Source organism: Pelophylax lessonae, assembly GCF_965119305.1.
Source record: "Pelophylax lessonae genome assembly, chromosome: 4".
Lineage (NCBI taxonomy): Eukaryota > Metazoa > Chordata > Amphibia > Anura > Ranidae > Pelophylax > Pelophylax lessonae.
In genome coordinates this window covers 498,835,584-498,979,762 of record NC_138771.1, presented here as the reverse complement: position 1 = coordinate 498,979,762, position 144,179 = coordinate 498,835,584, and the positions used below count along the sequence as shown (strand labels likewise).

The following is a 144,179-nucleotide window of genomic DNA, read 5'->3' as shown; positions in this document are numbered from 1 at the left end:
AGATGGACAGTTCACCAAAAGCAGGTCTGATATTCCTCCACGCCCTTATCCAGACCGCTCGAGGCTCCCTGCCCTTCTCAAGACCCCGAATCTTCCCAACCTCACCCAGAATATCGTACACCACCACCTCAACAGGGAGGACTTTCTTCCGCAGGGTAATCTGGCACCGTGCATTCCACGTGAAGTAACGGACAACTATACTAACTAGAAAAAGTGTATCCAAATCAAAATCCCAGCGAGTCGGGAATGCCCCGTACACCCACTCCGCATAACTCATGCGATAGAGAAAGGGGAGGCCTAGAGCCCTCCCCACCCTTTTATACACCTCTATGTTAAAGGGACACTGGAGCAAAAAGTGGTCCATAGATTCCACTTTACCAACACACTCCGCTCTAGGACAATCCCGATCATCCACAGGGCGATGCTTCAGGTTCCCTCTCACATAGAGCCTTCCATGGAAAGCGAGCCAGGCTTGATCCCTAAACTTCAAAGGGATTCTTCCTAAGTTAATTAAACGCAACCCCTCCCTCATTACGGGGCCTGGGCAATCCCTTAAGGTCAGTGACACACTGAAAGCAGAGCCCAAAATCCTCTTCTCCAGAAGCTTTCTGGGGAGGGACTTGATATCCCCCACTGTCACCTGCCACTGCCTAAGTATTTTCAGACACGGGGCAACATAAGCCGGAAGCTTGCCATGTCGGACTCTCAGACTTTTCACTGGCCCGCCATCTTCCCAGCATCGCAGAAAAGGCCTAAACCAAGATTGAAAAATACCCACCCATCCCGGCGGGGTCTCTGCTAACATATTACCAAGATTATACTTTAAAAAGAGCAGAGAAAAGAAAACTATAGGGTTGACCATTCCTAGACCACCCTCCCGCCTGGACAGGTAAGTTACATTGCGTTTGATCAGGTTCAGCCTATTTCCCCATAACAGTTGGAAAAAGCAGCTGTACACCCTTGCATAGAGAGATTCCGGCAAGATACAGACAAAGCTGACATATAAAAAGATTGGGATCAGGTAAGTTTTAATCAAGTCAACCCTTTCCCTCAAGGAAAGTTTCCATTTCTTCCAGCTTGCCACCTTGGCATTGGCATTCAACAACCTGCTTTCCCAATTTCGATGACCATAGTCACCAGGACCAAATTTGATGCCCAACACTTTAATTTCCTGCTGGGGCTCTGGGAAGGCATCCGGAAGTTCGAAGCTTTCACCCTCCTCACCCATCCAGAAAACTTCACTCTTTTCATGATTGATTTTAGAGCCAGAAGCCTCTGTGTACTGCTCTATCACAGAGACCACCTCCTGCGCCTCCTCCATCCCAGAGATAATAACAGACACATCATCAGCATAGGCCACGACCTTCAAAGGTGGCACACCAGCAATGCCCAAAGGCACCCCACACAACGATCCACTCTCTAACCTTCTTATGAAGGGGTCGATTGCGAATACATATAGCAGGGGGCTCAAAGGACACCCCTGGCGCACACCAGAGCCAACCTCAAAAGGCCGTCCAACCCAACCATTAACAAGTGGGAAGCTCTCAGCCCCTTTATATAATGTTTTCAGCCAATCAATAAACCTCCCCTGCAGGCCGTATCTACCAAGTAGCAAATACAGGTACTCATGATTGACTCGATCAAAAGCCTTCGCCTGATCCAATGCCAGCAAGTACTTTCTCCATCCAGCAGCCCTGCATCGCTCCAAAGCCTCCCGGACAGCTAAAATTGCTGAAAAGGTACTTCTGCCCTGGACCGAGCAGTGCTGATGATTGGACAACAAATCGCCTGCTACTGACGACAAGCGCCAAAAAAGAATCTTCGCCAAGATCTTTCTATCAACATTGAGAAGACTGATGGGGCGCCAGTTCTCAATTATTGAGGGGTCTTTACCTTTTGACAGAAGAATCACAGCGGATTGCCTCATGGAGGGAGGGAGAGAACCCTCTTCTAAACAGCTGTTATAAACCTCCGCTAAAAAGGGAGCCAGAATGGACTTAAAACACTTGTAAAATTCAGCTGTTAACCCATCTGGCCCAGGCGATTTTTTGGTAGCCAGCTTCTCTATAGCACGAACTACCTCATCCGCTGAAATTGGTTCTGTCAAATCCATCAAAGGCAATGTATCATTTCCCAATCCTGGAGTAGAATCCAGAAAGCTTTCCATCCTGTCCCGACTAAGGTCCTTTCTTCCCAGAAGGTCTGCGTAATATGACCTGAAGATCTCCAGGATCCCTGATCTGGACTTAACCAGGGAACCCGTACTATCCCTCAGACCTATGACCGTCTTAACTGCTATGCCTTGCTTACAGTTCTGGTAAGGATCAGGCGAGTGATATTTCCCGTAATCTCTCTCCAGAACCAAGGAGGCATGCCGGTCGTATTGACACTTCCTAAGAAGAAGCTTTACCTCCGAGATCTCCCCTGGATCTCCTCCATACGAGACAAGACGATCAAGTTTCCTCCGCAAATGCTGGTAGACAATATACATACCAAGCTGCTTCTTCTTACTTATGGCCTTGAAAAGTCCAATCGCCCTTTGTTTCACAAGCTCCCACCACTCTGACTTACTGCTGCAAAAGTCCAGAATAGAAACCTGTGCCTGAAAAAAATCCTCAAAGGATTGTCTTACCTCTACATCTTCCAGGAGAGCCGAATTCAGTTTCCAGGTACCCCTTCCCCTGGGTGGAGTGTCCGAGGCATTCAGAGTCACAGACAGCATACAGTGGTCAGAGAACTCCACCGCCCTCAACTCAGGAGCCGAGAAAGCAGAGTTCTCCTTTAAAAAAAACCTATCTATCCTACTCTGACTATTCCCTCTCTGAAATGTGAATCCTGTGCTGCCAGGGCAGTGCTTAATGTGCACATCTACCAGGCCTGCTTGTCTAACCATATCTCTAAGAAAAACGCTATCATAACCCAGCCTGTCTATGGAGACCCTCCTGTCTTCAGGCCTAATTATGGTGTTAAAGTCACCTCCAAAGACAACCTGCTGGGATGTAAAAAGGAAGGGCTTGATCTTTGTGAAGAGGCATTTCCTGTCCCATTTTGACTGCGGTCCATAGATATTGATGAGGCGCAGGTCCTGCCCCCTAACAGAGACGTCTAAGACCATGCATCATGTCTGGGGTGTCAGATGCAGGTCCATCCACATTCACCTGATGGTCCGGGGATTTCACGGTCAGGGATTTTCCCTGCATGTCTGTACTGGTTGTGTTCACAGCAGAATCTCCAATAGGTAGCTGTAGGCAAAGCTCCTTCTCACCTGGGACACCATCCACTACAGCAGGTGGGGCAGACATGTTGGATGGCAGCATGGTATACTGGGATTTCTCCACCAGTACTGGCTTTGCTGGTTTGTATCTCCTCTGCCCATCCACAGGGATTTCTGATGGATCATCAGTGAATGCAAACTTATCTGCTCTCAGGGGGGACTCCATCTCCTGGATAAATGTCAGGGATCCATGCCCACTCTCAACCCCCTGGCTGGTTGCCGCTGGCGATTCCCAGTTCTGGCATGGGGGGAGAGGTGCAGAGGCAGATGGAGCCTGGTCATCCATTAACTGAGGCTGCTGATCCACAGAACTTGCTGATGCTTGGCTGGCAAATCTCCTCTCATTATCAAATTTTTCTTTAAACACTCCGCTTCTATCTTTCAACTTTTCCAGTAATAAAGATTGTTTCTTTACCTTATCTTCCAATTCCTGTAGCTCAGGCTTCATGGCTGTGCGATTTTTACTCCAGGCCTGGCAGTATTTGGCTCTGAAGGATTTATGTTCAGCCTTCAAAACTTTAAGTTTTTCTTCAGCTCTCCCAATCGCCCTAAAACGATTGATAACCTTCTGGCTGAAGACATCCGCATTCTCACCAGGGCCTGGACCCACAGACAGGTCCTCCACCTCCTCCTCACTAGGCCCCGTGTCATCAGGGGGATCCCTCCCAGGGCCTCCCCCAGGATCAGGCATTGTTCCTGGGCCAAGCTAGCAAGCAAGGCCCAGGCTTGAAAAGGGCTGGTTCTCTGAGAGAGCTCTTTGGGTGTGTCCTCCTCCTTCTTCCCACTGACCACCAATGTAAGGGGCATTCTTCCCACTGACCACCAATGTAAGGGACATTCTTCCCACTGACCCCCAATGTAAGGGGCATTCTTCCCACTGACCACCAATGTAAGGGACATTCTTCCCACTGACCACAAATGTAAGAAGCATTCGTCCCACTGACCCCCAATGTAAGGGGCATTCTTCCCACTGACCACCAATGTAAGGGACATTCTTCCCACTGACCACAAATGTAAGAAGCATTCGTCCCACTGACCCCCAATATAAGGGGCATTCTTCCCACTGACCCCCAACGTAAGGGAAATTCTTCCAACTGACCACCAATGTAGGGATCATTCTTCCCACTGACCCCCAATGTAAGAAGCATTCTTCCCACTGACCCCCAATGTAAGAAGCATTCTTCCCACTGACCACAAATGTAAGAAGCATTCGTCCCACTGACCCCCAATGTAAGGGGCATTCTTCCCACTGACCACAAATGTAAGGAGCATTCTTCCCACTGACCCCCAATGTAAGGGGCATTCTTCCCAATTTTTGTTTATTAAAAGTCTTGCAATCAATAATCATAAAATCAATATACATAAATAAATATATACATATTTACATGAAAATGGAAAAAAAATACATAGCAAGTTCTGCTCTCAAATAAAGAATGGCTTTACAGCAAAAACAAAACTCACATCATGAAACTGTCATTACCGGAGAAAATAATCTTAGTAGGACTCACACCACCACGCCAGACATCCAACCTGCGAGGTCAAGAAACAAAACCACCCCCATTATGCATGCAGCCCTTCTTCAAAAAGAAGATATTAACCAACAAAAGCTAAGGGCGTGAAAGAAATAGCATAGGAAAAGAGCTCCTCACCCAGAGATGGACAGTTCACCAAAAGCAGGTCTGATATTCCTCCACGCCCTTATCCAGACCGCTCGAGGCTCCCTGCCCTTCTCAAGACCCCGAATCTTCCCAACCTCACCCAGAATATCGTACACCACCACCTCAACAGGGAGGACTTTCTTCCGCAGGGTAATCTGGCACCGTGCATTCCACGTGAAGTAACGGACAACTATACTAACTAGAAAAAGTGTATCCAAATCAAAATCCCAGCGAGTCGGGAATGCCCCGTACACCCACTCCGCATAACTCATGCGATAGAGAAAGGGGAGGCCTAGAGCCCTCCCCACCCTTTTATACACCTCTATGTTAAAGGGACACTGGAGCAAAAAGTGGTCCATAGATTCCACTTTACCAACACACTCCGCTCTAGGACAATCCCGATCATCCACAGGGCGATGCTTCAGGTTCCCTCTCACATAGAGCCTTCCATGGAAAGCGAGCCAGGCTTGATCCCTAAACTTCAAAGGGATTCTTCCTAAGTTAATTAAACGCAACCCCTCCCTCATTACGGGGCCTGGGCAATCCCTTAAGGTCAGTGACACACTGAAAGCAGAGCCCAAAATCCTCTTCTCCAGAAGCTTTCTGGGGAGGGACTTGATATCCCCCACTGTCACCTGCCACTGCCTAAGTATTTTCAGACACGGGGCAACATAAGCCGGAAGCTTGCCATGTCGGACTCTCAGACTTTTCACTGGCCCGCCATCTTCCCAGCATCGCAGAAAAGGCCTAAACCAAGATTGAAAAATACCCACCCATCCCGGCGGGGTCTCTGCTAACATATTACCAAGATTATACTTTAAAAAGAGCAGAGAAAAGAAAACTATAGGGTTGACCATTCCTAGACCACCCTCCCGCCTGGACAGGTAAGTTACATTGCGTTTGATCAGGTTCAGCCTATTTCCCCATAACAGTTGGAAAAAGCAGCTGTACACCCTTGCATAGAGAGATTCCGGCAAGATACAGACAAAGCTGACATATAAAAAGATTGGGATCAGGTAAGTTTTAATCAAGTCAACCCTTTCCCTCAAGGAAAGTTTCCATTTCTTCCAGCTTGCCACCTTGGCATTGGCATTCAACAACCTGCTTTCCCAATTTCGATGACCATAGTCACCAGGACCAAATTTGATGCCCAACACTTTAATTTCCTGCTGGGGCTCTGGGAAGGCATCCGGAAGTTCGAAGCTTTCACCCTCCTCACCCATCCAGAAAACTTCACTCTTTTCATGATTGATTTTAGAGCCAGAAGCCTCTGTGTACTGCTCTATCACAGAGACCACCTCCTGCGCCTCCTCCATCCCAGAGATAATAACAGACACATCATCAGCATAGGCCACGACCTTCAAAGGTGGCACACCAGCAATGCCCAAAGGCACCCCACACAACGATCCACTCTCTAACCTTCTTATGAAGGGGTCGATTGCGAATACATATAGCAGGGGGCTCAAAGGACACCCCTGGCGCACACCAGAGCCAACCTCAAAAGGCCGTCCAACCCAACCATTAACAAGTGGGAAGCTCTCAGCCCCTTTATATAATGTTTTCAGCCAATCAATAAACCTCCCCTGCAGGCCGTATCTACCAAGTAGCAAATACAGGTACTCATGATTGACTCGATCAAAAGCCTTCGCCTGATCCAATGCCAGCAAGTACTTTCTCCATCCAGCAGCCCTGCATCGCTCCAAAGCCTCCCGGACAGCTAAAATTGCTGAAAAGGTACTTCTGCCCTGGACCGAGCAGTGCTGATGATTGGACAACAAATCGCCTGCTACTGACGACAAGCGCCAAAAAAGAATCTTCGCCAAGATCTTTCTATCAACATTGAGAAGACTGATGGGGCGCCAGTTCTCAATTATTGAGGGGTCTTTACCTTTTGACAGAAGAATCACAGCGGATTGCCTCATGGAGGGAGGGAGAGAACCCTCTTCTAAACAGCTGTTATAAACCTCCGCTAAAAAGGGAGCCAGAATGGACTTAAAACACTTGTAAAATTCAGCTGTCAACCCATCTGGCCCAGGCGACTTTTTGGTAGCCAGCTTCTCTATAGCACGAACTATCTCATCCGCTGAAATTGGTTCTGTCAAATCCATCAAAGGCAATGTATCATTTCCCAATCCTCGAGTAGAATCCAGAAAGCTTTCCATCCTGTCCCGACTAAGGTCCTTTCTTCCCAGAAGGTCTGCGTAATATGACCTGAAGATCTCCAGGATCCCTGATCTGGACTTCACCAGGGAACCCGTACTATCCCTCAGACCTATGACCGTCTTAACTGCTATGCCTTGCTTACAGTTCTGGTAAGGATCAGGCGAGTAATATTTCCCATAATCTCTCTCCAGAACCAAGGAGGCATGCCGGTCGTATTGACACTTCCTAAGAAGAAGCTTTACCTCCGAGATCTCCCCTGGATCTCCTCCATACGAGACAAGACGATCAAGCTTCCTCCGCAAATGCTGGTAGGCAATATACATACCAAGCTGCTTCTTCTTACTTATGGCCTTGAAAAGTCCAATCGCCCTTTGTTTCACAAGCTCCCACCACTCTGACTTACTGCTGCAAAAGTCCAGAATAGAAACCTGTGCCTGAAAAAAATCCTCAAAGGATTGTCTTACCTCTACATCTTCCAGGAGAGCCGAATTCAGTTTCCAGGTACCCCTTCCCCTGGGTGGAGTGTCCGAGGCATTCAGAGTCACAGACAGCATACAGTGGTCAGAGAACTCCACCGCCCTCAACTCAGGAGCCGAGAAAGCAGAGTTCTCCTTTAAAAAAAACCTGTCTATCCTACTCTGACTATTCCCTCTCTGAAACGTGAATCCCGTGCTGCCAGGGCAGTGCTTAATGTGCACATCTACCAGGCCTGCTTGTCTAACCATATCTCTAAGAAAAACGCTATCATAACCCAGCCTGTCTATGGAGACCCCCCTGTCTTCAGGCCTAATTATGGTGTTAAAGTCACCTCCAAAGACAACCTGCTGGGATGTAAAAAGGAAGGGCTTGATCTTTGTGAAGAGGCATTTCCTGTCCCATTTTGACTGCGGTCCATAGATATTGATGAGGCGCAGGTCCTGCCCCCTAACAGAGACGTCTAAGACCATGCATCTCCCCATTTCTACCTCAATTATCCGCCGGCACGTTACCTTATCGGTTTTAAAAAGAACCGCAACTCCGCTGCAAGGCTCAGCCGCAAGAGACCAAAAGGAGGGACCACATCTCCACTCCCTTTTTGCTAGATGGACATCGGCCAAAGTATTGAGCCAGGTCTCTTGCAAAAATAAAATCTCAGCATCAAACTCACTGAGCAAAAATAAGGCAATATCACGAGCTCTTGCAGATTTCACGCTGGCGACATTAATGGTCGCCACCTTTATCAGAGCGGGCACTGCCATCAGGATGATTGGGGTAGTCGTTTCTTAACCTCCACCACACTCTCATCACCCGAAACAGCTCTCTTTACACTATGTGACTCCCCCTCATCCATAGATGATAAAGAAGTGGATAAATCGGATACTAACTCCTCCCCTGATAAAACCGAAAATGTGTTGCCAAGAGGAACCCCTCCTGGCTCTAACTGTAAGGAGGAAACGACCGCTTTACTGGTTTTCCTCTTTTTCTTTTTCTTCCTCCTTGTCCTCTCCCACCCCTCCTCATCCGAATCCTCCACAACAGAGGGTGAGACATGGGACATGGACACCCCTCCCTCAACCCCATCGACCCCACCACCATCCAGCACCCCTGCACCCTCTTGGCCGCGTTTGCGGTGTCGAGAGACAGGGACTGGAGGTGGAGTAGGCCGAGGGGGAAGATCCACTATACCCGCCCCCCCAGCAGCTTCCGCTAGTCTGGAGGATCTACGCACAGTAGATGTAGGAACAACAGGAGGGACAGACTCAGGGACCACATCACTAGGGGAAACAAAATCTGACACAACAGACACAGGAAGGACAGACTCAGGGACCACCTCACTAGGGGAAACAGAATCTGACACAACAGACACAGGAGGGGCAACAACAATTTCCTCTCTAACTTCAGCTGCTTCATCTTCTTTATCAAGCCTCTGCAGCTCAGTCTCCAATCCTGGCAAGTTATGCAGTGCCTCTGGGCACTGGCTATATGGATGACCCAGCTGCTGGCACAAATTGCACCGAATCTGGGTGCATTCTCTGGCCAAATGGCCTAAATCCTGGCACAGTGAGCACTTCTTGTGGGTGCAGGACGATGCAAAGTGGCCTTTATCACCACATTTATTACATACCTTAGGCTGACCTTGGTAGAAAATGGTCAGCCTATCCCTACCCAGAAAGGCTGAGCAGGGAAGGTGCTGAACTACATCGCCCAGCACCCCCAATTTTAGTGACACTGTCCAGGCCCCTGTCCATATCCCATGCTCATCAAGGACCTTCCGCAGTGGAGTGAGGACCTCGCCATATCGGCGTAGCCATACTAATAAATCAGCCTCTGGTATGGATTCGTTACGCACCAAGATGGTCACCGACTTTATCAGAGGCTGTCTTGAAATCACCTTTGGCACCAAACCACTCCACTGCTGAAGGCCCTTGCACCTCCTAAATCTCTCCCAAAAGAGATCCAAACTCTCAGGTTTCACAAACGACAAATCAAATTCATAACTTCCCACCGGGCAAATCAAAGCAAAAATGTCACAGGCTTTAAACCCCATTTCCAAGACCAACTCGGCCACTCTCCCCCTTACTGGCGGCGTTCCATCGCCCTCCCACCGCAACTGAACCACATTCCTCCTCCTATACCCACTAACCAACCCCCCAACAAACCTCCTTGAATTGCGATTACTAACCAAATCCCCACCACCCACCCTGGTGCGACTCCCCAAAGCTGAAGCATAGCTTCCAACATTCCTCCCAGCAGAAAATCCATCAGTTTGTTTTGAAACATCCGACACAGACATAACAGATAACGATTGTACAGATCCGGGATTGATCTGTACAATCGATAAATCTTTCCTCTGCTGAGCAGGGGGAGAAATGTCATTTCTATTTTTCCCAGCAATATTATCCCCTTCACCACCACCCACCACATTCATTGCTTTATGATTATTGTCATTTTTAATACTTGCTGGGATATTTGTTGTCTTCACAGCAGAATCCATAGTTGGTGCTGCACTGGTAAGAGTTTCAGCTGTCATCTTCTCTTCCACTGGGACAGGGTTTTCAGCTGTGGAAATGGAATTCAGTTCTAGCACAGCAGCAGGTAAAACACTGCAGGTAACTTCCATGGCTGCTTCCATTCCAAAAACAGCAGCATGCTGATCCCCTCCCCCACCAGCAATCAGCCCTGAAACACTGGGAAGCTCTGGTGAAAGTGAAACAGACTCCTTGGAGCTGGCAGCCATTTTGCTTTCAGAGGGACTACTGGTCTCAGCCAGACCAGCAAAATCCATGTCTGGGGTGTCAGATGCAGGTCCATCCACATTCACCTGATGGTCCGGGGATTTCACGGTCAGGGATTTTCCCTGCATGTCTGTACTGGTTGTGTTCACAGCAGAATCTCCAATAGGTAGCTGTAGGCAAAGCTCCTTCTCACCTGGGACACCATCCACTACAGCAGGTGGGGCAGACATGTTGGATGGCAGCATGGTATACTGGGATTTCTCCACCAGTACTGGCTTTGCTGGTTTGTATCTCCTCTGCCCATCCACAGGGATTTCTGATGGATCATCAGTGAATGCAAACTTATCTGCTCTCAGGGGGGACTCCATCTCCTGGATAAATGTCAGGGATCCATGCCCACTCTCAACCCCCTGGCTGGTTGCCGCTGGCGATTCCCAGTTCTGGCATGGGGGGAGAGGTGCAGAGGCAGATGGAGCCTGGTCATCCATTAACTGAGGCTGCTGATCCACAGAACTTGCTGATGCTTGGCTGGCAAATCTCCTCTCATTATCAAATTTTTCTTTAAACACTCCGCTTCTATCTTTCAACTTTTCCAGTAATAAAGATTGTTTCTTTACCTTATCTTCCAATTCCTGTAGCTCAGGCTTCATGGCTGTGCGATTTTTACTCCAGGCCTGGCAGTATTTGGCTCTGAAGGATTTATGTTCAGCCTTCAAAACTTTAAGTTTTTCTTCAGCTCTCCCAATCGCCCTAAAACGATTGATAACCTTCTGGCTGAAGACATCCGCATTCTCACCAGGGCCTGGACCCACAGACAGGTCCTCCACCTCCTCCTCACTAGGCCCCGTGTCATCAGGGGGATCCCTCCCAGGGCCTCCCCCAGGATCAGGCATTGTTCCTGGGCCAAGCTAGCAAGCAAGGCCCAGGCTTGAAAAGGGCTGGTTCTCTGAGAGAGCTCTTTGGGTGTGTCCTCCTCCTTCTTCCCACTGACCACCAATGTAAGGATCATTCTTCCCACTGACCCCCAATGTAAGAAGCATTCTTCCCACTGACCCCCAATGTAAGAAGCATTCTTCCCACTGACCCCCAATGTAAGAAGCATTCTTCCCACTGACCACAAATGTAAGAAGCATTCGTCCCACTGACCCCCAATGTAAGGGGCATTCTTCCCACTGATCACAAATGTAAGGAGCATTCTTCCCACTGACCCCCAATGTAAGGGGCATTCTTCCCACTGACCCCCAAAGTAAGGAGCATTCTTCCCACTGACCACCCAATGTAAGAAGCATTCTTCCCACTGACCCCCAATGTAAGAAGCATTCTTCCCACTGACCCCCAATGTAAGAAGCATTCTTCCCACTGACCCCCAATGTAAGGAGCATTCTTCCCACTGACCAATAATGTAAGGAGCATTTTTCCCACTGACCAACAACGTAATGAACATTTTTTTCCCACTGACCCCCAATGTAAGGAGCATTCTTCTCACTGTCCCCCAATGTAAGGAGCATTCTTCCCACTGACCCACAATGTAAGAAGCATTCTTCCCACTCACCCCCAATGTAAGTAGCATTCTTCCCATTGACCCACAATGTAAGAAGCATTCTTCCCACTCACCCCCAATGTAAGGAGCATTCTTCCCACTGACCACCAATGTAAGGGGCATTCTTCCCACTGACCCCCAATGTAAGGGACATTCTTCCCACTGACCCCCAATGTAAGGAGCATTCTTCCCACTGACCACCAATGTAAGGGGCATTCTTCCCACTGACCACCAATGTAAGGGACATTCTTCCCACTGACCCCCAATGTAAGGGGCATTCTTCCCACTGACCACCAATGTAAGGGACATTCTTCCCACTGACCACAAATGTAAGAAGCATTCGTCCCACTGACCCCCAATGTAAGGGGCATTCTTCCCACTGACCACCAATGTAAGGGACATTCTTCCCACTGACCACAAATGTAAGAAGCATTCGTCCCACTGACCCCCAATATAAGGGGCATTCTTCCCACTGACCCCCAACGTAAGGGAAATTCTTCCAACTGACCACCAATGTAGGGATCATTCTTCCCACTGACCCCCAATGTAAGAAGCATTCTTCCCACTGACCCCCAATGTAAGAAGCATTCTTCCCACTGACCACAAATGTAAGAAGCATTCGTCCCACTGACCCCCAATGTAAGGGGCATTCTTCCCACTGACCACAAATGTAAGGAGCATTCTTCCCACTGACCCCCAATGTAAGGGGCATTCTTCCCAATTTTTGTTTATTAAAAGTCTTGCAATCAATAATCATAAAATCAATATACATAAATAAATATATACATACATACATATTTACATGAAAAGGGAAAAAAAAATACATAGCAAGTTCTGCTCTCAAATAAAGAATGGCTTTACAGCAAAAACAAAACTCACATCATGAAACACATCATTACCGGGAAAAATAATCTTAATTAGACTCACACCACCACACCAGACATCAAACCTGCGAGGTCAAGAAACAAAAACCACTCCCATTATGCATGCAGCCCTTCTTCAAAAATGAAGATATTAACTAACAAAAGCTAAGGGTGTGAAAGAAATAGCATAGGAAAAAAGCTTTTCACCCAGAGATGGACAGTTCACCAAAAGCAGGTCTGATATTCCTCCACGCCCTTATCCAGACCGCTCGAGGCTCCCTCCACCTCGACAGGGAGGACTTTCTTCCGCAGGGTAATCTGGCACCGTGCATTCCACGTGAAGTAACGGACAACTATACTAACTAGAAAAAGTGTTTCCAAATCAAAATCCCAGCGAGTCGGGAATGCCCCATACACCCACTCCGCATAACTCATGCGATAGAGAAAGGGGATGCCTAGAGCCCTCCCCACCCTTTTATACACCTCTATGTTAAAGGGACACTGGGGAAAAAAGTGGTCCATAGACTCCACTTTACCAACACACTCCGCTCTAGGACAATCCCGATCATCCACAGGGCGATGCTTCAGGTTCCCTCTCACATAGAGCCTTCCATGGAAAGCGAGCCAGGCTTGATCCCTAAACTTCAAAGGGATTCTTCCTAAGTTAATTAAACGCAACCCCTCCCTCATTACGGGGCCTGGGCAATCCCTTAAGGTCAGCGACACACTGAAAGCAGAGCCCAAAATCCTCTTCTCCAGAAGCTTTCTGGGGAGGGACTTGATATCCCCCACTGTCACCTGCCACTGCCTAAGTATTTTCAGACACGGGGCAACATAAGCCGGAAGCTTGCCATGTCGGACTCTCAGACTTTTCACTGGCCCGCCATCTTCCCAGCATCGCAGAAAAGGCCTAAACCAAGATTGAAAAATACCCACCCATCCCGGCGGGGTCTCTGCTAACATATTACCAAGATTATACTTTAAAAAAAGCAGAGAAAAGAAAAGTATAGGGTTGACCATTCCTAGACCACCCTCCCGCCTGGACAGGTAAGTTACATTGCGTTTGATCAGGTTCAGCCTATTTCCCCATAACAGTTGGAAAAAGCAGCTGTACACCCTTGCATAGAGAGATTCCGGCAAGATACAGACAAAGCTGACATATAAAAAGATTGGGATCAGGTAAGTTTTAATCAAGTCAACCCTTTCCCTCAAGGAAAGTTTCCATTTCTTCCAGCTTGCCACCTTGGCATTGGCATTCAACAACCTGCTTTCCCAATTTCGATGACCATAGTCACCAGGACCAAATTTGATGCCCAACACTTTAATTTCCTGCTGGGGCTCTGGGAAGGCATCCGGAAGTTCGAAGCTTTCACCCTCCTCACCCATCCAGAAAACTTCACTCTTTTCATGATTGATTTTAGAGCCAGAAGCCTCAGTGTACTGCTCTATCACAGAGACCACCTCCTGCGCCTCCTCCATCCCAGAGATAATAACAGACACATCATCGGCATAGGCCACGACCTTCAAAGGCGGCACACCAGCAATGCCCAAAGGCACCCCACACAACGATCCACTCTCTAACCTTCTTATGAAGGGGTCGATTGCGAATACATATAGCAGGGGGCTCAAAGGACACCCCTGGTGCACACCAGAGCCAACCTCAAAAGGCCGTCCAACCCAACCATTAACAAGTGGGAAGCTCTCAGCCCCTTTATATAATGTTTTCAGCCAATCAATAAACCTCCCCTGCAGGCCGTATCTACCAAGTAGCAAATACAGGTACTCATGATTGACTCGATCAAAAGCCTTCGCCTGATCCAATGCCAGCAAGTACTTTCTCCATCCAGCAGCCCTGCATCGCTCCAAAGCCTCCCGGACAGCTAAAATTGCTGAAAAGGTACTTCTGCCCTGGACCGAGCAGTGCTGATGATTGGACAACAAATCGCCTGCTACTGACGACAAGCGCCAAAAAAGAATCTTCGCCAAGATCTTTCTATCAACATTGAGAAGACTGATGGGGCGCCAGTTCTCAATTATTGAGGGGTCTTTACCTTTTGACAGAAGAATCACAGCGGATTGCCTCATGGAGGGAGGGAGAGAACCCTCTTCTAAACAGCTGTTATAAACCTCCGCTAAAAAGGGAGCCAGAATGGACTTAAAACACTTGTAAAATTCAGCTGTCAACCCATCTGGCCCAGGCGACTTTTTGGTAGCCAGCTTCTCTATAGCACGAACTACCTCATCTGCTGAAATTGGTTCTGTCAAATCCATCAAAGGCAATGTATCATTTCCCAATCCTGGAGTAGAATCCAGAAAGCTTTCCATCCTGTCCCGACTAAGGTCCTTTCTTCCCAGAAGGTCTGCGTAATATGACCTGAAGATCTCCAGGATCCCTGATCTGGACTTCACCAGGGAACCCGTACTATCCCTCAGACCTATGACCGTCTTAACTGCTATGCCTTGCTTACAGTTCTGGTAAGGATCAGGCGAGTGATATTTCCCATAATCTCTCTCCAGAACCAAGGAGGCATGCCGGTCGTATTGACACTTCCTAAGAAGAAGCTTTACCTCCGAGATCTCCCCTGGATCTCCTCCATACGAGACAAGACGATCAAGCTTCCTCCGCAAATGCTGGTAGGCAATATACATACCAAGCTGCTTCTTCTTACTTATGGCCTTGAAAAGTCCAATCGCCCTTTGTTTCACAAGCTCCCACCACTCTGACTTACTGCTGCAAAAGTCCAGAATAGAAACCTGTGCCTGAAAAAAATCCTCAAAGGATTGTCTTACCTCTACATCTTCCAGGAGAGCCGAATTCAGTTTCCAGGTACCCCTTCCCCTGGGTGGAGTGTCCGAGGCATTCAGAGTCACAGACAGCATACAGTGGTCAGAGAACTCCACCGCCCTCAACTCAGGAGCCGAGAAAGCAGAGTTCTCCTTTAAAAAAAACCTATCTATCCTACTCTGACTATTCCCTCTCTGAAACGTGAATCCCGTGCTGCCAGGGCAGTGCTTAATGTGCACATCTACCAGGCCTGCTTGTCTAACCATATCTCTAAAAAAAACGCTATCATAACCCAGCCTGTCTATGGAGACCCTCCTGTCTTCAGGCCTAATTATGGTGTTAAAGTCACCTCCAAAGACAACCTGCTGGGATGTAAAAAGGAAGGGCTTGATCTTTGTGAAGAGGCATTTCCTGTCCCATTTTGACTGCGGTCCATAGATATTGATCAGGCGCAGGTCCTGCCCCCTAACAGAGACGTCTAAGACCATGCATCTCCCCATTTCTACCTCAATTATCCGCCGGCACGTTACCATATCGGTTTTAAAAAGAACCGCAACTCCGCTGCAAGGCTCAGACCAAAAGGAGGGACCGCATCTCCACTCCCTTTTTGCTAGATGGACATCGGCCAAAGTATTGAGCCAGGTCTCTTGCAAAAATAAAATCTCAGCATCAAACTCACTGAGCAAAAATAAGGCAATATCACGAGCTCTTGCAGATTTCACGCTGGCGACATTAATGGTCGCCACCTTTATCAGAGCGGGCACTGCCATCAGGATGATTGGGGTAGTCGTTTCTTAACCTCCACCACACTCTCATCACCCGAAACAGCTCTCTTTACACTATGTGACTCCCCCTCATCCATAGATGATAAACAAATAGATAAATCCGACACCAACTCCTCCCCTGATAAAACCGAAAATGTGTTGCCAAGAGGAACCCCTCCTGGCTCTAACTGTAAGGAAGAAACGACCACTTTACTGGTCTTCCTCTTCTTCTTTTTCTTCCTCTTTGTCCTCTCCCACCCCTCCTCATCCGAATCCTCCACAACAGAGGGTGAGACATGGGACATGGACACCCCTCCCTCAACCCCATCGACCCCACCACCATCCAGCACCCCTGCACCCTCTTGGCCGCGTTTGCGGTGTCGAGAGACAGGGACTGGAGGTGGAGTAGGCCGAGGGGGAAGATCCACTATACCCGCCCCCCCAGCAGCTTCCGCTAGTCTGGAGGATCTACGCACAGTAGATGTAGGAACAACCACAGGAGGGACAGACTCAGGGACCACATCACCAGGGGAAACAAAATCTGACACAACAGACACAGGAAGGACAGACTCAGGGACCACATCACCAGGGGAAACAGAATCTGACACAACAGACACAGGAGGGGCAGCAACAATTTCCTCTCTAACTTCAGCTGCTTCATCTTCTTTATCAAGCCTCTGCAGCTCAGTCTCCAATCCTGGCAAGTTATGCAGTGCCTCTGGGCACTGGCTATATGGATGACCCAGCTGCTGGCACAAATTGCACCGAATCTGGGTGCATTCTCTGGCCAAATGGCCTAAATCCTGGCACAGTGAGCACTTCTTGTGGGTGCAGGACGATGCAAAGTGGCCTTTATCACCACATTTATTGCACACCTTAGGCTGACCTTGGTAGAAAATGGTCAGCCTATCCCTACCCAGAAAGGCTGAGCAGGGAAGGTGCTGAACTACATCGCCCAGCACCCCCAATTTTAGTGACACTGTCCAGGCCCCTGTCCATGTCCCATGCTCATCAAGGACCTTCCGCAGTGGAGTGAGGACCTCGCCATATCGGCGTAGCCATACTAATAAATCAGCCTCTGGTATGGATTCGTTACGCACCAAAATGGTCACTGATTTTATCAGAGGCTGCCTTGAAATCACTTTTGGCACCAAACCACTCCACTGCTGAAGGCCCTTGCACCTCCTAAATCTCTCCCAAAAGAGATCCAAACTTTCAGGTTTTACAAACGACAAATCAAATTCATAACTCCCCACCGGGCAAATTAAAGCAAAAATATCACAAGCTTTAAACCCCATTTCCAAAATCAACTCAGCCACCCTCCCCCTTACTGGTGGAGTTCCATCCCCCACCCACCTCAACTGTACCACATTCCTCCTCCTATACCCACCAAACCTCCCTGAATTTTGACTAATAACAGACTTCCCACCACCCACCCTGGTGTGACTCCCCAAAGCTGAAGCATAGCTTCCAACATTCCTCCCAGCAGAAAATCCATCAGTTTTTTTTAAATTATCTGACACACACTTAGCAGATAACGATTGCACAGATTCGGGATTGATCTGTGCAATCGAATCTTTCCTCTGCTGAGCAGGAGGAGAAATGTCATTTTTATTTTTCCCAGCATTACTAACCCCTTCACCACCACCCACCACATTCATTGCTTTAACATTAATGTCATTTTTTATACTTGCTGGGATATTTATTATTGCTGTTGTCTTCACAGCAGAATCCATAGTTGCTGCTGCACTGGTAAGAACTCCAGCTGTCATCTTCTCTTCCACTAGGACAGGGTTTTCAGCTGTGGAAATAGCATTCTGTTTTAACACAGCAACAGGTGAAACATTGCAGGAGACTTCCATAGCTGCTTCACTTCCAGCACTATGTTGATCCCCTCCCCCACCAGAAATCAGCTGGTCAATCAGCACTGGAAGACTGGGAGGCTCAGGTGAACATGAAGCATGCTCTTTGGAGCTGGCAGCCATTTTGCTTGCTGTGGGACTACTGGTCTCAGCCAGACCAGCAAAATCCATGCCTGGGGTGTTAGATGCAGGTCCATCCACAGTCATCTGATGGTCCGGGAATTCATTGGTCAGGGATTTTCCTTGCATGTCTGCACTCGGTTTCTCCACAGCAGAATCTCCAATAGGTAGCTGTATGCAGAGCTCCTTCTCACCTGGGACACCATCCACTACAGCAAGTGGGGCAGACATGCTGGAAGGCAGCATGATGTACTGGGATTTCTCCACCAGTACTGGCTTTGCTGACTTGAATCTCCTCTGCCCATCCTCAGGGATTTCTGATGGATCATCAGAAAAGACAAACTTGTCTGCTTTCAGGGGTGACTCCATCTCCTGGATAAATGTCAGGGATCCATGTCCACTCTCAACCCCCTGGCTGGTTGCCGCTGGTGATTCCCAGTTCTGGCATGGGGGGAGAGGTGCAGAGGCAGATGGAGCCTGGTCATCCATTAACGGAGGCTGCTGATCCACAGAACTTGCTGATGCTTGGCTGGTAAAACGCCTCTCATTGTCAAACTTTTCTTTAAATGCTCCACTTCGGTCTTTCAGCCTTTCCAATAATAAAGATTGTTCCTTTACCTTTTCTTCCAATTCCTGTAACTCAGGCTTCATGGCTGTGCGATTTTTACTCCAGGCCTGGAAATACTTGGTTTTGAAGGATTTGTGTTCAGCCTTCAAAACTTTAAGTTTTTCTTCCGCTCTCCCAATCGCCCTAAAACGATTGATAACCTTCTGGCTGAAGACATCCGCATTCTCACCAGGGCCTGGACCCACAGACAGGTCCTCCACCTCCTCCTCACTAGGCCCCGTGTCATCAGGGGGGTCCCTCCCAGGGCCTCCCCCAGGATCAGGCATTGTTCCTGGGCCAGGCTAGCAAGCAAGGCCCAGGCTTGAAAATGGCTGGTTCACACAGAGAGCTCTTTGGGTGTGTCCTCCTCCTTCTTCCCACTGACCACCAATGTAAGAAGCATTCGTCCCACTGACCCCCAATGTAAGGGGCATTCTTCCCACTGACCACAAATGTAAGGAGCATTCTTCCCACTGACCCCCAATGTAAGGGGCATTCTTCCCACTGACCACAAATGTAAGGAGCATTCTTCCCACTGACCCCCAATGTAAGGGGCATTCTTCCCACTGACCCCCAATGTAAGGAGCATTCTTCCCACTGACCACCCAATGTAAGAAGCATTCTTCCCACTGACCCCCAATGTAAGAAGCATTCTTCCCACTGACCCCCAATGTAAGAAGCATTCTTCCCACTGACCCCCAATGTAAGGAGCATTCTTCCCACTGACCAATAATGTAAGGAGCATTTTTCCCACTGACCAACAACGTAAGGAACATTTTTTTCCCACTGACCCCCAATGTAAGGAGCATTCTTCTCACTGTCCCCCAATGTAAGGAGCATTCTTCCCACTGACCCACAATGTAAGAAGCATTCTTCCCACTCACCCCCAATGTAAGGAGCATTCTTCCCATTGACCCACAATGTAAGAAGCATTCTTCCCACTCACCCCCAATGTAAGGAGCATTCTTCCCACTGACCACCAATGTAAGGGGCATTCTTCCCACTGACCCCCAATGTAAGGGACATTCTTCCCACTGACCCCCAATGTAAGGAGCATTCTTCCCAATTTTGTTTATTAAAAGTCTTGCAATCAATAAGCATAAAACCAATATACATAAATAAATATATACATATTTACATGAAAAGGGGGGAAAAAAAAAATACATAGCAAATTCTGCTCTCAAATAAAGACTGCCTTTACAGCAAAAACAAAACTCACATCATGAAACACATCATTACCGGGAAAAATAATCTTAATAAGACTCACACCACCACACCAGACATCAAACCTGCGAGGTCAAGAAACAAAACCACTCCCATTATGCATGCAGCCCTTCTTCAAAAATGAAGATATTAACTAACAAAAGCTAAGGGCGTGAAAGAAATAGCATAGGAAAAAAGCTTTTCACCCAGAGATGGACAGTTCACCAAAAGCAGGTCTGATATTCCTCCACGCCCTTATCCAGACCGCTCGAGGCTCCCTGCCCTTCTCAAGACCCCGAATCTTCCCAACCTCACCCAGAATATCGTACACCACCACCTCGACAGGGAGGACTTTCTTCCGCAGGGTAATCTGGCACCGTGCATTCCACGTGAAGTAACGGACAACTATACTAACTAGAAAAAGTGTATCCAAATCAAAATCCCAGCGAGTCGGGAATGCCCCGTACACCCACTCCGCATAACTCATGCGATAGAGAAAGGGGATGCCTAGAGCCCTCCCCACCCTTTTATACACCTCTATGTTAAAGTGACACTGGAGCAAAAAGTGGTCCATAGACTCCACTTTACCAACACACTCCGCTCTAGGACAATCCCGATCATCCACAGGGCGATGCTTCAGGTTCCCTCTCACATAGAGCCTTCCGTGGAAAGCGAGCCAGGCTTGATCCCTAAACTTCAAAGGGATTCTTCCTAAGTTAATTAAACGCAACCCCTCCCTCATTACGGGGCCTGGGCAATCCCTTAAGGTCAGCGACACACTGAAAGCAGAGCCCAAAATCCTCTTCTCCAGAAGCTTTCTGGGGAGGGACTTGATATCCCCCACTGTCACCTGCCACTGCCTAAGTATTTTCAGACACGGGGCAACATAAGCCGGAAGCTTGCCATGTCGGACTCTCAGACTTTTCACTGGCCCGCCATCTTCCCAGCATCGCAGAAAAGGCCTAAACCAAGATTGAAAAATACCCACCCATCCCGGCGGGGTCTCTGCTAACATATTACCAAGATTATACTTTAAAAAAAGCAGAGAAAAGAAAACTATAGGGTTGACCATTCCTAGACCACCCTCCCGCCTGGACAGGTAAGTTACATTGCGTTTGATCAGGTTCAGCCTATTTCCCCATAACAGTTGGAAAAAGCAGCTGTACACCCTTGCATAGAGAGATTCCGGCAAGATACAGACAAAGCTGACATATAAAAAGATTGGGATCAGGTAAGTTTTAATCAAGTCAACCCTTTCCCTCAAGGAAAGTTTCCATTTCTTCCAGCTTGCCACCTTGGCATTGGCATTCAACAACCTGCTTTCCCAATTTCGATGACCATAGTCACCAGGACCAAATTTGATGCCCAACACTTTAATTTCCTGCTGGGGCTCTGGGAAGGCATCCGGAAGTTCGAAGCTTTCACCCTCCTCACCCATCCAGAAAACTTCACTCTTTTCATGATTGATTTTAGAGCCAGAAGCCTCAGTGTACTGCTCTATCACAGAGACCACCTCCTGCGCCTCCTCCATCCCAGAGATAATAACAGACACATCATCGGCATAGGCCACGACCTTCAAAGGCGGCACACCAGCAATGCCCAAAGGCACCCCACACAACGATCCACTCTCTAACCTTCTTATGAAGGGGTCGATTGCGAATACATATAGCAGGGGGCTCAAAGGACACCCCTGGCGCACACCAGAGCCAACCTCAAAAGGCCGTCCAACCCAACCATTAACAAGTGGGAAGCTCTCAGCCCCTTTATATAATGTTTTCAGCCAATCAATAAACCTCCCCTGCAGGCCGTATCTACCAAGTAGCAAATACAGGTACTCATGATTGACTCGATCAAAAGCCTTCGCCTGATCCAATGCCAGCAAGTACTTTCTCCATCCAGCAGCCCTGCATCGCTCCAAAGCCTCCCGGACAGCTAAAATTGCTGAAAAGGTACTTCTGCCCTGGACCGAGCAGTGCTGATGATTGGACAACAAATCGCCTGCTACTGACGACAAGCGCCAAAAAAGAATCTTCGCCAAGATCTTTCTATCAACATTGAGAAGACTGATGGGGCGCCAGTTCTCAATTATTGAGGGGTCTTTACCTTTTGACAGAAGAATCACAGCGGATTGCCTCATGGAGGGAGGGAGAGAACCCTCTTCTAAACAGCTGTTATAAACCTCCGCTAAAAAGGGAGCCAGAATGGACTTAAAACACTTGTAAAATTCAGCTGTCAACCCATCTGGCCCAGGCGACTTTTTGGTAGCCAGCTTCTCTATAGCACGAACTACCTCATCCGCTGAAATTGGTTCTGTCAAATCCATCAAAGGCAATGTATCATTTCCCAATCCTGGAGTAGAATCTAGAAAGCTTTCCATCCTGTCCCGACTAAGGTCCTTTCTTCCCAGAAGGTCTGCGTAATATGACCTGAAGATCTCCAGGATCCCTGATCTGGACTTCACCAGGGAACCCGTACTATCCCTCAGACCTATGACCGTCTTAACTGCTATGCCTTGCTTACAGTTCTGGTAAGGATCAGGCGAGTGATATTTCCCATAATCTCTCTCCAGAACCAAGGAGGCATGCCGGTCGTATTGACACTTCCTAAGAAGAAGCTTTACCTCCGAGATCTCCCCTGGATCTCCTCCATACGAGACAAGACGATCAAGCTTCCTCCGCAAATGCTGGTAGGCAATATACATACCAAGCTGCTTCTTCTTACTTATGGCCTTGAAAAGTCCAATCGCCCTTTGTTTCACAAGCTCCCACCACTCTGACTTACTGCTGCAAAAGTCCAGAATAGAAACCTGTGCCTGAAAAAAATCCTCAAAGGATTGTCTTACCTCTACATCTTCCAGGAGAGCCGAATTCAGTTTCCAGGTACCCCTTCCCCTGGGTGGAGTGTCCGAGGCATTCAGAGTCACAGACAGCATACAGTGGTCAGAGAACTCCACCGCCCTCAACTCAGGAGCCGAGAAAGCAGAGTTCTCCTTTAAAAAAAACCTATCTATCCTACTCTGACTATTCCCTCTCTGAAACGTGAATCCCGTGCTGCCAGGGCAGTGCTTAATGTGCACATCTACCAGGCCTGCTTGTCTAACCATATCTCTAAGAAAAACGCTATCATAACCCAGCCTGTCTATGGAGACCCTCCTGTCTTCAGGCCTAATTATGGTGTTAAAGTCACCTCCAAAGACAACCTGCTGGGATGTAAAAAGGAAGGGCTTGATCTTTGTGAAGAGGCATTTCCTGTCCCATTTTGACTGCGGTCCATAGATATTGATCAGGCGCAGGTCCTGCCCCCTAACAGAGACGTCTAAGACCATGCATCTCCCCATTTCTACCTCAATTATCCGCCGGCACGTTACCATATCGGTTTTAAAAAGAACCGCAACTCCGCTGCAAGGCTCAGACCAAAAGGAGGGACCGCATCTCCACTCCCTTTTTGCTAGATGGACATCGGCCAAAGTATTGAGCCAGGTCTCTTGCAAAAATAAAATCTCAGCATCAAACTCACTGAGCAAAAATAAGGCAATATCACGAGCTCTTGCAGATTTCACGCTGGCGACATTAATGGTCGCCACCTTTATCAGAGCGGGCACTGCCATCAGGATGATTGGGGTAGTCGTTTCTTAACCTCCACCACACTCTCATCACCCGAAACAGCTCTCTTTACACTATGTGACTCCCCCTCATCCATAGATGATAAACAAATAGATAAATCCGACACCAACTCCTCCCCTGATAAAACCGAAAATGTGTTGCCAAGAGGAACCCCTCCTGGCTCTAACTGTAAGGAAGAAACGACCACTTTACTGGTCTTCCTCTTCTTCTTTTTCTTCCTCTTTGTCCTCTCCCACCCCTCCTCATCCGAATCCTCCACAACAGAGGGTGAGACATGGGACATGGACACCCCTCCCTCAACCCCATCGACCCCACCACCATCCAGCACCCCTGCACCCTCTTGGCCGCGTTTGCGGTGTCGAGAGACAGGGACTGGAGGTGGAGCAGGCCGAGGGGGAAGATCCACTATACCCGCCCCCCCAGCAGCTTCCGCTAGTCTGGAGGATCTACGCACAGTAGATGTAGGAACAACCACAGGAGGGACAGACTCAGGGACCACATCACCAGGGGAAACAAAATCTGACACAACAGACACAGGAAGGACAGACTCAGGGACCACATCACCAGGGGAAACAGAATCTGACACAACAGACACAGGAGGGGCAGCAACAATTTCCTCTCTAACTTCAGCTGCTTCATCTTCTTTATCAAGCCTCTGCAGCTCAGTCTCCAATCCTGGCAAGTTATGCAGTGCCTCTGGGCACTGGCTATATGGATGACCCAGCTGCTGGCACAAATTGCACCGAATCTGGGTGCATTCTCTGGCCAAATGGCCTAAATCCTGGCACAGTGAGCACTTCTTGTGGGTGCAGGACGATGCAAAGTGGCCTTTATCACCACATTTATTGCACACCTTAGGCTGACCTTGGTAGAAAATGGTCAGCCTATCCCTACCCAGAAAGGCTGAGCAGGGAAGGTGCTGAACTACATCGCCCAGCACCCCCAATTTTAGTGACACTGTCCAGGCCCCTGTCCATATCCCATGCTCATCAAGGACCTTCCGCAGTGGAGTGAGGACCTCGCCATATCGGCGTAGCCATACTAATAAATCAGCCTCTGGTATGGATTCGTTACGCACCAAAATGGTCACTGATTTTATCAGAGGCTGCCTTGAAATCACTTTTGGCACCAAACCACTCCACTGCTGAAGGCCCTTGCACCTCCTAAATCTCTCCCAAAAGAGATCCAAACTTTCAGGTTTTACAAACGACAAATCAAATTCATAACTCCCCACCGGGCAAATTAAAGCAAAAATATCACAAGCTTTAAACCCCATTTCCAAAATCAACTCAGCCACCCTCCCCCTTACTGGTGGAGTTCCATCCCCCACCCACCTCAACTGTACCACATTCCTCCTCCTATACCCACCAAACCTCCCTGAATTTTGACTAATAACAGACTTCCCACCACCCACCCTGGTGTGACTCCCCAAAGCTGAAGCATAGCTTCCAACATTCCTCCCAGCAGAAAATCCATCAGTTTTTTTTAAATTATCTGACACACACTTAGCAGATAACGATTGCACAGATTCGGGATTGATCTGTGCAATCGAATCTTTCCTCTGCTGAGCAGGAGGAGAAATGTCATTTTTATTTTTCCCAGCATTACTAACCCCTTCACCACCACCCACCACATTCATTGCTTTAACATTAATGTCATTTTTTATACTTGCTGGGATATTTATTATTGCTGTTGTCTTCACAGCAGAATCCATAGTTGCTGCTGCACTGGTAAGAACTCCAGCTGTCATCTTCTCTTCCACTAGGACAGGGTTTTCAGCTGTGGAAATAGCATTCTGTTTTAACACAGCAACAGGTGAAACATTGCAGGAGACTTCCATAGCTGCTTCACTTCCAGCACTATGTTGATCCCCTCCCCCACCAGAAATCAGCTGGTCAATCAGCACTGGAAGACTGGGAGGCTCAGGTGAACATGAAGCATGCTCTTTGGAGCTGGCAGCCATTTTGCTTGCTGTGGGACTACTGGTCTCAGCCAGACCAGCAAAATCCATGCCTGGGGTGTTAGATGCAGGTCCATCCACAGTCATCTGATGGTCCGGGAATTCATTGGTCAGGGATTTTCCTTGCATGTCTGCACTCGGTTTCTCCACAGCAGAATCTCCAATAGGTAGCTGTATGCAGAGCTCCTTCTCACCTGGGACACCATCCACTACAGCAAGTGGGGCAGACATGCTGGAAGGCAGCATGATGTACTGGGATTTCTCCACCAGTACTGGCTTTGCTGACTTGAATCTCCTCTGCCCATCCTCAGGGATTTCTGATGGATCATCAGAAAAGACAAACTTGTCTGCTTTCAGGGGTGACTCCATCTCCTGGATAAATGTCAGGGATCCATGTCCACTCTCAACCCCCTGGCTGGTTGCCGCTGGTGATTCCCAGTTCTGGCATGGGGGGAGAGGTGCAGAGGCAGATGGAGCCTGGTCATCCATTAACGGAGGCTGCTGATCCACAGAACTTGCTGATGCTTGGCTGGTAAAACGCCTCTCATTGTCAAACTTTTCTTTAAATGCTCCACTTCGGTCTTTCAGCCTTTCCAATAATAAAGATTGTTCCTTTACCTTTTCTTCCAATTCCTGTAACTCAGGCTTCATGGCTGTGCGATTTTTACTCCAGGCCTGGAAATACTTGGTTTTGAAGGATTTGTGTTCAGCCTTCAAAACTTTAAGTTTTTCTTCCGCTCTCCCAATCGCCCTAAAACGATTGATAACCTTCTGGCTGAAGACATCCGCATTCTCACCAGGGCCTGGACCCACAGACAGGTCCTCCACCTCCTCCTCACTAGGCCCCGTGTCATCAGGGGGGTCCCTCCCAGGGCCTCCCCCAGGATCAGGCATTGTTCCTGGGCCAGGCTAGCAAGCAAGGCCCAGGCTTGAAAATGGCTGGTTCACACAGAGAGCTCTTTGGGTGTGTCCTCCTCCTTCTTCCCACTGACCACCAATGTAAGAAGCATTCGTCCCACTGACCCCCAATGTAAGGGGCATTCTTCCCACTGACCACAAATGTAAGGAGCATTCTTCCCACTGACCCCCAATGTAAGGGGCATTCTTCCCACTGACCACAAATGTAAGGAGCATTCTTCCCACTGACCCCCAATGTAAGGGGCATTCTTCCCACTGACCCCCAATGTAAGGAGCATTCTTCCCACTGACCACCCAATGTAAGAAGCATTCTTCCCACTGACCCCCAATGTAAGAAGCATTCTTCCCACTGACCCCCAATGTAAGAAGCATTCTTCCCACTGACCCCCAATGTAAGGAGCATTCTTCCCACTGACCAATAATGTAAGGAGCATTTTTCCCACTGACCAACAACGTAAGGAACATTTTTTTCCCACTGACCCCCAATGTAAGGAGCATTCTTCTCACTGTCCCCCAATGTAAGGAGCATTCTTCCCACTGACCCACAATGTAAGAAGCATTCTTCCCACTCACCCCCAATGTAAGGAGCATTCTTCCCATTGACCCACAATGTAAGAAGCATTCTTCCCACTCACCCCCAATGTAAGGAGCATTCTTCCCACTGACCACCAATGTAAGGGGCATTCTTCCCACTGACCCCCAATGTAAGGGACATTCTTCCCACTGACCCCCAATGTAAGGAGCATTCTTCCCAATTTTGTTTATTAAAAGTCTTGCAATCAATAAGCATAAAACCAATATACATAAATAAATATATACATATTTACATGAAAAGGGGGGAAAAAAAAAATACATAGCAAATTCTGCTCTCAAATAAAGACTGCCTTTACAGCAAAAACAAAACTCACATCATGAAACACATCATTACCGGGAAAAATAATCTTAATAAGACTCACACCACCACACCAGACATCAAACCTGCGAGGTCAAGAAACAAAACCACTCCCATTATGCATGCAGCCCTTCTTCAAAAATGAAGATATTAACTAACAAAAGCTAAGGGCGTGAAAGAAATAGCATAGGAAAAAAGCTTTTCACCCAGAGATGGACAGTTCACCAAAAGCAGGTCTGATATTCCTCCACGCCCTTATCCAGACCGCTCGAGGCTCCCTGCCCTTCTCAAGACCCCGAATCTTCCCAACCTCACCCAGAATATCGTACACCACCACCTCGACAGGGAGGACTTTCTTCCGCAGGGTAATCTGGCACCGTGCATTCCACGTGAAGTAACGGACAACTATACTAACTAGAAAAAGTGTATCCAAATCAAAATCCCAGCGAGTCGGGAATGCCCCGTACACCCACTCCGCATAACTCATGCGATAGAGAAAGGGGATGCCTAGAGCCCTCCCCACCCTTTTATACACCTCTATGTTAAAGTGACACTGGAGCAAAAAGTGGTCCATAGACTCCACTTTACCAACACACTCCGCTCTAGGACAATCCCGATCATCCACAGGGCGATGCTTCAGGTTCCCTCTCACATAGAGCCTTCCGTGGAAAGCGAGCCAGGCTTGATCCCTAAACTTCAAAGGGATTCTTCCTAAGTTAATTAAACGCAACCCCTCCCTCATTACGGGGCCTGGGCAATCCCTTAAGGTCAGCGACACACTGAAAGCAGAGCCCAAAATCCTCTTCTCCAGAAGCTTTCTGGGGAGGGACTTGATATCCCCCACTGTCACCTGCCACTGCCTAAGTATTTTCAGACACGGGGCAACATAAGCCGGAAGCTTGCCATGTCGGACTCTCAGACTTTTCACTGGCCCGCCATCTTCCCAGCATCGCAGAAAAGGCCTAAACCAAGATTGAAAAATACCCACCCATCCCGGCGGGGTCTCTGCTAACATATTACCAAGATTATACTTTAAAAAAAGCAGAGAAAAGAAAACTATAGGGTTGACCATTCCTAGACCACCCTCCCGCCTGGACAGGTAAGTTACATTGCGTTTGATCAGGTTCAGCCTATTTCCCCATAACAGTTGGAAAAAGCAGCTGTACACCCTTGCATAGAGAGATTCCGGCAAGATACAGACAAAGCTGACATATAAAAAGATTGGGATCAGGTAAGTTTTAATCAAGTCAACCCTTTCCCTCAAGGAAAGTTTCCATTTCTTCCAGCTTGCCACCTTGGCATTGGCATTCAACAACCTGCTTTCCCAATTTCGATGACCATAGTCACCAGGACCAAATTTGATGCCCAACACTTTAATTTCCTGCTGGGGCTCTGGGAAGGCATCCGGAAGTTCGAAGCTTTCACCCTCCTCACCCATCCAGAAAACTTCACTCTTTTCATGATTGATTTTAGAGCCAGAAGCCTCAGTGTACTGCTCTATCACAGAGACCACCTCCTGCGCCTCCTCCATCCCAGAGATAATAACAGACACATCATCGGCATAGGCCACGACCTTCAAAGGCGGCACACCAGCAATGCCCAAAGGCACCCCACACAACGATCCACTCTCTAACCTTCTTATGAAGGGGTCGATTGCGAATACATATAGCAGGGGGCTCAAAGGACACCCCTGGTGCACACCAGAGCCAACCTCAAAAGGCCGTCCAACCCAACCATTAACAAGTGGGAAGCTCTCAGCCCCTTTATATAATGTTTTCAGCCAATCAATAAACCTCCCCTGCAGGCCGTATCTACCAAGTAGCAAATACAGGTACTCATGATTGACTCGATCAAAAGCCTTCGCCTGATCCAATGCCAGCAAGTACTTTCTCCATCCAGCAGCCCTGCATCGCTCCAAAGCCTCCCGGACAGCTAAAATTGCTGAAAAGGTACTTCTGCCCTGGACCGAGCAGTGCTGATGATTGGACAACAAATCGCCTGCTACTGACGACAAGCGCCAAAAAAGAATCTTCGCCAAGATCTTTCTATCAACATTGAGAAGACTGATGGGGCGCCAGTTCTCAATTATTGAGGGGTCTTTACCTTTTGACAGAAGAATCACAGCGGATTGCCTCATGGAGGGAGGGAGAGAACCCTCTTCTAAACAGCTGTTATAAACCTCCGCTAAAAAGGGAGCCAGAATGGACTTAAAACACTTGTAAAATTCAGCTGTCAACCCATCTGGCCCAGGCGACTTTTTGGTAGCCAGCTTCTCTATAGCACGAACTACCTCATCTGCTGAAATTGGTTCTGTCAAATCCATCAAAGGCAATGTATCATTTCCCAATCCTGGAGTAGAATCCAGAAAGCTTTCCATCCTGTCCCGACTAAGGTCCTTTCTTCCCAGAAGGTCTGCGTAATATGACCTGAAGATCTCCAGGATCCCTGATCTGGACTTCACCAGGGAACCCGTACTATCCCTCAGACCTATGACCGTCTTAACTGCTATGCCTTGCTTACAGTTCTGGTAAGGATCAGGCGAGTGATATTTCCCATAATCTCTCTCCAGAACCAAGGAGGCATGCCGGTCGTATTGACACTTCCTAAGAAGAAGCTTTACCTCCGAGATCTCCCCTGGATCTCCTCCATACGAGACAAGACGATCAAGCTTCCTCCGCAAATGCTGGTAGGCAATATACATACCAAGCTGCTTCTTCTTACTTATGGCCTTGAAAAGTCCAATCGCCCTTTGTTTCACAAGCTCCCACCACTCTGACTTACTGCTGCAAAAGTCCAGAATAGAAACCTGTGCCTGAAAAAAATCCTCAAAGGATTGTCTTACCTCTACATCTTCCAGGAGAGCCGAATTCAGTTTCCAGGTACCCCTTCCCCTGGGTGGAGTGTCCGAGGCATTCAGAGTCACAGACAGCATACAGTGGTCAGAGAACTCCACCGCCCTCAACTCAGGAGCCGAGAAAGCAGAGTTCTCCTTTAAAAAAAACCTATCTATCCTACTCTGACTATTCCCTCTCTGAAACGTGAATCCCGTGCTGCCAGGGCAGTGCTTAATGTGCACATCTACCAGGCCTGCTTGTCTAACCATATCTCTAAGAAAAACGCTATCATAACCCAGCCTGTCTATGGAGACCCTCCTGTCTTCAGGCCTAATTATGGTGTTAAAGTCACCTCCAAAGACAACCTGCTGGGATGTAAAAAGGAAGGGCTTGATCTTTGTGAAGAGGCATTTCCTGTCCCATTTTGACTGCGGTCCATAGATATTGATCAGGCGCAGGTCCTGCCCCCTAACAGAGACGTCTAAGACCATGCATCTCCCCATTTCTACCTCAATTATCCGCCGGCACGTTACCATATCGGTTTTAAAAAGAACCGCAACTCCGCTGCAAGGCTCAGACCAAAAGGAGGGACCTCATCTCCACTCCCTTTTTGCTAGATGGACATCGGCCAAAGTATTGAGCCAGGTCTCTTGCAAAAATAAAATCTCAGCATCAAACTCACTGAGCAAAAATAAGGCAATATCACGAGCTCTTGCAGATTTCACGCTGGCGACATTAATGGTCGCCACCTTTATCAGAGCGGGCACTGCCATCAGGATGATTGGGGTAGTCGTTTCTTAACCTCCACCACACTCTCATCACCCGAAACAGCTCTCTTTACACTATGTGACTCCCCCTCATCCATAGATGATAAACAAATAGATAAATCCGACACCAACTCCTCCCCTGATAAAACCGAAAATGTGTTGCCAAGAGGAACCCCTCCTGGCTCTAACTGTAAGGAAGAAACGACCACTTTACTGGTCTTCCTCTTCTTCTTTTTCTTCCTCTTTGTCCTCTCCCACCCCTCCTCATCCGAATCCTCCACAACAGAGGGTGAGACATGGGACATGGACACCCCTCCCTCAACCCCATCGACCCCACCACCATCCAGCACCCCTGCACCCTCTTGGCCGCGTTTGCGGTGTCGAGAGACAGGGACTGGAGGTGGAGCAGGCCGAGGGGGAAGATCCACTATACCCGCCCCCCCAGCAGCTTCCGCTAGTCTGGAGGATCTACGCACAGTAGATGTAGGAACAACCACAGGAGGGACAGACTCAGGGACCACATCACCAGGGGAAACAAAATCTGACACAACAGACACAGGAAGGACAGACTCAGGGACCACATCACCAGGGGAAACAGAATCTGACACAACAGACACAGGAGGGGCAGCAACAATTTCCTCTCTAACTTCAGCTGCTTCATCTTCTTTATCAAGCCTCTGCAGCTCAGTCTCCAATCCTGGCAAGTTATGCAGTGCCTCTGGGCACTGGCTATATGGATGACCCAGCTGCTGGCACAAATTGCACCGAATCTGGGTGCATTCTCTGGCCAAATGGCCTAAATCCTGGCACAGTGAGCACTTCTTGTGGGTGCAGGACGATGCAAAGTGGCCTTTATCACCACATTTATTGCACACCTTAGGCTGACCTTGGTAGAAAATGGTCAGCCTATCCCTACCCAGAAAGGCTGAGCAGGGAAGGTGCTGAACTACATCGCCCAGCACCCCCAATTTTAGTGACACTGTCCAGGCCCCTGTCCATATCCCATGCTCATCAAGGACCTTCCGCAGTGGAGTGAGGACCTCGCCATATCGGCGTAGCCATACTAATAAATCAGCCTCTGGTATGGATTCGTTACGCACCAAAATGGTCACTGATTTTATCAGAGGCTGCCTTGAAATCACTTTTGGCACCAAACCACTCCACTGCTGAAGGCCCTTGCACCTCCTAAATCTCTCCCAAAAGAGATCCAAACTTTCAGGTTTTACAAACGACAAATCAAATTCATAACTCCCCACCGGGCAAATTAAAGCAAAAATATCACAAGCTTTAAACCCCATTTCCAAAATCAACTCAGCCACCCTCCCCCTTACTGGTGGAGTTCCATCCCCCACCCACCTCAACTGTACCACATTCCTCCTCCTATACCCACCAAACCTCCCTGAATTTTGACTAATAACAGACTTCCCACCACCCACCCTGGTGTGACTCCCCAAAGCTGAAGCATAGCTTCCAACATTCCTCCCAGCAGAAAATCCATCAGTTTTTTTTAAATTATCTGACACACACTTAGCAGATAACGATTGCACAGATTCGGGATTGATCTGTGCAATCGAATCTTTCCTCTGCTGAGCAGGAGGAGAAATGTCATTTTTATTTTTCCCAGCATTACTAACCCCTTCACCACCACCCACCACATTCATTGCTTTAACATTAATGTCATTTTTTATACTTGCTGGGATATTTATTATTGCTGTTGTCTTCACAGCAGAATCCATAGTTGCTGCTGCACTGGTAAGAACTCCAGCTGTCATCTTCTCTTCCACTAGGACAGGGTTTTCAGCTGTGGAAATAGCATTCTGTTTTAACACAGCAACAGGTGAAACATTGCAGGAGACTTCCATAGCTGCTTCACTTCCAGCACTATGTTGATCCCCTCCCCCACCAGAAATCAGCTGGTCAATCAGCACTGGAAGACTGGGAGGCTCAGGTGAACATGAAGCATGCTCTTTGGAGCTGGCAGCCATTTTGCTTGCTGTGGGACTACTGGTCTCAGCCAGACCAGCAAAATCCATGCCTGGGGTGTTAGATGCAGGTCCATCCACAGTCATCTGATGGTCCGGGAATTCATTGGTCAGGGATTTTCCTTGCATGTCTGCACTCGGTTTCTCCACAGCAGAATCTCCAATAGGTAGCTGTATGCAGAGCTCCTTCTCACCTGGGACACCATCCACTACAGCAAGTGGGGCAGACATGCTGGAAGGCAGCATGATGTACTGGGATTTCTCCACCAGTACTGGCTTTGCTGACTTGAATCTCCTCTGCCCATCCTCAGGGATTTCTGATGGATCATCAGAAAAGACAAACTTGTCTGCTTTCAGGGGTGACTCCATCTCCTGGATAAATGTCAGGGATCCATGTCCACTCTCAACCCCCTGGCTGGTTGCCGCTGGTGATTCCCAGTTCTGGCATGGGGGGAGAGGTGCAGAGGCAGATGGAGCCTGGTCATCCATTAACGGAGGCTGCTGATCCACAGAACTTGCTGATGCTTGGCTGGTAAAACGCCTCTCATTGTCAAACTTTTCTTTAAATGCTCCACTTCGGTCTTTCAGCCTTTCCAATAATAAAGATTGTTCCTTTACCTTTTCTTCCAATTCCTGTAACTCAGGCTTCATGGCTGTGCGATTTTTACTCCAGGCCTGGAAATACTTGGTTTTGAAGGATTTGTGTTCAGCCTTCAAAACTTTAAGTTTTTCTTCCGCTCTCCCAATCGCCCTAAAACGATTGATAACCTTCTGGCTGAAGACATCCGCATTCTCACCAGGGCCTGGACCCACAGACAGGTCCTCCACCTCCTCCTCACTAGGCCCCGTGTCATCAGGGGGGTCCCTCCCAGGGCCTCCCCCAGGATCAGGCATTGTTCCTGGGCCAGGCTAGCAAGCAAGGCCCAGGCTTGAAAATGGCTGGTTCACACAGAGAGCTCTTTGGGTGTGTCCTCCTCCTTCTTCCCACTGACCACCAATGTAAGAAGCATTCGTCCCACTGACCCCCAATGTAAGGGGCATTCTTCCCACTGACCACAAATGTAAGGAGCATTCTTCCCACTGACCCCCAATGTAAGGGGCATTCTTCCCACTGACCACAAATGTAAGGAGCATTCTTCCCACTGACCCCCAATGTAAGGGGCATTCTTCCCACTGACCCCCAATGTAAGGAGCATTCTTCCCACTGACCACCCAATGTAAGAAGCATTCTTCCCACTGACCCCCAATGTAAGAAGCATTCTTCCCACTGACCCCCAATGTAAGAAGCATTCTTCCCACTGACCCCCAATGTAAGGAGCATTCTTCCCACTGACCAATAATGTAAGGAGCATTTTTCCCACTGACCAACAACGTAAGGAACATTTTTTTCCCACTGACCCCCAATGTAAGGAGCATTCTTCTCACTGTCCCCCAATGTAAGGAGCATTCTTCCCACTGACCCACAATGTAAGAAGCATTCTTCCCACTCACCCCCAATGTAAGGAGCATTCTTCCCATTGACCCACAATGTAAGAAGCATTCTTCCCACTCACCCCCAATGTAAGGAGCATTCTTCCCACTGACCACCAATGTAAGGGGCATTCTTCCCACTGACCCCCAATGTAAGGGACATTCTTCCCACTGACCCCCAATGTAAGGAGCATTCTTCCCAATTTTGTTTATTAAAAGTCTTGCAATCAATAAGCATAAAACCAATATACATAAATAAATATATACATATTTACATGAAAAGGGGGGAAAAAAAAAATACATAGCAAATTCTGCTCTCAAATAAAGACTGCCTTTACAGCAAAAACAAAACTCACATCATGAAACACATCATTACCGGGAAAAATAATCTTAATAAGACTCACACCACCACACCAGACATCAAACCTGCGAGGTCAAGAAACAAAACCACTCCCATTATGCATGCAGCCCTTCTTCAAAAATGAAGATATTAACTAACAAAAGCTAAGGGCGTGAAAGAAATAGCATAGGAAAAAAGCTTTTCACCCAGAGATGGACAGTTCACCAAAAGCAGGTCTGATATTCCTCCACGCCCTTATCCAGACCGCTCGAGGCTCCCTGCCCTTCTCAAGACCCCGAATCTTCCCAACCTCACCCAGAATATCGTACACCACCACCTCGACAGGGAGGACTTTCTTCCGCAGGGTAATCTGGCACCGTGCATTCCACGTGAAGTAACGGACAACTATACTAACTAGAAAAAGTGTATCCAAATCAAAATCCCAGCGAGTCGGGAATGCCCCGTACACCCACTCCGCATAACTCATGCGATAGAGAAAGGGGATGCCTAGAGCCCTCCCCACCCTTTTATACACCTCTATGTTAAAGTGACACTGGAGCAAAAAGTGGTCCATAGACTCCACTTTACCAACACACTCCGCTCTAGGACAATCCCGATCATCCACAGGGCGATGCTTCAGGTTCCCTCTCACATAGAGCCTTCCGTGGAAAGCGAGCCAGGCTTGATCCCTAAACTTCAAAGGGATTCTTCCTAAGTTAATTAAACGCAACCCCTCCCTCATTACGGGGCCTGGGCAATCCCTTAAGGTCAGCGACACACTGAAAGCAGAGCCCAAAATCCTCTTCTCCAGAAGCTTTCTGGGGAGGGACTTGATATCCCCCACTGTCACCTGCCACTGCCTAAGTATTTTCAGACACGGGGCAACATAAGCCGGAAGCTTGCCATGTCGGACTCTCAGACTTTTCACTGGCCCGCCATCTTCCCAGCATCGCAGAAAAGGCCTAAACCAAGATTGAAAAATACCCACCCATCCCGGCGGGGTCTCTGCTAACATATTACCAAGATTATACTTTAAAAAAAGCAGAGAAAAGAAAACTATAGGGTTGACCATTCCTAGACCACCCTCCCGCCTGGACAGGTAAGTTACATTGCGTTTGATCAGGTTCAGCCTATTTCCCCATAACAGTTGGAAAAAGCAGCTGTACACCCTTGCATTGAGAGATTCCGGCAAGATACAGACAAAGCTGACATATAAAAAGATTGGGATCAGGTAAGTTTTAATCAAGTCAACCCTTTCCCTCAAGGAAAGTTTCCATTTCTTCCAGCTTGCCACCTTGGCATTGGCATTCAACAACCTGCTTTCCCAATTTCGATGACCATAGTCACCAGGACCAAATTTGATGCCCAACACTTTAATTTCCTGCTGGGGCTCTGGGAAGGCATCCGGAAGTTCGAAGCTTTCACCCTCCTCACCCATCCAGAAAACTTCACTCTTTTCATGATTGATTTTAGAGCCAGAAGCCTCAGTGTACTGCTCTATCACAGAGACCACCTCCTGCGCCTCCTCCATCCCAGAGATAATAACAGACACATCATCGGCATAGGCCACGACCTTCAAAGGCGGCACACCAGCAATGCCCAAAGGCACCCCACACAACGATCCACTCTCTAACCTTCTTATGAAGGGGTCGATTGCGAATACATATAGCAGGGGGCTCAAAGGACACCCCTGGCGCACACCAGAGCCAACCTCAAAAGGCCGTCCAACCCAACCATTAACAAGTGGGAAGCTCTCAGCCCCTTTATATAATGTTTTCAGCCAATCAATAAACCTCCCCTGCAGGCCGTATCTACCAAGTAGCAAATACAGGTACTCATGATTGACTCGATCAAAAGCCTTCGCCTGATCCAATGCCAGCAAGTACTTTCTCCATCCAGCAGCCCTGCATCGCTCCAAAGCCTCCCGGACAGCTAAAATTGCTGAAAAGGTACTTCTGCCCTGGACCGAGCAGTGCTGATGATTGGACAACAAATCGCCTGCTACTGACGACAAGCGCCAAAAAAGAATCTTCGCCAAGATCTTTCTATCAACATTGAGAAGACTGATGGGGCGCCAGTTCTCAATTATTGAGGGGTCTTTACCTTTTGACAGAAGAATCACAGCGGATTGCCTCATGGAGGGAGGGAGAGAACCCTCTTCTAAACAGCTGTTATAAACCTCCGCTAAAAAGGGAGCCAGAATGGACTTAAAACACTTGTAAAATTCAGCTGTCAACCCATCTGGCCCAGGCGACTTTTTGGTAGCCAGCTTCTCTATAGCACGAACTACCTCATCCGCTGAAATTGGTTCTGTCAAATCCATCAAAGGCAATGTATCATTTCCCAATCCTGGAGTAGAATCCAGAAAGCTTTCCATCCTGTCCCGACTAAGGTCCTTTCTTCCCAGAAGGTCTGCGTAATATGACCTGAAGATCTCCAGGATCCCTGATCTGGACTTCACCAGGGAACCCGTACTATCCCTCAGACCTATGACCGTCTTAACTGCTATGCCTTGCTTACAGTTCTGGTAAGGATCAGGCGAGTGATATTTCCCATAATCTCTCTCCAGAACCAAGGAGGCATGCCGGTCGTATTGACACTTCCTAAGAAGAAGCTTTACCTCCGAGATCTCCCCTGGATCTCCTCCATACGAGACAAGACGATCAAGCTTCCTCCGCAAATGCTGGTAGGCAATATACATACCAAGCTGCTTCTTCTTACTTATGGCCTTGAAAAGTCCAATCGCCCTTTGTTTCACAAGCTCCCACCACTCTGACTTACTGCTGCAAAAGTCCAGAATAGAAACCTGTGCCTGAAAAAAATCCTCAAAGGATTGTCTTACCTCTACATCTTCCAGGAGAGCCGAATTCAGTTTCCAGGTACCCCTTCCCCTGGGTGGAGTGTCCGAGGCATTCAGAGTCACAGACAGCATACAGTGGTCAGAGAACTCCACCGCCCTCAACTCAGGAGCCGAGAAAGCAGAGTTCTCCTTTAAAAAAAACCTGTCTATCCTACTCTGACTATTCCCTCTCTGAAACGTGAATCCCGTGCTGCCAGGGCAGTGCTTAATGTGCACATCTACCAGGCCTGCTTGTCTAACCATATCTCTAAGAAAAACGCTATCATAACCCAGCCTGTCTATGGAGACCCCCCTGTCTTCAGGCCTAATTATGGTGTTAAAGTCACCTCCAAAGACAACCTGCTGGGATGTAAAAAGGAAGGGCTTGATCTTTGTGAAGAGGCATTTCCTGTCCCATTTTGACTGCGGTCCATAGATATTGATGAGGCGCAGGTCCTGCCCCCTAACAGAAACGTCTAAGACCATGCATCTCCCCATTTCTACCTCAATTATCCGCCGGCACGTTACCATATCGGTTTTAAAAAGAACCGCAACTCCGCTGCAAGGCTCAGCCGCAAGAGACCAAAAGGAGGGACCACATCTCCACTCCCTTTTTGCTAGATGGACATCGGCCAAAGTATTGAGCCAGGTCTCTTGCAAAAATAAAATCTCAGCATCAAACTCACTGAGCAAAAATAAGGCAATATCACGAGCTCTTGCAGATTTCACGCTGGCGACATTAATGGTCGCCACCTTTATCAGAGCGGGCACTGCCATCAGGATGATTGGGGTAGTCGTTTCTTAACCTCCACCACACTCTCATCACCCGAAACAGCCCTCTTTACACTATGTGACTCCCCCTCATCCATAGATGATAAAGAAGTGGATAAATCGGATACTAACTCCTCCCCTGATAAAACCGAAAATGTGTTGCCAAGAGGAACCCCTCCTGGCTCTAACTGTAAGGAGGAAACGACCGCTTTACTGGTTTTCCTCTTTTTCTTTTTCTTCCTCCTTGTCCTCTCCCACCCCTCCTCATCCGAATCCTCCACAACAGAGGGTGAGACATGGGACATGGACACCCCTCCCTCAACCCCATCGACCCCACCACCATCCAGCACCCCTGCACCCTCTTGGCCGCGTTTGCGGTGTCGAGAGACAGGGACTGGAGGTGGAGTAGGCCGAGGGGGAAGATCCACTATACCCGCCCCCCCAGCAGCTTCCGCTAGTCTGGAGGATCTACGCACAGTAGATGTAGGAACAACAGGAGGGACAGACTCAGGGACCACATCACTAGGGGAAACAAAATCTGACACAACAGACACAGGAAGGACAGACTCAGGGACCACCTCACTAAGGGAAACAGAATCTGACACAACAGACACAGGAGGGGCAACAACAATTTCCTCTCTAACTTCAGCTGCTTCATCTTCTTTATCAAGCCTCTGCAGCTCAGTCTCCAATCCTGGCAAGTTATGCAGTGCCTCTGGGCACTGGCTATATGGATGACCCAGCTGCTGGCACAAATTGCACCGAATCTGGGTGCATTCTCTGGCCAAATGGCCTAAATCCTGGCACAGTGAGCACTTCTTGTGGGTGCAGGACGATGCAAAGTGGCCTTTATCACCACATTTATTACATACCTTAGGCTGACCTTGGTAGAAAATGGTCAGCCTATCCCTACCCAGAAAGGCTGAGCAGGGAAGGTGCTGAACTACATCGCCCAGCACCCCCAATTTTAGTGACACTGTCCAGGCCCCTGTCCATATCCCATGCTCATCAAGGACCTTCCGCAGTGGAGTGAGGACCTCGCCATATCGGCGTAGCCATACTAATAAATCAGCCTCTGGTATGGATTCGTTACGCACCAAGATGGTCACCGACTTTATCAGAGGCTGTCTTGAAATCACCTTTGGCACCAAACCACTCCACTGCTGAAGGCCCTTGCACCTCCTAAATCTCTCCCAAAAGAGATCCAAACTCTCAGGTTTCACAAACGACAAATCAAATTCATAACTTCCCACCGGGCAAATCAAAGCAAAAATGTCACAGGCTTTAAACCCCATTTCCAAGACCAACTCGGCCACTCTCCCCCTTACTGGCGGCGTTCCATCGCCCTCCCACCGCAACTGAACCACATTCCTCCTCCTATACCCACTAACCAACCCCCCAACAAACCTCCTTGAATTGCGATTACTAACCAAATCCCCACCACCCACCCTGGTGCGACTCCCCAAAGCTGAAGCATAGCTTCCAACATTCCTCCCAGCAGAAAATCCATCAGTTTGTTTTGAAACATCCGACACAGACATAACAGATAACGATTGTACAGATCCGGGATTGATCTGTACAATCGATAAATCTTTCCTCTGCTGAGCAGGGGGAGAAATGTCATTTCTATTTTTCCCAGCAATATTATCCCCTTCACCACCACCCACCACATTCATTGCTTTATGATTATTGTCATTTTTAATACTTGCTGGGATATTTGTTGTCTTCACAGCAGAATCCATAGTTGGTGCTGCACTGGTAAGAGTTTCAGCTGTCATCTTCTCTTCCACTGGGACAGGGTTTTCAGCTGTGGAAATGGAATTCAGTTCTAGCACAGCAGCAGGTAAAACACTGCAGGTAACTTCCATGGCTGCTTCCATTCCAAAAACAGCAGCATGCTGATCCCCTCCCCCACCAGCAATCAGCCCTGAAACACTGGGAAGCTCTGGTGAAAGTGAAACAGACTCCTTGGAGCTGGCAGCCATTTTGCTTTCAGAGGGACTACTGGTCTCAGCCAGACCAGCAAAATCCATGTCTGGGGTGTCAGATGCAGGTCCATCCACATTCACCTGATGGTCCGGGGATTTCACGGTCAGGGATTTTCCCTGCATGTCTGTACTGGTTGTGTTCACAGCAGAATCTCCAATAGGTAGCTGTAGGCAAAGCTCCTTCTCACCTGGGACACCATCCACTACAGCAGGTGGGGCAGACATGTTGGATGGCAGCATGGTATACTGGGATTTCTCCACCAGTACTGGCTTTGCTGGTTTGTATCTCCTCTGCCCATCCACAGGGATTTCTGATGGATCATCAGTGAATGCAAACTTATCTGCTCTCAGGGGGGACTCCATCTCCTGGATAAATGTCAGGGATCCATGCCCACTCTCAACCCCCTGGCTGGTTGCCGCTGGCGATTCCCAGTTCTGGCATGGGGGGAGAGGTGCAGAGGCAGATGGAGCCTGGTCATCCATTAACTGAGGCTGCTGATCCACAGAACTTGCTGATGCTTGGCTGGCAAATCTCCTCTCATTATCAAATTTTTCTTTAAACACTCCGCTTCTATCTTTCAACTTTTCCAGTAATAAAGATTGTTTCTTTACCTTATCTTCCAATTCCTGTAGCTCAGGCTTCATGGCTGTGCGATTTTTACTCCAGGCCTGGCAGTATTTGGCTCTGAAGGATTTATGTTCAGCCTTCAAAACTTTAAGTTTTTCTTCAGCTCTCCCAATCGCCCTAAAACGATTGATAACCTTCTGGCTGAAGACATCCGCATTCTCACCAGGGCCTGGACCCACAGACAGGTCCTCCACCTCCTCCTCACTAGGCCCCGTGTCATCAGGGGGATCCCTCCCAGGGCCTCCCCCAGGATCAGGCATTGTTCCTGGGCCAAGCTAGCAAGCAAGGCCCAGGCTTGAAAAGGGCTGGTTCTCTGAGAGAGCTCTTTGGGTGTGTCCTCCTCCTTCTTCCCACTGACCACCAATGTAAGGGGCATTCTTCCCACTGACCACCAATGTAAGGGACATTCTTCCCACTGACCCCCAATGTAAGGGGCATTCTTCCCACTGACCACCAATGTAAGGGACATTCTTCCCACTGACCACAAATGTAAGAAGCATTCGTCCCACTGACCCCCAATGTAAGGGGCATTCTTCCCACTGACCACCAATGTAAGGGACATTCTTCCCACTGACCACAAATGTAAGAAGCATTCGTCCCACTGACCCCCAATATAAGGGGCATTCTTCCCACTGACCCCCAACGTAAGGGAAATTCTTCCAACTGACCACCAATGTAGGGATCATTCTTCCCACTGACCCCCAATGTAAGAAGCATTCTTCCCACTGACCCCCAATGTAAGAAGCATTCTTCCCACTGACCACAAATGTAAGAAGCATTCGTCCCACTGACCCCCAATGTAAGGGGCATTCTTCCCACTGACCACAAATGTAAGGAGCATTCTTCCCACTGACCCCCAATGTAAGGGGCATTCTTCCCAATTTTTGTTTATTAAAAGTCTTGCAATCAATAATCATAAAATCAATATACATAAATAAATATATACATATTTACATGAAAATGGAAAAAAAATACATAGCAAGTTCTGCTCTCAAATAAAGAATGGCTTTACAGCAAAAACAAAACTCACATCATGAAACTGTCATTACCGGAGAAAATAATCTTAGTAGGACTCACACCACCACGCCAGACATCCAACCTGCGAGGTCAAGAAACAAAACCACCCCCATTATGCATGCAGCCCTTCTTCAAAAAGAAGATATTAACCAACAAAAGCTAAGGGCGTGAAAGAAATAGCATAGGAAAAGAGCTCCTCACCCAGAGATGGACAGTTCACCAAAAGCAGGTCTGATATTCCTCCACGCCCTTATCCAGACCGCTCGAGGCTCCCTGCCCTTCTCAAGACCCCGAATCTTCCCAACCTCACCCAGAATATCGTACACCACCACCTCAACAGGGAGGACTTTCTTCCGCAGGGTAATCTGGCACCGTGCATTCCACGTGAAGTAACGGACAACTATACTAACTAGAAAAAGTGTATCCAAATCAAAATCCCAGCGAGTTGGGAATGCCCCGTACACCCACTCCGCATAACTCATGCGATAGAGAAAGGGGAGGCCTAGAGCCCTCCCCACCCTTTTATACACCTCTATGTTAAAGGGACACTGGAGCAAAAAGTGGTCCATAGATTCCACTTTACCAACACACTCCGCTCTAGGACAATCCCGATCATCCACAGGGCGATGCTTCAGGTTCCCTCTCACATAGAGCCTTCCATGGAAAGCGAGCCAGGCTTGATCCCTAAACTTCAAAGGGATTCTTCCTAAGTTAATTAAACGCAACCCCTCCCTCATTACGGGGCCTGGGCAATCCCTTAAGGTCAGTGACACACTGAAAGCAGAGCCCAAAATCCTCTTCTCCAGAAGCTTTCTGGGGAGGGACTTGATATCCCCCACTGTCACCTGCCACTGCCTAAGTATTTTCAGACACGGGGCAACATAAGCCGGAAGCTTGCCATGTCGGACTCTCAGACTTTTCACTGGCCCGCCATCTTCCCAGCATCGCAGAAAAGGCCTAAACCAAGATTGAAAAATACCCACCCATCCCGGCGGGGTCTCTGCTAACATATTACCAAGATTATACTTTAAAAAGAGCAGAGAAAAGAAAACTATAGGGTTGACCATTCCTAGACCACCCTCCCGCCTGGACAGGTAAGTTACATTGCGTTTGATCAGGTTCAGCCTATTTCCCCATAACAGTTGGAAAAAGCAGCTGTACACCCTTGCATAGAGAGATTCCGGCAAGATACAGACAAAGCTGACATATAAAAAGATTGGGATCAGGTAAGTTTTAATCAAGTCAACCCTTTCCCTCAAGGAAAGTTTCCATTTCTTCCAGCTTGCCACCTTGGCATTGGCATTCAACAACCTGCTTTCCCAATTTCGATGACCATAGTCACCAGGACCAAATTTGATGCCCAACACTTTAATTTCCTGCTGGGGCTCTGGGAAGGCATCCGGAAGTTCGAAGCTTTCACCCTCCTCACCCATCCAGAAAACTTCACTCTTTTCATGATTGATTTTAGAGCCAGAAGCCTCTGTGTACTGCTCTATCACAGAGACCACCTCCTGCGCCTCCTCCATCCCAGAGATAATAACAGACACATCATCAGCATAGGCCACGACCTTCAAAGGTGGCACACCAGCAATGCCCAAAGGCACCCCACACAACGATCCACTCTCTAACCTTCTTATGAAGGGGTCGATTGCGAATACATATAGCAGGGGGCTCAAAGGACACCCCTGGCGCACACCAGAGCCAACCTCAAAAGGCCGTCCAACCCAACCATTAACAAGTGGGAAGCTCTCAGCCCCTTTATATAATGTTTTCAGCCAATCAATAAACCTCCCCTGCAGGCCGTATCTACCAAGTAGCAAATACAGGTACTCATGATTGACTCGATCAAAAGCCTTCGCCTGATCCAATGCCAGCAAGTACTTTCTCCATCCAGCAGCCCTGCATCGCTCCAAAGCCTCCCGGACAGCTAAAATTGCTGAAAAGGTACTTCTGCCCTGGACCGAGCAGTGCTGATGATTGGACAACAAATCGCCTGCTACTGACGACAAGCGCCAAAAAAGAATCTTCGCCAAGATCTTTCTATCAACATTGAGAAGACTGATGGGGCGCCAGTTCTCAATTATTGAGGGGTCTTTACCTTTTGACAGAAGAATCACAGCGGATTGCCTCATGGAGGGAGGGAGAGAACCCTCTTCTAAACAGCTGTTATAAACCTCCGCTAAAAAGGGAGCCAGAATGGACTTAAAACACTTGTAAAATTCAGCTGTTAACCCATCTGGCCCAGGCGATTTTTTGGTAGCCAGCTTCTCTATAGCACGAACTACCTCATCCGCTGAAATTGGTTCTGTCAAATCCATCAAAGGCAATGTATCATTTCCCAATCCTGGAGTAGAATCCAGAAAGCTTTCCATCCTGTCCCGACTAAGGTCCTTTCTTCCCAGAAGGTCTGCGTAATATGACCTGAAGATCTCCAGGATCCCTGATCTGGACTTAACCAGGGAACCCGTACTATCCCTCAGACCTATGACCGTCTTAACTGCTATGCCTTGCTTACAGTTCTGGTAAGGATCAGGCGAGTGATATTTCCCGTAATCTCTCTCCAGAACCAAGGAGGCATGCCGGTCGTATTGACACTTCCTAAGAAGAAGCTTTACCTCCGAGATCTCCCCTGGATCTCCTCCATACGAGACAAGACGATCAAGTTTCCTCCGCAAATGCTGGTAGACAATATACATACCAAGCTGCTTCTTCTTACTTATGGCCTTGAAAAGTCCAATCGCCCTTTGTTTCACAAGCTCCCACCACTCTGACTTACTGCTGCAAAAGTCCAGAATAGAAACCTGTGCCTGAAAAAAATCCTCAAAGGATTGTCTTACCTCTACATCTTCCAGGAGAGCCGAATTCAGTTTCCAGGTACCCCTTCCCCTGGGTGGAGTGTCCGAGGCATTCAGAGTCACAGACAGCATACAGTGGTCAGAGAACTCCACCGCCCTCAACTCAGGAGCCGAGAAAGCAGAGTTCTCCTTTAAAAAAAACCTATCTATCCTACTCTGACTATTCCCTCTCTGAAATGTGAATCCTGTGCTGCCAGGGCAGTGCTTAATGTGCACATCTACCAGGCCTGCTTGTCTAACCATATCTCTAAGAAAAACGCTATCATAACCCAGCCTGTCTATGGAGACCCTCCTGTCTTCAGGCCTAATTATGGTGTTAAAGTCACCTCCAAAGACAACCTGCTGGGATGTAAAAAGGAAGGGCTTGATCTTTGTGAAGAGGCATTTCCTGTCCCATTTTGACTGCGGTCCATAGATATTGATGAGGCGCAGGTCCTGCCCCCTAACAGAGACGTCTAAGACCATGCATCATGTCTGGGGTGTCAGATGCAGGTCCATCCACATTCACCTGATGGTCCGGGGATTTCACGGTCAGGGATTTTCCCTGCATGTCTGTACTGGTTGTGTTCACAGCAGAATCTCCAATAGGTAGCTGTAGGCAAAGCTCCTTCTCACCTGGGACACCATCCACTACAGCAGGTGGGGCAGACATGTTGGATGGCAGCATGGTATACTGGGATTTCTCCACCAGTACTGGCTTTGCTGGTTTGTATCTCCTCTGCCCATCCACAGGGATTTCTGATGGATCATCAGTGAATGCAAACTTATCTGCTCTCAGGGGGGACTCCATCTCCTGGATAAATGTCAGGGATCCATGCCCACTCTCAACCCCCTGGCTGGTTGCCGCTGGCGATTCCCAGTTCTGGCATGGGGGGAGAGGTGCAGAGGCAGATGGAGCCTGGTCATCCATTAACTGAGGCTGCTGATCCACAGAACTTGCTGATGCTTGGCTGGCAAATCTCCTCTCATTATCAAATTTTTCTTTAAACACTCCGCTTCTATCTTTCAACTTTTCCAGTAATAAAGATTGTTTCTTTACCTTATCTTCCAATTCCTGTAGCTCAGGCTTCATGGCTGTGCGATTTTTACTCCAGGCCTGGCAGTATTTGGCTCTGAAGGATTTATGTTCAGCCTTCAAAACTTTAAGTTTTTCTTCAGCTCTCCCAATCGCCCTAAAACGATTGATAACCTTCTGGCTGAAGACATCCGCATTCTCACCAGGGCCTGGACCCACAGACAGGTCCTCCACCTCCTCCTCACTAGGCCCCGTGTCATCAGGGGGATCCCTCCCAGGGCCTCCCCCAGGATCAGGCATTGTTCCTGGGCCAAGCTAGCAAGCAAGGCCCAGGCTTGAAAAGGGCTGGTTCTCTGAGAGAGCTCTTTGGGTGTGTCCTCCTCCTTCTTCCCACTGACCACCAATGTAAGGGGCATTCTTCCCACTGACCACCAATGTAAGGGACATTCTTCCCACTGACCCCCAATGTAAGGGGCATTCTTCCCACTGACCACCAATGTAAGGGACATTCTTCCCACTGACCACAAATGTAAGAAGCATTCGTCCCACTGACCCCCAATGTAAGGGGCATTCTTCCCACTGACCACCAATGTAAGGGACATTCTTCCCACTGACCACAAATGTAAGAAGCATTCGTCCCACTGACCCCCAATATAAGGGGCATTCTTCCCACTGACCCCCAACGTAAGGGAAATTCTTCCAACTGACCACCAATGTAGGGATCATTCTTCCCACTGACCCCCAATGTAAGAAGCATTCTTCCCACTGACCCCCAATGTAAGAAGCATTCTTCCCACTGACCACAAATGTAAGAAGCATTCGTCCCACTGACCCCCAATGTAAGGGGCATTCTTCCCACTGACCACAAATGTAAGGAGCATTCTTCCCACTGACCCCCAATGTAAGGGGCATTCTTCCCAATTTTTGTTTATTAAAAGTCTTGCAATCAATAATCATAAAATCAATATACATAAATAAATATATACATATTTACATGAAAATGGAAAAAAAATACATAGCAAGTTCTGCTCTCAAATAAAGAATGGCTTTACAGCAAAAACAAAACTCACATCATGAAACTGTCATTACCGGAGAAAATAATCTTAGTAGGACTCACACCACCACGCCAGACATCCAACCTGCGAGGTCAAGAAACAAAACCACCCCCATTATGCATGCAGCCCTTCTTCAAAAAGAAGATATTAACCAACAAAAGCTAAGGGCGTGAAAGAAATAGCATAGGAAAAGAGCTCCTCACCCAGAGATGGACAGTTCACCAAAAGCAGGTCTGATATTCCTCCACGCCCTTATCCAGACCGCTCGAGGCTCCCTGCCCTTCTCAAGACCCCGAATCTTCCCAACCTCACCCAGAATATCGTACACCACCACCTCAACAGGGAGGACTTTCTTCCGCAGGGTAATCTGGCACCGTGCATTCCACGTGAAGTAACGGACAACTATACTAACTAGAAAAAGTGTATCCAAATCAAAATCCCAGCGAGTCGGGAATGCCCCGTACACCCACTCCGCATAACTCATGCGATAGAGAAAGGGGAGGCCTAGAGCCCTCCCCACCCTTTTATACACCTCTATGTTAAAGGGACACTGGAGCAAAAAGTGGTCCATAGATTCCACTTTACCAACACACTCCGCTCTAGGACAATCCCGATCATCCACAGGGCGATGCTTCAGGTTCCCTCTCACATAGAGCCTTCCATGGAAAGCGAGCCAGGCTTGATCCCTAAACTTCAAAGGGATTCTTCCTAAGTTAATTAAACGCAACCCCTCCCTCATTACGGGGCCTGGGCAATCCCTTAAGGTCAGTGACACACTGAAAGCAGAGCCCAAAATCCTCTTCTCCAGAAGCTTTCTGGGGAGGGACTTGATATCCCCCACTGTCACCTGCCACTGCCTAAGTATTTTCAGACACGGGGCAACATAAGCCGGAAGCTTGCCATGTCGGACTCTCAGACTTTTCACTGGCCCGCCATCTTCCCAGCATCGCAGAAAAGGCCTAAACCAAGATTGAAAAATACCCACCCATCCCGGCGGGGTCTCTGCTAACATATTACCAAGATTATACTTTAAAAAGAGCAGAGAAAAGAAAACTATAGGGTTGACCATTCCTAGACCACCCTCCCGCCTGGACAGGTAAGTTACATTGCGTTTGATCAGGTTCAGCCTATTTCCCCATAACAGTTGGAAAAAGCAGCTGTACACCCTTGCATAGAGAGATTCCGGCAAGATACAGACAAAGCTGACATATAAAAAGATTGGGATCAGGTAAGTTTTAATCAAGTCAACCCTTTCCCTCAAGGAAAGTTTCCATTTCTTCCAGCTTGCCACCTTGGCATTGGCATTCAACAACCTGCTTTCCCAATTTCGATGACCATAGTCACCAGGACCAAATTTGATGCCCAACACTTTAATTTCCTGCTGGGGCTCTGGGAAGGCATCCGGAAGTTCGAAGCTTTCACCCTCCTCACCCATCCAGAAAACTTCACTCTTTTCATGATTGATTTTAGAGCCAGAAGCCTCTGTGTACTGCTCTATCACAGAGACCACCTCCTGCGCCTCCTCCATCCCAGAGATAATAACAGACACATCATCAGCATAGGCCACGACCTTCAAAGGTGGCACACCAGCAATGCCCAAAGGCACCCCACACAACGATCCACTCTCTAACCTTCTTATGAAGGGGTCGATTGCGAATACATATAGCAGGGGGCTCAAAGGACACCCCTGGCGCACACCAGAGCCAACCTCAAAAGGCCGTCCAACCCAACCATTAACAAGTGGGAAGCTCTCAGCCCCTTTATATAATGTTTTCAGCCAATCAATAAACCTCCCCTGCAGGCCGTATCTACCAAGTAGCAAATACAGGTACTCATGATTGACTCGATCAAAAGCCTTCGCCTGATCCAATGCCAGCAAGTACTTTCTCCATCCAGCAGCCCTGCATCGCTCCAAAGCCTCCCGGACAGCTAAAATTGCTGAAAAGGTACTTCTGCCCTGGACCGAGCAGTGCTGATGATTGGACAACAAATCGCCTGCTACTGACGACAAGCGCCAAAAAAGAATCTTCGCCAAGATCTTTCTATCAACATTGAGAAGACTGATGGGGCGCCAGTTCTCAATTATTGAGGGGTCTTTACCTTTTGACAGAAGAATCACAGCGGATTGCCTCATGGAGGGAGGGAGAGAACCCTCTTCTAAACAGCTGTTATAAACCTCCGCTAAAAAGGGAGCCAGAATGGACTTAAAACACTTGTAAAATTCAGCTGTTAACCCATCTGGCCCAGGCGATTTTTTGGTAGCCAGCTTCTCTATAGCACGAACTACCTCATCCGCTGAAATTGGTTCTGTCAAATCCATCAAAGGCAATGTATCATTTCCCAATCCTGGAGTAGAATCCAGAAAGCTTTCCATCCTGTCCCGACTAAGGTCCTTTCTTCCCAGAAGGTCTGCGTAATATGACCTGAAGATCTCCAGGATCCCTGATCTGGACTTAACCAGGGAACCCGTACTATCCCTCAGACCTATGACCGTCTTAACTGCTATGCCTTGCTTACAGTTCTGGTAAGGATCAGGCGAGTGATATTTCCCGTAATCTCTCTCCAGAACCAAGGAGGCATGCCGGTCGTATTGACACTTCCTAAGAAGAAGCTTTACCTCCGAGATCTCCCCTGGATCTCCTCCATACGAGACAAGACGATCAAGTTTCCTCCGCAAATGCTGGTAGACAATATACATACCAAGCTGCTTCTTCTTACTTATGGCCTTGAAAAGTCCAATCGCCCTTTGTTTCACAAGCTCCCACAACTCTGACTTACTGCTGCAAAAGTCCAGAATAGAAACCTGTGCCTGAAAAAAATCCTCAAAGGATTGTCTTACCTCTACATCTTCCAGGAGAGCCGAATTCAGTTTCCAGGTACCCCTTCCCCTGGGTGGAGTGTCCGAGGCATTCAGAGTCACAGACAGCATACAGTGGTCAGAGAACTCCACCGCCCTCAACTCAGGAGCCGAGAAAGCAGAGTTCTCCTTTAAAAAAAACCTATCTATCCTACTCTGACTATTCCCTCTCTGAAATGTGAATCCTGTGCTGCCAGGGCAGTGCTTAATGTGCACATCTACCAGGCCTGCTTGTCTAACCATATCTCTAAGAAAAACGCTATCATAACCCAGCCTGTCTATGGAGACCCTCCTGTCTTCAGGCCTAATTATGGTGTTAAAGTCACCTCCAAAGACAACCTGCTGGGATGTAAAAAGGAAGGGCTTGATCTTTGTGAAGAGGCATTTCCTGTCCCATTTTGACTGCGGTCCATAGATATTGATGAGGCGCAGGTCCTGCCCCCTAACAGAGACGTCTAAGACCATGCATCTCCCCATTTCTACCTCAATTATCCGCCGGCACGTTACCATATCGGTTTTAAAAAGAACCGCAACTCCGCTGCAAGGCTCAGCCGCAAGAGACCAAAAGGAGGGACCGCATCTCCACTCCCTTTTTGCTAGATGGACATCGGCCAAAGTATTGAGCCAGGTCTCTTGCAAAAATAAAATCTCAGCATCAAACTCACTGAGCAAAAATAAGGCAATATCACGAGCTCTTGCAGATTTCACGCTGGCGACATTAATGGTCGCCACCTTTATCAGAGCGGGCACTGCCATCAGGATGATTGGGGTAGTCGTTTCTTAACCTCCACCACACTCTCATCACCCGAAGCAGCTCTCTTTACACTATGTGACTCCCCCTCATCCATAGATGATAAAGAAGTAGATAAATCGGATACTAACTCCTCCCCTGATAAAACCGAAAATGTGTTGCCAAGAGGAACCCCTCCTGGCTCTAACTGTAAGGAAGAAATGACCGCCTTACTGGTCTTCCTCTTCTTCTTTTTCTTCCTCTTTGTCCTCTCCCACCCCTCATCATCCGAATCCTCCACAACAGAGGGTGAGACATGGGACATGGACACCCCTCCCTCAACCCCATCGACCCCACCACCATCCAGCACCCCTGCACCCTCTTGGCCGCGTTTGCGGTGTCGAGAGACAGGGACTGGAGGTGGAGTAGGCCGAGGGGGAAGATCCACTATACCCGCCCCCCCAGCAGCTTCCGCTAGTCTGGAGGATCTACGCACAGTAGATGTAGGAACAACAGGAGGGACAGACTCAGGGACCACATCACTAGGGGAAACAAAATCTGACACAACAGACACAGGAAGGACAGACTCAGGGACCACCTCACTAGGGGAAACAGAATCTGACACAACAGACACAGGAGGGGCAACAACAATTTCCTCTCTAACTTCAGCTGCTTCATCTTCTTTATCAAGCCTCTGCAGCTCAGTCTCCAATCCTGGCAAGTTATGCAGTGCCTCTGGGCACTGGCTATATGGATGACCCAGCTGCTGGCACAAATTGCACCGAATCTGGGTGCATTCTCTGGCCAAATGGCCTAAATCCTGGCACAGTGAGCACTTCTTGTGGGTGCAGGACGATGCAAAGTGGCCTTTATCACCACATTTATTACATACCTTAGGCTGACCTTGGTAGAAAATGGTCAGCCTATCCCTACCCAGAAAGGCTGAGCAGGGAAGGTGCTGAACTACATCGCCCAGCACCCCCAATTTTAGTGACACTGTCCAGGCCCCTGTCCATATCCCATGCTCATCAAGGACCTTCCGCAGTGGAGTGAGGACCTCGCCATATCGGCGTAGCCATACTAATAAATCAGCCTCTGGTATGGATTCGTTACGCACCAAGATGGTCACCGACTTTATCAGAGGCTGTCTTGAAATCACCTTTGGCACCAAACCACTCCACTGCTGAAGGCCCTTGCACCTCCTAAATCTCTCCCAAAAGAGATCCAAACTCTCAGGTTTCACAAACGACAAATCAAATTCATAACTTCCCACCGGGCAAATCAAAGCAAAAATGTCACAGGCTTTAAACCCCATTTCCAAGACCAACTCGGCCACTCTCCCCCTTACTGGCGGCGTTCCATCGCCCTCCCACCGCAACTGAACCACATTCCTCCTCCTATACCCACTAACCAACCCCCCAACAAACCTCCTTGAATTGCGATTACTAACCAAATCCCCACCACCCACCCTGGTGCGACTCCCCAAAGCTGAAGCATAGCTTCCAACATTCCTCCCAGCAGAAAATCCATCAGTTTGTTTTGAAACATCCGACACAGACATAACAGATAACGATTGTACAGATCCGGGATTGATCTGTACAATCGATAAATCTTTCCTCTGCTGAGCAGGGGGAGAAATGTCATTTCTATTTTTCCCAGCAATATTATCCCCTTCACCACCACCCACCACATTCATTGCTTTATGATTATTGTCATTTTTAATACTTGCTGGGATATTTGTTGTCTTCACAGCAGAATCCATAGTTGGTGCTGCACTGGTAAGAGTTTCAGCTGTCATCTTCTCTTCCACTGGGACAGGGTTTTCAGCTGTGGAAATGGAATTCTGTTCTAGCACAGCAGCAGGTAAAACACTGCAGGTAACTTCCATGGCTGCTTCCATTCCAAAAACAGCAGCATGCTGATCCCCTCCCCCACCAGCAATCAGCCCTGAAACACTGGGAAGCTCTGGTGAAAGTGAAACAGACTCCTTGGAGCTGGCAGCCATTTTGCTTTCAGAGGGACTACTGGTCTCAGCCAGACCAGCAAAATCCATGTCTGGGGTGTCAGATGCAGGTCCATCCACATTCACCTGATGGTCCGGGGATTTCACGGTCAGGGATTTTCCCTGCATGTCTGTACTGGTTGTGTTCACAGCAGAATCTCCAATAGGTAGCTGTAGGCAAAGCTCCTTCTCACCTGGGACACCATCCACAACAGCAGGTGGGGCAGACATGTTGGATGGCAGCATGGTATACCGGGATTTCTCCACCAGTACTGGCTTTGCTGGTTTGTATCTCCTCTGCCCATCCACAGGGATTTCTGATGGATCATCAGTGAATGCAAACTTATCTGCTCTCAGGGGGGACTCCATCTCCTGGATAAATGTCAGGGATCCATGCCCACTCTCAACCCCCTGGCTGGTTGCCGCTGGCGATTCCCAGTTCTGGCATGGGGGGAGAGGTGCAGAGGCAGATGGAGCCTGGTCATCCATTAACTGAGGCTGCTGATCCACAGAACTTGCTGATGCTTGGCTGGCAAATCTCCTCTCATTATCAAATTTTTCTTTAAACACTCCGCTTCTATCTTTCAACTTTTCCAGTAATAAAGATTGTTTCTTTACCTTATCTTCCAATTCCTGTAGCTCAGGCTTCATGGCTGTGCGATTTTTACTCCAGGCCTGGCAGTATTTGGCTCTGAAGGATTTATGTTCAGCCTTCAAAACTTTAAGCTTTTCTTCAGCTCTTCCAATCGCCCTAAAACGATTGATAACCTTCTGGCTGAAGACATCCGCATTCTCATCGGGGCCTGGACCCACAGACAGGTCCTCCACCTCCTCCTCACTAGGCCCCTTGTCATCAGGGGGATCCCTCCCAGAGCCTCCCCCAGGATCAGGCATTGTTCCTGGGCCAAGCTAGCAAGCAAGGCCCAGGCTTGAAAAGGGCTGGTTCTCACAGAGAGCTCCTTGGGTGTGTCCTCCTCCTTCTTCCCACTGACCCCCAATGTAAGGAGCATTCTTCCCACTGACCCCCAATGTAAGAAGCATTCTTCCCACTGACCCCCAATGTAAGAAGCATTCTTCCCACTCACCCCCAATGTAAGGAGCATTCTTCCCACTGACCCCCAATGTAAGAAGCATTCTTCCCACTGACCCCCAATGTAAGAAGCATTCTTCCCACTGACCACCCAATGTAAGAAGCATTCTTCCCACTGAGATATTATCTCAAATGCCTAAAGTCCAGCCATCACTCCATCTTGTAGTGGTGGCTCTTGAAGTGAGTCCTTATACTGTTTGATTTTATTGTATATTTTCAATTTTTTTATGTACACTGTATTCTATGTCAGTGTTACAAAAATACAATTTTTATTACATTTTTAAATATCTCTTCATACTACACCATGAGCCTCTTCCTTTTTTCATTTTTAACTCTCATGTGACATGTTGATTTGATAAACCTTTTGGAGACTATTCCTGAGGCCGGATGTCGCTGAATATCCAGATGTCCAAAGATCACGAGGCCTGTTGAATCATACCTTATTGCTGTAATATAATTTAGACAGCACCTGGCTCTGGTGAGTTTGTATTTCATTCATTGGTGGTGGACACAGCAACGTTTATGAACCCTGTTTTTCATCATCTGCACCGGGATTTATTCATGAACTTTATTACATCTTCTGAATGAACATTTATCACATGATTTGTTATAATCCCCTCACGGGGATAATGTATGTAATTGTTGCACTTTATTAGTTTTGCAATTTATTGGTTTTAAACGCTGCAAACCCCTCTCCCCCTTTTTTTATTTTTAATTTATAGACGCTGACCAGTCCAGGGAGCCCGCGACTGTCAGGTGCTGCCACCACCATTCGTAATAAGGGAAAGCGGCAGTGAAGCCTTTTCGGCTTCACAGCCAGTTCCCTACTTTGCATGCATGAAGTGCGCTGCGCTTTCTAATTTGCCCAGCGGCAGGGGAAGAAGGAGTGGGGGGCAAACTTCTGAAGGGCGGCGTTGTCTCTCTGAACAAAACAGATACCCATTCCCCCCCCCCCAAAACGTGCCAAATGTGTCACCAGGGGGGAGGAAGCAAATCAGCGGAAGTTCCGCTTTTGGGTATAACTGTACTTTAAATAAACCGAATGCAGGAGTCTATTGTGAATGCAGTCCAAGGAACCATAGTCCCTGTCTCATATACATACGCCATATTACCAAAAGTATTGGGACACCTACGTTTACATGAACTTTAATGGCACCCCAGTCTTAGTCTGTAGGGTTCAATATTGAGTTGGCCCACCCTTTGCAGCTATAACAGCTTCAACTCTTCTGGGAAGGCTGTCCACAAGGTTTAGGAGTGTGTCTATGGGAATGTTTGACCATTCTTCCAGAAGCGCATTTGTAAAGTCGGAATCAGCTGTCGAAAGTTGTGTACACACTATACGAAAATCGAGCGAAAATTCTTTAAATTTTCAACTCTTCTGGGAAGGCTGTCCACAAGGTTTAGGAATGTGTTTATGGAAATGTTTCACCATTCTTCTAGAAGCGCATTTGTGAGGTCAGGCATTGATGTTGGAAGAGAAGGCCTGGCTCGCAGTCTTTGCTCTAATTCATCCTAATGGTGTTCTATCGGATTGAGGTCAGGACTCTGTGCAGGCCAGTCAAGTTCCTCTACCCCAAACTCTCTCATACATGTATTTTTTGGACCTTACTTTGTGCACTGATGTGCAGTCATGTTGGAACAGGAATGGGCCAACCCCAAAGTGTTCCCACAAAGTTCAAAATGTCTTGGTATGCTGACGTCTTGAAGAGTGTGGGAGGAAACGCACACAAGCACAAGGAGAACATGCAAACTCCATGCAGGTAGTGTTGTGGTTTGGAATTTAAACCAATGACCATAATGCTGCATGGTGGGAGTGCTAACCACTAAGCCACTTAAAAATGCCTCTCCTGCAGACTGCATGTACAGTACATGCAAGTTCGTTGGGTAAATTGCTATGCACATTTTTTATAAACACATTTCTACATAACTTTTCTGGACAGTGGTTTTGTAATACAGATATATAGAGCATCTTTGGGTGTCAAATATACTAGGGGGTTATTTAGAAAGGAATTTACAGAGCTATTTATTCAGTAAAATTGCATGTACATTTATTCTGTGCAAATAGGGGCAAAAGCAAATTACATTCAGCTATTTTCTCCCAAGGTCAAATGTAGGAATAGAGTGATTTAGAAAAATACCACCGTTTCAGGTGCGCAACTGGTCCAAATTTTTGCCTGAATTCGCACCTGAAACGGAGCCAAAGATGCACAGGACCATTTTCCAGTGCAGACCGCGGCTGCCACGGAGCTGTGTGAACTTGCTCCATTGAGAGCCGCTCACAGTCTCCTGCCATGTGAATTGGATGCGGGGAAACCCACATTCAATTTGCATAAGTGTGAAGTGAGCCTTCGATAGCTGCCATTGGTAAAGGTGACACCATGGACAGATTTTCTTTCTATTCCTGGTGTGCTGACTTTGGCTAAAGTTTGGATTGTAAATCACTATCTGTTTTAGTTACAATGGTCACCAGGACAAATAGGGGTGAATCTTCCTAACAGGGACACAGATAGTGAAAACAAAACACCTGACAGTTGCTCTAACCTTTCATAACTCCATAACTAAAATGTAAATGGAGTTGTCTTTAGATTGTCCTTAGATCCCATAATGTGAGTCACACAAGCCCAGTCAATTGTGCTCTGTTAAGGAAACCCATTCCCTATGAATGAATTACCACGTCACTGCAGCACACTGGTGTGAATGGATCCTAAATGCAGAAAGAAATATTCCTATCTTTTACCGCTAACAAAGTTGCCATCTTAGCCTTTGTTTGATCTGCAGTTGCTATGACGTGGCACATGTGATCAGATATGACACCAGCCATTTGATGGTTTGACAGTTCTGTTGAGAGAACAAGCACCCATGACAGTTGTTATTCACGGCACACCTTGAATGTAACTTTCTTTTGGAAATAGTTAAATCGATGGGTTTAGTTCTACTTTAAGCAGTTAGAGAAACCATTTTCATTTGTTTTGGGATAAAGGTTTTGGAACTTTAGTCAGAAAATTAAGTCCTGCCTTATACCTTGCAGGTATAGCTATGTAAAACATTAAAAATAAGTGTCTACAGTTTAACCACTTGACGACTGCCCAACACAGATTTACTGCTCCTGGGCAAACTGACGTAGTACTATATACAAGCATAGTATATACTATATACAAGCAAATCCTGGCGCTGAAAAAACAATTGATCAGAGATCCCAAAAACTGTAATATCAAACTGTGTGGGATGGACGGATTTTAGCCAAATGCCAGTAAGTCATGTCAGGGTTGCAGCCGACCCATGCACAGATCCAGCTGAGAAACATATGACACAACAAATTGAAGGGTATAATAGCGCTCCCAAAACTGATGACAGGTGGACACTTGAAATCACAATTGAAGAAAGAATAGTCACAGTAAAAGATGTCACATTTATTAAAAACTGTAAAAACGATTAAAGGCACTGTTAACAGCAGGGTGCATCCAGCAGTGAGGCAATACCTATAGAGTGGACCCAGGGATGGAGTGGGATCGCCTGTCCAGATTCTAAAGGGACAACAGGAGCACTGATGCCAAGAGGATGAAGGGGCCTGAGGACGATGGAAAAGAGGAGGGGGGGGGGGGGAGAAGCTCAACCCCTGTAGCCCAATCCAGCCGCAAGCTGTCCCACAGCACAACGGTGTCTCCTTGCTTCAGGCGATTGGAGCGGCGCTGAAGGATGACGTCATCGGCGGATGACAGTCAGCTCACAGAAATCCATTCAGAGCACCGTGCGGAGCACCGTTCCCGATGGTCCCGATGTAGGTGGCAGCCTCGCCGCACCGAACACAACACACCGCCCAACAGTGATGCCTGCCTGACAATGGGGAAAGTTAGAGGCCACAGGGTGGAGGATTACATGTTTCGGGCTATGCCCTTCATCAGATCTCCAGTGGCTATGGAAAAAGGGATTTAAATAAAGAGAAAAAGAGGGGAATGAGAAGGCGTTACCACCCACTCCCTGGCTCCACCTTCAGACCACTAATTGTAAACAAAATACGAATTGTAAACAAATTACAAATACCAATACAAAAATACAGGGTACAGGTGGAATATGAAAATGAAAAATAAAAGTAAACTAAAAAATAAAATGATGAAAAATGAGGACCAAATAGAAAATCGATGACGTAGTACTATGTCGCTCGCTCAGGAGACTCTAGGGGGTGAGCGCACACCGCCGGCAGCTCGCTCCCGCCCCCGCTCGTCAGCCGGGGAGCCAGTGCGTGTGACAGGCGGCTCCGATGGCCACTCACGATCTCCCCCCGCTGACAGAGAAGAACAGGCGGCTGATGTAAACACAGCCGTCTGTCATTCTCTCTGTAGTGATCACAGAGGCTATGTGATCCTGCTATATAGGATCACATGTCTCTGTGATGATCTCACAAGCCCAACCCCCCCCCCCCACAGTTAGAATCGCTCCCCTGGGCTTACATTTAACCCCTTGATCACTAATAGTATTAAGCCCTTCCCTGCCAATGGCATTAGTATAGTAACAGTGCATATTTTTAGCACTGATTACTAAGTAGTAATGTCACTGGTACCCCCAAAAGTGTCAAAAATGTCAGTTAGGGGTCCGATCTGTCTGCCCAAATGTCGCAGTCCCACAAATCGCAGATCGCCGCCAAAACGCAGATCGCCGCCATTACTAGTAAAAAAAAAAAAAAACAATAAAAATTACATGAATCTTTCCCGTAGTTAGTAGACGCAATAACTTTTGCGCAAACCAATCCAAATACGCTTATTGCGATTTTTTTTTTTTTACCAAAAATATGTAGCAGAAAACAAATTGGCCTAAAATGTTAAAACATTTTGATTTTGAAATTTTTTTTTTTTTTTTTAGAATATAGCAGAATGTGAAAAATATTGTTTTTTTTTGTTTTTTCAAAATTGTTGCTATTTTTTTTTGTTTATAGCGCAAAAAATAAAAATCACACAGGTGATCAAATACCGCCAAAAGAAAGCTCTATTTGTGGGAAAAAAAGGATGTCAATTTTATTTGGGTACAGCGTCGCATTACCGCGCAATTGTTCGTTAAAGTAACACAGTGCTGAATCGCAAAATAGGGCCTGGTCATTAAGCAGCAAAATCCTCTGGGGCTAAAGTGGTTAAAATCCAGTAATACACTGTCTCTCCCTGGTCTGCACATGCTCATTTGCTCTCTAATTTTAGGCACTGCCGAGTCTGTAGAGAGTGATTTGCTGACAGCCTGAACTAGAACTAGAGGCAAAACTTTTTAGAGGCTTCGTTTTCAACAAACATTTACACAGTATGTTATAGCTGCATAAAAGAGGGTCTGGCAGTGAATGGTTTTGTAAGGTTATAACCACTTTAAAGCGGAACTAAACTCTTCTTTAAACTGTCCAGCGAAATGGCAGTTAAAGCATACCTCCCAACTTTTTGAGATGGGAATGAGGGACACCTATTAGCAAAAGTACGTAGGCATAGGACACACCCTTTGCCACGCCCCCTTAAAGAAGAATTATACAAAATATATGATAAGTTAAACCTACAAGTGTTGTTTTTTTTTTTTTTTTTTTACCACTACTATTCCCTTATATTGGCTTTAGAAATTTACAAATGCAGCAATTGGACTTAGAAATTGGATGAAAGGTTTAGTACTGGGAAACACTTTTTGAAAGATAAATAGTGCATTTTATATACAACTATATAGATCAGACCAGAATGAATGACAAATGAGGAGGAAAGTGGAACAGAGGACTTTGTTCCAAATCAGGGACAGATCCCTCAAAATCAGGGACAGTTCCTTGAACTCAGGGACAATTGGGAGCTATAGTTAAAGGGTTGAGACAAACCATTTAACATGGACAGGGGTGCTTACAATGATTATCTTTAATTAATTTAAAACAGAACTTAACTGATAAAAACTTGATAAAAAAAATGTTCTTTAGCTAGCAACATACTTTCTACATTAATAATTACGCTACCAAAATTAGTGTGTGCTGTAAATTGCCTCCAGTATTGCTCCTGTTTCTTCTTGACGTAGTATGCCATTTTGCTGTAGCCCAGAGCCCCTGAACAGCAGTAAGTCATAAAGCAGAACTAAACCCATCAATTTAACAGTTTCAAAAATGATTTCCTTCCTTGAATGCCAGGATTGCTGTCACATTTGCTTGTGTCCTCAACCAAACTGTAAAATCATCAATTGGCAGTGTCATAATTGATCACGTGTGCCCCACCATGGCAGTTGCAGATCAAACAGCAGCTTCCTTGGCTGTAAAGAATAAAAGGGCCTAATTCTGCTTTTAAAGTGGAGTTCCACCCCCCCTCCAAAAATGAAAAGTCAGCAGCCACACATACTGTAGCTGCTGACTTTTAATATTAGGACACTTACCTGTTCTGGAGTCCAGCGATGTCGGCACCGCAGCCGATGTTTCCATCGGCTGTCGGGTGCTGCCGCCGCCATTGCCAGTAAGGGAACCCGGCAGTGAAGCCTTGCGGCTTCACGGTCGGGTCCCTCCCTACTGGGCATGCGCGAAGCGTGCTGTGCATTCCTATTGACTCGGCGGCGGGGGATGAAGGAGGGGACCAAACATGCGAGGGACGGCGCCGCGGTGCCGTATCCCGGAAGTGGGGAAGGGTACTTATCAAAAACAGGTTCCTCCCTCCCCCCTGAAAGGTGCCAAATGTGGCACTGGGGGGGGGGGATGAGGAAACAAATGAGTGGAAATTCCACTTTTGGGTGGAACTCCGTTTTAAGTAAAATCAAAACTTTTCGTTTCGTTTTGGCTAGAGGGGAGATTGATTAGAACACCTGTCAGTTTTTTTTTTACCATGTCCCTGTTAGGGAGATTCACCCTCTCTATTTGTCAGTTTACCATTATTATTGAAAGTGAAAGTAAACGAAAATCCCAAATTTTGGGTTGTCTTGAGAAAAGTAATAGAGAGGAAATTTTCCAATGGGGACACTAGTGCTCGTAACCTGGGGGTCCACCAAGAGAATGCCTTAATTTGCAGAGATTTACTCTCACTTCCTGTTCGGCTTTGGGACAGGAAGTGAAGGTAAAGCTCCCCAATAGGACAAAGATAGCAAATGAAAACCTTACAGGGGTTATAACTCCTCCTTACTGTTTTCAAAATGCAAACAAATATCTTTTTTCAGATCTCTTCAGGCCAGTCACACGGGCAAACGTGGGAGGGGCCGAGATCTCCCTCTGACGTCAGCCAGGGAGGTCATGTGAGCGGCCGTGCCTAGCAGCTTAGCCCTCCCGCTGTAGCCCTTGGATGGGGGAGAAGAGCGGCTGAGAGTCATGTGACTAGCCTGAAGGTATTTAGAGGCATTATAAAAAAAGGTATTTAGAGGCTTCATCTTCAACAAAAAGTTACACAGTGTGTTATGGCTGCATATAAGAGAGGGGCTGGCAGTGAAATTTTTTTAAAGTTTACTTTATTAATAATAGCGGTAGCAGCAGGAGGGGGGGGGCAAGACGGCTTACACGCACACACAGGAGCTGACAGTCAGGGAAAGAGTAGACCAGAGGATAATGGAGGCACGTAAACTGACCACTGTAATCAGGGCTCAGCATGATTATCAGGGTCAGCACACCAAGGGGGACACAGGAACAGGCAGGATCAACCTGTTTTTTTTTTTATAGCTCAGAGAGGAACAGGATAGACAACACAAACACTGTGCTGTTTAACCTGCTATAAGGGAACAGGATCTCCTTTTTTAATGGTTACAACCACTTTAACCTCTTCAGCCCCAGAAGGTTTACCCCCCCCCCCCCCCCTTCATGACAAGGCCATTTTTTGCAATACTGCTTTACTTTATCTGACAATTGTGCAGTCATGCGTCACTGTACCCATATAAAATTAATGTCCTTTTTCCCACAAATAGAGCTGGTATTTGTTCACCTCTGCGGTTTTTATTTTTTGTGCTATAAACAAAAAAATACTGTCAATTTTGAAAAAAAAAAAACAATATTTTTTACTTCATTCTATAAAACATACCCAATTAAAACAATGTAAAAAAAAAATCAAATTTATGCATCAATTTAGGCCAATATGTATTCTGCTACATGTTTTTGGTAATAAAATTCCCAGTAAGCGTATATTGATTGGTTTGCTCAAAAGTTATAGCATCTACAAACTATGGGATAGATTTATGGAATTCTTTTTTTTTTTTTTACCAGTAATGGTGGAGATCAGCGATTTTTAACGGGACTGCGACATTGCAGCAGACACATCTGACACTAAGTGACACTTTTTGGGGACCAGTGACACCAATACAGTGATCAGTGCTAAAAAAATGCACTGTCACTGTATAAATGACACTGGCAGGGAAGGGGTTAACATCAGGGGCAATCAAAGGGTTAAGTGTGCTCCAAGGAGTGCTTTCTAACTGTAGGGGGAATGCTGTGACTGGAGGAAAACATTCAATTTTCTTTCTTCACAGAATGGCGGTCTGCTTTGTTTACATAGGCAGACCGCTGTTCTGCCTCTCCTCTGAATGATCGGTGGCTGCTGAATGGCTCCAGCTGTGTCCAACCACAGCGGGAGCAGGGCTCCGGTGGCGCACGCTCGTGCCCCAGAGCCAAAGATCTGAATTATGAACAGGTACGTGATTTTGCACTTAAGGGCAGCCCTGCCGCAGTATATGTACGTGGGGCAGTTCTTAAAGCGGTTAAAGAGGAACTAAAGTTCTTCTGTAACAAACAGCGAGAGTAGGGTTGCCACTTGTTCTTCAAGCCAAACCCGAACACTTTAGCCGCACACAACTATAGAATTGTAACAGACCTGGGACACCTTTGGGCACTCCAAAGACAATAGTAATGTGGCCTGCATAGTGCTCCCTCGCCCTCCTGTCAAGCCCTGTTCCGAGCCACATTTCTGTCTGTATATTATGTCTAGGTTTCAGGCTGACTGAAACCGGGACATGATTCAAAATCTGGACTGTCTGGGTGAATTCCGGACAGGTGGCAACCCTAAGCGAGAAGACAGACTTTTTATTGCAGTAGACATGCAATAAAATACACCTACCTGCCTGCCTGCCGTCTTCTCTGGTGTTGTAAACTGAGCTGTGCATTTCCAGCTCACATTGCTGGCACTGTCCTTGTGTGCCTTGATGAAGGCCCCCTGTGCATTTGCAGGAGTGACGTCATCCCGCACAGTCCAATGAAGATGGATGAAGACTTACGCCATGGAGAAGATCCCAACACCAGCATGGAACAGGAATCGTTGAAGGAAAGGTAAGTATTGGTTCTTTTAGTTCTGCTTTACAGTGGCCTATTGAAATCCCCAGTTACGACAAAGAAAAGTGAGAATTTTTCTGACGCAGTGTGCTACCGCGACTCTTATGCATCAGGTTAGTGTGCTGGGTGCCATCTAAAATGAATTGAATGGCAATGCTGTCTTCTCTGGGGTGCCATCTAAAATGAATTGAATGGCAATGCTGTCTTCTCTGGGGTGCCATCTAAAATGAATTGAATTGCAATGCTGTCTTCTCTGGAGTGCCATCTAAAATGAATTGAATGGAAATGCTGTCTTCTCTGGGGTGCCATCTAAAATGAATTGAATGGCAATGCTGTCTTCTCTGGAGTGCCATCTAAAATGAATTGAATGGCAATGCTGTCTTCTCTGGGGTGCCATCTAAAATGAATTGAATGGAAATGCTGTCTTCTCTGGGGTGCCATCTAAAATGAATTGAATGGCAATGCTGTCTTCTCTGGAGTGCCATCTAAAATGAATTGAATGGCAATGCTGTCTTATCTGGGGTGCCATCTAAAATGAATTGAATTGCAATGCTGTCTTCTCTGTGGTGCCATCTAAAATGAATTGAATGGCAATGCTGTCTTCTCTGGGGTGCCATCTAAAATGAATTGAATTGCAATGCTGTCTTCTCTGTGGTGCCATCTAAAATGAATTGAATGGCAATACTGTCTTCTCTGGAGTGCCATCTAAAATGAATTGAATGGCAATGCTGCCTTCTCTGGGGTGCCATCTAAAATTAATTGAATGGCAAAGCTGCCTTCTCTGGAGTGCCATCTAAAATTAATTGAATGGCAATGCTGTTTTCTCTGGGGTGCCATCTAAAATGAACTGAATGGCAATGCTGTCTTCTCTGGGGTGCCATCTAAAATGAATTGAATGGCAATGCTGTCTTTTCTAGGGTGCCATCTAAAATGAATTGAATGGCAATGCTGTCTTCTCTGGGGTGCCATCTAAAATGAATTGAATGGCAATGCTGTCTTCTCTGGGGTGCCATCTAAAATTAATTGAATGGCAATGCTGTCTTCTCTGGGGTGCCATCTAAAATGAATTGAATGGCAATGCTGTCTTTTCTGGGGTGCCATCTAAAATGAATTGAATGGCAATGCTGTCTTTTCTGGGGTGCCATCTAAAATGAATTGAATGGCAATGCTGTCTTCTCTGGAGTGCCATCTAAAATGAATTGAATGTCAATGCTGTTTTCTCTGGAGTGCCATCTAAAATGAATTGAATGGCAATGCTGTCTTCTCTGGGGTGCCATCTAAAATGAATTGAATGGCAATGCTGTCTTATCTGGGATGCCATCTAAAATGAATTGAATGGCAATGCTGTCTTCTCTGGGGTGCCATCTAAAATGAATTGAATGGCAATGCTGTCTTCTCTGGGGTGCCATCTAAAATGAATTGAATGGCAATGCTGTCTTCTCTGGGGTGCCATCTAAAATGAATTGAATGGCAATGCTGTTTTCTCTGGGGTGCCATCTAAAATAATTGAATGGCAATGCTGTCTTCTCTGGGGTGCCATCTAAAATGAATTGAATGGCAATGCCGTCTTCTCTGGGGTGCCATCTAAAATGAATTGAATGGCAATGCTGTCTTTTCTGGGGTGCCATCTAAAATGAATTGAATAGCAATGCTGTCTTCTCTGAGGTGCCATCTAAAATGAATTGAATGGCTGTCTTCTCTGGGGTGCCATCTAAAATGAATTGAATGGCAATGCCGTCTTCTCTGGGGTGCCATCTAAAATGAATTGAATGGCAATGCTGTCTTTTCTGGGGTGCCATCTAAAATGAATTGAATGGCAATGCTGTCTTCTCTGGGGTGCCATCTAAAATAATTGAATTGCAATGCTGTCTTCTCTGGGGTGCCATCTAAAATGAATTGAATAGCAAAGCTGTCCTTTCTGGGGTGCCATCTAAAATGAATTGAATGGCAATGCTGTCTTCTCTGGGGTGCCATCTAAAATAATTGAATTGCAATGCTGTCTTCTTCTCTAGAGTGCCATCTAAAATGAATTGAATAGCAAAGCTGTCTTTTCTGGGGTGCCATCTAAAATGAATTACATGGCAATGCTGTCTTCTCTGGGGTGCCATCTAAAATTAATTGAATAGCAATGCTGTCTTCTCTGGGGTGCCATCTAAAATGAATTGAATAGCAAAGCTGTCTTTTCTGGGGTGCCATCTAAAATGAATTACATGGCAATGCTGTCTTCTCTGGGGTGCCATCTAAAATGAATTGAATGGCAATGCTGTCTTCTCTCTGGTGCCATCTCAAATGAATTGAATGGCAATGCTGTCTTTTCTAGGGTGCCATCTAAAATGAATTGAATGAATGGCAATGCTGTCTTCTCTGGGGTGCCAGCTAAAATGAATTGATTGGCAATGCTTTCTTCTCTGGGGTGCCATCTAAAATGAATTGAATAGCAAAGCTGTCTTTTCTGGGGTGCCATCTAAAATGAATTGAATGGCAATGCTGTCTTCTCTGGGGTGCCATCTAAAATGAATTGAATGGCAATGCTGTCTTTTCTGGGGTGCCATCTAAAATGAATTGAATGGCAATGCTGTCTTCTCTGGGGTGCCATCTAAAATAATTGAATTGCAATGCTGTCTTCTTCTCTGGAGTGCCATCTAAAATGAATTGAATGGCAATGCTGTCTTCTCTGGGGTGCCATCTAAAATGAATTGAATTGCAATGCTGTCTTCTCTGGGGTGCCATCTAAAATGAATTGAATGGCAATACTGTTTTGTCTGGGGTGCCATCTAAAATGAATTGAATGGCAATGCTGTCTTCTCTGGGGTGCCATCTAAAATGAATTAAATGGCAATGCTGTCTTCTCTGGGGTGCCATCTAAAATGAATTGAATGGCAATGCTGTCTTTTCTGGGGTGCCATCTAAAATGAATTGAATGGCAATGCTGTCTTCTCTGGGGTGCCATCTAAAATGAATTGAATGGCAATGTTGTCTTCTCTGGGGTGCCATCTAAAATGAATTGAATGGCAATGCTGTCTTCTCTGGAGTGCCATCTAAAATGAATTAAATGGCAATGCTGTATTTTCTGGGGTACCATCTAAAATGAATTGAATGGCAATGCTGTCTTCTCTGGGGTGCCATCTAAAATGAATTAAATGGCAATGCTGTCTTTTCTGGGGTGCCATCTAAAATGAATTGAATGGCAATGCTGTCTTCTCTGGGGTGCCATCTAAAATGAATTGAATGGCAATGTTGTCTTCTCTGGGGTGCCATCTAAAATGAATTGAATGGCAATGCTGTCTTCTCTGGAGTGCCATCTAAAATGAATTAAATGGCAATGCTGTATTTTCTGGGGTACCATCTAAAATGAATTGAATGGCAATGCTGTCTTCTCTGGGGTGCCATCTAAAATGAATTAAATGGCAATGCTGTCTTCTCTGGGGTGCCATCTAAAATGAATTGAATGGCAATGCACTAAAGCATGTAACATGCATTGTGGTAATCTGCTCCACCCAAAGGTCCCTTAAGGAGCTGTATATTAGACTTTGGATATATCATACCATGTTTCATAGTAACAATAGTTTAAAAAGGCGATCTATTTATTATTGTTTTCACCAGGATTTACAATCTTATGTGAAAGCTGAGTGAATGTTCGGTAAACACATTGATAAGTAGCCCCCATATGGATTCCAACCAGAAGACCACATGTAAACCCCCCTGTAATATATATAGATATTTTATTATCATTTGTATGTCATCAATAGCAGTTATTGGCCGCGGACGTGTATTTCATAGAGATCAGATTTTTTTAGAACAATTATTAAGCATAAATAAAATCCTGTCAGGCTGCAGCAAGTGCGGCTGCGCGCTAAACTACATCTTCCGGCATGCCCCGGGTTCTTGTAGGCCGAGAAGAGACAGTTGATTGGCGGAGAAATGAAGATGTGTTGTGATTGGGGAGAACGGGAGAGGTGGCTGATTGGCGGAGGAAGGACGACGTATTGTGATTGGGCGGGACGGAAGAGGCGGCTTGTTTGGTTTCCAGGTAGACGGTCAAAGCAGGCGGTTGCAGGAGCGGGCTGGAGAGGTGAGATATCGCTTTATGTTTGGGGTAGGGTTGTCACCTCATCCCTTTAATCCATGACACATATGAATTACACAGGTTCTGAGGCCGATATAATGCACTTAAGTGAGTTTAATTACCATTTTAATCAGCCACAGAACCTGTGTAATTATTGTGTGTACTGATTTAAAGGGATGAGGTGGCAACCCTAGTTGGGGGGTTCCATTGTCTGTATTAGGAGAGGGAATCTGCAGGTAGACATCGCTCTATACTTAGCCACTGTTCCCTGCTCTACCGCCATTCCTTGCATTGGACAGAATAACATTTTGACAACTCTGTGTCTGGTGTCTTCTGCTGAGGAACCGGTGCAGGGAAGATGCCCATTGCACCCCAGGGATAAAAAAAGGGGACGGTGCCATTTACCACAAGGCCCATTGCTGTGCACAGCGTCAAGCAGCAGGGATGAGCAGCAAAACTTTGCTGGTCATTGACTTCAATGTATTTCATGTGAAATCTCAGTTTTGCGTATTTCTGCGAAATGCACTGAAGGAGAATCTATTTTGAAAGAATTGTTGCTGCTTGTCCCTACTGCGCCAACGTTCTTCACAGTGTTCTTGTGGCGGTCCCCTAATTCTGCTGCTTGGCATTACCTACTTTCCATGACAGAGAAATGCTGAAATCCAAACTGGGCATTAGAGCTGCAAGTGGAAGCAGGTCTGGGATCTTTGTTTTAGGTAACAAAAACGTTTCTTATGGACATCGACTCTGTGATAGAAGCTTGTTGTTTGCATATACAGTACATCCAAACCACTAAAATAAGTGTTCTTAGAAAACAAATATTTTATCTATTAAAATCCTTTTCTTGCCGTCATTTTTTTTTTTTGTAGTGAATTTTGCTGGAGAGAGAAATGGATCACACTCCACGCCAGGAGATTCGGGGAGTCAGGTATGAGACTGTGATCAGTGATTCGATTTATTCAATAAACTCTCCCTTAGTACTATTACTGCAATGCAAACAGGCTGCATAAACATTAATATATATGGGCTTATTTTTTTATTAATATTTTTCTTTTTTTTAAACACCCAACTGCAAGCAAAAACTTTCATCTAACTATCCTGCCAGGTGTTTATTTCCTTTCTCCCTTGCAGAACCTTTTTTCCACCTTTTTAGATGTCCAGGGTTTTTGACAGCCAGCGTTATTTGACCTATTTCTTCAGAGCCTAGGCTGACCTGGATCTCCCCCTCAGCCTGTGACTAGAGAAGTAGCACAGTGATGAGCTCATCACTTTGTCACTCTGTACACTCCTACCAGCATGCTTCTTGTCAGCACATGAACTGATTGGCTACTTGTGCTGCTTCTTCCTTTCCCACTCTGACAACTGGTAAATTTCAGATACTTACACTGATCACATTTAAAAAATGCTTTTATTTAAAGATGGATTTATTACAACAGAGCTGTTTTTATTTGTGTTTCTTATATCTAGAGCTCAGCTCTAAAGAGGCTATCACTTTTCCCTGAACAGGCAAATGACAGGTTCACTTTATGGCGGCATATACTTTCAGCTTATGGTTTTGACTCCTGAGCATTTCTTCCTAGACATTAGGTCTGAAAGGCTGTACTAAAGGTGCTTTTCCACTGCATGGAACTTATAGGTTCGGCTTGCTTTTGCGCTTTTCCACTGCATGGTACCGCATGGAACGGTGCGGTACGGCAGCGCTTTTCCACTGCATGGAACCGAACGGTATGGCTCGCTTAAACAGTACCACCTCGGTTGTGGTTCCAAGAGGGCCGTACCGGTACCATATCCCACAATCCTTTGCATGCAGCCTTGACTGTTTGTCACTACTGGCCACTGATTGGTCAGAGAATCGTTGTTATCCCACCCACTTACTATTAGTGGAAAAGCAAACCGTACCGAACCGTTCCAACACCGTACCATGCGGTACCATGCAGTGGAAAACCAAGCAGGGCCGAGTGGAGCCGAGCCAGTACTTGCAGTGGAAAAGTGCCAAAAGTTGAACGACTGAGTACAAACTTCACGTTCACCCTGTTTTGTCAGAAAGCATCAGCCAGTTGGCTGTCATTGTATTGTGTGGTGGCAGAAAGTTTGGTAGTTGATGGAATGTAGCCATTAATGTTCACACGGATGATTTTGTAGCATTTTGCCCCCAAAAAATAAACAAAAATTAAAAAGACCTGACTGGGTTCTTTGATTGTGAAATATAGGAGTCCTGTGTACCATGTGAAGATTTCATCAGCCCTCATGTCACATGTCATTGCTCTCCACAGGTACAGAACACCCCAAACCCCGGAGCCCTCCATATTGTCCAGCCTTGCTTCTCACCAAGTAGATTCCACCCCTCTCCCTCCCATAAATGAGCGCTTGGCATACCTCCGCCCATCCCGTGAGTTGCTGGAGTATTATCGTAAGAAGATCGCAGAGTTTGATGAGGAGCATGAGGAGTTGGCAAAGAAATTGGAGCAATACAAATCTACTTATGAGGAGCAGGTAAGTTTGAGGGTCTGGGGATTTTTATTTTATTTTTCTTTTGTGTGGAATAGATTGGCAGGATGCTGTGCTGAAGGGAACTGTGGCAGCATTTCCTTTAGCAAGACTGTAGCTTTATAACATTGCACCATTTCATTGCCTGGGCTGTTTTTTTACTTTTTTTTTTTGATTGCATAAGTTAGAATAATCTTTAGGTCTAAAATGATTAGTTAAAGTGTTACTAAACCCAGGGCCCTGCATTCGCTATATCTGTTCTCCCACAGTACACATAACATGGAAATGCAATTATTTTAGTAAATACCTCTATAAACTGGTAAATACCTTTTCTCATCAGCAGTATATAGCAGGCTTGTGACTTCTATAAATGTCTGGTTAAAGCTTGTAAGACGAGTTTTCATTCTACTCTGACTATAAGGCTGCAGGACCCCTGACCCTCTGTTTGGACAGTGCTGATTGGTCCTGTGCTGATCACATGCACTCTCCCAAGAAAAAAAGTCTTGAGAAACACACCCCAAACTGAGCATGTGCATAGTGACTCCAAAGACAATGTGTTATCCGAAAATAATTTGGGGACAGTGGAATTAGAGGAGGATCAGAGAAGACAGGATCAAACAGCCTTTTTAGACAATAGAGTATCCCCTTAGGTTCCACAGTGAAAATAATAAGAATGCTTTACTGCATATATAGACTGCTTTTACTGTTGTGGGTTTAGTAACACTTTAAAACCCCCAAACAGTATGTTTTCTGAAAGCAGAAGCCCTGCAGAATAACATTTGTTTTGTGTCACACCATATTAGTGCCATTGTTTATCAAGTAAAAAGTTTTCAGTAAAGAATACACTGAAGTCAACTTTATGGCATACAAATACAATTTATTATGCAATTGTTTGGTAAACAAGATGAGGTTGTGATGAGTAAATGACTCCCAAGCTTTTAAAATTGCATGCGCCCGTGAAATGGAGACAAACTTTGGTAACCAACCTTTTCCATAAGCGATGCTTTAAAAGCTCTTACAAGTTAAGGTAAACAATGTCCTAGAATTAGTGCTTTCCCTCTGATGTGCATGGAATTATGTAACGTGTAGCGTAACCAACATACGTAGGTGTCCCTGAAGTGTGTAATTAAATACGTGTGTGAAAAAATAAATGTGGGCATTGGGATGGTTAAAAAAAAAAAAAAAATTGGTTTATTGCTGTCATAGGGACCAGTAGCCCTCTGTGATGGTATATATACTGTGACTCTCATTATTGAGACTTAAGGGGTTTGTTAGATCCCTGATGTCTCCCCTCCACTCTGTGGTAATGGGGTGCAGAATGATCATCGGTGGAAGCAAACTTGCAGCTGTACATCTACCAGATCGCTTCCATCTGACATCCAGCAGTCGGGTTTTGATATGCATCCATGGCAGTGAACGGGTTAAAGAGGATCTTCACCTTCCCAATTAAATTTTTTTTTTTTCCCCATGCTAACCTTTGGTGGTGTTTTTATGCTGTATTAATATTCTTACATGCCCAAAAGATCCAGCGTTGTCTTCTTGTGCCCTGCTTTCCTACTCCAGGTCCTGTCCCACACCATCATTTTCATTCTTTACATCACTGGGATCTAGCTGTCTCTTCCTGGCTCCCCCAATATTGTGGTGCTATATTTCTGCATTTGAGCAAGCTCTTCCTTTTATGTTTACATGGATTTCAGTGTTAATTTCATCATCGAAAAAATTTTATTCAAAATTTTTGTCAGCACCCTTTTTACAGTGATGAAAACGAATCGAAACTTGCATCACATTTTCGTCCACTGATGAAAACTTAATAAAAACAGAATTGATTTTCATCAAATGAAATGAAAAAGTGAGGCAGGGATGCTTACCGTCATGAACTTCCAGTTTCCACGGAGCTTTGCCTGCTTCCGCTCTCAGCAAGCAAGCAACTGTGCACCCAGGATTACAGGCCTCTGAGTCCCCAGATGACTGTCCACAGCAGCACTGTGCATTACAGGCCTCCCTACGTGAGTCCCACTCTCAAATCCTACCGTCCAGAGCAGAGAACACTGAGAGTGTGTACATTACAATTACAGTAAAATTAGGGGGGAGACCAGCGCTATGGATTATTCACAGAGACTTTATTTTGCAAAGTAGGAAGCAGCCACCAACCAACCCCTAAGGATTAGGGGTCAAGTGTTATAAAGAAAGGAAGAGTAGTTGGAATCGGCGCTACCTATTAGATATATAGTAAAAACAGTGATGTGTCCAGACCATAGGGTATCACTTAAAAATATGTGCAAAGTAAAGTGCTAGTGCAAAGGTGTATATAATCAAAGAATAAAACCGTGCGGGTAAAAATATATATGGCTGGATAGTTTAAAAAAACACCACAAAGTGCTGGTGAAAGTATTTAATGTGAAGTGACAGAATATAATAATAATATATAACCAATAATTGATGATTAAAATTGTTGGATAAAAATAGCTCCGAAACAACTGTGCTTAGAAAATAGGTGAAAGTGGTTGTGGTGAACTTCAAGTGCTTGTGTTCCAACTTTCCACTAGAGGTCGCACTCTACTGGAGCGCTCCAGTAGACTTCCAATGACGAAACGCGTAGGGCAGTGCCTTGCGTCAACGTCACTTCCGGTCTGCAGTCTGCCGTGGTTGGAACGCGGAAGCTCCCCAGCGCTGCAATTTACACTCTGAGTCGATCAGCTACTGCTTCACCATGGGATCGGCCTATCCGTAAGGATTTTCAGGAGCCAGATCTGGGAGTTTGTCATCAACCCCCTGTGGATATCCTTACAGCCACTATTGGTACCTTTGCTGAAGGGTGAGTGCGACCTCTAGTGGAAAGTTGGAACACAAGCACCTGAAGTTCACCACAACCACTTTCACCTATTTTCTAAGCACAGTTGTTTCGGAGCTATTTTTATCCAACAATTTTAATCATCAATTATTGGCTATATATTATTATTATATTCTGTCACTTCACATTAAATACTTTCACCAGCACTTTGTGGTGTTTTTTTAAACTATCCAGCCATATATATTTTTACCCGCACGGTTTTATTCTTTGATTATATACACCTTTGCATTGGCACTTTACTTTGCACATATTTTTAAGTGATACCCTATGGTCTGTTCACATCACTGTTTTTACTATATATCTAATAGGTAGCGCCGATTTCAACTACTCTTCCTTTCTTTATTACAATTACAGGCCTCCCCTCAGACCACTGTCCGTGCACAGCACTGTGTGTGCATTACAGGCCTCCTGTGACCACTGGCATCCAGAGCACAGTGCATTACAGGCCTTCCCTCAGACCACCATCCACAGCACTGTGTAGCATTACAGGCCTCTCATACCACCATCCACAACACTGTGTAGCATTACAGGCCTCTCAGACCACCGTCCAGAGCACTGTGTGCATTACAAGCCTCCTCAGACCAACGTCCAGAGTACAGCGTGCATTGCATTACAGCCCTCCTCTTCAGACTGTCCATGTCCAGAGCACTGTGTGCATTACAGGCCTCCGCAGACCACCGTCCAGGGCACTTTGTAGCATTACAGGCCTCCTCAGAGTGGCTAAATCTGTACCTGTGAGTTTGTTCAAACCTTAACCACTTAAGGACCAGGCCTATTTTTGACACTTGTTGTTTTCAAGTTAAAATAAGTATTTTTTGCTTGAAAATTACTTAGAACCTCCAAACATTATATATTTTTAGCAGAGACCCTATAGAATAAAATGGAGATCGTTGCAATACTTTGTCACACCGTATTTGTGCAGCGGTGTTACAAACACAATTTAAAAAAAAAAAATACACTTTTTTTGAATTAAAAAATAAGCAAGCATTAAAGTTAGCCCAATTTTTTTCTATAATGTGAAAGATAATGTTACGCCAAGTAAATCGATAACCAGCATTTCATGCTTCAAAATTGCGCACGCTCGTGGAATGGCGACAAACGTTGGTACCAAAAAAAAATCTCCATAGACAATGCTTTAAAATTTTCTACAGGTTACCAGTTTAGAGCTAGAGGAAGTCTAGGGCTAGAATTATTGCTCTCGCTCTAGTGATCGCGGCGATACCTCACATGTGTGGTTTGAACACTGTTTACATGTGTGAGTGCGACTTGCGTATGTGTGCGCTTCTGTGCACGAGTTCAGAAGGACGGGGTGCTTTAAATTTATTTTAGGCTCCGTTCACATGCAGGCGTTTTTGGGCGTTTTTGGAGCGTTTTTCTGCTCACTGATCAGCTCTCAAAACGCCCAACAAGACAAATCCCATTCATTGCAATGACCCCTGTTCACATCTGAGCATTTTGACGCCCTAAGGAAAACGCCCAACTCTCAAAAAAGTACTTGAGCTTCTTTTTGGGCAGATCACAGGCGTTTTGTCCCATAGACCTCAATGTAAAGTGATATTTGGCGTTTCACAGGCGTTTTACAAGCGTTTAGTTGCTCCTGATCAGCTCAAACAGCACAGCTCTCCACCCAGCTCTCCACCCAGCTCTCCACCCCCTTGGCATGCCTCTGCTGTGAGCACATTTTCCTGAAACATGGAGAACAGCAGTTAGGCAGTTTAGGTGACCAGACCCTGCCATACCAAGGTGACCGTAGCCTGCTGCCATACCAGGGTGACCGTAATGTAGTTTAGGTGAACTGACTCTGCTATGCCAGGGTGACCGAACTCAAGGTGACTGTGAACTGACTCTACTATGCCAGGGTGACCAAACTCTTCAATGCCAAGGTGACCGTAACGAAGTTTAGGTGAACTGACTCTGCTATGCCAGGCTGACCAAACTCTTCCATGCCAAGGTGACCGTAACTAAGTTTAGGTGAACTGACTCTGCTATGCCAGGCTGACCAAACTCTTCCATGCCAAGGTGACCGTAATGAAGTTTAGGTGAACTGACTCTGCTATGCCAGGGTGATCAAACTCTTCCATGCCAAGGTGACCGTAATGTAGTTTAGGGTAAATTGACTCTGCTATGCCAAGGTGACCGTAATGTAGATATATATATGGAATCAAAAAACACCATTTTGAAGCCCTAAAACCCAATAAATGCCCCTAAAAAGTGCCTAGGGTTCTGGATCATGCCCCAGGGACTATGAATCAGGCAAAAAAAAGTTCTTAAAAATTGTCGTTTTTGATAGAGAGCCAATTATTGAAAAAAATAAAAAAAAGATTTCTTTGGATTTAGTTTTAATTTTAGTGTCTGGGGGGACTAAAAAGTGTACCTGTGAAGTTTCAGCTCTGTAGCATGTCCAGAACCAGAAAAAAAAAAGATCATGCAGAAGAGGAGGTCCCTGGGAGGTCCAATGCAGAGGAGGAGGTCCCTGGGAGGTTCCTTTGCAAATGTTGTAAAAAAAACACTCTGCTTTTCCATTGGTCACCAAAAACACCTGCCCAAAAAAACGCCTGTAAAAACGCTTGCAAAAACTCCTGAAAAACGATAAACAAACTCCTGAAAAACGCCAACGCCTACATGTGAACGGAGCCTTATTTTTTTTTCTTCTTCTTCTTTATTTTACCTTTTTTTTGTTTGTTTTTTTTTTTACACTGTCCCTTTAAAAAAAAATAAAAATCTATGTTTTGATCACTTTTATTCCTATTACTATGAATGTACACATCCCTTGTAATAGAAAAAAGCAGGACAGGTCCTCTCTAATGTAAGATCTGGGGTCAAAAAGACCTCAGATCTCACATCTACCCTTAAAAGCAAAAAAAAAAAAAAAAAGGCCCTTTTAAGGCTGATGGGAGGAAGCGACATATGATGTTGCTCCGGTCCTCCAAGGCCATAGTCGAGTTGGGGCCATCTTGCCCTCACTCGACTTCCTGCCTGGGATGTGGATGGATCGGTTGGTTTTCTCCACCACCGACTGCTCCGGTAAGCGGGAAAAACCGCTGGGAAGCAGTGGGAGGGGGGGGGGGCACTTCTCCTGCTGTCCACAAAAGTGATTCCGCGGCGAATCGGACGAAGAGGACCGCCGGCCGAGTAAGAAAATACTGGGGTTATGTCAGCTACGGTATTTAACGTCAAAGTACCGATGTAAAACTGCGGCAGGCGGTCCGAAAGTGGTTAATAACATCAATAATAACATGAGTATATAATGACTTTGGAAATTCATTAGCAATGCCTAAATAATGCATTACAATTTAACTAAACACATTTGATTTTACTTCACTAAAATTACTTTATTAAACTAAAATGTACTGGAGATTTTAGTCGACTAAAACAATTTCAGGTGACTACAATGGGGCTAAAACTGAAATGGCTTTTTAGTCAAAAGACTAGAACTAAAACTAAATCAAAATTCGATACCAAAATTAACACTGCATAGATGGAACGTAATGCCTCCTGGAATATCTGACATTTGTGTCCCAGGAGTCGGTATGGGGCAGAACGAAAAGTCCTTGCCAAGGCAACATTAAAATTTAAAACCAGGCAACTTTAAAATAAGAATACCTTATTCTGTAACTTCGTTTTTTTTTCTTCACAATAATCAATTACATGACTGTATTTGGCACAAACCAATCACCTGCAAGAAACGTAAAACTGAATTTGCAGACAATCCTGACTCCCTTTTTCAGCTCCTTTTTAGTTCCTTTTCAGGATTTCCTTTAGACCCCTTTCACACTTGTGCGACTTGTCCTGCGACTTGGGACTGCAAAGTCGCATGACAAGTCCTACCCCATGATTTCCAATGAGTACTGCTCACATCTGTGACTTCAAAGTAGTCCCTGCACTACTTTGCAATTTGAGGTCCATAGACATTGGTTCAAGTCCAGTAAAAATTAGGATAAAATCGTGCGACTTTTGGGTCGCAGAAGTGTGAAAGGGGCTTTAAGTGGGCAGAGGAGGCTATACAAGAGAAAAATGGCATATACTCCCACAAATGCAGGCAAAGCCTACAAACTCCACTCTGTTTAAACCTAGGATCCCAGCATTCTACAGCAATGGTTGTAATTATTGGGTCACCATACAGTACGTTCTCTGCTTATTTAATTTTTTGTTCTAAATAGTAACTTGAATTGCGTTAAGTGTGGGAGCTCCCAGGTGAAATAAAGAAGTTGTTGATGTTTTCTGTTCTAGCACAAGCTGCAATGGGAGATGCGTCAGCGGGAGGAGGAAATTGCGGAGCTGCAAAAGGCTCTCAGTGATTTGCAAGTCTATCTATTTCAAGAGCGTGAGCATGTACTGAGACTGTACGCAGAGAATGACCGGCTAAAAATCAGGTGGGCATGATGTATTTTGTGTTACTTACAAGATAAGGAAAAACTAACTTGGCTTTGAGCAGTTTACACCATTGTATCATCGTATTTTCTCATTAACTTCGCACTGCATGCTCCTTCTTTTTTGTTATCAGATGAACTATGTAAGGGCATTGTGGCATTCAAGGCTTCCATCAAGTTGTTTGGATGCAGGTGCTTGTTACCAGAATGTACTTCTCTTAGCTTCTGGGTCTTTCCGTGCATAAGTCTGGTCATTGGCTCATGCTTCCTGTTCTAAAAGTTTTATTTGGTTATCCTGGTTGTTTTTACGGAGCATGCACACCAGGATGTCCCAAGCATGCTGTTTGTACAAAATAAAAAGACCTGTATGAGGCAGTCTGTCTCGAGCATTAACAAAGGAGTTTTGTTTTGTTTGAGTCCCCTTTGTAACTTAATTTTATTACCTGTTGAACTTCTGTTATTTTTAACTTCCTTTACCAGAACAAACTGAGCAGCAAAAGTGGAAGTTACAGGGATGAGACAAACCATTTAACAGCAACAGGGGTGCTTACAGTGGTCAATTGTTATTAATTTAGTTAATGTTACTAAATCCAGGACCCTGCATTCACTATATCTGGTCTCCTACAGTACACAGAACATAGAAATGCAATTATTTTAGTAAATATAAACTGATAAATACCTTTTTTTTTTTTTTTTATCAGCTGTATATAGCATTTAGAGCAATCTTGTGACTTGTATCAGTGAGTACCGATAGATTGTAGGAGGAGTTTACATTTCTCCCACAATCATCCTATCAGGCTTCAAGACCCTTGGTTCTCTGGACAGTGCTGATTGGTCCTGCGCTGATCACATGTACCCTCCCAAGAAAAAAACTCTAGCAATACACACCAAACTGAGCAGCCTGACTCTATAAAGATGTATAACAAATGAATACTCCTAGGTGATTATTGCTTTTTACCTGATACTGCTGCTATCTTATTGAGAATGTCTCAATCACAAATCTAAAATTGATATTCATTTGGCACTATTTTTGGACACTTTATTCACATTATTTCAAAGGAACTGTTTCAGTGGATTATGAATACTAATGATTGATACGTGCACTTGTGGATATTTCTTTGAAATATTGTAACATCTTTCTGTTACATTTGTTATGTTTTGAATAAGTTTAACACATTCATATTTGGGTATTTATGAAAGCAGCAGAACACTTTTTCACACATTCAGATAAGCAAAAAAATGTGTTTTTTTTTTTTCTTGATCCAATATCAATTTAGTAATAATTTTTCATACACGCAATAGGATTTATGAAGGATTGTAAAAGTATTTATTTGGATACATCGATAGACAGCGCTGTCATTTTTTGCCTATAGCCTGACTCTATAGACTCTGTAAATATTAGGTTATTTTTTGGAGTCTGTGGAAAAAGGAAATGATCAGAAAAGACAGGATTGAACAGCCTTTTTACACAATGCAGAGGATTCACCCCTTAGGTTCCACACTAACTATAACAAGCATGTTTTACTGCATATACAGACTGATTTTATTGTTGTGGGTTTAGTAACGCATAATCATTCACTTGGGGTGGCATCTTTATTGTTTATCATAGTGTTCCATATTTTAACATGCCCCCGTCCACATACCACGTTACCCACCACCACACATTTGTAAGGAAGAGACCATTGTCCTCCCAACTTTGGAGTATGCTGCTTTCTCAGTGCAGGTGTTTGGAAGCTGGCAGTGGGTTATAGGGGGGATGAGGATGACGGGGTAGTGTATCAGTGGGTTGCCAGATGTAATGAGGATGACAGGTGGTGGGGTGTTTGCAAGGTTGCCATGGGGTGCCAGGTGTGATGAGGATGACGGGGTGGGGTGTTAGCAAGGTTGCCAGGTGTGATGAAGATGAGGAGGATGGCAGGGGGTGGGCTGTTAGTGAGGTATCAGTGGGGTGTTAGCAAGGTTGCAGTGGGGTCCCAGGTATGATGAAGCTGAGAATGACAGGGGGTGGGGTGTTAGTAAGGTATAAGTGGGTTGCCAGGTGTGATGAGGATGACAGGGGAGAGAGAAAAAAAAGGAAAGGCACAAAAAGAGAGAAAGAAGGATTACAAATATGAAAAAAAGAAAACCTAACACATTTTTGGCATGACCTGTATTATTTATGAATTGGGATGTTTGTATACGTTTAGAAATATCTATGACCTCAATATGCACATCTGTAGGCTGTAACTGATGATGTTGAGAAGTCAAAAAAGAACACTGCAAAAACGTGCAGTACAGTGATGTTATCTCCTTTGTGGAATCACTGACTCTTAAAATCCACTATAGCCTGTGTCCTCATGCTTTTATGGGAGGCGTATCATCCATCAATCAAGATGTGAAATCCCACCCACTGTTCTTTTTTTAGTTACTGGGCATGAAGGAGGAGGGAGGGACTGGGCTGTCATTTAGGATCTGTATGCACACCCAAATGTGTGATGTTAATACCATGTGACCTGAATAGCTCCGCTAAAACCAGGAAGTGTTCTATCCAGAAATAGAAACCAAACTGAGCATGTGCAGCTGTACTACACTTACTGTGCTTATCTGGACTTGTCCAGAGTGAACTTGCAGGAAGGGGAGGATCTGTGCACACAAGATCACGCAGCCTCTTTACACAATGCAGTGGATTAATCACTCAAGTTACACAGGGAGTATAACGAGCATGCTATTCTGCATCTACAGACAGATTTTACTGTTGTGGGTTTAGTAGCACTTTAAAGCAGAACTAAACCCTCTAATGCTTTACAGCCAAGGATGTTGCCTTATTAGCCTCTGTTTGATCTGCAGTTGCCATGGTGGTTCACATGTGATCAGTTATGACACCAGCAATTTTCTGGATTCACAGTTTGGTTGAAGGCAAGAGTAAATGTGACTGCTATCAATTATGCCATGCATTGAATGTACCTGTTTTGGGAAATGGTTAAATTAATGGGTTTAGTTCTGCTTTAAAACATTTATCCCAAAAGGGAAAAAATGGTTCCTGTAACTGTTAAAAAGGTGTTAGCTGTAGTGAGGCTTTCATTTGTTACTAATTTAACTCTCCAGACAGTGCTGCTAAAAAGGGTATTTCTGCTGCTTCTTCATAAAGAGTAGCTACGTTACTATTCACATCACCAGCTGAAAATAAAGGGGGGGGTAATAAAAGCATAAAATGAATGCAGCCACACTATCTAAATGATTGGTTGGCCTCAATATATCACATTTTTGTTTTTGGGTTTGGAAACGCAATAACCACTTGGCATCATTTAAGAAGTCCTTAAATTGCTGTTCTCAGACACCACAAGTCATGCCCTGAAAATTGTAATGTCCGTTTTGCAGCTGTGAACTAGGAGCACATAGCTGTGTGTGCTTCTAGTTATGTGACCACACTGATAGCCACAGTTCCCAAACCATGAGGAACCAATCAGCATGTTACATTGCTACATAGTTTGTGAAGTTGAAAAAAGACATCAGTCCATCCAGTTCAACCTATGATGTGTGTGTTTGATGTTACCGTACATTGTATACCCTCTTATGTTGTGGTCTTTAAGGTGCCCATCTAATAGTTTTTTGAAGCTATTGATGCTCCCTGCTGATACTACTGCTTGTGGAAGAGAATTCCACATCCTTACTGCTCTGACAGTAAAGAACCCCTTACTTATTCTAAGGTTAAACCGTTTTTCCTCTAGTTTTAGTGAGTGGCCACGTGTCTTCTTGTATTCTCTTTCTCTGAAAAGTTTGTTTCTTATGCTAGGGTCATCACCTGTACAGTATTTGTACATTGATATCATATCCCCCTCAACCGTCTCTTCTCCAGAGGGAATAAGTTCAATGCTTGAAGTCTTTCCTCATAGCTGATGTCCTCCATTCCCCTAATTATTTTTGTTGCCCTTCTCTGGACTCTCTCCAGCTCCAGCACATCCTTCCTGAGGACCGTTGCCTAGAACTGGACGGAATACTCCAGATGTGGCTGGACCAGAGTCTTGTAGAGTGGGAGAATAATCTCTTTATTTCTGGAGTGAATCCCCTTTTTTATACATGCCAGTATTTTGTTGGCTTTGCTTGCAGCGGCTTGGCATTGCATGCCACTGCCAAGCCTGTTGTCCACTAGGACCCCCAGGTCCTTTTCCATGTTAGATTCACCAGAGGTTCCCCCCCCCCCCTAGTGAGTAGCTTGCTTTCGTGTTTCTGACGCCCAAGTACATTGCGTTACATTTTTCAACATTAAAACTCATCTGCCATGTAGTTGCCAACCCTATTATTTTGTTCAGGTCTGCTTGTAAGGTTTCCACATCCTGCATCGAAGATATTGGCATGCTTAGTTTAGTATCATCCGCAAATACAGAGATTGTGCTGGATATCCCCATCCTCTAGGTCGTTTATGAATAAATTAAACAGGATTGGTCCCAGGACAGAACCTTGGGGGATCCCACTTTCCACACCCACCCAATCTGAGTACTCTCCATTTATCACCACCCTCTGGACTCTCCCCTGGAGCCAGTTCTCTATCCAGGTACTCCCCCTATGGTCCATACATATGCACCTTAGTTTGTAGTGTAAGAGTATGTGGGGAACGGTGTCAAATGCCTTTGCAAAGTCCAGATACACCACATCCACAGGCCTTCCTTTGTCTAGATGGCAACTCATTTCATCGAAGAAGGTTAATAGATTGGTCTGGCAAGAACGATTTTTCATGAATCCATGCTGATTACTGCTAATAATACCGTTCTCATTACTAAAGTCTTGTATGTGGTCTCTTAACATCCCCTCTAAAATCTTGCAGACTACTGATGTTAGGCTGACCGGCCTATAGTTACCTGGGATATATCTCGGCCCATTTTTAAATATTGGTACCACGTTGGCTTTTTTCCAATCTGCTGGCACCATCCCCGTCTGTAGACTATCCTTGAACAGCAAGAATAATGGTCTGGCTATCACCTGGCTGAGCTCTTTAAGAACCCTCGGGTGCAAGCCATCTGGTCCCGGCATGGATCCTGATTATGTGATTACCATAACTGCCAGTCATGGTATGACAGTACAGATTGCCTTTTTGAGATATAGATGGAGATATAGTTAGATTCAAATTTTTTTTTTGGCTGGCTGTTGTGGCTGGCTGTTGTCTCCTAGTAAATGAGAAAGTGAGTTGTGTTCACCCAAAAATCTTGCCCTTGCTCAGTTGTTTAAGGGACGTAAACCACACTCTGTTCTGATGCTATCAATTTTAAATTTTTTTTTTTTTTTTAGGCGTTTGTGACCTGCCGTTTTGTTTGCTACAATGATATTTTTGGTATCGGTTGTTGTTCTGGAGTTTTCTAGATTTACTGCTAGTTGAGACGGTAGAGCTGGTTCATAGTGCAGTTCTATAGCCTCAAGTAGAGAAGCAATGTTTCTTGATGTTTAACCAAGAAATACAGGCAGGGCTTATACCCCAGAGATAGCCTGATGTACTCCCAAGTAGGAACTTTTTGTGTTTGGGTTCTAAAAGTTGTTCACTTTTATACTTGAAGATCACCTTTTTTACTTTTAGATGGGTAACTTACCTTCAACCAATATCTTATTTTTTTTAACCATTTCCCACCCAAGGACGTACCCATTCGTCCTTGGGCTTCAGTGGTTATACCGGGATAATGCCTGCACCTACACCTGCACCTACAGACATCATCCCGGTACCATTATTTTCAGCTGGCGATTCTGTAGAAGGCAGAAGTTTTCTGAGTGGCTATATAGCCACTCCATAATTTCTGCAGGTGGCGGAAGGGGAGTCCCACCCCCCTCCCGCTACCGCCTCTCCCGGGCTCTCCGGTCACATTGCGGAGGCCGGGAGCTATGCGGCGATGGCTCCAGAAGCATAGAGAGAAAGTGCCCCAGAACCGAACCAAGAGGGAAGGAAAAAAATGATGAAAGGTAATATACCTTTAAAAAAGAACCCGAAGCTCGAGCATGTGTGTGTCCAATCTCCACCAAAGGCCGCCAATTACTGTGGTCCCAGCGTCACGTCGGTGCATTTGAGAAGTGAGGCATCGCGGGACCGGTAAGAGCCGTGGCAAAACCGCCCCGCAGGCCGTCTGAAATACACTGAGATGGGCAAACAGTCGTCGGCGCAATGGCGCCAAAATGACGTCATGCGTCGCGCAGGTCGTGGCACCGATGCGCAGCAGGACCGCCCACCAGCCCCCCCCCCCACGTCACCAGGCGGGGAGGGAGAAGGAGGACACCCGGTGCGCATCGCAGCTCCCAGAGGAGACAGAGAGCGGTCGGTCAGACCAGCCAGTGCATGTTAAGGTGCAGTATAAAATAAGGTACTGAGATCATAGAATTGCCCAATGTGTACTGTATGTGCATAAATGGTCAAAGTTGTGGATGAGGTATATAAAACCCCCTACTAGTACAGGGGGAATGTGTGACACAGCATGTAGGCTGGAAAATGTAAGCCATCACATGCAGTCAAAATATCATCGTATAAGTGTATGAACCAATCTGCCAAAGAAATGTCTCTCCATCCCGGTTTCAGCATAGCTTAAGGAGGAAGGGTGTGGGACTTTATATGAGGCGCACGGGGGGATTTGTACCGTGCACCTCCATCCCTGTTTCAAATGAAAATAGAGGGGGAGGTTGGGACTTTAGATGAGAGACATTGCAAGGCTGATTGGATCAAAAATAAACACATTTATTGGTACATACAGATATGCCAACACGACAAAATAGTGTATGAATACAAATAAGTTTGAGAGCTGGTAAGTCATCCCCAGATACAAAACAACCAACAAGGCAAAAATTCAAGAAGTAAAAAGTATTACAATATATACCTCATCCACAACTTTGACCATTTATGCACATACAGTACACATTGGGCAATTCTATGATCTCAGTACCTTTATTTTATACTGCACCTTAACATGCACTGGCTGGTCTGACCGACATAACATTATCTTTTACATTGTACAAAAAAATTGGGCTAACTTTACTGTTTTTTTTTTTTTTTGTTTTTTGTTTTTTTTAATTCATGAATGTTTTTTTTCCCCAAAAAATTGCGTTTAAAAAACGGCTAAAAAAAATAATACATATTATGTTTGGGGGTTCTAAGTAATTTTCTAGCAAAAAAAAGTAGACTTTTACATGTAGGAGCGAAGTGTTAGAATAGGCTTGGAAAGGAGGCGGTTAAATGGTCGTCAAGTCTCCTAAATGACATCTGGAATCCCTTAGTTCAAATTTGTAAAATCAGTGGCCGCTATGTTCACACTTGGCTTGGGCCATTTGCAATTCAACTTCCCCTTTGTATATAGGTGAACTTGAGCATTTCAGATGTCTGACCTGTGCCTTCACTAACCTAGCATAGTTTGACAGCAAATAGACTCTTGGGGTCTACCACCTGTAACAAAACACATCCACACCCATTGTCTGCTATAATTTCCATTGCATGGTGGGAATTAATTAGCTCCACTGCCCCTGCAAAGTAAGAAGTGACGTTGGTGCTATATTAATACTTCCGGTGCCTTGGCATAGCTGCTTTCTGTCCTAAAACGGTTATCTCACAGACTTAACGTTAATTTACTCCAAAGCCAGGTATGTTTTAAGGAGAGAAAAAATAATTTACATTTGATATGTGTATGGGTGAAAAGTAGAACTGGGGCTCAGCTTTATTCCCACCCAAACTGTTTTAGCTTAGACACCTACCTAATTATTGTATTCTTTGTTGCAGAGAGCTGGAAGACCGAAAGAAAATCCAACAGCTCCTGGCTCTGGTTGGAACCAGCAGTGGGGAAATCACTTATTTCCACAAAGAGCCCCCAAATAAGGTAGGAGAAAAGAAATAAAGCTGGTTTGCCCTACTTTGCTTTTTTCAGGTATACACTGCACAGACCTGTGTTTTCTAACACCCTTGCATACAAAAGGTAGCCATATTTGTGAGTGGAACTAATTTTCATCAGAACTAATTTGTCATTGAATCTTTTAACAGTTAGAAATTCCTATGCATTGCAACAAAACCTTTCCTATTTTGCGCTGTGTATTACATACCATGCCTTTTCTATGAAATTCCCCTAACTTCCTTTCCGGGAGACACAACAAAGTGAGAGTAAATCTTCAAATTCAGGGACAGAGGCTCTAACCTTTCCTCAATCTCTTCAAAATCAAAAGAACATTTAGAGATATTAATTGGCACAAGAAGCTGAAAGCTACTTGAAAATGCAGCAGATAGTTTGAAAGTTGAACTCCTGCACAAAAAAAAAGTTAATTTAACCGCTTTAGACCGCCCCATAGCATATTTACTGCTACAGGGCAGCTGCTCTGTGTAGAATTGTGTGTGTGTATATATACGTGATTCTGCACTCCCAGATTTTGGGCTCGAATGCGTGCCGCCGGCTCGCTCCCGCTGTGATTTGACACAGCGGGAGTCCATCAGTAAACAAGGCAGACTGTCATTCTGTGAGTACAGAAGACATGGATCCTGTGAAGCAGGAACACCAATCCATGCCTTCAAGTAGTGAAAGCACCTCCCCCACAATTTAGTAATCACTCCCTGGGCACACCTTTAACCCTTTGATTGTCCCTAGAGGTTAACTCCTTCCCTGCTGGTGTCATTAGTACAGTGACAGTGCATATTTTCGGCACTGATGACTGTAATGTCACTGATTCCCAAAAAAGTGTTGGGTGTCAATTGGTTGTCGCCATTACTAATAAAAAATAAAAATATCCCATACTTTGTAGACTGTGTAACTTTTGCGCAAACCAATCAATATACGCTTATTGTTTTGTTTTTTTGTTTTTTTACCAAAAACATGTAGCAGAATAAATATTGGCCCAAATTAATGAAGAAATTTGAATTTTTTAAAAAAAATTTATTGGATATGTTTTAGAGCAGAAAATAAAAAATTTCTTTTTTTCTTTTTTTTTTTTTTTTTTTTCAAAATTGTCAGTTTGTTTTATAGCGCAAAAATTAAAAACTGCAAAGGTGATCAAATACCACCAAAAGAAAGCTCAATTTGTGGGGAAAAAAGGACATACAATTTATTTTGGGTATAGTGTCGCACGGCCGTGCAATTGTTAGTTAAAATAACGCAGTGCTGTATCACAAAAATGGCCGGGTCAGGAAGGGGGGGGGGTAAAACCCAGCTAAGCTGAAGTGGTTAAGTATATTCCTTAATAGTCGCAATGGATATCAATCCTCTGTGTGTACCAATGCCTTAGACTTTGCAAAAGAAGCTTATACCTTGAAAAAGTAGATATCACTGTGCTGCAAATAGCCTGTGTTGAGTTTAGAGCTGTAGGAGGGATCCAGGAGCCCCACCCACTACAGGTTGCAAGCAGAAAATGACAGGAGGGGGCAGGTACAAGATCAGTCACCCTGCACAAGTAGAGAGGGCAGCAGTGACTGGTCTTTATTACAGGAAGTTCCTGCACAGAAGAAAGGTTGAATTACTGCATTGATCTGGACAATGCACAAAACATTCCCAAGATTCAAGCAAGAATACACACGTAGAACAAAAAGTATGTCTGGACAGCTGCACTCCAATGCAAATATTTATTGAAAAGAGGATAAAATACCACAGCACAGAGGTACAGATCAGACGGCTGACGCGTTTCACACTACTAACAGTGCTTAATCATAGCTATAGTGTGCAGGACTAAAAACAAGTTATATATAGATAACAAAAAGCTCCATAATGTGCATAATTGTCTTAAACTAAATCAGATGCATCTAATTGAACAAAAGGCCACCCCCACAGTCTGCTCAAGCAATCAATGATCAAACGGTTTAACCCCTAACGGGGTCGTCATTAGGTCACATATCACGTTGCTCATTCGCAAACCTGGGATTGTATAAAAAACAAAAAATAATTGTGTGTGAAAACATGAACATAATAAAAAAAAAAATGTATACATACATAGAGATATATAATAGGATCATAAAACACTGTATATATGATCATATTGCAACAAAGTATCTTCCATGAACAATATCCTCATGCAACACATACATATATTAGTTTAAAATGCTTTTTTTTTTTTTTTTTTAAATACACCAAAAACCCCCAGAGTGTGTGACTTCTCAAATTGACTAAATATGTAGTATAGCTCCATCAAATTGGAATAAACCTCACAATAATAATGCTATTTATACGCCAAGCACTCACACAAGAGGGAGGGTGAGATAAAGAAAAGAAGGAACCAAACACAGCAAAAAAAGAAAAAAAACGGAAAAAAGGACAAAACAAATCCAGGTAGCATACATGAACAGACCACACAACAGATCGAATCGGCAAATCGAGAGATATCATTTGAAAAGAGAACAGCGCCAGTCTAGCAGGGGGAGAAAACCACATGCAGCAACATAGTGTTTTATATCCTGCAATCAAATAGACAAGGAACTGAGGTAGTCATTAACATAAAAATAAATACAAATGTAAATATGAATATAGGCGCAATCCTAAATATATTCATAGACCAACCTGCATACAGGAGGGAGAGAGAAGTGTGTGTGTGTGTGTATGTATGTATATATATATATATATATGTATGTATGTATGGAAAAAAAACCCATGACCACAAATGATCATAATAGTGGGACAGATCCCATTCAAAATTTAAGCCAATGGGCTTTCTGGTATTCAAACTAAATACCCAAAAAAACCTCTCTCCTGCATAATGTCGTAAATTTGTCACCACCTCTGATAGATGATTGAATTTTCTCCATACCCTGAATAGACTAGACACATCCTTATGCTGCTCCCCCCAATGTCTGGCTACATTAGTGTTATGGTTCTTTTCTATGTCATATAAGTGATCATGTAACCTATGTGTAGTCCTACCTACATATTGAATCTGACATGATTCACACGTAATGACATGGATCAAGAACTGAGTGTTAGTTATTGACTGAACAATGTTCCCTCTTTTTTTATGTGTGTACAACATGAACACCCCCTTAAACCACATCTAAAAGTGCCCTTAAATTGCATCCAATGAGCCACAGGTTTGGCGCTATGAAATAAACTGGGGGATAAAACACCCCCAAGGGTGGGAGCTCTGCGGGACACAGTCTTAATTCCCTTAGATAGAATTTGCGCATAGACTGTATCATTATATAAGACAGGGAGGTATTTTAAGACTATATATTCCTAATCTTACCATATTGATCACTAAACGGAGTAGAACAAACAAGAGAATGGGAGTCCTCCCTGCTTCTATAGTATCTGTTATAACCATTTCTGGTCTTATCCTTTAACAAATTCTCCCGAGGAGTATCCATATCCATTTTGAGAATACACATGCCTCTTGTATTTAGACAATATTTTTACATCCAGGAGTTCAGCTTTAAAAGGAACTTGGTAATGGACTGTCTTTACTTGGTGTTGGCTTTGTTGTCAATACATGCCACTGCCTTCCTGAAAATGGTTCATTGTACCCACATCTCATACTGTATTGCGGTTACCTGCATTGTAATATGAGTTATGCTGAGCACGCATAAACTCCAAATGGGAACAGAGTTGATAATCGAAACACGGCTTGCTACTGGGACCCAGAGGTCTCTTGTGCAGAGTGGAGACATTTTGATAAAGCAATGGTAACCATTGTTTGTTTTTTTTCCTTATGCTGATTTTATTTAACCCTTAGGTCACCATACCACAGCGCATTGTCCAGTCAGGAGATCCACACGAGAGGAAAGAACGTGCAGGCTGCTTGGGAACAGGTAGTGTTAAGACAAAGCATCTGAAACATATGGGTGGAAATAACAGCCCTCTTTCATAGCTGAAATAGGAATTTCAGTGATAAAAAATACGCACTTTTTATCCTACTAAACTTTCAATTGCCCTTAATCCCAGATCATATTTCTTTCTCATTGCCACCTTCACATCAGCTGAACTTTCAAAATGGCTGGTGGTGTGATTACCCATAATTGATGCTAAAGCTGGAAACTGGGAGTAAGTGATGCAAGTTCCCGTCTTCCCCTATTACTTGCTCAGGGCGGTGTGAGCAGCTCAGACTCCTACAGAAATATTTCCAGATCATAAAGTTTCTGGATTTAGATCAAGGCAATCTATGGATTATCTTGATGCCCACCCCTTATCTATTGTCACAACCTTTTTGTCTTACTTCCTCAACACTCTGTTAGGCCCTTGTGTCCCTAGCAGTTCTCTCCGTAACTTTCCAGTGGTAGGATCACTGCGCAGAGCAGTATTTGTCACTCCCTTGCAGGCTGGAACAACATACATTGAGTTGAGTGTTTTCCTGCACATTTTGGGCACCATGCACACTTGCTTATGAAAATAAGTAGCATTTTTCTGCGAGAATTTGGCAAAAATTCTATCCCCAATGTTAGTGTGCACGCGTGTTTATGCACGTACTGTGTAAATGCATTTTACTGGCTAGAATATTCTGGCCATTGGAATATATTTTAATGCATATGGTCGTTTAGACTCAGTTTTTACATTAAAAAGCTCCTTTCCAAAACGCACATTTAGGGGTGTTCTTCTTCTTTTTTTTTTTTTATAAATCTGCCAGTAATCCCTTTTTTTTTTTTTTTTTTTTTTTATATTAATTGACGGACGCAGTTCTCTGATCCATATTGGTAGGGTTATACTGCCCCCTACAGGAGTAGGACACTAGGCAAAAAGTTCTGGCTACACCTATGAGCAGTCCCGGAGGGTACAATACACCCTCTCTCTTCCTGCATAGGGTGTCAGTTTTAATCTGCCTAGTCAGGAGTAAGGACCTAGTTCCTTGCTTGGATCTTTGGTCCTGGCATAAAAGTATTATTTTTTTTTTTTTATGTACATTTTTTTCTCCGGAATTTTTTCTTGTGAGATCTTCAAGCAATTATGCCGGGCTGAGCGACGGGCTGGATATCTAGATCCAGTGGTCGCCCCAGCCTGGCCATCGAGCGCGTGCAGGCCTTAGCTCCGCACTGGGTCGGCCCCCGACATAGTCCCACTGCACGGGGACTGGCACCCGAGTTAAACGTCTCGCCAGGATGCACACGACAGGGTCTAGGCCTATGTCGCAGTGTTCCTATTTTGCAGACAGCCCCCACAATTCGGTGGAGAGGGGGCCTGTCAGGAAATGGCGCCTGCCTGTGTTCCTAGGTACAGTGAGTAAACGTTCGCCCCCCCTTTCCCTGGCAGTTTTTGGGGTGGACGCGGGCCTTTTCCCTGGGATGGTCGGACCCTCACACTCCTGGGTTTCCCTCTGTCCTGTTGTGCCCCCCCTTTCCCACGTGGGGGGGACTGTTTGGGCCTACCTGAGGCTGGGACCTAGTGTGCAGGTAGCATGGGGGGTGCGCCGTCCTTGGCACTCGGTCGATCGTGCGGGTGAGGCCTCGGTCGGTTGGGGGGCGGGGGGTCTCCCTGTGGATCCTGTTGCCACGCTGGCTGCTCGGGCCGCCATTTTGTTGTAGCCTCGTCTGCTATTATGGTGGCGTCCATCTTTGTACACCCGTTTTCGGCCATTTTGCAGTGGATTCTTTGCTGCGAATCTAGGTGGGAGTGCCTGGATGCGTTTTCCGGGGATGGAGCCCCTTACCTTCACCGTGCTGTCCTGAGACTGCTTTTTGGGACAGTGGGTTCTGGGGGCCTCTCTCTCTCTCTTTTGGGGGTCTGCGGGCATGCCTGACCTTCAGGGGGGGGGGGGCGCTGTAGCATGGTGGGATAGTTTTTTTGCAAAAAACAAAATGTCATTTCTCTTACGTCCTCCGACAGTCGTCGCCGCCACCTCTAAGTCATCACTATTGGGTATTTACTTCCACTCCGCAGGAGTAGCTAGGCATAAGACTTAGTCAAAAGAACAAAAGCATTTGCATAGACACACCCATGGGGGCTGTCCCACTGGTCAATACCCCCCTGCAGTGATCACTCCCAACTCAGTTTGTTTCTGCCTAGCGTCAGGAGTAGTTAGGCTTCCCCTGTGCTGGGGCTACAGTCTCAGCCTTTCTAATCTTTTTTTTTTTTTATTTGATTTTCTTTTAAAAATGTCAGTTTTTTCTTGTTATACTAGCTGTTTCTTTTGTCAGCTTTAGTTGTTAGTCGATTCTTCGGATGAAGATGGATTCTTGCGGAGCTGGGAATCGGACTGACCGCCCTGGTTCTCCAGGGCAGAGGGACCCCCAGCCCGCCATCGAGCGTTCAGCCATGTGTTCGCCCTGGCATTATGAACGACCCATCCCTGCTCGCAGCAGGGATGCAGCCTGTGAGGTGGCTACCTCACTGGACACATCTGCAGTGTCCTGTCCTTGGCTAACGGCATTCCCTGTCAGATGAGGACAGCGGCTTTCCGTTCATAGAGGCACCCCACGCCATCTGGTACAGGTAAGTACTTCTGTGTGGGGCCTCTGTCTGGGGTGGCAGTCCTGTGTTGCTGTGTATTCCCCATGTCTGTCCCTGTGGCGATCCCTGCGGGGGTCTTTTGTACATGCGGTGCTGTGTATTGTTTGGGGCCCCTTCCCCTGTGTCACTTCGGTGTTTTTCTGGGGGTGCAGACGATATGTGTGGCGGCCGCAGCGGGGAAAAACCGCGCGGTCCGCCATTTTTAATATGGGCAAGCATGTCTGGCTTCACTGTGGGCTACATTACATGCTGTTTTGGCGCCATTTTGCATGTGGCAGACCGTTCGTTCCGAGCACATGTTCGGCGGCCATTTTCCTGAAGCCTCCCATTCAGTTCTATAGGCAGCCATTTTCCCTGGGTTATTGCAGCTTATAGTTCAGCCTCTTATGACCTCACTTCCTTTTCCTCTGAAGCAGCGATCAATGTGGTAACACTCTGTGGGGCTCTGCAGACTGTCTCTTCCATAACTTTCTGTTTTGTTATTCCTGGCTCAGTTTCTTCTCCTTTTGGGAGTCTTTAGTCACTGTACATATAGCGGTGGGCTGCGCACTCCGCAGCGGTATTAAAGGGCCAGTACCTTTTATTGCACTGTTGTTTTTCTAACTTGGGCAATGGAATCTCAGGACAGCAAATTTCCTCCAGCTGTGGTGGGGCACCCCAGTCCTGCTGGGGCCCCTGTTATACCTGATTTGGCCGCCGTAGTGGAGTCTTTAGTGTCCAAAATGGAGGTACTGATGGCTGAACGTGCTGCTAGGAAAAGACCCAGATTATCGATCTCCTCTGATTCAGATGGTGATGTGGCTGCTGCGGCGGGCGTGCCCTTTTCAGGGTCTCGCTCATCCTTGGACCCTCTGGGGTCTGAGGGGGGAAGGTGGAGGGGGTTGATGTTTCTCCCCCGGGGTCGCCTGAGGAACGCACGACCATGAATGAGTTGATTTCTTCTGTGAAAGAAACACTACACTTGGAGGATGAGCCCAGTCCTCCGGGCATTGTGTCCTCTTTTGGTACACATAGGACCCGCAAGTCAGCACAGGTTTTTCCCTGCCCTGCTGAGTTTCATTACACTGTTAATGAACTTTGAAACGTCCATTCATGGTTCCTAATCTGTTTAAACTACTTTATCCCTTTGCGCCGGCTACGGAATCGCGATGGTGTGTGCCTCCACAGGTGAATCACACTGTGTGTTAAACAAGGCTACTTTGATTCCTACTGAGACCCCGGTTTTTCGGGATCCCACGGACAGAAGGTCTCTAGCCCGCCATTCCTACACGGTGGCGGGTTCCTTGCTCAAACCTGTTTTCACGTCCATTCTGGTGGCTCAGGCGGTGGCTGATTGGACTAAGGTGCTTAGATGCAACCTCACGTCTGATTCTGCCCCTCCTGACACGCTGGCTATGGTGGATCAAATTCACCAAGGAGTCATGTATTTGTGCGATGCGGCCTTAAATGAGGCCCCTTTGGTAACACGCCTAACTAGTGTTGCGGTGCTTAACCGTCGACTGATCTGGCTGAAGAGCTGGTGGGCTGACCAGACATCACGGAAAACAGTTGCTGATTTTCCCTATGCTGGTTCTCGCCTTTTTGGCGAGGCGTTGGATACCTTGGTAAAAGGCGTCACAGGGGGCAAGAGCACCATGCTGCCTCAGAACCCGAAGAACAAGTCCTTTCGTGGCAAGCGGGGTTCCGCCTCTCGACCCAATCAAGGGTCCTTTCGTGCCTTTCGGAATCAAACCAAGGGCAAGCCCTTCAAGGGCCAAGGTAGCCAGAAGAAGCCCTGGACGGGCAAGCAGAAGTCCGGCAATGCCGGTGCGGCGGGTCAATCCGCCTCTGCCTGAAGGGGCGCCCTCACCCATTTCTGGGGTGGGGGGACGTTTGTGCGGTTTCCTCCAACCTTGGCTGCTCCGAATTCCGGACAGGTGGGTTCAGGAAATCATTCGATCAGGGTACAAGATCGAATTCCTTTCCCGGCCGGCGGACAGATTTTTTCCCTTAAATCTTCATTTGACCCCAGGGCGCCTGCAGGACCTGCATCAAGCGGTGCAGGACCTCCTTGCCCAGGGGGTGATTGTCCCGGTGCCTCTTTGGGACAGGTTTCGGGGGTTTTATCCAATCTGTTCACTGTTCCCTGAAAGGAGGGCAAGGTGCGTCCTATTCTGGACCTGAAAGCACTGAACCGCTTCGTGCGCGTTCGAAAGTTCCGTATGGAATCTCTCTGCTCGGTGGTGGCCCCCCTGAGTCCAGGGGAATTCCTGGCCTCTATAGACCTGAAGGATGCGTACCTACACATCCCCATTTTCGAGGGTCACCAGAGGTACCTTCGGTTCGCAATAGCGGAGGACCACTATCAGTTTGTGGCGTTACCTTTTGGTCTCGCTTCGGCTCCAAGGGTCTTTACCAAAGTGTTAGCGCCTGTTCTAGGCCTGCTAAGGGCTCAGGGCATTGCAGTCTTGGGATATCTGGACGATCTCCTCTTAAGATCGAGTGTCAGCCAGGACCTACTGCCACCACGGTACAGACGCTCCAGGAGTTCGGATGGACCATCAACGTACAGAAGTCTCCTTCGGTTTGTCTTCCCTATATGGGAATGGTTCTGGACTCTGCTCAAGCAAAGGTGTTCTTGCCGGAGGACAAGCTCCGGACCTTACAGAACGAGATCAGGTCCCTCAGGGACAAGCTATCCTCGTCACTCAGGACCTGCATTCGGTCCCTAGGGTTGATGGTATCAGCCTTCGAGGTGATACCCTTTGCTCAGTTTCACACACGGTCTTTTCAAGCGGAGATCCTGGCCAGGTGGAACAGACTACCTCAGTCCTTGAATCTGAGTGTCTCATTGAGTCGCCGGACCAGAATGGATCTTCTGTGGTGGCTTCAGTCCCCGGCTGTGTCAGAAGGAAAATCCTTCCGTCCGTTGCTGTGGACGGTGATTACCACGGATGCCAGCCTGTCGGGCTGGGGTGGAGTCCTGGGCAACCTGTCTGCCCAGGGCACTTGGTCGGGGGAGGAATCCTCCCTTCCGATCAACATATTGGAATTGAGAGCGATCAAACTCTGTCTCTTCCAGTGGTCGGATCGACTTCGGGGCTGTCCGGTTCAGGTACAGACGGACAATGCTACCGCGGTGGCTTACTTTAACCACCAAGGGGGCACCAGGAGTGCCCGGGCGGCCCGGGAGGTGACCGACATTCTGTCTTGGGCCGAGACTCATGTCCCGGCAATCTCAGCAGTTCACATTCCGGGTGTGGAGAATTGGCAGGCCGACTATCTGAGCCGCCAGACCCTGGACCAGGGGGAATGGTCCCTGCACCCGGAGGTCCTCCAAATGCTGTGTGCGGTGCGTGGGGATACCCGGACGTGGATCTGTTCGCGTCTCGGCTAAACCACAAGGTGGAAAGATTCGTGGCAAGAACGCGCGATCTGCGGGCGGACGCCTCAAATGCGTTGGTGGCCCCTTGGCATCGGTATCGCCTGATGTATGCCTTTCCTCCGATTTAGTTGTTGTCCAGGTTCCTTCGCAGGTTAGCCTCGGAACCGCACTTGGTGATTCTGGTGGCGCCGGACTGGCCGCGCCGGTCCTGGTACGCAGACGTTCTTCACCTGGCAGTGGCGCCTCCTTGGTGGCTGCCAATGCGGGAAGATCTACTGTCTCAGGGACCGATCTTCCATCCTGCTTTACAGTTGCTGGCTTTAACGGCCTGGCTGTTGAGACCCAGGTCCTGAGAGACAGGGGTCTCGCCTCAGAGGTCATTCCTACTCTAATCAAGGCTAGGAAGTCCTCATCTGGAAAAATCTATTACTGTACCTGGAAAGCCTATTTCACCTGGTGTGAGTCCAGGGGGTTCTCCCCTCGCTCGTACTCGGTGTCGAGTGTTGGCTTTTCTCCAGACTGGTGTGGACCAGCGCCTGGCGCTGGCCAGGTTTCTGCACTGGCTATTCTTTTCCAAGGCCCTGTGGCATCTCATTCCTCGATTCGCACCTTTATTCAAGGTGTGGGACATTTGGCTCCTCCCCGGAGGGAGCCTTTGCCTCCATGGGACTTGAACTTAGTTCTGTCCGCGTTGCAGCGTTCTCCCTTTGAAAACATCCAGGAGATATTGTTGTCTCTACTGTCTAAGAAGGTTGCTTTTTTAGTGGCGATCACTTCGGCTCGCAGAGTGTCGGAGTTGGCGGCGTTGTCTTTCTGCTCTCCTTACTTGGTGATTCACAAGGATAAGGTGGTCTTGCGACCTCATTCGTCTTTTCTTCCGAAGGTGGTCTCTGAGTTTCACCTTAATGAGGACATTGTCCTGCCTTCGCTCTGTGCGAAGCCTAAGCATCCTAAGGAGGTTGCATTGCATTCCTTGGATGTTGTCAGGGCGATCAGGGTTTACCTGTCGTCCACTGAATTCTTTCGGAAAACAGATTCCCTCTTTGTCCTTTCTGAGGGACCTCGGAAGGGCATGGCTGCGTCTGCAGCGACCATTGCCAAATGGATCAGACAGACCAATGAACAGGCTTATGCTTTGAAGGAACAGGTTCCACATTTCCCTGTTAAGGCGCACTCTACTAGATCTGTGAGTGCGTCCTGGGCCTACTGGCATCGAGCCTCGGTGGCCCAGGTGTGCAAGGCTGCGACTTGGTCGTCGGTGCACACCTTTTCCAAATTCTATAAGGTGGATGTTCTGGCATCAGCTGATGCCTCCTTTGGCTGCAAAGTTCTCAGTGCGGCAGTGCCATAAGGGACCCTTGTTTTTTTGTGGGTCCCTGACTGTTGGGGTTGTTTATCCCCTGGGTTATTTGCTTTCCTGGGCTGTTGCTCCTGTTGAGCTTTTTCTGTTGCCCAGAAGGTTCTCTTACTGTGCGTGTAAGGTTCCTTTCTCTGATGTGGGTACTGCGTTGCCTTTTTCTACGTTTGCGTCTCCCACCCCTCATGTCTACACTGCTTTGGGACATCCCAATAGTGATGACTTAGAGGTGGCGGCGGCTGTCGGATGACGTAAGAGAAAACAAAATGTTTGTAAAATCTTACCTGTAAAATTCCTTTCTCTGAGTCCTCCGACAGTCGCCGCCCCCCCCCCCCTCTTTTGGGGTTTTTTCTTGTACACTTACTGCTATTCTACCAAACTGAGTTGGGAGTGATCACTGCAGGGGGGTATTGACCAGTGGGACAGCCCCCATGGGTGTGTCTATGCAAATGCTTTTGTTCTTTTGACTAAGTCTTATGCCTAGCTACACCTGCGGAGCGGAAGTCAATACCCAATAGTGATGACTTGGAGGTGGCGGCGACTTTTGGAGGACTCAGAGAAAGGAATTTTACAGGTAAGATTTTACAAAAATTCTGTTTTTTTTTTTGCAAATTTTGCTGGTGGGTTCTTCTGGTTCTGTATGGACCCTGCAGACCATGCAACCCCCACCTGACCCCCTCACAGAGGCCGCAGGGCCTTTTCCAGAGCTCCACTGTCCATCAATTCATTTTCGGCGCATTTGGGCTTGGTTGGAGGTGGCCTTGAGAGGGCGAGGTATGCTGAAACTTTTCTCCACCTACCCCTGCCTCATCTGATGTCTCGGCTTCTGAGTCTGACTCAGCAGATGGGGGCCTCCCTGCCGGATCTGTTACCTCGCGTCCAGTCGCCTCGGATAATGAGGCTGACCTTTCTACCTCCCCTGCCGCGCGCGATACAGGCACTGGTTGGATGCACTGATTTTCGATGCGTGACACCCTGCAATTTGAATGCCGCAGTGATGGCTGCGCCTGGGGCGTGGGTTGCATCTGACACGCATGCCATCCGGAGCAGCTTGATTTGCTAGCATGCTCATAAAGAATGTGACCATCTGAGATTTTTCCCCTGGGGTGTTGAGTGGCTGCTAGACGTTACCCTTTTGCGGAGTCTCTGGTAAGAAGGACTGTACCGCCTAAGGTGGACCTATGGTCTCTAGGCTGAATAGGACTACCGTTGTTTCGGTGGAGGTATCCCCCCTCCTTTAAGGACCTGGGGGATAGGGTGACGTGGGCTGAGGCCCGGGATCTGTACTCCCTGGCGGGGTTTGCACTGGGAACAGTGTTTATGATTGCCCTTGCCATGAAGACTCTACCTGACGGGCAGAGTTGGAATGCCGTAACTTGATGAGGAGTGAGAGCCTCTTGCCCTGGGGGAGCTGTTGGATATATGTATTTATGAGCATGATCCCTTGTTGCCATAAGGCAATAGGGATCCACATCTTCTGGTAAGCCCCCACTTCTTCCACACTTTGTTGGTGTTTGGAGGTTCCCACCACCACTATTCTCCTGCATGTCCAGGATATATTACATGGATGCTATTGATTGGTGAAAGCCGTATCACTGGACTAATGTATATGGACAGTTTCTTTATTTGCACAGAGCACTGATGCACTTTTTTTCTCTACTGTTTACACATCTATATATATATATTTGCATGCACTATATTTATAATTATACTATCATTAATTTTATATTTTACCATGGGGAAGGATTTCTATCGGTTTGTGGCGTTACCTCTTGTTCTCGCTTCTGTTCCTCGGGTCTTCACAAAGGTGTTGGCTCCGGTCCTGGCGCTGTTGCTGCAGTGGGGTGCATCTGTCCCGGGTTCCTGGCTGATCTGCTTCTCTGTGGGGAGTCCCCTGCGGTGCTGACGAAGAATGAAGTCACCGTGAGAACTCTGGAGGAGTTCGGGTGGGTTCTGAACCTTCAGAAGTCATCCACGGTCCCTTCCATGAGACAGGATTATCTGGGCCTGACTCTGGACTCTTCCTCAGTCAGGGTGTTTCTCCCTCCGGGAAACAACTCTTGGAACTGCAGACTGCGGTTCAACTGTTACTGTCCAGCACATGGTCATCCCTTCGGTCCTGCACGCAAGTTCTGAGACTGATGGTGTCGTCTTTCGAGACTGTCCCCTTCGCTCAATCCCTCTTGAGGATTCCCCAAAAGGCGATCCTTCTCAAATGGGACTTGAATCCTACCTCTCTGGTCATTTGGATCTGGCTGAGCCAGGTGACCAGGGATTTTTGATCTGGAATCCTTCCTCCCCATTTTACTGGACAATTGTCGCCGTGGATGCAAGCCTGTCCGGGTGGGGAGGAGTCCTTGGCAGGTTCTCTGCTTAGGGAGTATGGTCCCTGGAGGAGGATCCAGGTTCCCGATCAATGTCCTGGAGCTGAGAGCAATCCGGCTTTGCCTAGTTCACTGGACCGGGCAACTGCAACTGTCCAGTGTGCATTCTATCGGACTATGCCACAATCGTGGCTTGTGTCATTCACCAAGAGGGCACCAAGGGTGTCCTTGCGGTCTTCGAAGTGACGGACGTTCTTCGTTGGGTGGAGCGCCTTGTTCCAGCTCTCTCCGCTGTTCCCTTTCCAGGTGAGGAAAATTGGCAGACGGATTGCCTCAGTTGCCAGGCCGTGGATGCAGGGGAATGGTCCCTTCATCCGGAGGTGTTCCAGCGGTTGTGCCTTCGTTGGGGCACTCCAGATGTGGATATGTTGGCGTCGCATCTACAGGATAGTGCAGAGGTTTGTTGCCCACTCCCGCGACCCTCTGGCAGATGCACTGGTGGCACCATGGTTTCTGTCGTAGGCAAGACCTACTGAGAAGTTTAGCGTGGTCACCTGCGCGAGGAGGATGCCGGCATAGTCGTGTGTGTGCGTTCGGATGGGCCAAGGTCATTTTTAGCTGCTGTCTGCCTTCCCTCCTCTCAATTTGCTGCCAAGACTTATTCACAGGATCGAGGTGGAAGGGATTCCGGTCATTCTCGTGGCTCAGGACTGGGCTCGCTGGGCTTGGTACGCCGACCTGGTCAGGCTAGCCACAGGCGCTCTTTGGAGGCTTCCTTTCTGGGGGCATTTGTCTCCAGGGCCCATCTTCCATCCTGCTTTACGGTCGCTGGCTTGTTGGCTTGGCTGTTGAAAGCCAGGTGCTGAAGGGCAAGGGATTGTCTGATTCAGTGCTTCCCACCCTGCTTAAAGCGCGGGAAGCGACTTCTAGGATGATTTTTCATAATGCGAGAGAGTTGTATATTGCGTGGTGTGAGTCTCTTTGGACTCCCCCTCGCTCTTGCTCAGTGACCCGGATCTTGGCTATCCTTCATCGGGGAGTTGATCTAATGTTAGCCTTGAGTATTCTCAGGGGTCAGGTTTCGGCTTTGGCAATTTTTGTCCAAAGGCCGTTGGCCGCCCGTTCTCTGGTGATTAACTTCTTCCAGGGGGTGCGACACTTGGTACTTCGATGCGACCTCCATCACCAACTGTGGACCTTGATTTGGTGCAGTCGGTTCTTCATAACCTCCTTTGGCAAATATTCAGGTCCTCTGCCTACCTTATTACAGAAGGTGGCCTTCTTGGTTGCTGTATCACTCTGCGCGCAGGGTGTCAGCACTGGCGACATTATCCTGTTGTTCTCCCTATATGTTGGTCATGGAGACAAGTGGTACTTAATCCGGATCCGTCCTTCCCTCCGAAAGTTGTTTCTAGTGTTCACTTGAACGAGGACATTGTATTACCATCTGTGTCCTAGGCCCAAACATCCTAAGGAATGTGCATTGCATACTCTGGATATAGTTTGTGCACTCAAGGTGTACTTGGCAACTACTGAGTCTTTTTGTGAGTCATGTTCGCTCTCTGTACTCACGGATGGCCCAAGAACAGGGCTGCCTGCATCTGCTGTGTCTGTTTCTAGATGGATCGGACAGATGGTGGTGCAGGCTTATTCAATTAGGGGTCAGGTCCTACCTTTCCCTGTTTCGGCGCATTCTATTTGGGCGCCTAGTGCTTCCTGGGCTTTTCACCATACAGGCATCTGTGCTTCAGGTTGCAAGACGGCTACCTGGTCGTCTGTTCACACCTTTACCAAATTTTATAAGGTGGATGTGCTGGCATCTGCTGATGCCTCTTTTGGCCGCAATGTTTTGCTGGTTGCTGTCTTGAGGGCCTTTGGCCTTCCTTGAGGGTGTTTACTGTTTGTTTCAGGTGGGCCTCATCTTTGTTCTGCTGAGTCCTATGTTGCCTGGTTGGCTATGTTTACCCTTGGGGACTTGTTCTTTTCTGCTGTTCCCACCACTTCTTTTATGGCACTGCTTTGGGTCATCCCTACTGATATGGATCAGAGAACTGCATCCGTCAATTAACGATAGCGAGAACTGTATTTTTGACTTACCGTAAATTCCTTTTCTCTTAAGTTCATTGACGAACGCAGTTCCCGCCCCTCTATTTTGAGTGGGGTTGGTGTTACTTTTATGTCATTGTTTTGATACTAAACTGACATCCTATGCAGCAAGAGTGTGGGTGTACCCTCTGGGACTGCCCATAGGCGTAGCCAGAACTTTTTTTCTGCCTAGTGTCCTACTCCTGTAGGGGGCAGTATAAGCCTACTGATATGGATCAGAGAACTACGTCTGTCAATGAACTTAAGAGAAAAGGATTTTACAGTAAGTCAAAAAAACAGTTTCTCTATCTTTTTTTCAAAAACTCCTGTAGAATGCATATGTGTGCATAGCCATGTAGGCTGACTTATAGATGCTTTTATAGGCTGAAAAAAAAGCTGAACGCCTGTATAAGCGGCATTTTTATGCTCCGTGTGCATGAGGCGTTAGCAATCCTGTTGGTTGTGAGTTCTCCACAGTTATGGAATCGCTAGTGTGACATGAGTCTTAAACTGTTGAAACCGTCAGAATTAACAGATGTTTCCTGGTATGGGGAAGCATGTGGCCTTTCACAAGATCCAGTACGTGGGCCTAAGTGGTCTACGGCCAGGCCCTAACACTGTCACATGGAGTAGAAATAGGGTTCATTAGCCCTCTAAGCTGTGGTACACAGATTAGACTCTCGGCTTTGACAAATGGAGAAGCAGTGAAGCACAGTAAAAATGAGTGTAATGCCCCGTACACACGTGCAGATTATCTGCAGACTTTTGTCTGCAGACTTACCTTTTCTATGTAGTGCAAGGGCCTGCCGGATTGCATACAAATTGAAAGTGTTTAGGTTTGACCTCATATTATATGGTTTTGGTAAGTCTGCAGACAAAAGTCTGCAGATAATCTGCACGTGTGTATGGGGCATTAGTGAGTAAAAGTGTGTGCTTTTAAGAGAACCCGTCGCTTTCCCTTCAGAGAAACCTAGATAAAAACGTATTTCTTTTGTGAATTTCACTTTGTATTGAAAAATGTAATTCCATCAGTCTGAGTAGTTATGAATATATTTCTTTCTTTTGCAGCTACAAAAAAAGGCCCATTTAGACTGAACATAAAGACTGACAGAAATCAATCGCCCAAAAAGCCAGATGACCAGACTCTTCTGCTGCATGTGAGTTGGTGTTGCCTCTTTTATGAACACAGAAATCAAAATGACCAATTTGTATTTTAAAGTTATAATTCTTAATCTGTACTAGTATGTATCTTTTGGCATTGGACCGTTTCTCAATTCATAAAAAATCTATTTAAAAACATGCTAATCCCTGGTCTCCTAGGTTCTGCCAGGGCAAATATGTCCCTCATGTCTAAGGATTGGGCATCCAGACCGCCACACCTCTTATCTCCCCATATCATGGTTGTGTTCACTTCCCAATGCACCCTTTGAGCAACTAGCACTTTACATTTTTAGGACCCTGTCCTTGCCACTTTATTCCTCAACCCCTCACTCAACCCCTTCTACTCTCAGCCCTATTAAATATGATTGAAGCAGTTTCCCAAGTTACACCTGGACCATGGCACTGTTTACTGGTTGTTTAAGGAAACACCGGAAAGACCTTACTTCTGGTAATTTGTCATCCAACTAGTCCTAATGTCAATATAATGTTTGCTGCCTATCATAAAAGAACACACAAGGTGTACTTCTGTTTGAAATTGTAATGCCTTTATTGTAAGGATATCTTGTATACAGTCCTCACGGGGTATTATCAGTACTGTTTGCTTTCTTCCTCCATAAAAATATAAAATGTTTAAAAAAAAAAAAAAAATTAAAAAAAAAAAATCTGTTAAATTGGACCTCCAGTTAAAACTTAATGAAGAACCTCCCATACATTCCAGGTGATGTAATCATTACATGTAGGTAGAACATTTATAGTCTTAATATCCACCTCTTGTAATCTTCACAAGAGAGGGTAATAATTCTCAGTCAATCAGGCCCCATTTACACTTCTCATAGCGCGATGGTAAGTTCCAGCGTGCCCCATTTTTTTTTTTTGCGCTCGCTTTTCATGCGTTTTCACAGGTTCACTTGAAGCACAGTTCCACCCAAAAGTGGAACTTCTGCAGATCTGCTTCCTCCCCCCTTCTGGTGCCACATTTGGGACCTTTCAGGGGGGAGGGACGGGTAGCTGTTTTTGCCAGGTACCCTTCCTCACTTTCAGGAGATGGCGCCCTCGCTCGGAAGTTCGTCCCCCCTCCTCCTTTCCCCACTGCCGGGCCAATTAGAAAGTGCAGCGCGCTTTGCGCATGAGCAGTAGGGAACCGGCTGTGAAGCCGAAAAGGCTTTACTGCCGGTTTCCCTTACAACAAATGGCAGTGGCGGCAGCCAAATCTAAAAAATTGGCTGGGGTGCCGACATCGCGGGTTCCTGGACAGGTATCCATATATTAAAAGACATTATTTGTAGCTGCTGACTTTTATTTATTTTTTTTCCCCCTCCTTGAACTCTGCTTTAAATTAGCTGCCCTATGTGTGACAAATGCACCAAAGAAGGTCCAGGTTGAGATTTTCACATGACAAATGTGGCAAAATTGCACTGCATTTGAGGTGCTGAAAAAAATGGGTGAAGGTTTTGGCGCTTCACCATGTGTACTCCTAAATGAACATGCATGTCTCTAGAGGACCAACTGAGACTGCATATACAATACAAGTAAAAAGGAATTAAATCTAATATAATAAATGCAAAAATAAATCCAATGTGACTGTGCCCAACACCAATAGTATAAAGTGCTACTTGATGCATAAGTCTTCTAATTGCTTCACCACGGGTGCTCAGAGGGTAGATGGTAACTCACCAGAGGTGTTTGACCCCTTTTTACAGAAGGTCAAAATGCGCTTTTTAGACAACCAGATTGGTTTCTAAGCTCACACCATTCCACTCCAATGGTCCCTCGAGTTGGAGCTTGGGGGTAAGAATGTACTCCACAAGGGACACAAAGACTTTATAGTGTAGTATGTTGATGTTTAAAAGAAGGCATAAAAAATATATATTGCACTCACGTGTAACAGTGCCTAAGCCTGGCACTGGTGATCTACAACATGTGCGGATGTGGCCTGTCAGTTTAGCGCAGGCGTGCGCTCCACACCTCGTTATTGGTATTGAGACTGGGTAAAAAGTCACATGGGAATCCTGAAGTGACAAATTCACGCTTGAGGTGCTGCCAAGAAATAATGGCATCGCAACCAGGTTTCACTTTTTGCCATGTTTCTGAAAACGTGGGTAATAACACCCGATTCTGCCCAACTTGTTCAGAGCAGTCAAGTGTGAATGATTTTATTGATTTGTTGCTTTGGCCAAATACTGAGCATACTTACAGGGAGGAGCAAAGTAACAGGCTTGTCATTGTATTGCTGTTCTTTTTTTGTACAAGCGCAGGCTAGGGAAGGAAAGGGACTAAGGAACAGAGCTTTGGCTGGGTTTTTTTTTTTTTTTTTTTTTATGTGCTATAGTCCGGTATTGACTGACTGCCATGATTTCAAGAGGAGAATGATATTGAATGATGAATTGTGTACTAAGGATGCTTGTAGTTGCAAGGGTATAATTACACGTTTGTGTGAGGCATATAATTGAAATCCTGAGGTTGTGATAATTTGGTTAGGGTTCGGCTTTAAATTTTTTACTTTTACATGTCTGCATGAATAAATTTCTGACATGTCACAATATACAGCAACAGTATTCTTTTTAGAAGCTCAACCTTTTAATGATTTAAAAAAAACCGGCCTTGAGCTTCAATCAGTAAAGCTGGATACACGGTGTCCGAAAATCTGCTTGTGCAGCAGAAACCAGCCAACTTTCAGCCAGTCTGTACAGCAAACTGTGCGACAGAAGCCAGTCTGATGACCGGCTTTTTTTGAAGGGACATGCTGAGAAACCAGTATCTGATCAGCACTTGCAGCCAATAGCTGCGAGGGCTGACCAGTGTATGCTAGAGGGTTGTCGGGGGTCCCCCTGTTAAAATGCAATAGCTCAGTGGGAGAGATTGTCGCAGAAAGAAGTTTCCTCCAGTAAGTCACATGGTGAGAGATTGCAGCAGGGGCTGATCTGTGTCAGACATTTTGAGAACAAAGTCAAGTCTGCCCAGGCACCAGGATTTACAGAAGTGTGTGATCTCTGAGCTGGCATTTCATTTCTAGAGGTAGATGGATCCCGTCATGAAGTCTGATTAAAGATTACACTGTCTTGGAGAGAAAATTGCATATGGTGAGGTAAGAATTACCTGCAACTGTAATAGTTTTAGGCATGAATATTCCTTACTAATACAGAAGTCTGTGTCTTAATTTGTACAGGTGGAGGCACTGCAGGCCCAGTTGGAGGAGCAGACCCGTCTCTCCAAAGAGCAGGTAGAGTCATTGCTGGATGACCGTAGGATCCGTATGGAGGAGGCTCAAGTGCAGCATCAGAGGGACCAGGATAAAGTCAAAGAATTGACAGATAAGTGAGTTTCCAAAGATGGATTTTTCTTTTAAATCGATCATTCCAGTTTCTACAGATCTTAAAGCAGCCCACCGCGGACAGGTGATTGTGACCGACCCTGCATTTTTTTTCCCTTTAAATATTTCAGGTTAGAGCAGGAATGTGAATGTAGAGTGAAGGGAAGTCCTAGATTGTGACAGCTCTGACATGACATGTCATGACACAGCTCAGGGAAGACCTGGGAGGACTTTCCTCACTCTGCCAGGCGCCTTTGAAACTGTGGTCTGGTCAGTGAACTTTACAGAGGGAGGGGGTGTTTTTTGCTTGTGCGGGAGAGATGTGTGTTAGTTACTCCTGACCTTGGCACTGTGTGTATTACTTTTTTCCTGACGTCTGGAATTTGTATTACATAATTAAAAACTGTGTTACGACCTCTGAATGCCAAATTGCATACTACTGACCTCTGAAATCTGTGATTTTACAAATCTATGTACTTTGCATTACTACTGACCCCTGAACTCTGCATTACTTACTACTGAATGCTGTGTTGTCTACTACTGACCTCTGGATTACCTATTACTGTTTCCTGCTTGAACTCTGCATTAGTTACTAGTGAACTCTAGGTTTCTCTTTGACCTCTGCACTCTGTGTTTCTTACTACTGACCTCTGAACTTTTTTGAACGCTCTTTACTTTTGTAATGGTTATTTCTGTTAAAGAACAAAACAAAGCACAACTCACTGGTGATCTTTGATCTCATTCATGATATTCATCTTCTCCTCTCAATTCTCAAGAGTTGCCTTCCTCTGTCATACAACTTTTGTGTGCTTCTTGTGGCGTATGTGTGTGTCTGTTAGTCAATAAATACATTCATAGACATTTTATCTGCCCCAAGATTCACAAATAAAAACACACTCTGGTGATCCTCTTACCTCTGTTCTGTGATATAGGACAGAAGAATAGGGGAGTTTTAAATTATCTGGGAATATCCTATAAGTGGAACAGATAAATCTTTAATAGATTCGGAAAGTGGGAAATGGTTATATACAGAGATTAGAGGGAAAAAAACTATAATACCACCTAAAGAAAAAAGGAGAGAGAGAAAAAAAATATATATAAAAAAGTGTATGTGTGTGTGTATATAATATATATATATGTATGTATGTACAGTGTGTGTGTGTGTGTATGTGTATGTATATATATATATATATATATATATATATATATATATATATATATATATATATATATATATATATTAGTGCCTTGCGAAAGTATTTGGCCCGCTTGAACTTTGCGACCTTTTGCCACATTTCAGGCTTCAAACATAAAGATATAAAACTGTATTTTTTTGTGAAGAATCAACAAGTGGGACAGAATCATGAAGTGGAACGGAATTTATTGGATATTTCAAACTTTGTTAACAAATAAAAAACTGAAAAATTGGGCGTGCAAAATTATTCAGCCCCTTTACTTTCAGTGCAGCAAACTCTCTCCAGAAGTTCAGTGAGGATCTCTGAATGATCCAATGTTAACCCAAATGACTAATGATGATAAATAGAATCCACCTGTGTGGATACCAAGTCTCCGTATAAATGCACTGTGATAGTCTCAGAGGTCCGCTTAAAGCGCAGAGAGCATCATGAAGAACAAGGAACACACCAGGCAGGTCTGGGATACTGTTGTGGAGAAGTTTAAAGCCGGATTTGGATACAAAAAGATTTCCCAAGCTTTAAACATCCCAAGGAAAAAACGAAAAGGATTAAGAGAGGTGCATGGAAGCCAGCCATCAGTCTGATGTACTCACCCTCCAGTCTGTCACCAACCAAGTAGACCTGTCTCATGATATAAATAAAGAACAGGGGTTTCGTTGACACGCATTTGCAAACGCATGTGTAAGCTGCAGGGCCACTACATGGCACCCTGTTTTACCTGCAGTCCTAACACTTTTCTTTGAGTGTCTCCACACTGGGAGCACATGGCTGCTAATGGATGGATAGGAGGCAGGTGGGAGGGAGCAGCCCAAACCTCCCCAACCCACCCCCATCCATGACTGGTCTAGTATCTCAAAACTCTAATAACGATGTTCTTGTGATGGTACAAACTGAAAACGACCAGCTGAAAAGCATATACAGTGGGTACGGAAAGTATTCAGACCCCCTTAAATTTTTCACTCTTTGTTATATTGCAGCCATTTGCTAAAATCATTTAAGTTCATTCTTCTTCCTCATGAATGTACACATAGCACCCCATACTGACAGAAAAACACAGAATTGTTGACATTGTTGCAGATTTATTAAAAAAGAAAAACTGAAATATCACATGGTCCTAAGTATTCAGACCCTTTGCTCAGTATTTAGTAGAAGCCCCCTTTTGATCTAATTCAACCAGGAGTCTTTTTGGGAAAGATGCAACAAGTCTTTCACACCTGGATTTGGGGATCCTCTGCCATTCCTCCTTGCAGATCCTCTCCAGTTCTGTCAGGTTGGATGGTAAACGTTGGTGGACAGCCATTTTTAGGTCTCTCCAGAGATGCTCAATTGGGTTTAAGTCAGGGCTCTGGCTGGGCCATTCAAGAACAGTCACGGAGTTGTTGTGAAGCCACTCCTTCGTTATTTTAGCTGTGTGCTTAAGGTCATTGTCTTGTTGGAAGGTAAACCTTCGGCCCAGTCTGAGGTCCAGAGCACTCTGGAGAAGGTTTTTGTCCAGGATATCCCTGTACTTGGCCGCATTCATCTTTCCCTCGATTGCAACCAGTCGTCCTGTCCCTGCAGCTGAAAAACACCCCCACAGCATGATGCTGCCACCACCATGCTTCACTGTTGGGACTGTATTGGACAGGTGATGAGCAGTGCCTGGTTTTCTCCACACATACCGCTTAGAATTAAGGCCAAAAAGTTCTATTTTGGTCTCATCAGACCAGAGAATCTTATTTCTCACCATCTTGGAGTCCTTCAGGTGTTTTTTTTAGCAAACTCCATGCGGGCTTTCATGTGTCTTACACTGAGGAGAGGCTTCCGTCTGGCCACTCTGCCATAAAGCCCCGACTGGTGGAGGGCTGCAGTGATGGTTGACTTTCTACAACTTTCTCCCATCTCCTGACTGCATCTCTGGAGCTCAGCCACAGTGATCTTTGGGTTCTTCTTTACCTCTCTCACCAAGGCTCTTCTCCCCCGATAGCTCAGTTTGGCCGGACGGCCAGCTCTAGGAAGGGTTCTGGTCGTCTCAAACGTCTTCCATTTGAGGATTATGGAGGCCACTGTGCTCTTAGGAACCTTAAGAGCAGAAAAAATCTTTTTGTAACCTTGGCCAGATCTGTGCCTTGCCACAATTCTGTCTCTGAGCTCTTCAGGCAGTTCCTTTGACCTCATGATTCTCATTTGCTCTGACATGCATTGTGATCTGGAAGGTCTTATATAGACAGGTGTGTGGCTTTCCTAATCAAGTCCAATCAGTATAATCAAACACAGCTGGACTCAAATGAAGGTGTAGAACCATCTCAAGGATGATCAGAAGAAATGGAAAGCACCTGAGTTAAATATATGAGTGTCACAGCAAAGGGTCTGAATACTTAGGACCATGTGATATTTCAGTTTTTCTTTTTTAATAAATCTGCAACAATGTCAACAATTCTGTGTTTTTCTGTCAGTATGGGGTGCTATGTGTACATTCATGAGGAAGAAGAATGAACCTAAATGATTTTAGCAAATGGCTGCAATATAACAAAGAGTGAAAAATTTAAGGGGGTCTGAATACTTTCCGTACCCACTGTACCTCCAACCCCTTGGCGGATACAGTGTAAAACACAGATTGGGACTTTATATGAGGCAATTGGCCTGTATAGCACAGTGCCTCCATCCCTAATTTCATAAAATATTTGGGACTTTACATGAGACAAGCAGGTCATGCTATGGTCTCCATCCCTGTATATGAAAAAACTGGGGTCAAATCAGACTGCATCCACCAAAAAATGCTTGAAAATGGCACGGTGGGACTTTAAATGAAGCACCAGCCTGTAGGCAAGGTGCCTCCATCCCTGGTTACATAAACGATGGTTTTTGTAACCAGCAGGTATGTCCAGCGTCTCCATCCCTGTATCAGAAAAAAATAATTGAAAAGGATTAAGAGAGGTGCATGGAAGCCAGCCAGCCCCCAGTCGTTTTTTCTGATACAGGGATGGAGACGCTGGGCATACCTGCTGGTGTCTCACCTAAAGTCCCACATAGCCCACATTGTTTATTAAACATCCCAAGGAGCACTGTGCAAGCGATAATATTGAAATGGAAGGAGTATCAGACCACTGCAAATCTACAAAGACCTGGCCGTCCCTCTAAACTTTCAGCTCATATAAGGAGAAGACTGATCAGAGATGCAGCCAAGAGGAAGAGGCCCATGATCACTCTGGATGAACTGCAGAGATTTACAGCTGAGGTGGGAGACTGTCGTATACTGCACAGATCTGGCCTTTATGAATGAGTGGCAAGAAGAAAGCCATTTCTTAAAGATATCCATAAAAAGTGTCGTTTAAAGTTTGCCACAAGCCACCTGGGAGACACGCCAAACATGTGGAAGAAGGTGCTCTGGTCAGATGAAACCAAAATCGAACTTTTTGGCAACAATGCAAAACATTATGTTTAGCATAAAAGCAACACAGCTCATCACCCTGAACACACCATCCCCACTGTCAAACATGGTGGTGGCAGCATCATGGTTTGGGCCTGCTTTTTTTCAGCAGGGACAGGGAAGATGGTTAAAATTGATGGGAAGATGGATGGAGCCAAATACAGGACCATTCTGGAAGAAAACCTGATGGAGTCTGCAAAAGACCTGAGACTGGGGCGGAGATTTGTCTTCCAACAAGACAATGATCCAAAACATAAAGCAAAATCTACAATGGAATGGTTCACAAATAAACATATCCAGGTGTTAGAATGGCCAAGTCAAAGTCCAGACCTGAATCCAATTGAGAATCTGTGGAAAGAACTGAAAACTGCTGTTCACAAACGCTCTCCATCCAACCTCACTGAGCTCGAGCTGTTTTGCAAGGAGGAATGGGCAAAAATTTCAGTCTCTCTATCAGTTTTGCACATCGAGACATACCCCAAGCGACCTACAGCTGTAATCGCAGCAAAAGGTAGCGCTACAAAGTATTAACTTAAGGGGGCTGAATAATTTTGCACGTCTAATTTTTCAGTTTTTTATTTGTTAAAGTTTGAAATATCCAATAAATTTCGTTCCACTTGTTGTTGATTCTTCACAAAAAATTACAGTTTTATATCTGTGTGTGTGTGTGTGTGTGTGTGTGTGTGTGTGTAAATATATATATATATATATATATATATTGTTCTGTCTCAGCATCGATTGTACCTGTGACCTTCTTGTAGATACCCAGTCTGTAAGTGTGTGCAGCAGGTTGAATGATGGCTTTAACAGATAGTTTACTCAATGAATAAAGACTCCAGAGGTGTTCTCCAATGCTTCTTTATGCTTCAAGTTAGCAAAGGCATAAACATAGAGGCTTTTCCATAGGTAAATTTACAATGAAGTTACACAGCTTCCACACTCTGCAGTCTCCTCATAACAACTAAACAAAATGGCAGTTACAGCAGGAAAATGGAGATGGGAGAAACCATCTAGCCAGAAACAGCAGGGGTGATAGGAAGATACCAATAACATAGCATAACATAACATGTAATAACAACTGCTAGACAGTTAAAGCTGCGTGGCAGCACACTCCCCGCCTGGTATCGTGAGATACCACTACACAATTATTTTCCATAAACATACAATTAACATTGCATACAGTAGAATGCTATGTAGCCCTCTCCTCTAAGCTAACTATGCTAGAGATCTAAGTGACTCCTTCACATAACACTGAATCAGAATTTTTGGAAGCAGGCATAATTAGGACTGTCTCAGTGACTGGTCTCAGGAAGGTTTTTGGGCTCCCGTCCTTTACAATCCTGACTTCCACACTTCGGACCTTTCCATCATCACTAGCAATAGCCTTTGAAATAACTCCAACTGGCCACTGGATCCGATTGGTTTGCTTTTCTTTTAGAAGAACCAGGTCCCTTCCTTTAAGTTAGGCTTCTGGGTAGGCCACTTTTTACGTCCTTGAAGAAGTGTGAGGTATTCCCTCCTCCATCTGTCCCAGAAACAATCTGCAAGGTATTGAGCGTATCTCCATTGACGTTTATATATGTCCTTTTCATCAAAGATGCTCTTTGGTACTGGGGTCTGTCCAATTTTCCGGCTCAATAATGCAGCTGGAGTTAAAACAGTTGGACATTCTGGGTCTGTGGATACAGCTGTCAGCGGTCTTGAGTTGATTATTGCTGCAACCTCAGCAAGGAATGTAGTAAGTACTTCATGGGTAAGACGTGAAGAACTCACATCAAGCAACATAGAATCCAGTATGCGCCTTGCCATCCCAATCATACGTTCCCATGCTCCGCCCATGTGTGAAGCGTGTGGTGGGTTGAATTTCCACTGGTTTGCAGTGGCGGAGAAGGTGGCCCTTGGAGGTGGCTCTGTCTGAGAAGCTCGCTCCCGCAGGGGTTTGTTAATGCTCTGGGACGCTCTCTCGCTATAATTGAACTGGTTGGTCAGTTTTCTCTCCTTCTTGTTCCTGGATGGTATTTCCTCACCTTCTGTCCATTCTTCACTAGCCTGAGCGTCAGACTTCCCATCTGTATCTTTGTCTCCCGGCTCTGTGGAGTCGTTGGTCTGAGTCTCTTCAATGACTCCCAACTTCGCCATCTGTCGCCGCGCTTTATCAGAGTCTTCGTTTAACATGTTTCCATCCAGGGAGAAGTGTACGGCCAGCTGGTCCACGATGCTAATGGGTTTGTAGGCCAGTTCCTTAAAACTGTACCTCACAATGTTCTGGGGGGCATGAGGGTTGTTTGCAGTCAGGATATGAGTGAATTCCTCCTTAAGTTCAGCCTCGCTGAGTTCCAGCTGGTCCGGAGGCTTAACCAGAGTCTTGGCCTGCATCCATTCATCAGCTCCATCCCCCATAACTGTGGAGTCATCTTCATCCTCCAAATTTCTTCTTGAGCAGATGTTGGAACTCAATGCTACAACTTCAGGCCGGATTTCCGGATCAGTATCTGGATCCTCCAGGTGGAAATCGATATCTTCTTCTGAGTTTGTAGAAGACTGGTCCATTAAAAACTTGGGTTCTGAAAACCAAATGGTTTGTGTGAGGACAACTGCTGGCACTAAAATCTTCTGCATGAATGCTAGAAAGTGCTCTCGCTTCTCAGGTTTGTTACGGAGAGTTTTCTTCAGTGCAGCAAATCTGGTTAAAGCTTGTTCTCGATTGTTAGGGAGAGTAAGCCTTGGTACTCGGAAGGGTACTGGAGCTACCCAATTGTTGGAATTGTCCTTGAAGAACTCTTCATCCGTAATCTTAATGAGCTCCTTGTCTTCGACTGAAGGAGCAATCTTGTTGTCATCACAAGTAGTCTGGTACACTGAATCACCAAAGTCCTTTTGAGAAGTGAGCTTGCAGTTAATGCTTTGGAGTGCTTGATATGGAACTTTGTTCTTAAAATCAAGTCTTTCCTTCACATAATAGTGCGATGGACATTTCATCAATTGACAGGTAACATTAGTTTTGTAGGAAGCTACATCCAAGAGCTTGTGAGATTGGTCTAAGCAGACTTCTCCTATTATCACCCATCCAAGATCGAGTTTCTGGGCCTGAGGAGTATCATCTGGACCGTTGCATAACTCTCTCTTATTTTATGAACTCTAGGAATGTCTCTCCCTAGTAGAATCAAAATCTTAACATCCTTGTTAAGTGGTGGAATGTAGTTAGCAATGTGACTCAAATGAGGGTGATGAAGTGCAACCTCTGGTGTGGGGATTTCTTCTCTGTTGTTCGGTAGCTGATCATTCGATTAGAGTTGGAAGAGGAAACTCTGTGTCCTCATATTCTGATGCAACTACGAAGCCATGGGCTCTTCTTCCAGAAGTATTGACCTTTCCTGCACATGTCTGCAAGGTATAGGACCAGGTCTCTCCTTGAATGTTGAATAGGTCAAAGAATTCTGTACTGGCCAATGAGCGATTGCTCTGATCATCGAGTATGGCATACATTTTTATGGATTTTTGTGGACATCCTTCAGGAAAAACTCTTACAAGACATATCTTGCTACAAGACTTGCTATGAAGCCCTTCTCCACATACCTCTGTACACCTTGTGGTTACGGGGTCGGCATATTGCTCAGTTCTCTCCCCGCCATCATCTGATGTAGTCTTGGGGTTGCTGCCGAGTGAAGGTTTCCTTTTGAACAGATCTGAATGAAGAGCGTCCACATGTTTGTCACTGTTGCAGAGAGAACATCTGATGGCGATCTTACAGTCTCTAGCTAAATGATCGGAGGATGCACAACACTTAAAACAGATATTATGCTCTTTGAGAAATGACTTGCGTTCTTCAATAGGCTTGTCCTTAAATGCACGACATTTGGAGAGAGAGTGTGGCGCATTATGAATAGGACACTGTTGATTAAGATTGCTAGCTTTGATGTCTGTAGCTAAGACGTTGGATGCTATCGCGGTCTTCCCCACTGCAATAGGATGCCTTAAATCCTTGAATTTACCGTTGGTGGCAATACCCCTTGAAGTACTTAAAGGAATGGTGGTTGTATCTGGATAGAAGAAGCTTGGGTCATTCTTGGATCTTGCAACCTTCCGCACGAACTCTGAAAAATAAGAAAAGGGAGGGAAGGAAACACGATGCTCATACTTATACTTTGATCCTACACTAGTCCACTTTCCCTGAAGATAACTAGGCAACTTTGCTACAATAGGATTTACGCCCTGAGCAGTGTCTAAATAGCTAAGACCTGGTAAACTAGGATCTAACTTAGCAATTTCAAGTTCTTGAAGGAGGTCACCTAACTCTCTAAGCTTATGATTGTCCTTAACAGAGATTTTAGGAAAGTCGTTAAGTCTCTGGAATAAGGCAGATTCAATGACTTCGGGGCTCCCATAGTCTTGTTCTAGACGTTCCCAGGCAGCATCAAGGCCTGCTTTAAAGTTATAAATGTAGACAGATTTAAGTCTCTTTACTTGTTCTGAAGATTGACGCCCCAACCACTTTATTAGTAAGTCAAGTTCTGCTTGAGGATCAATGTCCAAGTTCTTGGTTACCGCCTTAAATGTAGATCTCCAACTCCTGTAGTTCTCTGGGCGGTCATCAAATCCAGACAGTCCAGTTGTAATCAACTCTCGTCGAATCATATACTTGCTGAACTCTGCAATGTCAGTGCTTTCAGTTTTTATAGCCACAGGGTCTACTGATGGTGCGCCGTCTTGGACCATGGTTGGTATCTGATGTTGGCTGGTAGGTAGAGAGAAAGGTGTTGCAGATGGGTTTAATTTAGGTAAGGGTCTGTCGTCTGAAGGTCTCTGAGCATTTGAAGTCAAAGAGAGCTGTATCAAAGGGGGTATAGAGTTCATTCTGTAGTCTTCTGCTGTGCCCTTGTAATCTCTATGCACATAGGGTTGTGGTGGCACATGAGCTGCGTAGGTTGATTCACTTGATTTTGTGACGTGCGGTAGTTGTGGAGGGTCTCTGTTAGTAGGTGTGTCTAGTTGACCAGCTTGCTTTGGCGACACATTGCCTTCTGATCCACTTGCTTGATGATTATGAGAAGAATCTCCAACTGTAGGTGGGACTGTATTGTCGTGGTTCTGAGTTAAGACAAACTGTAGGGTCCTTTCCACAGGGTCTTGAAAAGCAGCCAAGCTGGTACAAGCTGCTCCTTCTTCTTCCAATAGGGCTTGTTCCAAGACAGATAACTCTGCTAAAGCTACTTCCTTTTCTCTATTCTTCTGAAGAATTTCTAGCTGAGCCTCTGTTTCTGCTTGTATTCTTGCCTGAATGCGTTTAGCTTCTGCTTCCTTGCATTTAGCTTCTGCTTCCTTGCATTTAGCTTCTTCTTCCTTGCATTTAGCTTCTGCCTTGATGGCTGCTTCTTTTTCAGAGCAGGCGGCTTGAACCTGGGCTACTGCAACCTTTTGGCGAGCTTTGAGTATTTGGTCGCTCAGTATTGACCTTATAGAGCAGGACCACAATGACTTAGAAGAAGATTTATGATATGAGCGGGCAGACCTAGAAGATTTTCCTGAGTGTCTTGAAGAAGCAGAGTTACAGGATATAGTCTCATATAGCTGTGCCAATCTCCCTTCTATCTATGCCTTTGCTTCAAGATATGTACTATGCCTCTGCTGGTCATTAGAAGTAAAGTCCTTTAATTCCAATGCAGCTTCCTCTATGTTGGAATGTGACAATAGGGAATAGTACTTCTCAGAAAGTCTTTTATAATTCTCAAATGCCTTCTTAACCCTTGAGAGAGCAGTGTTCAATTGCTCAGAATTGTTGCTAGTTACATTAGTGGCTGTTATACAACTTAAAGTCTTTTCCCATAATGCAGTCAGGTTACTAGAGGTTTCTTCCTTACTTGCTTCATAAACCTCCCTTGCCTTCAAGGATGGATGAGGGGCTCTGACAGGACGAGCAGAATGAAGTAAGGAGTCTGCTTTATCTTGACTAAATGCAGGTAACTCTGTGAGATCTCTGTCAGACATAATAAGTACTGTATTTCTGGTGTCTTGTTAGAAATCTGCCAGAGCTCAGCTCTGTAAGTAGTGACTTCTGTTATTAAGCAGGCTGGGCTGAGGTATTTTTTGTTACAATAGTGGCTAGTGCTGGAACTAGTTCAAACTGGATCACCTCAGAAGGCTGTAACAGTAATGAAGCAGTAATAGGTGGCTGGTTTCATATGCAGAGTAATGCTTCTGGTGACTCACAGACAAGTTTGGTACTTACAGTTCTGAAGCTGTATATTACCATGGACATTTACTTCAAGTACTTTTTGGAACTGTACTCTCTGAAGCTGTGTATTCCTGGAAATTTACTTTTTGAAGCTGTGTACTCCTGTAAATTTACTGTTCTGTCTCAGCATCGATTGTACCTGTGACCTTCTTGTAGATACCCAGTCTGTAAGTGTGTGCAGCAGGTTGAATGATGGCTTTAACAGATAGTTTACTCAATGAATAAAGACTCCAGAGGTGTTCTCCAATGCTTCTTTATGCTTCAAGTTAGCAAAGGCATAAACATAGAGGCTTTTCCATAGGTAAATTTACAATGAAGTTACACAGCTTCCACACTCTGCAGTCTCCTCATAACAACTAAACAAAATGGCAGTTACAGCAGGAAAATGGAGATGGGAGAAACCATCTAGCCAGAAACAGCAGGGGTGATAGGAAGATACCAATAACATAGCATAACATAACATGTAATAACAACTGCTAGACAGTTAAAGCTGCGTGGCAGCACATATATATATATATATATATATATATATAACACACACACACCGTATAATCCTTTTTTGTAAATATTTTATTATATCTTTTCATGTGACAACACTGAAGAAATGACAATTTGCTACAATGTAAAGTAGTGAGTGTACAGATCGTATAACAGTGCAAATTTGCTGTCCTCTTAAAATAACTCAACACACAGCCATTAAAGTCTAAACCGCTGTGACAACACTATTTCTTCAGTGTTGTCACATGAAAAGATATAATAAAATATTTACAAAAATGTGGGAGTGTACTCACTTATGTGAGTGTGTGTGTGTGTGTGTGTATGTATGTATGTATGTATGTGTATATATATATATATATATATATATATATATATTGTAACATTTGGGGGTTATTTTAGCTTAAATGTAGAGCTTACCAGTGAGCTGAGTCCACTCCAGTTGTGCCTTTCAAGGGCTTGTTGGCCCACTTTTATTAAAGAAAAAGGAAAATAGTCCATCCAGAATTTCCCACGCAGGGGTTTCAACTTTACACAGCAGTAAAGAAATAATAAGCAAATAATACCAAGCCACCTGGCTTTCTGGTCAGCACTGCTCCTCAGGCTTTGACCTCGGTCCTCTTGACCCTGTAACAGTGTCCCTGTATAGTACACACTCTGTACCCTTCCTGACACTCTCCTTTTACAGCTTCCTTGCTGCCCAGGCCCACAGGTTTTGGCCCTCCGTCTGCTCTGTCAGGCTGCACCGTGCAGACATGCACACTTCTCCCTTGCTTGCCAGGACTCCTTGGGAGGGTGGAGCCCAGAACCCTGGTCCTGTCTCTACTAAAAGACCCAGCCACACCTGAACCATCAGTGTCCTGGCTAGTCTTAAACCCTGGTCCCAGGATTGGAGATTTCCTCCCACCCAGATCGCTGCAAAATCTCCAAGCTCCAGGTCCCCAACTGGACTTTACAAAACAGCAAGGAAACCTAAAAGCCAGTTTCCTGCAAATAAAAGAATCCTCCTGGAGCCTTTCAACCTGTCTGGTTGACAATCCTGGGCGACATACACCCTCACAGCTGACTGCACTGTCACTATATATATATATATATATATATATACACACACACACACACACACACGATCGAACGTTTGGGCACCCCAGGTAAAAATGTGCATAAAGAAGCCAAGGAAAGATGAAAAAATCTCCAAAAGGCATCAAATTACAGATTTGACATTATAATATGTCAACAAAAGTTAGATTTTATTTCCATCATTTACACTTTTCAAAATAACAGAAAACAAAAAAAATGGCAAAAGTTTGGGCACCCTGCAGAGTTAATATCTTGTACTGCCCCCTTTTGGCAAGTATCACAGCTTGTAAACGCTTTTTGTAGCCAGCCAAGAGTCTTTCTGTTCTTGTTTGAGGTATCTTTGCCCATTCTTCCTTACAAAAGTCTTCCAAGGTCTATCCATAGATTTTCAATTATTTTGTGGTCAGGAGATTGTGAAGGCCATGGCAAAACCTTCAGTTTACGCCTCTTGATGTAATCCCCCGTGGATTTCGAGGTGTGTTTAGGATCATTATCCATTTGTAGAAGCCATCTTCTCTTTAACTTCAGCTTTTTAACAGATGGCATCAAGTTACCATCCAAAATTTGCTGAAATTTTATTAAATCAATTTTTCCTTCTACTCGTGAGATGTTCCCTGTGTCACTGGCTGCAATACAACCCCAAAGCATGATTGACCCACCCACATGCTTAACAGTTGGACAGAGGTTCTTTTCATTAAATTCTGTGCCCCTTCTCCAAACGTACCTTTGCTCATTCTGGCCAAAAAGTTCAATTTTAACCTCATCGGTCCACAGAACTTGTTTCCAAAATGCATCAGGCTTGTCTATATGTTCATTTGCAAAGTTCAAACGCTGATTTTTGTGGTGAGGACGTAGAAGAGGTTTTCTTCTGATGACTCTTCCATGAAGACCAAATTTGTACAAGTATCTCTTTATAGTGGAATAGTGTACCACAACTCCAGTGTCTGCCAGATCTTTCTAGAGGGATCGTGCAGTCAAACGGTTTTTAATTGTTTTTCTCACAATCCTGCGAGCTGTTCTGTCTGATATTTTTCTTGGTCTTCCAGATCTTGCTTTAACTTCCACTGTTCCTGATGACTGCCATTTCTTAATTACATTCCGAACGGAGGATATTGACATTTTGAAAACGCTTTGCTATCTTCTTATAGCCTTCTCCAACTTTGTGAGCGTCAACTATTTTCAGTTTCAGTTTTTTAGGCAACTGCTTAGATGATCCCATGGTGCTGATTGTTGGAGCAAGGTCAGATGAGTCTGGGCATTTAAAACCTTTGAGATTGACATCACCTGGTCTTCCGAGACGATGATTGAGAACAATCCATGACACTGGCAGGTCTCAGCCTTGCAAAGGGGGCAGTGCATGTTATAAATTCTGCAGGATGCCCAAACTTTTGCAGACGCCATTTTTTTTGTTTTCTGTAATTTTGAAAGTGTCAATGATGGAAGTAAAATCTAACTTTTTTTGACATATTAGAAGGATGTCTAATCTGTAATTTGATGCCTTTTGGATATTTTTTTCATCTTTCCTTGGCTTCTTTATGCACATAATACAAATTTTTACCTGGGGTGCCCAAACTTTCGATCACCACTGTATATGTATGTGTATATATATATATATATATATATATATATATATATATATATATATATATATATATATATATATATATATATATATATATATTATAAAAAAAAAATGAAGGATCACTTTTTAATCAGAGTATAGTAAGTAAGTCAATTAAACTCCTGGGATATTGATCTGGTCAGTTAAGTAGCAGATGGGGTTGTTAATCAGTTTCAACTGCTTTGATGTTAATGAAATTAACATGTGCTCTAGATGGACAACAATGAGACAACCTCCAAAATTGCGGTGGAAGCACTGACATTTTATTTCACTACTCTTCTTTTTGGTCTGTTTTTCACTAGTTTTGCATTTGGCTAGGGTTAGTGACACTACTGGTAGCATGAGGGGATACCTGGACCCAATAGAGGTTGCGCAGGCAGTCCAACTCCTCCGGGATGGCACATCAATACGTGCCATTGCCAGAAGGTTTGCTGTGTCCCCCAACACAGTCTCAAGAGCATGAAGGAAATTCCAGGAGACAGGCAGTTACTCTAGGAGAGCTAGACAGGGCCGTAGAAGGTCCTTAACCCATCAGTGGGACGGGTATCTGCTCCTTTGTGCAAGCAGGAACAGGATGAGCACTGTCGGAGTCAAAATGACCTCCAGCAGGCAACTGGTGTAAATGTCTTTGACCAAACAAACAGAAACAGACTTTGAGGGTGGCCTGAGGGCCCAATGTCCCCTAGTGGGCCCTGTGCTCACTGCCTGGCACTGTGGATCTCGATTGGCATCTGCCATTGAACACCAGAATTGGTGATTGAGATCACATGAGAGCAGGTTCATCCTTAGCACACGTGACAGACGTCCAAAGGGTCTGGAGATGTCGTGAAGAATGTTATGCTGCCTGTAACGTTGTTCAGCATGACCGGTTTGGTGGTGGGTCAGTGATGGTCTTGGGAGGCATATCCATGGAGGGACGCACAGACATCTACAGGCTAGACAATGGTACCCTGACTGCTATTAGGTATCGGGATGAAATACCTTGGACCCATAGTCAGACCCAACACTGGTGCAGTGGGTCCTGGGTTTCTACTGGTGAGCGACCATGCCTGGCCTTATCTGGTGAAAGTATGCAGCCAGGTCCTGGAGGATGAAGGAATTAATACCATTGCATGGCCCCCACACTCGCCTGGCCTAAATCCAATAGAACGCCTCTGGGACGTTACACCTCAGTCTGTTTAGGAGCTCAGTGAAGCCCTGGTCCAGTTCTGGGAGGAAATACCCCAGGACACCATCCGTCGTCTTATTAGGAGCATGTCCCAACATTGTAAGACATACATACAAGCATGTGGGGGGCCATACAAACTACAGAGTACCATTCTGAATTGCTGCAATGAAATTTCAGCAAAATGGACTAGCCTGTTGGATAATTTTTTCACTTTAATTTTCTGGGTATCTTTGAATTCAATGCTATGAGGAAGGTGTAAAGCCGAAATGCGTCAGCATTTGTCATGTTGTCACCGCTATCCATGTTGGAATAAAGAATTTTACTTGGAAGAAGCCTTTTCGTGTGCCGGCTTTATTCATATAACATTATCTTTGAATTCAGCCCTCTTTAGATTTACATAATTTTCATTTCTATCAAATGATCTGGCATCCTTTCATTCCTAACACATTACCCAGTCCATATCAGTATAGATATCCAGCATGATATTTTCTCCATTGAGATCTGATGTGTTTTTAAAGTGTTCCTTTAATTTTTTCTGAGGTGTGTGTGTGTGTGTGCATGTGTGTGCATGTGTGTGCATGTGTGTGCATGTGTGTGCATGTGTGTGCATGTGTGTGTGTGTGTGTATATATATATATATATATCTCTCATCTCTATCTACCATTTAAAAAAAAAAATGAGGTAAGCCTTCTAATTATGAAAGTAGATAAAGAGAGAGGCATTCCATTCTAAATGATGTATGAAAAGGTGCAATATGTAAAAACACAGACAAAAAAAAAAACCTCCATCTCTGATGGGGTTGCCATGCTAAGTAGTAATGCTTGTCACATTCATTATGCTAGACATAATTTAGTCCTAAACCTCAGGTTCAGAGAAGAGCTGCATGATGCTGGATAAAATGAAAATCATAATTTCATAATTTTATTTTTTTTTCCTTAGAATAAAGATCACAATTCTCTGCGTAACCTCATCTTTCACATTATACAAAAAAATTGAGCTAACTGTACAGTTTAGTTTTTTTTTTTTTTTTCATTAAAGTGTCTTTTCTCTTTCCTTCATTTACGGCAGCTTTCCAGTATTGTGAACCATTGGGGTTATATTGCCCCATACAGGAGTAGGACACTAGGCAAAAAAAAAGAACTTGGCTATGCTTATGGGCAGTCCTAGGTGGTACACTCCCCCTCTCTGCTATAGGTCTTCAGTTTTTTTTTTTCTGCCTGTGCCTAGTCAGGAGTAAGGACCTAGTTCCCTGCTGGGATCTATGGTCCTGGCGATTTTTTTTTTTCCTTTTTTAAATGCCTTTTTTTTTTTTTTCTCCTGGTTTTTTTTTTTTTTTTTCCAAAATCTACAATCAACTGCTGGACTGGGCAAAGGGCTGGATAATTCAGATCCCAGTGGTCACCCCAGTCTGGCCAGCGAGCCCGCACGCGCAGACCAGGGCTCCGCTGCGTCATAGCCCCACTGAGCGGGGGCTGGCCTGCGAGTTAAACGCCTCACGAGGTCACATATGACCTGTGGATTGCCCTCCTTCCTATCAGTCCCCCCTGTATGTTGGTTGTCCCGATCGGTCATCTGGTGCCCCACCCCCTAACATCTGGGGTAGCGTGGTGGTTTGGGATGTGTCTGGGCCTGGTGTATTGTACTGTAATGGTGGTTTTTGTTAGTTGTTGTAGCCTGTGTGTTTCGGCTACAATAGCCAGCGGCCGTTTTTCGTTGGTCTGGCATGCTAGTGGAGTCGCGGCCATGACAGAGGAGCCTCTTGGCGGTGATCTCGGCTTGGGGAGGTCCTCCTTTTCCCTTGTTGCTGACTCCTGGGTTTTTTCTCTTTCCCTTTTGGACGCCACACGTGGAGCAAGTGCATCCTGGTGCAGTCGGTGCTAGTCTGGTGGGGTCCCTCACTCTATCTGCTTCAGGTTGTTAGGTGCTCTATTTGCTGACGACCTGGTGGTGCTACCAGCGCAGTCGGGGTCCCTTTGCAGTGCAAGACATTTTTTGAGGGGGTACCCCTCTTTATTGATGGAAGTCTCTAGAGCATGTTTCCCCACCTAACCCTCTCTGAGGCTGCAAGTCCCTCAAGGTCCCAGTCATTTATTGATGCACAGACGGTGGTCCTGAAGTCATTTGTGTCCCAGATGGAGGTGGCTTTTGGGCGGCGGACTTTTAAAAGGCGCCCCTGCCTCATCTGTCTCCGATCCTGAATCTGACTCGACCGCCACGAACATGGGCCACCCTGCAGGGTCTGGCCACACTCTTTGGCCATGCTCCCTGAATTATCGGATTGGGAGGATGATTCCTCTACACCTGTGGCTGCGCACGAGAAGGTGCTGGTGGACACACTAATTGTATCTCTGCGTGAAACTTTAAAAATGAAGGATGCAGCTGAAGTTTCGACGGAGGGGGCTGTTCCCTTTGACACTTACAAGCCGTCCTGCGCGGCAAGTGTTTCCTTATCCCTCCTATTTTGACAGATTAGTCGCAAAAGAATGGGAGCGTTCAAAACATCCTTTTGTGGTACCTAAGTGCTTTGCAGTTAGGTACCTCTTTGAAGAGTCCCTCCTCCAGAAGTGGACTGTTCCACCAGTGGTGGACCCCTTCTCTGGTTTTCAGGCTGAATAAGGCAACCATGTTTCCAGTCTAAGAATCGCTTACTTTTAAAGATCCGACTGACAGAAAAGCGGAGGTTGTGGCCCGCAATATGTTCACTGTTGTTGGTTTGGCGCTTAGGCCGGTCTTCACTATTTCCCTGGTGTCGCAAACTCTGACCGAGTGGGCTATACTTTTGCGCCATGAGCTAGAGGGTGAGCAGCTTCCCCCTTCCTTTGCTGAACTGGCGGACCAGTTGGTCCAGGGGCTGCAGTTTTATTTGTGATGCGTCTTTGGATGCGACGCACCTGATTTCTAGGCTGTCTGTTCGGCAGTGGTGCTTAGGCACGTACTGTGGCTTAAGTGTTGGTCTGCGGACCAGACCAAAAAAAAAAAAGCTCTGACTGATTTACGTTTTCAGTGCAATCGCCTGTTTGGGGCTACCTTGAATGACCTCATTAAGAGTCTCACAGGTGGGGAAGAGTACCTTTTTTGTTTCCACAGGCTGGAAAGGGTAAAGAATCTCATTGCAGGTGTGGCTCATCTCAGTTTTTTTTTTTGTCCCTCAGGGTTCACTGACAAGGACTCAAAACCTTTTAAGTCCTCCTCGGGAGGTTCCAAGCTGCCCTGTTCTGGCAAGCTGAGAGCTGAATTCTCTAGACCTGCCGACAAAGCTCCTTCAGCATGAAGGTGCCCCCTCACCCGTGCCTGGGGTGGGGGGCATCCTCGCTGGTTTCTGGGCTCGTGGACCTCTTTGGTAAATGACCAATGGGTGCATGAAGCGATACGGTTTCGTTCTTGCCCTCCTGAAACGTTCTTCTCTTCAAATTTGGGGCGGCTCAAGACCTGCTGCTTCAGGGTGTGGTTGTCCCGGTTTCCCGGCCTTGGAACGGTTTCAGGGCTTTCATTCAAACCTGTTCACGGTCCCAAAGAAAGAGGACAAGGCACATCTAATTCTGGACCTCAAGGCCCTGAACTGCTATGTGCGGGTACAGAAAGTTCAGAATAGTCCATTCGCATGGTGGTGGCATCCTACATCAGGGCGATTTTTTATTTTATTTTTTTCTTGCCTCTATCGACCTGAAGGATGCTTACCTGCACATTCCAATATGTGCCCCACACCAGCGCTTCCTGCAGTTTGCTGTAAGAGAAGAGCACTATCAGTTTGTGGCATTACCCTTTGTTCTCGCCTCTGCTCTTTGGGTTTTCAAAAAAGTCCCCAGTTCTGGCATTGCTGCATCAGCGGGGGATTGCAGTACTGGGTTATCTGGATGACCACTGCTGCCCTGATGGACGATGTGGAGATCACTATACAGAACCTGAAGGAGTTAGTTGGCTTCTAAATTACCAGAAGTCCTGTGAGTCGATTGGTGTTCACCCTCATTCTTTTTTCGGAGGCTCAAATTTTGATCTTACTTACAGGTTATCGAGCAGAAATTGGTCTAGAGTACTATCAAGGGCCAGGTGTTGGCCTTGGCGGTCTTCTTTCAGCGACACTTGGCCAAGCATTCTTTGGTGCATACTTTTGTCAAAAAGTTCGACATCTGACTCCACCGGTGCGGTCTCATTTACTGCCGTGGGACCTGAACTTGGTGTTTCAGTTCTCTAGCAGCCTCCTTTTTGAGAATATTCGGGAGATTCCCCTGCTTATGCTGTCTCAAAAGGTAGCCTGTTAGGTGGCTATGACCTCTGCTCGGAGGGTGTCTGAACTGGCTGCGTTATCCTGTCGTACCCCCCTACATGGTGGTTCACAAAGATAAGGTGGTTCTTCGCCCATATCAGTCGTTCCTTCCTAAAGTAGTCTCTAATTTCCATTTGAATGAAGACATTTTGTTGACTTCCCGGTGTCCCAGGCCCAAGCCACCTAAGGCGTTTGCTTTGAATGTGGTTTGGGCAATTTGGGTGTATTTGGCAACCTTTTGGAAGGTCAGACTCACTGTTTGTGATCACTAACGGGCCAAGGAAAGGGCTGTCCCCTTTTTCTGTGACCATTCCAGATGGATTAGATGGACGGTGACTCAGGCCTATTCGGTCAGGGGTCAGCTTCCTTCTTTCCCTGTAACGGATCATTCTACTCGCGCGCTTAGTGCTTCCTTGGCCTTCCGTCATCAGGCGTCAGTAACGCAGGTTTGCAAGGCAGCCACCTGGTCGCCAGTGCACACTTTTACAAAATTCTATAAAGTGGATGTGGTGGCATCTGCGGATGCTTATTTTAGCTATAAAGTTTAGAGGGTCTGTTCCCTCTTTGGGGGTGTATCATTCAGGTTAGGTTTTTTGTTGAGTTCCTGTTTACCTGGTTGGCTATTGTGTTTAGACTTGGGATTTTTTTGTTGTCCCACCCCTCATGTTTGGCACTGCTTGGGGACGTCCCAATGATTCAGAATACTGGAAAGCTGTGTCCATCAATGGATGAAAGAGAAAATGGGATTTTTGACTTACTGCAAAATCCATTTCTCTGAATTCATTGACGGACACAGCACCCACCCCTCTATGGATTTGTATTACTTCTGAATCTGCTTGTTACAACACTTAAGACATATAGCAGAGAGGGGAAGTATACCACCTAGGACTGCCCATAGGCGTAGCCAAGTTTTTTTTCCTGCCTAGTGTCCTACTCCTGTAGGGCAATATAACCCCAATGGTTCAGAATACTGCAGAGCTGTGTCTGTCAAAGAAATAGATTTTAATGCAAGTCAAAAATCCAATTTTTTCCAAAAAAAAAAAAAAATGCGTTTGAAAGACCGCTGCACAAATACAGTGTGACATAAAATATTGTAACTACTGCCATTTTATTCTCCAGGGTCTGTGCTAAATATATATAATATTATTTTTTATATATATATATTATAATGTTTGGGGGTTCGAAGTAGATTTTTAGCATAAAATACAGATTTTAACTTGTAAGCAACAAGTGTCCGAAAAAGACTTAGTCTTTAAGTAGTTAAACTGACCTCATTTACAGACTGAAGTTCATCCCTTTCATCTAAAAAACCTAAACGATACAATGTTTATACATATGTCTCTTTGAGGCTCTTTTTTTTTTGACAGCTGGGAGTGAGCAGAGAATGGCTCTGTACTGTATGAATCGTGGAAATACCGGATTAAGATCGTGAGGGGGGTTTAATCTAGACCACGATTTTTTTTTTTAAAGCTTAATCGTGCAGCTCTAGTTCAGAGGAAAGTTTTCTATAAAAAAAAAAAAAAAAAAACTCCCTAGAGTGTATAAATGACCTCTGAATTTAGTTACTTACTGGACTTTGGCATCCTGTGTTACTACTGACCGCTGAACTCTGCGTTGGTTATTACTGACTTCATAGAGAAGCACTCTGTGCTATGCTTGCTAGATCCAGGGGAAAGATCTCATACAATTTTAATTTAACGGTGTATGGGGGGATTAATATTGACTTTAATTCATCAGCATCTGAACCAAATAATATATGTACATACAAATGAAGAAACCATCCTAAATTATTTAGAGTTATGTATAAAATGCAAATGTCTGTCTCTGTATGTCTGTCTGTCTGTCATACAATCCCAGAGGTATCGATACTAGTTAATGAGTCTATTGCTAACACAGCTGGCTGGGGAGAGGCTGCCTCCTGAGTGAGCTGGGGACCCAAGCACTGCAAGAAAGAAAAGGGATGGGTAGAGAGGCGCCAAGCCGCCAACAGTGTAGCAAGTTTTATTAAGAAAAGTTAAAATACAAAGCTTATGCACTCAGACATCGCTGGTGTTGAGCATTAAAACAAGCTCAAATTAAAAGTCATTAGTTCTGAATCAAGTCCACTCCGGAGCCACTGACAGGAGCACAGTGAAACCGGGGCTGGATTCCAAGCAAGCAAACTGTCACGGGAGACTATCTGTCAAGGAGCTGTCAGGAAGCGATCACCTCCATCAGCCACCAGCGATGTCTGTGAGTGAATAAGCTTTGTATTTTTTTAATGGTAAAAAAATACAAAGCATGTGCACTCACAACATTGCTGGTGGCTGATGGAGGTGGTTTGGCCTCTGAAACGCATTCTGATTAGTCACAGCACCCTGGATGGTTGATAGCTTCCTGACAGCTCCTTGACAGTCTCCCGTGACAGTCTCCTTATCTATCCCTATACCCTGAACCACTGAGATATACCTTCTTGGCATTCTGGATGAAGAAATATGGGCATGGTACACTAAAATCTTTCTAAAGGAAGCTTTGTTTATAAATGGCCCTTAAATATTTGTAGTTTACCACTACGTTTACCCAATGGATAGCAAATAATCCTATATGAGAAGATTGCGCTGTATATGATAGAAACTGCTTACTTAAAGTGTTACTAAACCCAGCACCCTGCATTCACGATATCTGCTCTCCCACAGTACACAGAACATGGAAATGCAATTATTTTATTACATATTATCTGCTAAATATCCTTTCTTATCAGCAGTTAGAGCAGTCTTGTGACTTTTATCAGTGTCTGGTTAAAGCTTTTTCATTCTCCCACAATTGTCCTATGAGAATACAAGACCCCTGACCCTCTGGACAGTGCTGGTTGGCCCTGTGCTGATCACATGCCCCCTCCCAAGGAAAATAAAAGGTTCTAGCAATACACACCAAACTGAGCATGTGCAGCCTGTCCCCTGGCTCTGTAAATGTCAGGAAATATATTTGAGTTAGTGGAAGTAGATGATCAGAGACTGGATCAAACAGCCTTATTACACAATGCACAGGAATAACTCCTTAGGTTCCACAGTGAGTATAACAGGCATTCCTTACTGCATATGCAGACTGGTTTTACTGTTGTGGGTTTAGTAACCTTTTTAAACGTCAAATTTAAGATACCTGGAGTAAATTAACACTCGCTCTTTAATATAGGCAGTATTCAGTAATAGTAATGGACCCCCGAAGTACCTGAGGGGCCAGTCCCGTTGTCGTGATAAGATATTTTGTAGTGTTTTCCAATTCATCGGGAGGGATAAGAGATGGAGGCTTGTTGTTTTTTAAGGTGTCATTATTCCTGTGACTGTTTATTGCCATGCTGTAAATAAAATTGATTAGGACTGTATACATTTGCATGGTTTACAATCCTGTGTATGCGTTATATTTGCAATAAACGGTTTAAAAAATCTGCTATAAACGGTTTAAAAAATCTGCTATCTGTAGGCTGAACAAGACTCAGAAGCTCCTCTATGAGAGCACCAGGGATTTCCTGCAGCTCAAGTTTGAGGGTCGCGCCAACGAGAAGTCCTGGATGGCAGAGAAGGACAGACTTCTGCAGGAACTCGATCGTTGCCGGGAGCAGCTGACGTTGAGCTGTGACCCAGATCGGGAGAGAGAGCAGGAGGTGGCAATCTTTAGATTGTCACAGGCTGAGAAAGCAGCTCGGACATCACGGAGTGAAGAAGTCAAGGTGATCCTATAGTGCTACGAAGATTGAATTTCTAAACTTTTTCCTTAATCGTGCATTAAGATACACTGTGAGTGAGACTTTGATGCAACTTTTGATGCGACTTTGATCCACCTTTACACACTCTAAATCAAGGTTGCATCATAGTAGTGTAGGCACCTTTTCAAAGTCGCTGATTTTCAAAGTCTCATAGATGGGAACGGGTGCCATTGAAATCAATGGGCTGTGACTTGTTATGCGCCCTTCTGTGTCCAAAGTCACACTAGTGGAAACGAAGCCTAAATCTCATAACTTACATGTAATTAGCAATCAAAATCGATCTGTATCCTTCTAAACTTTCAGAAATGTTACTTTTGTACCTTTATTTCTTTCATATATTACGCCGCTCTCCTCTCCCTCGCATAAATGAGGCTATAAAGACAGGAGAAGATCATGTTCTGTGAAAGTGGAGGGGTGGGGCTGGGCAGGTCTAGGCATTCCTGTCTAAGGCTGACAACCTTTTCAGGAAGTGAAAGACAGCTTAGCAAATACAGATATAGGGAGATTGCGTTGTCGCTGAAGAATAGGAAGAAGGTGTTTGTCTAGTTTAGATAAGACTTTCTAAGCTACGAAAGCAACTAGCCAGAAAATGAATATCAAATATAAAGATATTTAACATACTATTAAGAGAATGAGTTTTATTTTTGACTGGAGTTTCCCTTTTAAGTATATAAAGTTCCACCCTTCGTTATCAAGGTGGGCTCTACTAGATCAGTTAGTGCTCTTGAGCTTGTCAGCATTTGCATCAGTTTCTCAAATTTGCAAGGCTTCCACCTGGCCTTCTGTTTACAACATTCGTAAGTTTTATCAGGTGAATGTTCTGGCCTCCACTGCTGCCAGCTTTGGTTAGAAGTTTATTCAGGCAACCCTCTATGATCTTTTGAGCCCCCTCTGATAATCTGTGGTTACTTGTGGGCCTGTTAGCATTTTGATTTTACTGCCTACCTCTCACTTGGACTGCTTTTGGACATTCCTATGTACCTAAATGACATCACCCTGTATCCCCTAATGCACGATTATGAAACTATGAACTTTGACTTGCCCTAAAACCTATTACTTAAGGGTCACACATCCTTCCACTCTGTTCTTATGATCCTCTCACACTATTGCTGTAAAACTGGAGCATGATGGGAGTGGGGAGCATTTATACCACACTGTCTTACAGCTTTGTTTCCCAGTGTCCAATCAGCATAACCCAGTGTACCTGAATTTCACATGGTGTCCCTTAGGGCTTGTTCACACCAACAGCAGTACTGATCACATGGCACATCATCAAATGGTTACCCCCTCCTTTTTATTTATTTTTTAGTTCTATTCTCAATTTCAATGGGGTAGTTTGCTTTGAAGCCCTGCAAAAAATGCCTGGTAAAAAAAGTTTACTAGAGTGGAAAGATGAATTTATGCAATGTTTTTATTGCTGTCTGCGCTTTACTGTTTTAGTGACGGCTGCTACCCTGGAATGTTTTGCATAGGCAGTAAAGACACTGGAAGTGAAGGAAAATCTCTCCAGTGGTGTTAGACATACATAAAAACCTGAAAGATGTTTTAAATCTTCTCCACTTTTTTTTCAAAGCTAAAAAGAACATTTGGTAGGAATTAGACATTTTAATAATGCCTTCCACACTGTATTCACCTTGCCTTGTAACACCAGAGCTTTCCTGTTCTTTTGTGACTTGTAGAGCCTCACAGAACAGCTCTCACAGGCTCACCGGCTGGCAGACATGTACCGAGAGCAGTGTGTGGCCCTGGAGGATGAGCTGGCAAAGATCCGGGAGGAAGGAGACGTTGGACGAGAGATATTCAAGGTATGATTTATATAGGCAATCTGCAATAGAAAATATTAGTGTGACCAAACCACACAGTACAGTAAACAATAGATATTGTCTTCTCCACTCAGCACATAGAGCTCAGATGATCTTCCAATGAATTGACCTTTGGTTATTAATTAATTATTCCTGGATGACGTGCATTGTATAGGAAGTTCTGGACTAATAAATATTGCATTGAATGTACCAGGTAACATTTCATAAACATGTAGCCAGTGAAAGACATTGAAGTGATCGGTCCAGCTCATAACAGAGCTCTTAGAAAAGACTTCTGTACATTCCAGAAGTAAAAGGCAAATATAATTTTCATACCTCACATTCCAGTTGTCGTTCCCTGTCACAGCCCCCTTTATTTCTGTTGTAAAATAAGTTGGCAGAACTTATATTATTGGCTTTGTATTATTTAAAGTGGAACTCCCAGAAGTTTAATACCGTTTAAAAGCTCATTGCTAATCTCCTTTTATATTTCAGGAACGTTCTGACAAGGTCGCCAAACGTCTTCAGCTTATGACCCAGCGCTATGAAGCTCTGGAGAAACGGCGCAACATGGAGGTGGAGGGATTCAAAACGGACATTAAACTTCTCCGCCAACGGCTGAGGGACGTGGAAAAGCAGCTTTTCAAGGTGAGCATGAGGGTATAGGAAAGGCCTGTTTCTTCAAGTCATGCAGGTGGCAATGAAGTGAGGGCTCATTTAGCGTCTGCTGCATTGGCACCGGTCCTCCTAATAAGTAAGCTGTTTCTACCTATGGCTTATTTTAGGGCTTGATCTCTCAGATGACTAGGTCACAGGCAGCAACCCCTGCAGGGTGGGTCACATCCCTGGATTAACATCTCCACTTTGCTAAGCCTGGGAAAGGAGTCTTGGTCCCACTCACAGATCTATGTAGAGCGAGGAGAAAAAAGGTGGTCATCTGATCTGTAGAACAAGAATTATGAAAAAAATTAGCTTAAAAAAAAACCCCTACAACTTTAATTGCATCACTCACCTGTGATGAAGTATGTCCCACCTTGTGCAGACTGTTGGATCCTAGTGAAATCTTCTGCACAGGGATACCTTGTCCTATTCCTGTCTCTAAACTTCCAGAAGAGTAAATCCAGGATCAAGCTGCCTGCACAGTTTGGTACATACTTCATTACAAGTAGACATGGGCCGAACACCCCCCTGTTTGGTTTGCAGCAGAACTTCCAAACAGGGAAAATTTTCTAACCTGAACAGTGAACCCCATTAAAGTCTATGGGAGCCGAACGGGAAAAATCAAAAGTGAGTGCCCATTTTGAAGGCTTATATGCAAGAAGTAATTGACCATAAAAGTTGTTTTATTGATTTTAATTATGCTTAAAGTGCAACAAAAACAATGAAAAATTCCTTTAAATATAGTGCCTGAGGGGTCCCCTTTAATGTGCCTGTAAAGTAGTGCATCTGTAGCATGCATAAAACATGCTGCCACAAAAATGACATTTGTAAAAGTGTCAGATCCAATTTAAAATGACATGTGGTTACAATTGCAGTCACCCAGCTATTGAAAATAGGAAAATAAATCAGCGCGGGGGTTCGCCCCCTGTCCAAACCAGACCCATCGGGACTGGTATAAATTTGGAGGGAAACCCCATGCCACAAAAAAACGCCCCCCAATCAAATCTATACTAAACCCTTATCCAGGCATGCAGCCTGGCAGGTCAAGAAAAGGGGGAGGATCCCCCCCCCGAACCATACCAGGCTACATGCCCTCAACATATATTCCGATAAGCCTGCAGACCCCCACACTGGGGATGGGGACAAGGTGCTTTTGGGTTGCCCCAAAATCACCAAATCACCCACCCCCTCATAGAACAAAAAGTGTCTGGACAGCCGCATTGCAATGCAAATATTTACTGAAAAGAGTTTAAAATAACACAGCATACAGAGGTACGGATCAAAGCCAGCTGATGAGTTTCACACTGCTAACAATGCTTGATCATAGCCATTGATGATTAAGCACTGGAATGTGGCTTTCCAGACACACTTTTTGTTCTATATGGCTTGCACATTGAGCCTGCACCTGTGCTGTTACTGTGAGGATTTTTTAAGGCATTTCCACCTGGAGTGGGGTGTAGTTGCTACCGGCGCCCTCATGTATGATGGGGAGGGGGGGCGCTCAATTGGAGCGCAGAATGGAGCGCTTAGTGTATTGCATGGTGTTTGTCGAACTTGTGCTCGGGCCGACCCCTTTGCCCATCCCTAATTAAAGGTATGTGACTTAAACTGTAGGGAATTTTTTTTTTTTTGGACAGCTTAAAGTGATTGTTAAGTCAAGTGTTTTTATCTTCATGCATTTTATGCATTAAGGTAAAAGACTGTCTGTGTGCTGCAGCCCCCCCCAATACTTACCTGAGCCCATCTCTATCCAGCAATGTTGCATGAGAGTTGAGAGTCTCGGCTGCCTGGGATTATCCTCCTCATTGGCTGAGACAGCAGCGGAGCACCATTGGCTCCCGCTGCTGTCACTGTCAGTGAGCCAAACAGGGAAGAGAGGGGTCGGGGGCCTAGCACAGTTCTGAATGGACAGACGGAGCTGCAGCTTGGCTCGGATGCCCCCATAGCAAGCTGCTTGCTGTGGGGGCACTTGTCAGGAGGGAGGGGCCAGGAGAGCTGAAGAGGGACCCCAAAAAAGGAGGATCTGGGCTGCTCTGTGCAAAACATGTTTATTTTTAAGCAAAAAAAAAAAAAAAACAACAGACTTTAGTATCACTTTAAGACATTAGATCTAAATTCCAGGTATGGATTTTTCGTTAATTACACATCATATATTCATGACTACATGGGTTATGCGGCCATCTTCAGGTGAATGGATACTGTTCATAGAAAGGCAGGATTCCCTGTCCAGGCATAACCCCTCCTAATTCGGTTAAGCCCCAACGTCTAGGTGTTGGATGTGCCTACACATCTCTCTGAATACCTCCCATTCATGAGCTTTTGCCCTATTCTTCAGGCCTGTTCCCAAGGCTCCTGTTGGGACAATGGAGGGCTTCATCCAGATTGGTCGCTATGGCCTGTAGTCCAATCAAGAGTAACAGTGCCCAAGCCCCATGTGCAAGTTATCAACACTGAATCCTGTGAGCACCAATCACCAGGATACAGATAACCAGGTGACCTTGCTGACGTGAAGCTGTACAGGTACTGGGCTGTAATCTCCTGAATAATAAGTCAAGTCCCTAATGACCCTGCAGAGCGCACCTGATGTAATAGTTAAAGAATGTCTTCAGGTTGGACTAATAAGTAACTCTGTAGTGGTTCGGAAGATTGGAAATTGGCAAATGTCGTGCCCATTCACAAGAAAGGTAGTAGGGAGGAATCGAGCAACTATACACCAGTGAGTCTGACATCAATAGTAGGCAAATTAATGGAAACCCTATTAAAGGATAGGATTGTGGAACATCTTAAATCCCACGGATTGCAAGATGAAAAACAACATGGGTTGACTTCAGGGAGATCATGTCAAACAAATCTTATAGATTTTTTTGACTGGGTGACTAAAATAATAGACGGTGGAGGTGCAGTAGACATAGCATATCTAGATTTTAGTAAGGCTTTTGACACTGTCCCACATAGAAGACTTATCAATAAACTGCAGTCATTGAGCATGGACTCCCATATTGTTGAGTGGATTAGGCAGTGGCTGAGTGACAGACAACAGAGGGTTGTAGTCAATGGAGAACATTCAGAACAAGGTCATGTTACCAGTGGGGTACCTCAGGGATCTGTACTGGGACCAATTTTGTTTAATATCTTCATAAGTGATATTGCAAAAGGCCTCGATGGTAAGGTTTGTCTTTTTGCTGATGACACAAAGATATGTAACAGGGTTGATGTTCCTGGAGGGAAACGCCAAATGGAAAAGGATTTAGGAAAACTAGAAGAATGGTCAGAACTCTGGCAACTGAAATTTAATGTGGATAAGTGCAAGATAATGCACCTGGGGCGTAAAAACCCAAGGGCAGAATATAGAATATTTGACACAGTCCTGACCTCAGTATCTGAGGAAAGGGATTTAGGAGTAATTATTTCAGAAGACTTAAAGGTGGGAAGACAATGTAATAGAGCAGCACGAAATGCCAGCAGAATGCTTGGATGTATAGGGAGAGGTATAAGCAGTAGAAAGAGAGAAGTGCTTATGCCGCTGTACAGAACACTGGTGAGACCTCACTTGGAGTATTGTGCGCAGTACTGGAGGCCATATCTCCAGAAGGATATAGATACTCTAGAGAGAGTTCAGAGAAGAGCTACTAAACTAGTACATGGATTGCAGGAAAAAACTTACCAGGAAAGGTTAACGGACCTTAACATGTATAGCTTGGAAGAAAGAAGAGACAGAGGGGATATGATAGAAACTTTTAAATACATAAAGGGAATCAACTCGGTAAAGGAGGAGAGCATATTTAAAATAAGAAAAACTACCACAAGAGGACACAGTTTTAAATTAGAGGGGCAAAGGTTTAAAAGTAATATGAGGAAGTATTACTTTACTGAGAGAGTAGTGGATGCATGGAATAACCTTCCTGCAGAAGTGGTAGCTGCAAATACAGTGAAGGAGTTTAAGCATGCATGGGATAGGCATAAGGCTATCCTTCATATAAGATAGGGCCAGGGATTATTCATAGGATTCAGATATATTGGGCAGACTAGATGGGCCAAATGGTTCTTATCTGCCGACACATTCTATGTTTCTATGGGTCTGCTTTCACAGGAATGCCACAGGTACTGACCACTGGAAAATTGACACTTGGTGTTGGTTTCATTGTGGACTGTTCTTTTACATGTGTGACATAGTTTAACTACTTGCCACCCACGTCCATTCTGACTCTTCTCTCCTACATGTAAAAATTATCATGTTTTTGCTAGAAAATTACTCTGAACCCCCAAAGATATTATATATATATTTTTTAGCAGAGACCCTAGAAAAGAAAATGACGGTCCTTGCAATTTTATATTTCACACGGTATTTGCGCAACAATTTTTCAAATGCAATATTTTTGGGGAAAAAAAACCCTTTTAGAAATAAAAAAAAAAAAACCCCTATTTACCACTTTTTTTTTTGTATGTTGTGAAAGATTGTTACACTGAGTACATAGATACCTAACATGTCAAATTGCGCACACACGTGGAATGGTGTCAAATTTCAGGACTTAAAAATCTCCATAGGCTACACAGTCAAACTTTTTACAGGTTACCAGTTTAGTGTTAAAGGAGGTCTAGTGCTGGAAATATTTCTCTCGCTCTAACAATTGCAGCGATACCTCGCTGTGATACATGTGTGGTTTTAATGTCAATTACATAAGCGAACACAACCTACGTATGCGTTCGATTCTTGTAATAGGAAAAGGGCATGACCGAGACATCTGGGATCTATAGGTCCCCAGATCTCTCCTCTGTCCTGGAGAGATGTAAAACACCGCCCTATCTCAGGCTTCCCAGCAAAAAAAAAGGCAGTGTTTTACATCTTATATGTAAAAGTGCCTGCACTTAGGAAATAGGTGTAAACAATTTAAAGTGAGCTGCTGCTGAAAAAAGGAAAAACCTTTTACATAAACTAAATGGGTAAGTATCAGCGCTGCGTACAAGTATTATTAAAATATATATCTTCTTAAATCAATATCCTACCATATGTGATATATAAAAAATGCTTAGTGATAAAAAATGCTTAGTGATAAAAAAAACTCATATCATAAATATATAAATCCAAGCAAATATACAAAATTCATATAAATTATTATAAAGTGCTAAATATTGTCACTGAGCACTGGACACTTTTATATCGATTTCAATTATATGTTTACACTAATGAATATATAGCACTTTATAATTTATATGAATTTTGTATATTTGCTTGGATTTATATATTTATGATGAGTTTTTTTTTATCACTAAGCATTTTTTATATATCGCATATGGTATGATATTGATTTAAGAAGATATCTATTTTAATAATACTTGTACACATATAATTAGCACTAGCACACTTTATAGATTTATTGAGCAGCACTGATACTTACCCATTTAGTGTTTTACATCTGTCGGCAAATGGAGACGTCATGAAGTTGCTTCTGGCCTCCGAGGGTCTTAGAGATGGCCGGGTACCATTTCCACAGCCAGCTCTATAGTAAACTGCCACCGGATTCATTCTCCAGCTCTATAGACGCACAGGAGAGACTGGGGAAGCATCGGAGGGGGTCATCAAAGGGGGGTTCCTGCCGCCTGTAAATGCAATCAAGCGGCTATGATGGCTTTTACATTGCAGGGAATTTTCTGCTGAAAAAATTAGATCTGAATGATGCCTGTAGCTGTAGGCATCCTTCCGATATTGCCTTTTCAAGTCCCTGCCATCATATGATGTCAACCCAGGGGTAGCAGTTAAAGTTTCTATAACAATGTGGTCTCATTTACAAACTAGTCACTAATGGCAGCTTCAACCTAACTAGACCAACATTCTCATCTTAAATGTTAAAAGTTTATTTTCTGCTGAGCCAGAGAAACAGCATGACACCCAGCCAGATAGATTAACTATGGCAACTTTAATTTTTCTCTTGGTTTTTTTCTTCAGCCAGTTTGTGATTGATAGAAAAATCTTTTGGGCGTTGTAAACTTTATTGGGTTTTTAGAACTGTAACATTTGGTAACATTTGCTTCTTCATCCTGCAATTTCCAAATATCTGCAGGTCACGCTGAACATTGGACCTGACCAGGATCTGGCCATCCTTGGTGCGGTACGCCAGGGAAACAAGCGTACGCACAAACTCCAGGGAGAACTGCGCAACTTGAAGGCGAAGATCTATGGCCTGGAGAATGAGCTTCGAATTGGCTAAATAGTCATCTGCCAAAATCTACGTTTTAAGAGGATTTTCTGAAAGACTGTTCAAATAAGCCACTGTTTTATAGCGTTGACTGTGCTTTGTGCAAATGAGGCTTATTTGATGAAGAGTTTCCACTTATGAGTTGTTTGGTTGTCTATCATTCTGAAAATGCAGAGGGCCACCTAATGGGCAAGATGACATTTAAGCCTATCTTTGTACTGATATACAGTATGTCTTTAGGTTCCAGGCTAGCCCACTGAACAGATTTAAAGAAGACCTAAACGCTCTATAAAACTAATCTGTGTTTACAAAATTGTTTAACAATGTGTACCCTCTACTTTCCTAATGTTTCATTCTAGATATCACTTATTCCTGCAAGTTACTTTCAATTCTGGATTTACTCTGACGGCCATCTGCAGGCTGATCTAGCCTCTTCGATGTTGCTGCCTCTGTGTATGCTCCTGTTCTTGGTTGTGTTCAGTCTCTTTCAGGTTCTAGTTGCTCGCATCCCAGGCAGCAACACCGGCAACAGGACTGTTCCAGCTACATGATTGACAGCTTTTTCTCTACTCTGTTTTGCAAGGCCCAGGGAAGATGACCTGTGCCATTCAGAGCAGAGGAGAAGCAGAGTAGTCATGTTACCTGCACAGATGAAATGAGGGGGAAAGGTATTTCATCAATGTATGTTTTGGCATCTGCTGTGTTATATTGATATTGTGACCTACTAATGACCTGTACAGAGCATCTGAGTTTACAACCACTCAATGAACAGGAAATTCAATATATTGTATTGTAAAAGGATTTGTAAAATCTTGTAGCTCTGCAGTTCAGGCCCAGAACCTCAAACAGCAGCAAAGGATGCTGGGAATTATGGAAAATGATGCCTGTGAAGTCCTTCAAGCAGATCTGAACACTGCTAAAGTGCTATGGGAGTTAAGTTAATAAAACTGTAAAGTGCAAAATCTAGTGCAGCTAGTGCATAGAAACCAATTTGCTTCCAAGTGCGACAAGCGCTCCGACATTGAGAGCACAAATTGCATGACCCTATGGGAGCTGCCCTAACTGGTCCAACTTGTGTCTGTGTTTTATTTATTTTTTTAATTTTGGCGTGGGGTTCCCCCCCTCAAGATCCTCACCAGAGCAAAAGGGCCTGGTTGTTAAGTTTGGCTTGAGGTTTCATCCATTCCATAGCCAAAGGAATTGTTTTGTTTGGTCAAAGGACAAGTCACACTCCTCTCAAAGTCAGATCAAACTTGGATCCTGTTCATTGAAGGCGTGCGACTTTCATGTCGCACCAATGTGAACATGGCCTCAAAGCTTAATTGAACAAGCTGAATTTAGAAGCTGATTGGTTACCATGCACAGCTGTACCAGATTTTGCACTTTTCAGTTTTAGTAAATCAACCCTGTGTATTATGTGGTTTTCACTTTTCCTTTTTTTTTTTTTTTTTTTTTTTTTTTTTTTTTTTAAGCAATCCTTTTGGACACTTCCTGCCTACATGCATTCCAGTATTGACCGGAGTTTTGCATTTTGCCTGTAGAAGCAGTTCCATGTTATCCTATGTGTTTCATGCACATTAGGACGTTTAGAGACATATTTTAAGCTCTGTGTTTAGAGGCAGAACAAAAACCTTTCTGGTTTGCATTTTTGAGAGGAGTTTTCAGGCAGGAAAAAAAATCTCCTAAACACCTGTACAAAAATGCTCTATATGAGCATTTCTTTCTGCCAAAAGAACTGGTGACAACAGTGGATCGTGCCTTTGCAATGTGTGTGTCCACATTGCTGCTTGTAGTCTCTGCCAGGAAAGCATGAGACAGTGTCAACGCAGGAATACTATTGGTAGACAGTTGGCACCCAATAACAGGAAGTGCTTGAACAGTGACCTCCATGGCAGGATTACCAGGTAGTATTTTAATCAAAGCTGAAGATTTACAAAGGATCTATTACAATTACAACTTCTGCACTGGCAGGAGTGTAGCTACTGCTGTCATGTAGGTTCTACATGGTCATGTGACACTTCAGTATCCTTCACTTTAGTTTAGAACAGGGGTCTTCAAACTATGGCCCTCCAGTTGTTCAGGAACTACAATTCCCATCATGCCTAGTCATGTCTGTGAATGTCAGAGTTTTACAATGCCTCATGGGATGTGTAGTTCCACAATAGCTGGAGGGCCGTAGTTTGAGGATCCCTGGTTTAGAGCTTTAGACCAAACCTGCAGCTCTACATAATGTTACCAACTCTGTGCAACACAGTAAAGCTAAATTCTCTAGTTCTGTACCGGTTTTAAAAATGCCTGCAGCTCTCCTATTCATTGCTGTCCCATTAATACAGATTATTCATTCTTTTGAGGGTTTAGATGCCTCTTTTTTTTACTTTTTAAATTTACCAATGGACAAAAATGTTTGTGTTTTGCCTTCTTAAATGTTTGTTTTTATCAGATGTTGTTTATCTTGACATATTTATTAAGGTTTATTGAAAAATGATCAAATTACAAATATAACGTATTGCAACAAAAGCAAATTAGTAGTGTGGTTGGAGTCATGTTTTACTTTGTTTCTTCAGTGGAATTCGAAGTTCCCAATCAACTTCAACACCACATTGCCATTAGCTCCAATTCCTGTGAGGATCCCTTAGCAGTGGTTAAAGAAAGGAACAATTACAACCCCCACCCTTCAGACATTCATTTCTGCCACTAGATATTGTCAGTCTTCTAGGTTAAATGACAGCCAGCATCATTTAAGGTCCCATTCTCTGAGTTATCTTGGGCTCTGAATTGCACTGCTCTGACATGTCCTTATCTGTGTGCCATTCAGGAGTAGGGACCACCCACCACCACTCAAGGAGGACTAGTTATGCCATATGCTTGGTCACAAGTTCTTTGGAAAAAGGTATGGGGGCTGTCTTTGGCACAAAACCTCATTGAGAAGGTAAGTACAATCGTGTGAAAGTACATACACCCTATGAAAATGTACTTTCTTTTTTTTTTTTATGTATTTGAACAGGCTATTAGCTCTTAAATATAAATTAGTTTCTACAGATAAAGATGTTATACTTGAACAAATGACACACACATTTTACATCGTGGGGGGGGGGGGGGGGGTTGGGGTTAACAGAGTTGTGCAAGCTCATACTTGCACAGCTCTTCTAAAATTAGAAAATGGAGCAGAAGTTGCTCATTATTAACACAAGCCCTTTGTTGGGAGCAATCACTTGTCTGTTCTGTGGTTGTAACAGACACAGCACACAGAAGAAAGCAATGCATCTGCATGCACCGAGCTGTCCCTGCCCCGTGCACAGCTCACAGTGGAGGGAAGAGGAGGGTGTTAACCGTGTGTAATCACTGCATGAGCACAGAGCGGCATGTAACTGTCTACTGACAGCTCGCAACCCATATGACAGGGTCACATCTGATGGGAATCTGTTTCACTTTTCTATATGGAAAACTGCTGCATTTCCTCTGGTAATCAGGTGCACACTTGCACTCGTTTCTAGTTCACTTTGAAGTAGAAAATGGCGCAGATAGACCTGAAACAGGTCTATCTGCTTTACTAATGTGGCGCAGAGTGTTCATTCCCCAGAGTGTATTTACTCTCATAATCTAAATAATGAAAATGCATATTTGTCTTGTAATGAATAAGTAAGTGCACACCTACATTTACGGTTGCCGCCTCATCCCTTTAAAGTATTCAGTAACCGTAAGGGCAGGTTTGCCAAAGGGGGGGGAACAGCCTCAAAACGCAGTACTGCTCCTCCTGTCTGATGTAGAGTGTGTCCACGAGGGGATATTGTGGCTGCAGATGCTGCTCTCAGTGTATGTACAGTCTGTCATTCTGAGTCACTCTCCACAGAGCCAGCATTGGGCAGGCTGCCCAATGTGCAGGCTGCCACTATGTGGTTCCAGCCTGTAATGTTTGCTTTGGGCATGGGATCTTGTTTGGCGCTTACCTTGGCAATTAATGCAACGTATGTATCTAGCCCCAGGATGCTATACAGAGCCTTGGTCCATTTATATGGTACCCTAAAACCCCTTGGGAGGGGGGGGGGTGTATGCCCATCATGGACCCTTAGGAGGCCCAACATCATGGATTAGTTAAGATAGGATTTAATGTATATTGGCACTGCTTCTTTGCCTTTTTAATGCCATCTGCAGAGCTTAGACTATTCAGTTTAATAGGCAGAAGATTACGAGTTATTCACTTGTTGACCCCTGCCATTTTCTCTTCATATTTCCAAGGCTGAACATTTTAAAATTACCCGTTTCTCTCCTCCTATCTAAACTTCGTCTCGGGAGCATGAGAAAACTGTGGTGCAATCTACTCCAAAGCAAATGTTGGTTCTCAGGGCTTGGCAATGGCAGCTGGATATGAGTATGAGGTATGACAGAAAACAGTCTAGCTGACAGGTTCTCTTTAAAGTGACACTAAACTCTGGTTTGAAAGAGAATAAATTCTTAAAGCAGAGCTCTACCCTAAAGGGGAAGTTCTGCTTTAAGGCCTCTTCTTTCCCAACTGGCACTTTTTTTTTTTTTTGTCCAGAGGGGTTGGGTACCTGCTCCCCCTCCCACCCTGCACTCATCTGGGACATGTCAGGTCCTAGAAGACAACGGGGACCATTCACAATGCGCAACACAGCAGTCACCTGGCTGTGGAGCCACAGGCTGTCACAGCAGGGTGCCCACAGTTGGGACGCCAGGGACAGAAGACAGAGGGAAGGGACAGGGTGAGCACATCACTGGATCCCGGGACAGGTGAGTGTCTGTTCATTAAAAGTCATACAGTTTTTGAAGCTGTTGACTCTTAAACACAAAAATGACTGGAGCTCCTCTCTAACTCCGAAATATATTATTTTGCCCTTGGCCTTCTTGAAATTATTTTTTTTGTTCCCTGCTATGATCTAACATGCATTAGGAGGGTAGCTACGTACGTTATGGTCCCGCTGGTTGCAGGAACATTACCACGCCCCCTCTTGTTCCTGCTGTAGATGGATTAGCAGCTATGAACTGAGATTTTTAGTGCACAGAGCAATGCACATGCTTGCAATTTGCACTGCTCATTTCAAACTAACAGAAGTGAGTGGAAAAAGCAGAGGTTCGGGAGCTCACAGAGGACTATACAGGTAGGCAGCAAAACAAAGAAACAATCTGATAAAAAATAGATTATAGGGGTATTTATTGAATGTGCATTGATGATTTTTGGTGAATAAGGATATAGTTTAGTGTCACTTTAAGTCTCAAAATACTTTGTTGTACCTGCAGGGTGCATGTTTGCTTATGGCCCGTACACACGATCCAAAAATCAGACGACAGATTGTCTGTTTTTTTTTTTTGCCTGCTAGTTGCATGGAGATAATGGGAGAGGTTACTAAAATTCTCGTACGACAGAATAAAGAATCAAAAGTGATGTGTTGTAGTGTATTTGTATTGTATTTTTGGACAAAAATTGTACTGAATAAATGAAAATCGTACAAGCTGGTATTGTATGAGAAAAATTTTCGTACTTGTCCAATCCAATAAACTTGTGATCATCTCTCGAAAGCTGTGTACTAACGATCCGATTGTCGTACAATCGCTTCGAAAGCAGTATTTTTCGTCCGATTTTTGGATCGTGTGTACAGGGCTTTAGGCTGGATTCACATTTATGCAAATTGGATGTGGTTTTCCCTTCATCCAGTTCGCATTACAATGAGACTGTGACAGGCTCTCAATGGAGCCGGTTCACACATCCTAAAGGCGGCTGCAGAGCAAATAGCACAAGGGTCCTGTGCTTCTTTGCCCCTGTTTTAGGTCTGAATTCAGTAAAAAATTCGGCCCCCGATTCATCACTGTAACGGAGAACAGGGACGCACTGGACCACTGCTGTGAGCCCCATCTGAATTCAGTGTGAACCCAGCCGTAAAAAACTGTCATATTCAAGCTGTGCAGTACTATAGAAGAAAAGATGGGGAGGAAGGTGGTCACACAACACAGAGAAACATATCAGAGGGAAATATAGCTGTGTATGGACAGCTTTAGGCATCAGTGGTGATTCCCGATCGGCATGAAAGCCATATGTTCTTGTTGGCTACCTTTTCACCAAATTACAAGCTCAGCAGCTGAAACGCCCATTGCAATTATTAATTTATATTCTTAGTGAATTTATAACACTAAAGGTTTTCCAGAGCTGACCACTAGAGGGAAAACTATATTCCTTAAAACAGAACTAAACTGTATTGGAACACCACAAACTGAAAACACCATATAATTCATTTTTAATCTTTAAAGCAAACCTAATCATCCATACATGTCTCCATACTTTATTTTGAGAAATCGCATTGAAAATCCCCCTATAACATTCCAGCCATAGCTATCTTAAAGCATTATAAGATAAAAAGCCTTCTGTGTGCAGCAGCCCCCCTAATACTTACCTGAGCCCCAGTTCTATCCAGCGATGTCCACGAATGTCTTGTGAGTCTGGGATTCTCCCTCCTGATTGGCTGAGACATAGCAGCGGCGCCACTGGCTCAAGCTGCTGTCAATCAAACTCAGCCGAGCAGGAGGGGGCAGGGCTGAACCACAGCTCCGTGTCTGAATGGATACAGGGAGCTGCAGCTCGACTTGGGTGCCCCCATAGTAAGCTACTTGTTGTGGGGGCAGTCAACAGGAAGGAGGGGCCAGGAGCTACACCCAGGGGCCAGAGAAAAACTGAATTTTTGTAAAATCTTACCTGTAAAATTCCTTTCTCTGAGTCCTCCGACAGTGGCCGCCTCCTCTAAGTCATCACTATTGGGTATTGACTTCCCCTCCGCAGGAGTAGCTAGGCATAAGACTTTGTCAAAAAGAACAAAGGCATTTGCATATACACACCCATGGGGGCTGTCCCACTAGGTCAATACCCCCCTGCAGTGACCACTCCCAACTCAGTTTGGTAGCATAGCAGTAGGTAATAAGACAACAACCCCAAAAGAGGGGCGGGGGCAGCGACTGTCGGAGGACTCAGAGAAAGGAATTTTACAGGTAAGATTTTACAAAAATTCAGTTTTCTCTTACGTCCTCCGACAGTCGCCGCCTCCTCTAAGTCATCACTATTGGGATGTCCCAAAGCAGTGTATATATGAGGGGTGGGAGACGCAACCATAGAAAAGGTAACGCAGTACCCACATCAGAGAAATGAACCTTACACGCATAGTAAGAGAACCTTCTGGGCAACAGAAAAACAAAGCTCAACAGGAGCAACAGCCCAGGAAAGCAAATACCAACAGCCAGGGACCCATAAAAAAACAAGGGTTCTTCATGGCACTGCCGCACTGAGAACCTTGCGGCCAAAGGAGGCATCAGCTGATGCCAGAACATCTACCTTGTAGAATTTGGAAAAAGTGTGCACCGACGACCAAGTATTCATTAGCTGCAAGTACTCCATTCAAGTACAACATTTTAAGTACAGTGAAGAGATATTGCAGGAGACTGAAGAGATACTGAAAGAGATTGGCTTGGAGTTTGCAACTGACTCATCTGTTTTTTGCTGACAATTGCTTGAGAAGAGGTAAGGAATTTGGTCAGGTGTTTGCTATTGTGCATTTGCTAATGAGATCAGCTCATTAAGGTGTTACATTTGTTGCTGGGGGAGGAGCTGTGAAGGAGTGTGTGTATATTTAGAGACATACTCATTAGCTGGCCTAATTCATTAGCTGCAAGTACTCCATTCAAGTACAACATTTT

The 144,179-nt window shown here is 45.2% G+C and overlaps 1 protein-coding gene across 1 annotated transcript; it reads left to right on the top strand.

Annotated features, from left to right (window-relative positions):
- The first annotated feature begins 67,858 nt into the window (after positions 1-67,858).
- Positions 67,859-136,553, top strand: CCDC77 (coiled-coil domain containing 77). The gene is made up of 11 exons (XM_082256644.1): positions 67,859-67,907; positions 69,253-69,472; positions 76,548-76,690; positions 84,405-84,501; positions 88,319-88,394; positions 101,222-101,310; positions 104,481-104,629; positions 127,546-127,792; positions 129,508-129,633; positions 130,126-130,278; positions 136,350-136,553. Exons 1-11 carry the CDS (start codon positions 67,870-67,872, stop codon positions 136,494-136,496), a joined length of 1,485 nt encoding a protein of 494 aa, XP_082112770.1. The 5' UTR covers positions 67,859-67,869; the 3' UTR covers positions 136,497-136,553.
- Positions 136,554-144,179: the final 7,626 nt, after the last annotated feature.

Bases quoted from the DNA above. Each gene is read 5' to 3' on its own strand.
- CCDC77 (XM_082256644.1), top strand. From the start codon at position 67,870: ATGGATCACACTCCACGCCAGGAGATTCGGGGAGTCAG. The intron at 101,311-104,480 runs GTGAGTTGGTGT...TAATTTGTACAG, and splicing joins ACCAGACTCTTCTGCTGCAT to GTGGAGGCACTGCAGGCCCA. The intron at 130,279-136,349 runs GTGAGCATGAGG...AAATATCTGCAG, and splicing joins TGGAAAAGCAGCTTTTCAAG to GTCACGCTGAACATTGGACC.